A 111,015-nucleotide genomic window follows, 5' to 3' on the forward strand; every position below is an offset into this window, starting at 1 on the left:
TTGTCCCATGCTGTCCCCACCCCCATGTGCTCTGCTCTCGCCTTCCAGTTGGCTGTGAGGCCAGAAAAAGAAAGAATCCTCTCATTCACCCTAACTGGGTGGCCAGCACGCATGAGTCAACGAGCCAGGTGACATCCAGAGGCCACCCCATGGGGGTCACTGCCCGGGTGATGAGACGTTGTCATGCAAGGAGACAGGTGCTGATCACCAGGAAGGGTACCGAGTGCTGGGAACTCATTGCTGCTAGATACCCCGAGGAAAGACTTTTAGAAGAGATGATGTTTTTAATATATTTTTTAATGTTTATTTTTGAGAGAGAGACAGAGAGACAGAGAGAGTGCAAGCAGGGGAGGGGCAGAGAGAGAGGGAGACACAGAATCCAAAGCAGGCTCCAGACTCTGAGCTGTCAGCACAGAGCCCAACGCGGGGCTCGAACTCACGAGCTGTGAGATCATAACCTGAGCTGAAGTCAGACGCCCAACTCACTGAGCCACCCAGGCACCCCCAGCGGAGAGGATATTTTGAGCAGAACCCGAGGGGACCAGGCAGATTGTCCAGGCAGTAGAGACAAGGCAAGCCTGTGCAGAGGAGCTGACGTGCTCCCAGGCCCAGAGACCAGGAAGCTTGGTCCACGGGGATGTGTTCTGTCCTCCTAAAGGTGGGAGGTGAAGAGTACGGGGAGAAGGCGGAATCACACTGGGGGAGCCTGCATGCCAGGCTGGAGTCCGAGCTGTGTCCTGTGGGCAGCAGGAAGCCACTGAAAGTTCCGAGCAAGATAACAAAGTAAAAGCCTTCCATTAGCTGTTTTCTCTGCTGTCTGTTTTCAGGCCCCTGGAAATTCTCCTGCAGTTTCACAGAAGAGCTGGCTTCAGACTCTTGGGGCATCTTCGTGCCTCCAGAACCTAGGACAGTGCCTGATGCACTGTAGCAGCTCAAAAAACAGTAGTTGAATGAACGAATGAATGAATGAACAAATCAGTCTGCCTGACAGCCTCTCCCCCTCACCATCCTCTCCTAGTGCCTCTGCTTGCGTGTTCCAAATTCTCCATCTCACCCACCTACCCTCTCTCCCTCCCAGCCCCTCACCTTCTCCCCCCTGGCTACCCCTCTCCTTTCTGGTCATGAGTAAATAAAGGAACAAAATGCTCATGTCCTCCTGCCGTGTGCTAGGCAGCAGCAATTACTTTACTTTTTATTCTTTTTTTTTTTTTTTTTTTTAGCAGCAATTACTTTAAATTCTCACAACAGCTCTCGGGGATAGAAATGATTAACTACACTTTGCAGGTGAGGAAATTGTGATTCACGGTGGTTACGGGACCTTCCCGGCGGCTGAGTGCCGGAACTGAGACTCACAGGGACCTTCTGATGCCATCTCGGGCTCTCGGCTGGGGGTGTGGAGTGTTGGGGGAGGGTGGGGAGGAAGAGGAGGCAAAGGAAGGAAGCATCAGGCCCATGTCCCAGGACCAGGAGAGTGGGTCCCGGTCTGAGGTTCCACCTCTGGGTCCAGCTGCTACACTGGGGATGCTGCACCCAGGTTCCTCTGCCCCACTCCCGCGGCCACTCCCCAGGCTGGAGCACCCCCCCGGGGGAAGCACAAGCAAGCACACACATGCACACACACGTGCACACACCAGCCCAAAGCCGTGAGACCCATACCAGTAGTTGCCTCAGGCAGAGAGATTTTATTTTTCTATAAGATTACTCCCCAGAGAAATGTTTTCTGTTACGCCCAACGTAAATAATAGAGGGAGCCCCCTCCAAGGGCCGGGCCCTGTCGCCAAGGTCACAACAACCGTACTCTTCACCTGGAAGCTTACCTGGCACAAAGGGCTCGACACACAGAGGCCTCACAGCCAAAGAGGTCCGAACAAGTAGGTGACAAACCTCCTCCCCATCACATCACCTCCCCTTAGACCGGGTGTCTACCAAGGTCATGTGCTTCCTGCTCCGAAACTAAGAACTTCCATGGGCCTTTGCTCTGGGTCCGTCTGACAGCAATCAGCGTGGCAACGGGGCCTCTTCTCTTGTTAATCCGGGTGTCAGCTGGCCGTGAAATGTCTTTTATTTTTTTAAAGAAACAGCAATGGCCAATTAATACCAGTAGCCTGGGCAGGCAGAGCGCACCTGGACACGGGGTCCTCCAAGGTGGGGAAAGATTAGCAAAGTGTCCTCAGCGTGAAAAGCAAGAGCTTCGGAGCTAGGCAGTCGCAGGGGACTTCCGTTCCCGCCGGCACTCCCAGTACACCATAAAGGGGTGGACAAATGTCAAGACAGTGGCCAGCACCAGCATCACGTTCACCTGGCGGGGAGAGAGGGGAGGGGTGAGGTCAGAACTCTGAGCAGCAGCCGCCACCAACAAAGGAACAGCCTCGACTTTTCTCCTGAGACACTACGGTGCCCGGGGGGGGGGGGGGGGGGGGGGGGGTGAGGAAGACTTCTTTTTCCTCTCTGCCCGGAAGAGCAGAGTTGGGGAGGGATATCGTGCCCATTTCACAGATGAAGAAACAGAGGTCTTGAGAGTGCTCAACGACCTGCTCAAGGTCACACGGGAAGTTGGGGACAGTGGCTGGAACACACGTCTTCTGAATACAGTCAGGCTCGTCGGACGTCACAATCGAGGCATTCTCCTCAGTTCTGAAGTTCAGTCCCTTTTTTTTTCTCCCAATGACTGACTTACGCTTCTGCTCTACACTTTGCTACCCTTTTCTTTTTTTAATTTTTATTTATTTCTGAGACAGAGAGAGACAGAGCATGAGTGAGAGAGGGGCAGAGAGAGAGGGAGACACAGAATCAGAAGCAGGCTCCAGGCTCTGAGCTGTCAGCACAGAGCCCGATGCGGGGCTCGAACTCACGCACCGTGAGATCATGACGTGAGCTGAAGTCAGACGCTTAACGGACTGAGCCACCCAGGAGCCCCTTGCTACCCTTTTTTAAACGAGGCTAACAGAGCTGTGCGGTGGTCAGAATATGAAATTCAAAGTCAAACGATTTCTGCTCCTTGGCTTTGTGCTTCTGAATGTCTAAGTCACGGAACCCAAATCCCTGAACTGATGTCTTCAATCTGCAGAGAGGTGAACCACCACACCAGCAGGGCTGGGCCTATGAGTACCCCTCCAGTGTGGGGACGCAGGGGTGAGGGTACAGAGCTCCCAGCCTTCGGAATAACCGTGGAAGCCGATGCGTGTTGTAGTCCCAGGGCCGAGGCCAGGGCCCCGCAAGCAAGAAATGTCTTTCAAGTCGTCGGTTTTCATTTGAAATGTTGTGAGCATTTTACATTCTCTGCCAGAGTACATCTGCTTGTTTCCACACACATGAAGACTATATTCTCCCCAAATCTCTTGGCAACCCCGCAGGTGAGTCTTGTGGTTTCAGGTACCCCTGCCTTGTGGCAGGGGTCCCCTGCTACCCCAGTTTGAGAAATAAGACCAAGGATGCCTCCATGTGCAGAAACATTCCTAAAGGAACCATCTCAGCCAGATGTGGGGTGCCCCCTGCGGGGGCCCCGCTGAGGCACCCCAATCTAGAGTCTTTGCTGGCCTAAGGCCAGGGCCACGCCCCTCCCCACAGTACTCACGTAGAGAGGGTCGTTCTGAAGGGGGCCTTTGATGAAGGTGAAAATGGGGAACTGGAGCAGAGACACAATGGCTGACAAGGCCATCACCAGCCCAAAGAGCTTCCCGAAGTGCTCCGCAGGGAAACTGGGGAGAGAGACAAACAGGGTTCCCGTGAGCTCCAGGAGCCCTCTTTCCAAGGAGGGGCCTGGCCGTGGTGGGCCCGTGGCAGCCACTTCTCCCAAGTCCCCCAGTCCTAGGCCTGGCTTCACTCACCCACACCCAACACCCACACATCTCTTCCCCCCTCACCTTTGCTCAAACACAGAACATGGAGGAGGTATTGTGCGGGGCCCCGGGGAAACAGCAGGGACCCAGACACAGGCTGTGCCCACAGAGGTCTCAAGGAAAAGACAGACACATGAACAGGTCAGTATTTGCTAGGTGATGGGTGCACTCTCAGAGGAAGCAGGACCAGAGTGCCAAGGGCACAAAGAAGGAAGACACTCTCTTTCTGACTCTGGGACAGTTGAACCAGAAGCGGGCCTTGGAGGGTGTACAGGTAGATAAGAGAGGCAGAGAGGAGAGCTGATATGAAGGCTCCAGTTTGTGAATGTTCTATCCCTCCCACCAGCTTCTCCCGCTACCCCACCCTCTACACCTGCTCCCAGACCCTGCCTCCCTCACTGGACCAGCCCCAGGTCCATCCAGCACACTTCCCTTTGCGCCCGCAATCCCCGGTGGTGTTACGCACCCCAAGCCCACTTACGCGAGGGTGAGGAAGGCTGCGTTGCCCCCGTAGAGGAAGGAGCGGCTGATCACTTGCAGGATGAAAGTGACATACTGGAGGGGCAGGATGGGGACCGAGGCACAGAGGGCGAAGCCCAGGCACAGCAGAGACGTCAGAGCCAGAGAAGGCACCGCCGAGCGGAGGGCCACCGTCATGGCCGAGGACCCTGGTCCAAAGGAAAAAGAGGCTGCGCATGGAGGCGAGCACCGTGGAGGATGGGGAAGGGACACAAAGATGTGAGAGGAAGTCGAGCCACCGTCCCCGCCCCGCCAGCCGTCCGGGCAGAAACCTCTTCCTCCCACATGCTCATCTCCAATCCATCCCCCAGTTGCCATTCAAGTGCACCCACTGCTCTCTACCCCCACTGACTCCACCTGGTCCGTGGGTCACGTGCTCTGGCCCCTCCAAGCCACAGCCATCTATTCCGTGTAGCTCTCGGGCGATGGCAACATCAGTGCCGCAGCCACAGGACGGATGGGCAGCAGCTGACGGGGCCAGAGGAGGCCGTGTCCCGGAGCCCCCTCGGGAGGGAGAGAGCTACGGGCCACAGCGTGCAGTGGGCGCCTTCACCCAAGAGAGGGCAAAACAAAATATAATGTGGGTGTGTGTTACAATATCCTGTAATCATCTGCAACGGCACAATAATACTTCAGAGAATGCGGACTAGATATATATCTTCTGCATGTCTTTAAAAAGCCATAAAAATAATTACCTAAAGAAAGAGGGAATGAATGGGGGTCCAGGGAACAGGAAGGGAAACGAAACTTCTTCAAATATATTGTTTCACAGCTTGGAAAAATAGAATTGTTTGCTAGTAAATGACTAAAAATACAATTAGGCGTGCCTGGGTGGCTCAGTGGATTAAGCATCCGACTCCTGATTTCGGCTCAGGTCATGATCTCGCAGTTCGTGAGTTCAGGCCCCGTGTCAGGCTCTGGGCTGACAGCCCGGAGCCTGCTTGAGATTCTCTCTCCCCCTCCCTCTCTGCCCCTCCCCTGCTTGCACTCTCTCCCAAAATAAATCAACTTAAAAATAAATTAAATTAAATTAAAATAGGACGAGGGGTGCCTGGGTGGCTTGGTCGGTTAAGCATCCGACTTCGGCTCAGGTCATGATCTCGCAGTCCGTGAGTTCGAGCCCCACATCGGGCTCTGTGCTGACAGCTCAGAGCCTGGAGCCTGTTTCAGATTCTGTGTCTCCCTCTCTCTGTGACCCTCCCCCGTTCATGCTCTGTCTCTCTCTGTCTCAAAAATAAATAAACGCTAAAAAAAAAAAAAAAAGAATAGGACGAAAACAAAGCAATCGCAAAAACTCAGAAACCAATGGACATGTATATATGTCAAGATGGTGACTCTTAAAACACAGTAATTTGACTGCACATCTCTTTGGGATATATCTTAAGGAGAAGGAAGGAAGGAAGGAAGGAAGGAAGGGAAGAAGGAAGGGCAACAGTACTCAGCAATCATTATTAATAGTACTGATATTGTGAAGCCAGGCATTATGTATAAGATATATTTCTAAAATACTATACATGTGTATATGTATACACTGCACAGCATATAGAGAAAGTGTATGCAGTATACGTAAATAGCATTATTTAGGAACTACGATTTTCAGAGGAAGAGAAAAGAGACACATATAAAATCAAGAAAGTAAACTTTGTTTTTTGGGGTTTTTTTTTTTAATGTTTACTCATTTATTTTGAGACAGAGACAGAGAGAGAGCACAAGAGGGCAAGCGGAGGAGAATCCCAAGGATTCTCCCAAGAATTTAGAAATTCTAATTTCTCCCAAGAAATTAGAAATCAGAACAGAGCCGGATGCAGGGTTCAATCTAACAAATGGTGAGATTGTGGCCTGAGCCGAAATCAAGAGTCAGACACTTAACCGACTGAGCCACCCAGGTGCCCCAAGAAAGTAAACTTGGAACTAAAATGTTACCTCTCTCCAAGGCCTCAAAGCACAGACAACCCAGGAGAACTGGAAGTTCTAGCATCCAGACTGCAGTCTTTAAATACCATTTCCCACTTAAAGGGACCCAGGACTACTTAGGGAAATGACTGCTTCAGGTCCGGGGCAGGAAACTTACCCTGGGACACGGATCTGAACATGTCACTGTGTTAGGGAGTAAGACAGTCTCTAAACCCACTGGCACTGTGTGAAAAGACACAGACTCTGACCTGGTGGTTCCCAGTGGCCAAAGAAGATGGACCGATTCGAGCATAAAGAAGAATCGTGACAGACATGGATGGAAACATGTCAAATATATTTAAATTGGTCTTTTTTTTTTAATGTTTATTTGTTTTTGAGAGAGGGAGAGAGGCGGAGTAGGAGCAGGGGAGGGGCAGGGAGAGAGGCAGACAGAGAATCCCAAGCAGGCTCCGCAGTGTCAGCACAGAACCCGATGCGGGGCTCGAACTCAGGAGCTGTGAGATCATGACCGGAGCCAGAGTCGGACGCTTACCCGACTGAGCCACCCCGGCGCCCCTGTCAAATATATTTAAAATGAGACTTTAAAAGAGAAATGACGTTAAGAAATAAAGTAATGAATGAAACAACGGAGAAGTGACAGCTCATCACCTCTGGAGGTTGCTAGGGCACCAAGTCAGTACTCTGAAACTGGTAAACAGAGGAAAAGCCAAGCACTTATTTCAGGGTACAAAGCCACCAATGAGGGAAAGCTTTTCTTTCAGGAGGAACTCTAGCAAGTAAAAGCAGAAGGAAAGACAGAAATAGAAAATCTCCATTTTGCAATCCTAATAAGATAATGGATCCCGGCAGTGATCGCCAGGAGCGACTAAAATCATTAGCCAAAAGGCTGATGGGAAACTCGGTAATGGGTGCATCAGACTGGCAATGTCTGGACCCACTGATCAATCCTAACATCGTAAGAACAGACACAGCGAGTACCAGGGGCTGATAGGAACCAGAGGAAGCCCGAGGCTCCACCTCCGAAGCATGCTCCCAAAAAAATATTAAACTGCGTCTCCTCAAGCCTCCAATCTGCCTGTTTACAGGAAATACCCAATCAAAGAAACATTTTTAAATGATACCAAAGGATGCCAAATCCAATCTGGGGGAAATCTGACAGAGCAAATGACCCAGTTTCTTCAACAAATAAACAACAAGAAGAAACAAAAGGTAGGGGGAGGGGACGGGACATACAAATGTAAAAAGATACGGAAGGCTCATCAACCAAATACACAGCGCAGACCCCGTGTGCATGGTAATTTGAAGGAACCAACTGTAAAAAAAAAAAGGCATATCTGAGACAATTTGGGAAATCTGAACGGGACTGCATGTTAGATGGTATTAAGAAATTATTGGGTTTTGTACGTGACCATGACATGACGGTACCGTTTACATAAAAAGGGCCTTGTTTTTAGAGACCCAAACTGAAGTATTTACAGAGGAAAGGATCTGATGCCTGAGATCTATCTCAAAACACACCAGCAGGGGTAGGAGGCACAGTGCGGGGGAAGAGGGTACCTCAGCGGCCCCCTGTTCCTCTGGTCTCGGAATCCAAGGTCTCATCCACACTCCTTGGCTCAGCACCGCCTGCCCCTTGTTACCTCCCCCCCTTCAGCACCTTCTCTGTGCCCTGGGTCAGCCGGACATCCCCTCTGGGATTCCCCAGATTCCCCCACTATTCTGCTAGCTCCTTCACCATCCTGACCTCAGCATATTCCTGGGCTGCTCTCCCAGGGCCCTCCTCTTCCTCTCCTCACTTCTTGCTCATCCTTCAGGCCTCAGCTCAGAAGCCACTTCCTCCAGGAAGCCTTCCCTGACATCATCCGCATCCTCACCCAGCACAGGCTTTGTGCCTGTGTGTCCCCATCACCCCCACCCCGGGAGCTGACTGCATGGATGGCAACACCTGATCACCTGCCCTTCTCCATTCTCTACGCAGAGAACAGCTTGAGAACAAGGGCATCCCTGTCTCGTCCGCTGTGGAATCTGGAACTATGGCTGGCACATAATTCACACTCCGTGACTAGTGGATGGATGAATACGGATGGATGCAAGCAGAGAAGGATTAAGGACAAAAGAGAAGGGGACTCTGGCCACGCATGAAGATTCCTCCTCTTCCGGGTTCTCCAGGCCTCACCTGTGCTTTTTGCTTCCTTCTGGTACTTCTGCTTAAGCCGGTCCATGAGCAGGCCGTTCCAGGGGGCACACAGCACTCCGAAGAACTGAGTGATGGCGAAGGCGTTTGTGTAGGCGCTGACTGCAGAGGGCAGACAGGGGGTGGCTGGTAAGAAACTTCCAGCACTGCCTTACGGGAGAGGACTCTCCCCACCTGCCTTTGCCCTGCCTGTCCCTCCTCCCCACACCCCTGCTCAGACCTTCCTCCAGACCACATAGCCCCACCGAGCTCAGTACACCCCCCCACCCCGCCTCAAGGTTCCAAGTCCCCAGGAGGGACACAGAGGCGGGCTGCACCACCACCCCACCCCCAGCCCTGCCACGTACCTAGCGCCCTGTCACCCTTGGCCAGGCTGGTGAGCAGAGAGTTGAGGGTGCCGATGAAGAGATAATGCCACAGCTGTATCACAGACAGCCACACCAGGTGCCAGGCGAAGCGCCGAGAGAGAGCATAGCTCCAGAAAGAGCGGGGCTCCTGCTGCTTCCCTGGTCCCAGTGCCTCTGATGGAGAGGAAGGATCTGGGCATAAATTACAAGGTAGGGGAGTGGGATGGGCAGGAGTGTAGGGGCCTCACGGGGCAGCCTAAGGAGTGAGCTCACCTTCTCTTGGCTTCCAGGCCTCATCTGGCATGTTCTCTGAGCTGCCAGTAAACAGCACGTCCCCACCCCCTATACCTTTGTTATCCCGGCCCCACCACCGTGAATGACCCACCCACGTCCCCCCTCCGTCTGCTGAAACCCCATCTGTCTTTCGCAGCTCGGATCCAATGACACTTCTTGCACCAACACTCTCCCAGCCAGGACGGGGAAGAGAAAGACAAGGAGAACAGAACGTTCGTTGGAGACGAGGTGAGGGTTAGTAGGCGGACAGCCACTGTCTCAGCAGCCCCTCGCGCCCCTTCCCGTGCTTTCAGTACCAGGATCCCGAGTCTGTTCTGGAAATCGTCCCCTGCCTGAGTCCTCGTGGTCCGGGCGGGGCTGTGAATGACGTGTCCTGTTCCTCACCCAGGGTTGACCAATTCGATCGCTCTCCCTGGCGAGGCCGACTGGCTGTGATTTTAGCCCGGGATCCCCAGGGGCATCCTGGTTCTCCTCTTCCCGGGGCCTGGCAAGTTCACGTTCCCCTTAATTTTGTGAGCTTTCCCAAAATCCTGTTCTTGCTTCTACCTTGTTGGCAGTGCTTTGGGATGTTTGTAACCGAAGCCCCAAAACAGAGGAAGGAAGGGAGGCAGCAAGGGGATGAGAGAGGGCGAAGGGGGAAGGGGGGGGTTGGGCGGGACATCTATAGGCAACGGGACAAAAACAAGGCAGACTCAGGGACTGAGGGGTGGGAGGAGGGGAAGGCAAATGACCTGGGGGTTGGGAGGACGTCTAATGAGACTAGGAGAGAGAAGAGGGGCAGAAAGAGAAAGCACAGAGGTCTACGCCCTTCCATGGACCCTCTTGTAAAAGGGAGGTGAGGTGGGGTGGAGAAGACCCCCCACATCCTCTTCTGGATGGACCGTTCCTTTTTTTTTTTTTTTTTAATTTTTTTAATGTTTATTTATTTTTGAGAGAGAGAGAGACTGAGCATGAACGGGGAGGGGCAAAAAGAGAGGGAGACACAGAATCTGAAGCAAGATCCAGGCTCTGAGCCGTCAGCACAGAGGCTGACTCAGGAGTCGAACTCCCGAATCGTGAGATCATGACCTGAGCCGAAGTCAGACGCATAACTGACTGAGCCACCCAGGTGCTCCTGGACGGACCTTCTGTGACTCTGAGTCCCCGGGGCAGCTCTGGAGGCAGAGCACCAGGTCAGCCGCGGGGCTGAACCCGCAGGACTCACCCTCCTTTGCTGGAAGGGACTCCTTGGACTGCAGCTCCAGCTTTTCGGACTCTGCCGTTTTCTTCTCTTCCTCCCTGGCGTCGTTCCCGGAGCACAGGCTATGGACACAGAAGCCCCCAGCCCAACCCCAGGACTGAGAGCTGAGCCTGAGATTCAGGCTGCAGGGACTCCCAAATTTCACTGCACAGGCCACAGCCCAGACCAGTCGCAGCAGAATGTCTGAGCACAGGAGCCAGAATTCCGTAACTTTTTTACATGTTTATTTTTTATTCATTTTTGAGAGAGAGCGCGAGTGGGGCAGGGGCAGACAGGGAGGGAGACAAAGTATCCTCAGCAGGCTCCCAGATGACAGCAGAGCCCAACACGGGGCTCGAACTCACGAACCGTGAGATCATGACCTGAGCTGAAATCAAAAGTCAGACGCTTAACCGACAGAGCCACCCAGGCGCCCCAGGCTTCCTTTATCAAACCATATCATTGTCATTATCATTATCATTATCAAACCTTTATCATTATCAAACCATAATATGATTCTATTGTGCAGCAAAGTTTGGGAACCACTGGAAGTGTGGGTAAAGCAGGCGAGACCTGGGTTCAAATCCCAGTTCTGCCTCCTCCCAGCTATGGAAACTTGGCTCAGACTTACCCCTCCTGAGCCTCATTTTCTCACTTGGAAAGCGGAGATAAGGATATCTGTCTGAGAGGATTATCATTCAGTGAAATCAGAGGGCAAAAGGGGTGTGGCAAATAGTAAATGAGCACCAATGAATGCCCCTCCCCCCACTACCTGTGGTGCTAACTAGAAAAATGGTCACATTTCTGCACCTGCTCTGTTCTCTAACCTTTGCAATGGGACTTTGCAGCTCTGTTTCCACAGCCCCTGTATCGGGGCTGGCCTTGTGACCTGCTTCCGCCAAGGGAATGCAACAAAAGTGATATTGGGCCAATTCCAAGAAACCCTGTGCACGTCTGCACTGTTTCTTGGAACCTCGGAACTAGCCTAATGGAGGATGAGAGCCACGTGACCCAGACATCTTTGTCACCTTGAATGACTGCCAGACAAACCCCATATGAGGGAGGCCATCTTCACTAGCCAGCCCCCAGCTAGCCCACCAGATGACCGGAGGCATAAGTGAGCCTGTCAACACCATCCAGGTCTGTCTCTGATTAGTAGAACTAGCCAGCGACCCACAGACTCATGAAAAATAAGAAATGCTTAATGTTACTGAGTTTTGGAATAGTTTGTTACACAGCAATAGCTAGCTGATACACCCCCAGTCTAGTCCTCCTGTCCTGTGACAGGAGGTCACATCTGTCCCACCCCTGGCTTCCTGCCGCAGGTCACGTGAAAGGTTCTGGCCCACGATCACCAGATCACAGTCCTTACCCGTAGCTGTAGTTCGAGGGCACCGGATAGGGGATGTGCCCTCGGGGCATCAGGAGGAAAGTACGCCCGACATGCCAGGCACTGAAGACGGAAAGGAAGATGAAGGAGGCCTTGAGGCTGATGCCTTGTTCATAAAGGAGCTGCAGAAGGAGAAGGGGAAAAGTCAGCATAACACCCATATTCATGGCAATCTTAGTTATAACATCCAAAAGGTCGAAGCAAACCATTTGCAGAGAAGTAGGTAAACGAACTGTGGCACATACATACAATGGGACCTTTAAGGGTGAATACCCTTAAAGAGGAGGGAGGTTCTGGCACGCGCTACAACATGGGTGAACTTGAGAACGCTCTCCTACGTGAAATAAGCCAGGCACAAAGGATAAATACTGCATGATTCCACGTGCATGAGGTCCCTAGAGCAGTTCAATGCACAGAAACAGAAACCAGAAGGGAGGTGGCCTGGGGCTGGGGCAGGAGGGGGGACAGGAAGTCATTGTTTAACGGGTACAGAGTTTCTGTTTTACAAAGTTGAAAGGAGCCCTGGAGAGGGACGGTGGTCACAGTCGCACAACAGTGTGAACGACCTCAATGTCACTAAACTGCACACTTAAAAATGGTAAAGGTGGTAAATTTTATGTGATGTGTATTTTAGCCCCACAAAAAAAGTCAGTGTAAGAAGCACGGGCTTTTGGGGTGCCTAGGTGGCTCAGTCGCTTGGGCGTCCGACTTCAGCTCAGGTCACGATCTCGCGGTCCATGAGTTCGAGCCCCGCGTCAGGCTCTGGGCCGATGGCTCGGAGCCTGGAGCCTGCTTCCGATTCTGTGTCTCCCTCTCTCTCTGCCCCTCCCCCGTTCATGCTCTGTCTCTCTCTCTCTGTCTCAAAAATAAATAAACGTTAAAAAAAAAAATTAAAAAAAAAAAAAAAAGAAGTACGGGCTGGAGCCCCAGCCTGTCACAGGCTCTTGCCTTCCACCCTGAATGCTGATCAAAGACGCCTGACCCACACACAGGCTCACCCTCACCCCACGGCTCAACCAGCAGGGGAGCCATCACGTCACCCGTCACCACGGCCTTGCAGAGTCTCCTAATATGGCTTCTCAGAGACCTGCCAGCCTACTGCTTTTTTATCTTATTTAACAGCAGCCAAGTCCTTTCTCTCAAACAAAACTTTACACAAAAATTCAACTTACGAAACACACCGGCGGCAAGAACCCAGTCATCCTCCCCCTCGTTCTCCTTGGTGACCGACATAATATCAAAGAGAACCCCTCAGTGTTCCTCAACACCCAGTTTGAAAACCGTTGATGTAGCCCAATGTCCTCCTTTCACAGGGGGTGGAAGTGAGGTCCAGAGAGGCGCAATGAACTGCTCTAGGTCAGAGGAAGCAGCAGCAAGGTCAGATCAAATGGAGAACTCAGCTCCTGCTCTGTCATTCTCTCTCCTTCCACCTCTAAGGAGGGAAGAGAGAAAGGAAGGCACACCCAGGGGAAGGAGGGAGAACCAGGAAAGTGACTCTTATACCAGGGGTAGAGAGGCCTGGGTAAGTGCCCCTGGGGCTCAGTCTCTGGGTGCCCCTGCAAGCCAAGGCGCTCATGGGACTAAGCTAGTCTCATGTCTAGTAGTGACTCCCAGAGCTCCTCTTCTCTTTCCCGATGGCCCATGGGCTGTGCCAGCTGCCTCTGGCCTAACACAAAGCCTGGAGGGAAGTCCCAGGTTAGGCAGCTTCGAGCGTCAAAGACCCACACTCTTTCATTCCTTCCACTCAGTCATCCTTAGTGTCCTCCAGCTGGTTGCCTCATAATCACAGCATAGCTGCCACAGCTCCAGCTATCACATCTTGCCATCACAACATTCAAAGAGAAAAAGTGGGAAGGGGGGCCAAGGAGAAAGGCTTTCTGTCTGCTCCGCTCTCACCTTCCATCAGGGAGGGGAAATGTCCCCTAAACTCTTCCAGGACATACACCCTTCATCTCATTAACAAGGACTGGATAATATGACCACCTCTACCCATCACTAGCAAGGGGGACAGGGATTGCCACAATTGGCTTAGACCAATGAGGGTTCATCCTCTGGGTTGGCACCTCACTGCCCAGATAGAATTGTTAGTAAGGAAGAAGGTGGAGTGGCTGCTGGGTGAGCCACTGATAACACTGGGAACGGCCTCTCCCCTACCCCCTGAGCCCCCAAATCAGCCTGTAGGAGAGCTGGAGAGGCCTCTGTGTCTGCCCCCGCTGCTCCCACCAGCTACCTCTCACCCTTTTTGTCCAAATCAGAAGCTCACAGGTTCAAACACCCCACTCCAAAGGGCTCTCAGCCTCGGCCTAGCACCAGCCGGGGCACACCATAACCTCTCCCCAAAACTCCTAGGTAGGCATAAAGAGCTTAATCACTACCAGGTGAGGCTCTAGCAGCAGACAGGTCCAGGCTCAAGTTCAAGAGTCACGTTTACTGGCTGCAGGAGGGTCGAAGGAAAGAAATCATGCAAAGTTCACAAGACAAGTGCCTGGCACGTGTAAGTGTTCCGTAAATGTTGCTAACGGATATTTTTTACCTTAATGATGAGGAAGACAGCCGAGGAGGAGTCAAATGCTCCATTGTAGAGGGTGATGATGGTCGAGCGGTGTTTACCAAACAGGTTCCCAACCTAGAGAACACATGAATCACGTATTTGTCCGTGAAACAGTATTTCCAGTGCACCCAGCATGCACCAGGCCCTTACTCTACCCAGACCCATCTCCATCCCAGGAGCTGCTGCCCTGGCTTGAGCCAACCCCACAGGAGGTAGCCAATGCGGAAAAGCGCTTGTCCCTCCCTCCACCCTCCCCAACCTCCAGCCAGGTGCCTGGCATTAGGGCAGGCTCACACCTGCAGGTTGGTGATCAGGAACAAGATTCCTCCGACAGTGAGCATGGGCATGGCCAGGAAGAGCAGGAAGGCCGAGTCTGGAACAGTCAAAGACAGAGGTGGGGGTCATGTCACAGTGCGACCCAAACATGGGGCCCCAGACTCTGGCTCCCACCTGCTCCAAATTCCCAACAATCCTGGGGTCAGGGCCCCAATGCCAGCCAGCCTTCTAGCATCCTCTGAGAATCTTAAGATGGTGGTCAGGGCTCCCCCAAATGTCCCTGCAGAGGGACCCTCTGTAGGTCTCCTGAGCCACTTCGTCCCCACAGAAGGTGGTCCTCGGTCTGTAGCAGAACTGCACGCCTACAGGCAGAGGCAAGACTCAAAGCGAAGCCACTGTTCCCTTCCCTCATTAAGCCACAACAGCCCCTCTCTTTATGGTTGATATTGCCGGGGAGAGAAGCCTGGATTCGGCCCCCAAGGCCAGCCTCTAATTTACTGCATGACTTTGACCTGGATTCCGAATCTGTGACTCAGTCACCTTATCTGTTAAATGGGAATAACCGTCTTTGCTCTTCCTATCTCACGGGGTGCTGTGAAATCCGAGCACAAAATAGCCATGGACTGTGTTTCCCTGGTTCATTAAACTTGGAGCACTTCCCGTGTGCTTGGCCAGCCCAACCAAGACACCAGGAAAGAGCACTTCCCCCTACAAGTCTTCGCAAGGCATCTCTCTCCAGCCTCAGTTTTCTCCTCTACACAATGGGAGAAGAGGTGAATGAACCCGACTGAAATTCCCAGACCGTGGAAATTTTCTATGTCCGTAAACCGGTAAAATTTGAAACAAAAACTTTTAACTACGATAGGGTTGTTGACTTTTGCCCTACTAAGTAAGGATATTTTCAAAAAGAACTATCTTCCATACTATCCTTTTGTTTTAAAAAGAGAACACATGAGCCTGGGTGGCTCAGTCGGTTAAGTGTCCGACTTCAGCTCAGGTCGTGATCTCAAGGTCTGTGAGTTCGAGCCCCTCATCAGGCTCTCGGCTGACAGCTCAGAGCCTGGAGCCTGCTTCGGATTCTGTGTCTCCCTCTGCCCCTCCCCCACCTGCACTCTGTCTCTCTCTCTCTATCTCAAAAGTAAACAAACATTTAAAAAAATAATAAAATAAAAAGAGAACACATTAACACGGACAAGATGAAGGACGGAATCTTTCAAATAAATTCTTCTGTCTGAAGCAATCCCTCCATTGTCCTTATTTTTTTGCATTCTCAGTAGACTAGACTGGTTTCATAGACTGGCAATCACTCCCTCAAAGATTCTTTCAAGCTCCAAGTCTGTGGATCTCTGATAATTGTGGGGGTCAGTGTTTCCTACCCACCAGCTTCCCATCTACCAAGTGCCCCTGACCTTGTGTCCCTCCCACCCATCTGATAGCACTCACCTGCAGAGATGAAGGCTATGGTGAGGGTGGCACTGGTATAGAGAAATCTGAAACATACAATGGGAGATGGAAAATGATGTAAGAAAAGACAGAGAAGATAGAGCCAAGGTCCTCCCACTTGGGGTCCCAACAGCCAATCCCTTGGAGAAAGGGATTAGGGCCTGGTCTACAAAGCAAAACTTAGAGTTCTAATTCCTCCTTGCTGTGTGATCTTGGGTAAGGCACTGCCCTTCTCTGGGCCTCTGGAGCCTTTTCTATATAAGGAAATGAGTGGACTCTTCTAGAAATTCTAGGGCACTGTGATTTCAGGACCCACAATCCCAAGGTTACGGGGATCTCTTAGCAGTTTGGGGGTCTTGCAAGGCATGGGGTAAGAGAAGCCATGCCTAAGTGTGATGTTTTGATTTACAATAGGAAATGCACATTTGGTCCTTGTCCCCAGTGCCTGACACAGGGCTCCTAAAACACCTGTAAATTCTTCAGTGATAAGAGCATGAAAAGCATCTCTGTTCTAATCAGGTGACTCCGGGTCGGCTCCTGGATGGCTCCGGGTGGGGGGCTGGTCACCAGAAAGACCAAGCCAGAATTAGAAACTTGGTATTTTTAGCCCTGCCCCCCGCAAAAGGGGGAAAGGGTCTGGAAATGATGAATAGGGCTGGAAATGATTAATAATTGATCAAGCCTACGTGAGGAGACCTTCTGGGCTGGTATAGACAACCACAGGCTGAGGGGATGTCACAGCCCAGACTTCACCAGAACAAAAGTTCCTGTGCTCAGGACTGTCCCAGACCTCACCCTACATATCTATTCATCTGGCTGTTTATCTGTATCCTTTATCACGTCCTTTAATAAACTGGTAAACATAAGTAAATGTTTCCTTGGGTTCTGCGAGCTACTCTAGAAAATAATCCAGTCCAAGGGAAAGGCAGTCATGGGAACGTCTGATTTGTAGCCAAGTGAGACCAAAGTTGAGGGTGAGTTGGGGACCTACCACCTGTGATCGGCATCTGAAGTTGGGGGGCAGACTCATGGGACCCAGCCCTTAAACTGGGGGATCTGAGGCTCCAGGTAGATGGTGTCAGAGCTGAGTTACATTGTAGGACACCCAGCTGGTGTCACAGAATTGCACGGTTTGGGAAACCCCACACACGTGTGGTGACCGGACGTGTCAGGAGGACAGTGTTCTGCTGAAAGTCAAGGAGAAATGCAGGAGGCGACATGTAGGATTTTCCAATACAGTTGGTGTCAGTGAAGCGGGAGTTGCTAGAACGGCCCAGGCTCAAAGAAACATGTGCGTCCGGAAAGAAAAAGGACGAAAGCATGGGGGATGAAGAGCCCCTGGCTCCTGGGTGGCTCCCAGGTGGCCCCGTGGTGACCGGGGTGTGGAGCAGTGGCTGCAGTATAATCAGTCACTAAAGGGAAAAGTTACCAACCGAATTCAGAAATGGAGCCAGCTCCTGGGGAGTGGGTTCACCAAAGTGCAAAGTAATAAGCAAAAGCTGAAACGTACAAGTTCTTGGTTACCGGGATCCGTGATAGCAAAGACGAAATTAAAAGAGAGCTGGCTCAGATCCTCATGCTAGACCGAGGTCAGATTTGGGGCACTCTGAGCTTCGGCCATTAGCCTCCAAGTCACCCCCAAGGGAAAAATTATGCAGGAGCAACAGAAAGTTCCTCTAAGACCTCTGGTCCCCAAGAAGGTAGTCCGTGTGGGAGGAGGCAAAGCCACGGACCTGGATGGTGGCGGGGAGGAGTGGCATGGTGCAAAGGAGTTGCTACATTTTGTGGGTGGGTACCCTCAGCTTCCTGGGGATCCTTTACCGAAATGGGCTGGGTCAGTGACTGACCTGGGGGCTGTGTCCTGGGTTTTGAATGCAGCAGACTGGAAGTGCACGGGTCTGGGTTGATGCAGGAACCAGTAGCTTGTTATGGAACAATCCACACACACAGGAGGTTATTCCTGAGGGCACAGCCAGCCCGGTGGACTGGATAGAAACCACTGTAAGGTGGTGTCCCTCTACAAATGGAACAGTCCAGATGGGGCAGCTAATCCCCTTTGTGTGCAAGCTGTGCGGGAGTGGCTTGATGGTGACCTGTGCCCAGATCTCAGAAGTAAATGCTGTGGTGAAGGGGGCCCCTTTCACGTGGGCACCCCATAAAAACCTATTGCTGCAAAAGGACAAAAAACAGTTTGGAAAGGCTTACTGAATCGCTGGCTCAGCTTCCCCTCCTGGGTCTTATAGATGCTAATAAATATATCAGGCCAATTAACAGAAGAATGGGGAAAGGGGGAGGGGAGGATCAAGAGACTGGTCTTAGAAGAGTAGAAAATTTTTAACAGTTATTAAGGAATAAGGTGAAGAAAGCAAATCCCGATGGGGGTGGAACAGAGAGGAAACAGAGGAGAGTCATGAGGTCATCCCCGGAGGGTGGAAATCTTCAGAGGGTTATAGACATGTGCAATAAAGGAAATGGACATTTGATAAGGTTAAAACGTGTTAATACAACACTGCCTAAGGCGGGGGGCAGGGAGCCAAAGGGACCCCTGATGGCTCCCAGCATTAAAGTGCCTGCACACAAGTCCGTTCTATTCATCCCCATTTACAAAAATGTTAAAAGCCAGAAGACAGGGGCACCTGGGTGGCTCAGTCGGTTAAGCGTCCAACTTTGGCTCAGGTCACGATCTCACGGTTCGTGGGTTCCAGCCCCGTGTCAGGGTCTGTGCTGACAGCTCAGAGCCTGGAGCCTGCTTCAGATTCTGTGTCTCCCTCTCTCTCTCTGCCCCTCCTCTGCTCTCTCTCTCTCTCTCTCTGTCTCTCTCAAAAATAAACATTAAGGGGCATAAAAACGCTATGAAAGTTGGGCTGTTTAAACAAGCGTTCTGTAAAGAAATTGTGTCTACCTCACCTGATGTCTTATGAGAATGCATACTCTGCCTGGCGGGGAAACCTTCCCCTATCTGATGTGGGAAAGCAGCTGCTGACAAAGTCCTAAGGAGGCTCCGGGTAGGAAGAGAAGGGTTGATGGAAGAAAGGGTAAACGTTCATAGGAGACCCAGCACGTTGGGACAGGCTTTGTGAGAATGCTGGTCTCTCCTTTACCTGAACTGTATTATGGGGGTGGCCGCTGTGTGTGTCCAGGCAGGGACACGTCTAGCCCTGTAGACGGGAAGGCATGTGAATCTGCCCTTCATGTTAACGGAGCATGTTAAATGGGAGCCAGTGAGACTGCCTGAGCCCAGACGGTGTGGAATAGAAGGTGGAGTACTGGTAGAAGACAAATGCTCTGTGCCATGACCTTATGGGGAGCGTAAACTGGGACTCATGGCAAAAGTCTGTGGTTACCTCCCAGCGACAATGACTGGCATCTCAGACGAGGGAATTTCCGTCTGAGGGGCATCTATTGTCTTGCTCTCAGACATTAACTGAATCCATACAGATAACCGAAGTACATCAAATGATCTTAAAACAGGAAATACCCACAATGTCTAGCATGATGTCGGAAAAATGCTCTAATGGGGACAGCAATGCCCAGAAGAATTCCATACTGGGGCGCCTGGGTGGCGCAGTCGGTTAAGCGTCCGACTTCAGCCAGGTCACGATCTCGCGGTCCGTGAGTTCGAGCCCCGCGTCGGGCTCTGGGCTGATGGCTCGGAGCCTGGAGCCTGTTTCCGATTCTGTGTCTCCCTCTCTCTCTGCCCCTCCCCCGTTCATGCTCTGTCTCTCTCTGTCCCAAAAATAAATTAAAAAAAAAAAAAAAAAAAAAAAAAAGAATTCCATACTAAAAATAGCAATGGTTAAACAGGATCGTGTTGCCTGGGGACGGCACGGAGGAGACACCACGGACAGGGAGCCTCTTTTCCCCTAAGGCGGACTCTGGAACCATGTGGGGAACAGATGGAGTCTACCGTCCCCTTGGACGGTGCCCTCTAAAGAACTCTCGATTAACCAACAAAGAGCGACTTGGCTGTGTTCCAAGATGAATGGACAGCATCCTATTTGGAAGGCCCCACTCTGATCCAAAAAGGTACAGACAGATCAGCTCAGGGGGCTCAATGAACCGCATGCTGCTGTCCTAGCAGAGAGGAAAGACATCTACAATGGAAAAGGCCCCGACCTTTGGGTTCTTACTGACCCACTGGCCTGGCCATAGGGTCACGTAGGAGGACACTGGAAACCTGGCCATACAGGGCACAGCCCTATGGAAATCCCTACGGCATCTGAGGGGTGCACTAAGATAAGAGAACAGGCTTTATGTGAAGGGGTTGTCTCTCTTCCACCCCACTGTCTTTTTTTTTTTAATTTTTTTTAATGTTTTTATTTATTTTTGAGACAGAGAGAGACAGAGCATGAATGGGGGAGGGGCAGAGAGAGAGGGAGACACAGAATCGGAAGTAGGCTCCAGGCTCTGAGCCATCAGCCCAGAGCCCGACACGGGGCTTGAACTCACGGACCGCGAGATTGTGACCTGAGCTGAAGTCGGACGCTTAACCGACTGAGCCACCCAGGCGCCCCTCACCCGACTGTCTTAAGGGGGGTGGACTCTACGTCTGAACGGGGACCGTTTCCCCTAGCTAGCACAGTGGCTAGAGGAATTCTCCCTCCCTCACACAGTGGCCACAGGGCCAGGACTGCCACGACAAGGGCTGGACGCAGGGATGATTCCTAAGCAAGAAACTATGTTTTTCACCGTCATGTTAGAATTCCTAAGGGCCTGGTGGGGCAGACCTGCTGTCCCTCTATCTGCCAAATTTGGGACTGACGGTGAATGCCACCACACTGCCTGGTGGGAAAGACAGCCCGCTGGTTCTGTCCCTGTGTAACCTTGCCCTGTCTGAAAGGGGGTGGGGTGAGAGGGAGGCACTTGCTGGACGGGTGCTTCTGCCTGTGATCCAGATCCGCACGGTGGCGAAACCGAACACCCCTTCCAAAGGTGGAAGTGTTACGGTATGGACGGAGAAAGGGAAAGGTAGCCGTTAAGGGGATGAATAAGCGGGCTCTGTGGCGAGGGAAATCCAGTGTTACACGAATGCTTCGAAAGCAGCTCAGGGCAAGAGGGCATGTTGCCTTAGCTCAATGATACCAGACGCCTGAAGGGTAAAGGTATGTAATGCCGAGACCACGCCTGCTTTTGGAACCTGACAAGATCAAATGGAAGCCTGTGCATAAGTGGCCCTGGGAGACACTTTCAGATGCTGCAACGAGGGCCTGGGTAGTTATTCATGACTGAATGTGTTTCGGATAATGTGCCAGTATCTTTTGACCTTTATGATCGTTTCTGCTACAAGGGACCCACGTTCAAAGACCAGGAGTGCACTGTGGCATTGTGGTTTATCATAAGAAATACATTATTTGGTCTTTGTCCCGGATCCCTGACACAGGGCTCCTAAAACCCTTGTAAACTCGATGACAAGGGCACTAGGAACATTTTTTCTTCCAATGGGGTGACTCCAGGAGGCTCCCGCACAGCTCCTAAATGGGCACTGGTCACTGGAAAGACTAAGCCATGATTGGAAGTTTGGGAGTCTTCAGCTGCCCTCACTCTACTTCTCTAGAGAGGGGAGGGGGCCTGGAAACGGTTAATACTCGATCAAGCCTACATGAAGAAACCTCCATAAAATCCCGTTAGGATGGGGCTCAGAGTGCTTCCGAACCTGTATCTTTCATCTGTATCCTTTATCTGATCCTTTAATAAACTGCTAGAACCTAAGTGTTTCCCTGAGTCCTGTGCGCTGTTCTAGCAAATAATCCAGCCCAGGAGGGAGAAGGTCATGGGAACCTCCGATTTGGGGCCAAGTCGGACCAAAGCTGGGGGTAACCTGAGGGGCCTGCTCCTTGCAATCGGCATGTGAAATGGGGGGCGGTCTTGCGGGACCCGGCCCTGAACCTGCAGGATCTGACGCTTTCGCCAGGTGGATAGTGTCAGAGCCGGCCTAAATGGTAGGACACCAGCTGACGTCACAGAATTGCTTCGTGTGGGGGAAAAACCCCACATACTTGGTGACCTGATGTGTCCGAAGTAAGTGTTCTATGTGAAAGCAAAAGGGAAACGCAGGAAGGACAGAGTTTTTCCGAACATCCGAAGGCCAGAGGGGAGGGAGGGGACAAAGGAAAGGGTGGGAAGGAGACAGGGAGCCAAGGACCAAGACAGACTGAGATAAAGTCTTTCTATAGACAAAGTCTTAAAGAGCAGGAACTGGCTTTATCAGGCAGCCCTGCAGTCCCTCCATCTGATGGCTCATTTCCCATGCATGTGCCAGGAGGCACCTGCTCTGGGTCCTATCAAGGACTCACCAGGCCACTGCTTATCGCTGAAGTTGGCCAGCTGCAGTGCCACCCTGTACAGGCGAGGCGAGGTCCCTTACCCTCCATGAAACCCCCACCGTCTCCCCTCCAATCAGGGGGCCGGGCACTCCCACCACTGGGGATACCCTAACCTTAACCCTAACCTTACTAAGTGTCTGGGGAGAGACAGGGGTAGATGGTGAGGAGGATGACAATGAAGCCTGGGGGACCTGGATGTGAGGTCTTGTCGGACATATAGACAAGGATCCCTGGGGTGAAGGCAGAGTGACCATTTTAGGTTCCGTGATGTTAACCCAGGCACCAGGCCAGCCCTCACCGGAAGTGGGCCCGGGCTCCTGCTCAACTTGAATTTACATTCACATGGAACGGAGGAAGAACAGGGCAGAGGAAAGGGTAGTAGGGGTGCAGGGAAGAGGGTGGATCCACACAGAGTCCACATCCTGGGCTATTTCTGACAGCTGCCAGGACAGGGCCGGGCAGCGCGGCCCAATTGCCTGACCGGGTCTCCCTCCAAGCGAGGCCGCTCCCGGAAGAATTCCTCTCGCCTATGTCTGCCCAGGCCGGGCCTTTGGCACTTACATGGCTATGAGGCGAGCCACGGTGGTCTTGAACCTGTCAAAGATGTAGCCGGCAGGGAATGTCATGAAGTTGTTCATGAAGGACCCCAGGGTGAAGATAAGTGAGAACCTCTCATCCTGGGCTTTGCAGTCTGGAGGAGAGAAAGGGGAGATCTCAGGGAGTTGACATGTGACAGCCCCTAATTACCCCTTGGGGGCTGGTACTTCCCTCCCCAGGTACCTCTTAGACCAAGGTCAGGGAGTTGGTGGGGAGGCGCACACTCCTTTCTGCTCGGCACAGAGAGGCTGGCGGTGTGGGCAGGGGGTGGGGTCCCTCCTGCCCCTTCCTACTGCCTGGAAACCAGACTCTACCTCCCTAGGGACGTCCCTTACCAGGCTGCGCTGTGAAGTTGCCCGTGGCCCCGGCATCTGGTTCACACAGCTCGTCAAAGTAATGCTCTGCTTTGAAGACATACACCAGTGATGCCCAGCCGAAGAGGACGCCTGCAAAGCCGAGGCATTCCAGCAGCCCTGTCAGCAGGGTGGCCACTCGGAGACACAGACCCTGGCCTTGCATGGCCTGAGCTGAAGCCGGTCCCCAAATCTCACAGGGGGCCTCCCGCGCTGACCACAGGAGCTTCGAGGGCTGGCCTTCTGAGCACTTGGAAAATTCCTCTGGCAAGCCCTTCTGTTCAAGGAGGCTGTGGTTCTGGCTGTTTCGGGCCTGGGCAAAAAACCGGCAGTGGGAGACTGTCCGGATCCTGTAAAATAAGGCAGAGGCTGCTTGGCTCCGGGGGTGGGGGGACTTGGGGGAAAGGTAGAGGTGGAAGGAGGGTTCCCCGGAGGGGTGGGGAGAGAGGCCAGCTGTTAGAAACAGCTGCAAAAAAGCCTCTCTGCCCCACATTGGCAGCACGTGGGGAAGGAGGAACTGAGCCCAGGTCTGGGGACCGTCCACAGAAATAGTAACAGCGGCAATTCCGGAGGGGGGTGGGGTGACACTTCGTATATGTCCTCACAAAGTCTCGAACAACCTGGCAAAGTTAGCGTTTTGTTTTCTTCAGTTTACTGACAAGGGAATAACAGGTCCAGGGGATGTTGTCAACTTGCCCAAGGTCATGTGGGCTAGTTAGTCACAGCACAAGCCAGTGGAAAGCCTAAAATATCGCACTCCAGCGGGACCTTCCCTTACCTGGGCTAGGACTCCTCCTGCCTCTCCGCGTGTCACCCTCTGCCGCGTGTCACCCTCTGCCCAAAGGGAGCCCCGGGGGACCCGCGACCCTTGCGCACCCGCACCCCCACCGGCACCTCCTCTGGCACCTGCACCTCCCTCCCAAGCTCCCTGAGAAGGCGCCGCAGGGGTCCGCGGCCTCCGCTTCCCCCCCACACCCCTTCCCCCCCCCCCCCCCCCCCCCCCCCCCGCCGCGTGGCCCCAGCGCCCTACCCGGCAGGCCGCCTCGCTGGGACTCCCCTGCCACCCCGCGCCCTTCGGCTTTTGGATTCGCGCCTCTCGCCGCCCCTCCCAGCCCCGCCCTCACCCCCACCCCCCACCCACGCCTTGCTCCAGTCCGGAAGGGCCCTGACCAGCGGGGGGCGGTGTCTGGGGAGGTCCACCCACCACCCCCCCCCCCTTTCTGTCACTTCCTTTCTCCCTTGCTCACAGTTTTGGCCCTTGGATCTCCAGTCCGTTATCTCCCGCCAGCCCCAACAGTGTGTGTTTTCCTCTCTCTATCCTCTTCAGCCGTCTGGCCCCTTTGCCCATCCGCCCTCCCCTAACCAAATTAGTTTCAAAACTGTTGCTCGCGCAGGCAGACCCACGGAAAGGAGCACAAACACCCCGCGCACATGGAGGAGACAGCTACTGGCAGACACACGGACGCACACAGACCCCCTGTTCCAGGCCCTTTAGCTTGACCACTTGGGTGGGCACAGAACACATTTCCGCCCTTTTGCCCACCCGCTCAAACCTCTGTCCTGATCTCAGGCTCCCAGGGCTGCCGACAAATCCCCAGCACAGAGGCAGAGAGCCAAGGACCTGGGGCTGAACTGTTTTCCAGAACCCATCTCACCCCACCCCCCACTCCCGTGGGGTGCCCTTGCCTTTTCACCCCCAAGGACCCCTTTGATTACTTCCTGCCTCACCCCCAGCCCAGGTTCTGAAAGATTGTACTCGCCAGACTGCATTATTAAGTATTCATTCATTGCTCCATTTTTTATTAATCAAAGACATATATAATTGCCCATTGGAGCTTGTGATCAGCATGAGAAAGGCAGCTGAGCCAGCTGTGGGGCTATCATTCTGGCCCAGAGCAAGAGGGCTGACAGCTTCCTTGACCTGTGCGGCCGTTTCCCCAGTAAAAGCTGTATTTGCCGGGAGAGCATCTTGCGTATTCCATGCAGTCTGCAGACCCCCACGCCCAGCCTTCTGGATTCCCCCTGAGGCCAGGGACTCGAGCTATTCCAAGCCCACACTTCTTTTTGATGAGACAGAAATAAGAGATTAGAAGAGTGGATGGCTGGGACCAGAGAGTGTTTTCCAGATCTCCACCAAAGCACAAAGAATAAGGAAAGTGTGCCCACCAAAGTGACTGCCTGCATGGGTCAGGGGCACTCACCCCAGGTCCTATACCCAGGTACTCACCACAGAGCCGGGGAAGCTCTTGGCTGCCCTACCTGGAAGGTGAGGACCACACTACCTTAATTACAATATTTGTCACCAAAGGAATATGAGATAAGTTTATGAAACCCTTGCAGGTATGGTAGGCCATCACCAGACTGCAGATGATACTGGGTTCTCCAGTTTCCAGATCCGTAAACGGCCAGAGAAGCAGCTTTGAGGGGGACTTCGAAGGAATTTGACCAAGGTCGGGTCACCCTACAAAGTCTCAGTGTCTGCCCGACCCCCAAACCTGTGCTCTTAACCCTCCCAGTCTTAACATCGGATATTCGGACATTAGAGAAAACAAATCTTGTCTTAAAAAATTCATTGATGGAAACAACCATAAGGAAATCTAGCCACCTGGGGACAAACAGGCCTTAAGATGTCAGATTTTTCTATCTTACTGCAAGACACAAAGACACTGAAATTAATTCAAGCCCTCTCTCCTGCTCTGGCTTACATTTTGGTCTCCTGAGGACCTGGGGGGATCAGTGAGTGTGGGAATAGCAAGGGAGGAACAGAAAAAAGTCAAAGCAAAGAGAGAGATTTTAAAATGTAAATCTGCAGGAGCAGGTCCGAAAGGCCCAGCTCATGGGCTGTCTATGCATCCAGGACTGGAGCTCGGGACTTGGCACAGGTCACTGGGGCTTCGTCCTCCTTATCGTGTTATCTCGGGGCGGGGGGAGGGGCTCCCCGTGTCCCCACCCTACACTGTCTCAATGTCCGCAGGAGGCACTGCCTCTAGTCATGCGACAGACTTGCTGAAATTGTTGGGACAGAATATTAGAATGTTCTCTGAAGCGTTCCCATTTTATCTGGTTCGAGTTCCAGCAGCTAGCTGAGGCAGACGCCATTCCCATCACTTGCTGCCTCGCTCCGATGAGGATTGATGTGTAACATCAGAGAGAGGACTGATTATAACAAGGTCTGACGGGGCGCCCGACGTCTTCATTCCTTTGCTCTTTACTTCCTTCCTTCCCCTTCACCCTGCGTCTCTTTTTATTGATTGATTCCCTCAACCAATAGACAGGGTGCACTAGGCTTCGTGGCTGGGCTGGGATTCAGAGAGAAGAGATTCAGCGCCTTCCCTCAAGGAACTCATTCTTTAGTTAGGGAGTCAGACCATGAAACCCAGGCAGAAGCCAGCCCAGCACATCCAAAGGCGTGGAGCCTTGACAGAGGGAGAACATTCAGGAACGAGCTAGAGCAGAGACTGGCCATGGTAGTGGCTCAAAGCCGGAGCGGCCAGCTAAGTGAAGGCATTTGGACTTGGGCCCATGTCAGTCACGTCCTATTGATCCTACCCCTTAATACACCTCCTATCCATCCTTGACCGCTGTCCTGCTCAGACACTCATCATCTCTCACCCGGACGTTACCTCCTTCCAGACCCACACCGTTCCGCTGCAGCAGTTGATTTCCACGGTCCCCAGTTGGTGACACTACTTAACTGCTCAAAACCGCTCAGAGGCTAGAGTTCCAGTCAGCCGACTGGTGAGGGCCAGTCCAGGCCCTGGGACACCAGCCATGGGACATTACTTGCATCGGAGGGAAGAGGAAAGCACTGAACTGGATCTCTTGCCTCCCATACAAGTACCGGTGCTGGGGGGCTTTTCCCTCCCATGATCATGTCTGGATATCCAGGGTCCACCCTGCGGATGTTTTTGTCACAAGGGGGTGTGTGTATTTAGATCGGGGAAGAATGGTTTGGCAAACAAGGCAGTTCGGATGAGCTGCACCAAGCCATCCTTGGGCACAAGCAAGTGGCCGGTCTTCAGCAGGGCCACCTTCCAGTGCAGGCCCCCCACCCCTCGCCCCCCAAACTCCCCCGCCCCACCCCTTACCCTACCTCCACCCCAGCACTGAGCTCTTTCCTCAAACCTCCTCCAGATAACCTCAGCCAGGACCCGCCATCCACACCCTGTCGTCACTTTCCGGGCAAGGTAAACCCACTCTTTCCTGCCCCTCGTCCCCTCCTAAGTTTTGATATGTGGAGACACCGTGAGCCATTCGTGAGCCATTCGTATAAAGGGCTTTGCTTTCTGATCGGCCAAACGATCAAACAAAACAAAACACAAACTTCTTTGTCCTTTCAGGATCCGGTCTCCAGTAAATCAAAATGTTTGGTTTTCCCGGCTGGGGGTCTTGAATGAGCTTATTTTGGAAGTCAAAAGATAAGCAAACATTTTCTCTTTCATTTCAACTGAGGAGAAGATGCGAATCATCTTGAGGCAATACCAAAACAAAACCAAATTCCCACGCTGATAATTGGGCCACTTAGTGATCTTACTGATTCCTCTGAGTTCAGTTTCCTCGTGTATGAAATTGGAAGCAGGCTGTTGGACGGATTCAAGATAACGTAAGGACATCACCCAACTCGTACACTAGCTAGCAAATAGCAACTAGGGGCACCTGGCTGGCTCGGTTGGACGAGCACTCGACGCTTGATTTCAAGGTCATGAGTTCGAGCCCCACGTTGGGTGTAGAGATCACTTAAAATAAACAAATAAAACGTGATGAATAGCCGCTATTGTTGTCACCAAAAATGATTTAATTACTGAAGAGCAAAGAGGAAATCATGAAATCATTTTGAGGAGGATTGCAAAGTGCTCCTAACCTAAAAGAGAAATAAATAAGGAAGAAAAAAAAAACCCCAAAATACTGTATAATGGGTGAGTTTGGCCATTTGTCCCAGAAGCCCGACCCCAGAGAACCGATCTCTAGGCAGCGTCCAGATGAATGCACATCAGTGTCAGCCGGGTGTCCTGCCCCACTTGGCCGGGCTTGTCCAAGCAGGGGCTTGGTTGATTACACTCTGAGCTGCAGGAAGGAAGTCTATTCAGTGAATCAAAGTAAACAGGGAGGGGAAGGAGTCTTACTGGTGACCCTGCAGGGTAGCTCCCACTGCCTTCAGAACAGCTCCGACAAGGGTGGGGAGCCTCTTGGATGAAGCCCTGAATGAAGACGAGTCCTCCTTGCTCTGGGAAGACCTTTCTGTAACCGAGGGTGAATCCTAAATCCACCCAAGAGGCACCCGGGAGAGGGGGCTGCCCCAGCCTGTCAGGTCAGCCCCTCATCCCTGGTGGATGCTGGAGTCAGAAGCCATTGCCACCAGATCAGCCTCCCTTCCACCATGCAGAGAACAGGGAGCTTCTGAGCCAGTCCCTGTGATAGAAACGGGAGCCCCGGGCCCCACTGCACTCAGCCCTGAAAGCCTCCGGATGCTCCACTCAGCTCTAATTCCACGCTCATGAAGCAATCGTATATTGGAAACTCGACCTTGGTATAGACTTTGGTAGAAACAGGGTGCCGTGGGTGCACTGACAACCTCTGCATCTCCGAGGCTGAGGACTGGGCTGGGGGATGCTGTTGATACCAAGGGCTGCCCCCCACCCCGAGAAGAGTAAATATCAATAGTACCCAATGTTCACTGAGCACTGACTACCTATGAGGCACTATTCTAAGTGCCTCGTACTTATTCTCTCATTGAATCTCCTAACAACCCTATGAGAGCAGGCGTTGTGATTAGCATCCATTATCTGGGCCAACTGAGGCCCTGAGGGATTAAGAGATTCCCCCAACTTCACATCGGGAGTAAGTGGCAGGGCTGGGATAGAAATCAGAGCCCCGTGCTCTTAACCAGTATCCCACCCAGCCTCCCTGAGGGGGCTCCCCCAAGCTCTAGACAGAGCATGAGCTCTGGAATTGGGCTGCATTGAGTATCAACTGTTAGTCATAGGAATGGGGGTGGGAACCTCGTTCAGAAGGCATCGTTGATTGAAACAAGAGAGAAGCATCGCTTTCCACTCTGCCATGGGCCTGTGTCTCCCAGCCCTACTCACCCAAACACCACCACAGGCACGCTCACGAAAGCAACAGGATTTTCCGGATGTCCAGCTCCCCCATGAAAGAAGGAACAAGAAAGAGCTGGGGCCAATGGAACGCTCTATACTTTTGTTGTGGGGAAAGGCAAAGAGAAGCAGAGAGAATCTGGAACCGTTTCCTTGGTGCTACGGGGGTAGGGTGCAGGGATATCAGAAATTCACTGGGAGAAGCGAGGGGAAGGGAATTGGAGATAAGTGGGATCTCCACTTGGCAGGAGAGCACATGTATGATGGACTCACCCTTCCTCCCTACACTGGCTAGAATCAAACCCGAGAGGAGACTAGAAAAGACCCCTCAGGATCTGTAGACAGAACAGGCTGCCTCCTGACGCCGCCCTCCCCCTCCCCACACAGAGGAGGGCAGCAAAGGCCTAGAGGGTGCGCATGCCCTGGGAGTCTCTGCTTGGAAGCTGAAATGGCCTGACAGTGACTCAGAAACCACGGATGTTCTTGAGGCTGATGGGTTCTTATAGATTGTACAGGCAGCTCCCTTCGTGGGCTGCGAAACCACAGGATGGGCCGTGACCACTCTCAAGGAAGGAGCCTTACACGGCAAAGAGCCCTCTGAATCTTAAAGCAAACACAGACTCCGCTCCCTCCGAGACCAAAGCACCTCTGGGGATACAACAGGCCCCAACGGGGACCCTTGTCCTAGAATTCTCCTCAATGAAAACATCATTTGGGGTAGTAATACAGGCAACAGCAATGACAGCCTTTTACCAAGTGTTGCTTGAGGGCCAGGCATTGTGTTCAGAGCTATATATGTTATATATATAATTATTTCATCCTTAAAGCCACCCCAGAAGGTAGCTGCTCTCATTTTGCCCCCTTTCGAAATAAGGAATCTGAGGCCTAAGGGAGATAAAGTAACTTGGCCACATTGCACGGCCAATAAGTGGGAGAGACAGACATTCAACTCAGGTCGGCGGTCTCCAGGGCCTGTGTTTCTAACTACATTTTTATGCTATAGTGTCCCTCATCCTGTGCCAATGTCCTCCTCCTCCAGGAAGCCTTCTTTGATGCCCCCTTCCTCTACACAAAAGTCCTCTCTCCATCCTCTTGGGTCTCGCAGCATATCTTTTCATACCATTATTTGGACATCTCCCTTATACTACTTTGTAGTATTTGCCTCCCAGACTCTCCCTGGGAGTTTGGCCGTTGTGATGAGGTGTGGGGGAAACGACCTACACTAAACAAACTCATACGAGACTGATTGATAAACCTGGAAGGCAGTTTATTAATTTATACTGAGAAATGAAACCAGCCGGCAGACGGGAATCCTGAGGTTGACTGGTCAGCACAATCTCTTTCAGGAAGGATAGACTTTTGGGAAAGGAAATCAATACCAGAAGGTTCTTTGTTCAGTACAAAGTCAGAGTGAAGGGAGTTGACGGACTGACACTTAGGTAAAGCCTGACACACCCCTATAAAGCCTCCTACCTGCCAAGGAGTCCGAATCCAAGGCAGGGATCCCTATGGGTGTCCTCTTCTCTGGATAGTGCTGGATTGTTCTGGATCCCAGGAAGATCCTGCCTTTCTGGCTGCCTGTATCATGACTGTGCCTAGCCTTTTTGTTAGCTTGTTTGTTTAGATTATTTCTGCATACCTGATAGAACTGAGAGGGAATCTACCATTGAGACCCAGTGAAGAAGAAGAATCAATACTGTGCTGCCCTTTGCAGAGCCTTGACTTCCACGTGGCCATTTCATCTCTGTGCTGCTTTGCAACAGAGGGATGGCAGATGGCAAAAAAAAAAACATGGAAGCCAGACTGCCTAGGTCTGAATCCCGGAGAGTCGGTTTCCCTATCTCTCTGTTGCAGATAATAATAGCACCCTCCTCATCATTTGTCGGGAGAGTGCAACGAGTTAGTACACTTAAAGTGCTTAGAACAGTGTCTGGCATCTGGTAAGCACTCAATACTTGTTAGTGATGATTAATAATTCATTTTATAGATGGAAAAACTGAAGCCCAGAGAGATAAAAAGTCAACTAAGATCATGCAGCCTGTAAGTGGCGAAGCGATCATTCAAAAGCAAACTGGCTTCCTTCAGGTGCCAAGGGTTTCTCCCAAACCCAGTTTCTTAGCCTTCACCCTTCATGGGAATCCCAAGAGGAGCTTGTTTAAAAATGCAGATTCAGGCGCGCCTGGGTGGCTCAGTCGGTTAGGCGTCCAACTTCAGCTCAGGTCATGATCTTATACTCCGTGAGTTCAAGCCCCGTGTTGGGCTCTGTGCTGACAGCTCGGAGCCTGGAGCCTGCTTTGGATTCTGTTGACTCCTTCTCTCTCTGCCCCTCTGCCTCTCACTCTGTCTCTCTTTCAAAAATAAATAAACATCAAAAAAAATTTTTTTAATAAATAAATAAAAATAAAAATGCACATTCACCACCCACCAGAAAGGGTAACCTTTAAAAGGATGAAACCATCGAGGTCTGGCGAGGACTCAGGACAACCAGAGGGAGTTAGGTAGGCACCGTCACTTGAGAAAGGTATTTGGCAGTTTCAAATGGAGCGAGAAAACACCTGGCTGGTGTCAGCCAGGGTCAACCAGGGGAGAGAACCACTCTTGGTGAGGTGCTTGGGAATTCAGCCCTACTCACTGTGGGAGCTGGTTAAGCACTCTTGGGAAACTCTGGTCTTTGCTTCTCAAGTTGGAGCTTCGATGCCACAGGTCAGACAGCCAGGAACAGAACGCGGATCTGGGGGAGATCAAGGAACAGGCTGGACCCCATAAGCTCTAACCGGAACCACCCCCTCCCCCCCCCCCCACCAAAGGATGAATTTCTGAATCCCAGAAACCCCGTGTCAGTTTTGGCTGTGTCTGTCACCGACGATGTGGGTATTTTGCAGAAGCCAGTGTTTCGCCACCAGCTAAACACAGACACACGTGACTCAGGAGGAGGAACCAGCTGCTTGTTCCTGTCAGCAAGGGGTGTCAGCGGAGCAGCCACAACATGTGTGAGCTACAGAAGGACTGCTGATTCCCTTCCACTTTCCAAATCCCCTCAAGAATCCCCCCCTCGTGGCCCCACCCCAACCAGAAACATAAGGAAGAGAATCCTGTGTTAGCCACCACACCTACCCTACGATCAGGCAATTCCACTCTAGATATTTACCCAAGAGAAACAAGTGCATATGTTCACCAAAAGACATGTGCAAGAATGTTCATAGCAGCTTTATTCATAATAGCCAGAAGCTGGAAACAGCTCAAATGCCCATCGATAGGAATACGGCTAAACAAATTGTCCTATACTCACACAATGGAATACCGCTTTGCAATAAAAGGAACAAAACTATTGGTACACACAACATAGATTAATTTTGCTGCCATGATGTTGAGCAGAAGAAGCCAGACACAAAAGCATGTATGATGTACAATTCTTTTTGCGTTAAGTTCAAGGACAGGCAAAACCAACTAGCAGTGACAAAAATCACAGTGGCTGATCACTGCCGGGGACAGGTGGGTTAATCACTTCGCCACTTGATGGAATCTTGGGGGCCCCTGGGAGTGTTCTCTGTCTTGATCTCGGTAGCAGCTATACAGTTCTAGCCACATGTCAAAATCCACTGGGTTATACACTTAAGGCGTGTGCCCTTTACTGAATGTATGCTGTGCCTTCGTTTCAATTGGAATGCAGATTCCTGGCCCCGCCCCCAGAGATACCTACCAGCTCTGATGCCCTTGAGGGACCACCGTAGGGGAAAACGGCCCTGTGTGTGCCTCATTTCTTCAGTTTGCTCCCCACTCTGTATAGACAGTCATCTTTGAATTCATCTGAAAACCAGCCTTTTCGAGGAGAGAGAACATCCGATTTTAATCCTACTTCTCTGGGATTTGGAAAAGCAATTCCTGTTCAAAAAGCATCCCCCCACCCCCACCCCTCCGCCCAAGGTGTGGGACTTAATCAAACAAAGCTCCTTCCTAGAAAGGACATCAGGAAGGTGTGCTAACACTCTCTGAAAGTCGAATTGCTCTTGGTTTTAAGATGCCAGGTAGGTTTCACGGACCATTCCTTTGGGGACTTCTAGGAATGGAAGCTACCGTGTTTTCACAACACTTTCCCATATCCTGAACACCGCTCAGCCGCCCTCTCCTGGCAGGATCGGGCCCAGGACAGCTGCCTCTATCTTCAGAGGCTGAATCATTTAGGGACCGGAGGTCCCCGCTCCATGACAGGGAGGCACCCTCCCTGGGGAAGCTGTTGAAGGTCATGAGAGTCCCGGACATGATGGCCTGAGCTTCCGCACAGCTCAAAATGAGGCTAATTCCCTTTCCTCCTGTTTGAAACCCAGCCGTACCTGTGGAGCAGGTGACGCCGATGTGCGTTCAAGTGCCTGTGTCCCCTCCGAGCCTCCGTTTCCATCCTTCACTGGTGCACGTGGGCTGTGCGATGCTGCATCCTGATGGAGGAAAGGCAAGAGACAGAACAGTCCCAAGTATTCACACAGTTCCCCACAATTGGCCAAACAAAGCCAAATTCCTCAAGCCCTCCCTGAACACCTGCGTACCACCACGGCCTCTCCCCTGGCCCCCGCCCTCCAGCTGGAAAGGATGCAGAGTCTTCTGGGAAGGGTTTGGTTTCAGGGTCCCCAGTGAGAAGCCGATACCTCCCAGAGGCTGCTCATCAGTGCCAAGCGGATAGGTATCTGGGCTCAGGGGAAGTGACACCAAAGAGGTGCCATTGACAAATCAAGTGAATAGGCTCCAGCCCAGCACCCGAGCAAGTGAGAGAGGCAGCAGTAGCACAGAGATGCCCAGATTCCACTAGGCAGTCAGAGGCCTGAGGCTTCTGGAAGAGCAGATACAGGCTGAGTGTCCCTTCTGTGTGCTGTCACCCTGCCACCAGGTGACAAGTCAGCTGCTGAACCTCCCTTCCATCTACCAAAGCCAGGCAGCCAGGGCAGCCAGAGAGCAGCCTGCTACACTGTGACTTGAGCTACTTGAAGCTGGCCTGCCTCACCCTGCCACTTGCTGATGGGCCCAGTCCCCCCACCTCCTAACCCACCCACCCCCCACCTTCCCCCCCTCCCCCCACCACCTCCCCAGCCATATTAACAATGCAAAGGAGAGGCCCCAAGTAGACTCTGGAAACAAAGAGGTCCAAAGCAAGTCATGGGATTGGAGGAACACTGACCAATCAGGCTCCAAGAAGTAGGGCTGGCAGATTGATCCAGAAAGGGCAGCAGGAACGAACTGATACCTGCTGAGCTCTGTGCATGGCTTGGTTTATACCTGGTCATGCTGATGGATTCCGTGTGTGGAGGGTCTGGATAGCTCAGGGCTCAGGGGTGATGCATATAATCACCTATGCACCTATAGTTCCCTGGCTTGGGGACCAGAAGGGCCCAGAGCTGGAGTTACACCAATCAAAAATGAGCCCTGGGACTGAGGCTGCCTCACGCCTGCAGAAAGTGCCCAGGGAAGCTGGAACCTGACCCTGAGGCAAGACTGGGGGTGCCTGAGACCAGTCCTGGGAGCACTGGCTTAACTGGCTTGGAGAAAGACGCATAGTCTGGACTATTTGGGGACCTAGTCCTGAGTCATTTGTCCGGATTCCTCAAGAGAGGAGATTCCAGGAAAATGGCAAGAACAAAACTGCCTGAGGACTTCCACTAAAGAGCTTCAGTATCATTGCGAAGAGAGCTGTTCCCCTCTCAGCTCTGACAGGAGATCTGCCCCCCTGGGAAGGGGCCATGAGCATCAGCAGGAGGCCGGAGAGCAAGCAACAACCGGCATGAGACAGGACAACCACTCAGCGGGACATCTGGGAGGCGTTGGCCCCCAACAAGTCTACAGGATTGAGGCCTGGGTGTCAAAGGTCACTGTGATCTCTGCCCAAGCCTGTGTTGGCCATCCCTGGTCCACAAGCCTCCCTCCAGCTGTGACACACTCTCCCTGCGTGACTATGAATGAGCGCCTTCTCCTCTGAGCCCCCTCCTCAACCAGAAAAGAGGACGGAAATTGCACGGAGCTTTCTCCCAGAACAGCAGATCTGGAAGCCCTTGCTCTGAATCTGCATGGCACCGTCCCCCACCCCCGTGCCCTCCATCATCAACATGGTGGGCAGCAGGCCCAAGAACGCTGGCACTGAGTGAGGGCCTCTGGCTGGGGATGGCTTTGGTGCTGAGATGCTGGGGTGTGTGGAGGGCCAAAAGGTGGCCCAGTCAGGGAGAGAACTGCATGTCACCCCTCAGGCAGGCTGCCTGGGCTCCGACACCTCATGGCTGTCTGTCCCTCACAGGGAGGACCCGCCACTCTCCATTTACTAAAGTGATCTGAAACTTTGAACAGGCCACACAGCTCCCGGGCCTGGCTCTGCCTCACGGAGCCCTCTGTGCCACCTGGCTCCCGCAGGAAGCCCCCTGCTTTATCCTTTACTGCCTCGTCCCCAACCAACTCCTACTCATCCTTCAGAGCTTTGCTCAAATACAACTTCCTGAAGAGCACGGTCACGGAGCCCCAGGGCGGACGCACTGTGGCCAGTACTCTTTCGTAGAATCGATCTTTGCTGGTAATTACGCATTTGGGTTTGGGGTGACCTGATTCCTGAGTCCTCCCCCTGCCCTTCAGGTGCATAAACACTCACCAGCACACAACGGGGGTGGCCAGTTTCTGTCATTCAACAACTATTCATTGAGCGATTGCTGGGGGCCAGGGGCTACAGAGGTATCGTGGGTACAAAGTCAAGTGGGTACAAAGTCAACCACCCTGCTCTGGTGGAGCTTACGTTCTAGTAAAAAGAGACAGCCAATAAGCTGTCTATTTATTATAATAAATAATATAAAAATATAATAAATATCTATTTATTATAGAAACGTAATAAATAGATAACTTACATAGCACGTTGGCAGGTTATGAGTGCTTTGGGAAAGAGGAAAAGTAGAGCAGATGTGGGGGTGTGGGTGGAAGCATGAGGTGCCAGACTAGGTGGGGAGAGCTCATTGGAAAGGGGGGCACAGGCGAAACCTTGAAGGAAGCAAGGACTTGGCAGAGGGCCGCTGGTCACCGTCACATCTCCAGCCTGAGGCCCCGTACTTGGCACCCAGTAGTCATTTGAGAAGTTACTGAACAGAAGAATAGACGTGTGACTGGATGGACGGTCTCTGTGTAGCTATGTTTAATGTCCAGCCAAGTCACTGTGTTACCTGGACCTAGGGGACCGGCATGGTCATTATGGTTGGCCCCTCCCCCAAACATCTCTTTCCTCCGCCCACTGCTCAGCAGTCACGTGACTCAGCTCACCTGCTGGGCTGCCCTGATGAGTCCAAGGTCGTTAAGGTGGTATCACGTTCCTCACCCAGGAGACTGATTGGGGATCCTGATTTCAGTCAATCAGTGTATATTACCCTCCGGATGATGATTAGAGGGGATTGACCTAAGATACCCCAGGGAGAAGGGAAAGACTTTTAGCCCATGACTGGCGGAGGCCTGCTTTCTCCTGGATATGGATAAGGAGTTATGTGCTAGCAAATTTGGGTTGAGTTTTCCAAAAACTGAACAAATACGGGCCCTTCCTTCCACTTCCACGTGTGCTGCCTTGATCCCTCACCAGGAAGCTTTTCCCAATTTGCCAAGGTCATGGAGGGGTCTCCACACTGTCCAGTCCTCTCTCTGTGTACCACCCAGCATTGGCTCCTTGATTCTCACCACCACCCTGTGAAACACGTATTATCCCCATCTTAGAAGCAAGGAGATAGTCCTACAGAAGTGAAGAAACTTGAGTTCGGTGAAGCTACTGAACTATACCTTGACCAAAAAGCTGCCTCTGAAGCCATGACCAGCTGCCGGTCACAGAAGGTAGAGGACAGAGGCTCCCGAGGTCCTGCACGTGCTGTGGAAGAGGCCAGGGGTCCAGCCGTCTCGGGGTCTCCCGCCTGGACCCACCAATGCTGGTCCCCTCCACTTGCAGCCTGGCTATCTCTCATTCCTTAGGTGGGTCTTGCCTCAGGCAAGAAATTCCTCTTTTTTTAATTTTGAATTTTAAATTATTAAAGAGATAATATATGCCCCGGGTTTTCAGAAACAAACAGCACAAAAGGTTACGTAGTAAAAAGTAAGTCTGCCATGATCCAGGGCAGGGTGGCTGTGGTGGGCACATAGCAGGGGGACACGTCTATTACTCACATCCACAGACCCCTCCAATGACCCTGAGAGGCGAGCACGGGCTCCTGGCTGGACAGACACCGCTGCAAACCCAGCACTTCCCTCTCAAGGACTCTCAAGCAGACTCCTTCCAAGACAAAATTCTGGGCAGCTTCTGTTACTTGTTTTGTTTATGTCCTTCCAGAGATAGCCGGTGCATGCATCAGTATGTGTGTGTGTGATTACATATATCTCATCCCGCAGGGTTTGAAACAGGTGATAATACACCACCGCACTGTTCTGCACCTTGCTGCAACTTCGAATCTCTGCTTTTGTTCCTTATAAGAACATAGAAACTTCCTTCATTCGTTTCTTCTTTTCTTTTCCTTTTTCTTTTTTTTTTTTTTTTAAAGTAGGCTCCATGCCCAAAGTAGGGCTTGAACTCTCAACCCTGAGATCAAGAGTCCCATGCTCTACCAACTGAGCTGGCCAGGGGGCCCTTCATGCTTTTTGATGACTGTATATGGATGTACTAAAATGTATGTAGCCAATCCCTTTTGATGAATTTAGGTTATGTGTGTTACATCAGATGCTACCACAAACAAGGCAGCATTGACTATCAATCTACAAATGCCTTTGTGTTCATTTTAAGAATTACCGAAGGATAATGTCCTAAAGAGTCAATTTTGGGGTCAAAAAGGATATTCGTTTTCAACATAATAGCTGCTGTCAAACTGTCTTGCAAAGTGGTCAAATAATACTCCCTCCCATAACGAATGAATACCTCTTGCCCCTACCGTGGAAAGACAAGAAATTCATGGGCCCACTATGCAGGGCATGGAGGAGGGAGCGTTGGCCTGTCACATTACCCTCGTCATTAATAAGACCAAGGACCAGAATGGTAAGAGGAAGGACTTTGGGGTCAAACAGTACAAGACTTGAGTCTGGGCCCTGTTACTTACCTGCTATGTGCCTCAAGTAAACGTCTTAACCTGTGGACCACAGCTTCCCAACATGTAAAGTAGAAATTCAAAATCGTATGCATTTCACAGGGTCATTATAAAGAGCCAGTAATAAAGTGGTAGTTATGCAAGGTAAATTAGTTCTGGAGATCTGTACAACACAGTGCCTAGAGATAATAATACTTCGCTGCACCCTTAAAAATCCGTTAAGAAGGTAAATCTCATGTGAAATGCCCTTACCACAATGAAAGAAAAAGAACTGTTTGGGGCGCCTCCCGGGCTCAGTCAGTTGAGCATTTCAGCTCAGGTCATGATCTCATGGTTCGTGAGTTCGAGCCCCACATCGGGCTCTCTACTGTCAGCGCAGAGCCTGCTTTGGATCCTCTGTTCCCCTCTCTGTCCCTCCCCCATTTGTGGGTTTTTTTTTTCTCTCTCTCTCTCTCCCTCAAAAATAAAGACTTCAAAAATATATTAAAAAAAAAAAAAAAAAGAATTCGCTAATGGATATACTTTGACCCCAAGATGGGGAAAAAAAGAGCCAACAGAGATTATGTATACATAAAGCTTCTAGTATAGTGCCTGGCACACAGTGGGAGCTTAATATCTGAGAATTAATTTTTGTAGTCGGCAGCCTTCTGAATCTGAGTGTCCTCTTTGTCCGTTAATGGCTTTGATCTGGATTTGGCTCAAGCAAGCCCTGGGGAAGCACTGAGCACAGGAGCAGGGAGGGGGCACAGGGTGGCTCTCAGGGCCCCAGGCTGGGAGGGGCTGGTGGACTCCAGAGAGGTGATCTGGCTGGGACCGGTTCAGGCCGTGGGAATGATGGTAGCCGATAGGGCAGATGGTGTGGAGGAAGTAAAATGGAACGGGAAGTCAAGTTAGACTGTGTCATAAGATAGTTCAGTTTTTCCTAAAGGGGGTTGTGTGTACAAGATGATCTTTAGTGATTTTTATATACTATTAATTTCTTTAAAATTTTTTATTGTACACTGAAAAATATAACCAACACATTTAACAGATGATTCCAAGGGGCTCTTACTTAGGATAATGCTAGAGTAGGCGTTTGAATGTTTAAAAAGTGAGTTGATTTAAATTTAAAGATTCAGTAAATCATAGTACATGATGTGTGAGCCACAGTTATCCCCCAAAGCATGATGGCAATACATTAATGACTGAAGTTCTTTAAACACTGATGCACAAAGCCAGCGATGGAATTTAGTGCAAGTTCTGGAAGCAGACAGCATGAAGATCAAGCCCAGCTCTGCAATTTACCCTGTGGGCACGTGGATCTCAGATTCCTGATCTGTAGAATGGGCATAATATTAGTTTTTGTTCACAGGGTTGTCATGCAGATTGAATGAAATCACATACGTGACTCACCTCCCTGTCTGGAATGGAGTAAGCCCCTAACAAACACGATCACTATAATTATTAGAGTGAGTCTAGGCTAAAGAGTTTTGATTTTATTACCAATAATTGTGGTTTTGTTCGTATAGCATTCTGTTGTGAAAATAATATTTCTATTTTTCACATTTATTTTTGAGAAAGAGAGAGCATGAGTGGGGGTGGGGCAGAGAGAGAGAGGGAGACAGAGACTCTGAAGCTCCAGGCTCGGCTGTCAGTGAAAAGCTAGACGTGGGGCTCAAACTCACAAACTGTGAGATCATGACCTGAGCCCAAGTCAGACCCTCAACCGACTGAGCCACTCAGGCCCCCCTGAAAATAATACTGCAACATTAACATAGAAGATTCTTTTTTTAGTGTTTATTTATTCACTTTTGAGAGAGAGTGTGTTGAGGCTGGGGAGAGGGGGAGGGGCAGAGAGAGAGAATCCCAAGCAGGCTCCACACCATCAGCTCAGAGCCCGACTCAGAGCTTGAACCCAGGAACCGCTGAGATCACGACCTGAATCTAAACCAAGAATCAGATACTTAACCCACTAGTCCACCCAGGTGCCCCGACAAAGAAGATTCTTAAACAAAAAGGAAAAGCACTCATTCTCCCAACCTTAAGTAATTTTCAATTTTGCACATTGTCTTCCAGACTTTGTCAACGTGAATACTTACTGTTCATAACTGCAATCACAGTGTTCATGCAAATTTCATATCCTGCCTTTTCTCAACAAACATGATGTTATAAACATTTTCCATGCTTCTGCATATTCTTTATAATTATCTGTTTGTGGCTGCCTAATATTGCATTGACTGGATGAGCCTTGGTTTTCTTAACCATCTCGCTGCCTGGAAAAATGTAGAAGGATAATGCCAGTGGCATTCCATGACCTTTTTTCATCTACTGAATAATGTTCTTAAGATCAATTCCCTGAAGTGAGATTAATGGGTCAAAAGGTAATAATGTTTTTGAGGCTCCTGTTACATTTTACTAGATTGTTTTGCAGAGTTTTGCATGCTGCTTCCAGAGATGTAGGAACACAGACTTCATCCAACGTTGCCAGCGCTGGGTGATGGTGTTTATGAATTCTGCTAATTTAATAAGTAGGAAACGCTATCCTGAGACTGCCTTCATTTCCATCTCTTTGATCACAAACAGGTTGAACTATTTTCCAAGTATTTGTTTACTCTCTGCTTATCCTCTTGGGTGAAATCGTTGCCCATCTCCTTCACCTGTTTGTCTGTTGAAGTCTTAAGGTTTTCCTTATTAATTTTGAGCGCTTTAGAGTTCATAGATATTAATCATTTGCTGGCCAGATTTGGCCATGGGAGGCTTCTGAGCAGGAGGTCATCAGATTACAACTACATTTTGGGGGATTAACCTTGAGATTAACTGAGGTAAGTGGGTTGAGAGACAGAGAAATCTGCCAGTGGCTACTGTGCTTGACGCCATAGCAGGAGCGTGAACTGCGCAGGGGTGGTGGGAATGGGTAGGCGGGTCCATGTCCCCCATCCGAGAGCTTGTGGCTCTCTGCCCTGTCTCCCACAATGCCCTTCACACATATGCACTCTCTCACAAATTCAGTGGCTTCAGCCCACAGAATTTAAGGGGAAAGGAATTATCCTGTCCTGTCCATTCACTACAGAAATGAGAAAAAGCCCACAGGGAATCACACAGGAAAGGGGTTCCATAAGCACCTTCCTTCTCCGGGGTCTCCTGGAGGTAGCGGAGGGGTTGGAGAATTGGTGCAACAGGAAGGGGGCCTCATCAGAGTCTTTCAACACATAATGTGGGTTCCCGGTCTAACAGAATCTAAAGCAGCTCATCTAATAGCCCCCCCGGCCCCCCAGGCAGGCCTTCCCAATACTTCCCAAAGCCCACTTTCCATCCCAGACTTGCCCCCTCTGCTGGACGTCAATGCAACCAGCAGCACCTTGCACCATGATTATTTGCTAGACCATGCGTCCAGGAGGTCAGCGCTGTTTGCCGAGTGCCTACTCTGTGCCAAGGCTGTGCCCAGCGCATGGAATAAAGTCAAAGAAAACATGGACCCTGTGCTTGGCAAGTTCACACTCTAGTAAGAAAGGGAGGCTCTCTTCAGCAGGAAGGGAACTCCAGCAGACACAACAGGACCCAAATTTCTAACCAACAGACCTTCAGGCAGCCAAAATTCTGACTTTTGGTCAAGACTGGCATGGAGCTTCATGAAACAAGGAAAGATTCACACAGACCTGGATTCAGAGCTTGGTTCCACAAATTCCTAGTCATGTCAGCTCTGATGAAGTCACATGACATCTCAGCATGGCTGCCCCTAACATTTGCAGGCTTAACACTGCAGATGGAAGGTAGGTACCATAGGCTGGGAGGTTTCTCCTCACCCCACCAGTCCATGCCAGGCAACCCCTGCCCACAAGTACCCCTGGCCTCTTACCCACACCAGCCTTGTTCCTTTGCATTCTTCAAGGGAATCTGACATTGGAAAACTAGGTTCAAACATAGAATGATCTAACTCCATGGCGTTCTACACACAAACTCAGCCACCTCCTCTTGTCTTCCCAAACATAGCTCCATCCCAAACAAGGACCTTACATACATCCTATGTAGGAATATCCTACCCACATGTCCAAGCTCCAGCTACTCCCCACAAACAGCTGCCCAATGGGAAAAGACACTCCCATAAGCCCTGGAAGTACATTTGGGCCATTTGAGCAAAAGATTCCAGAATTCTGGATACCCACAGTATGGTCTAGAAGGGGAATACAGGCTCCCAGAGGGCATATCCCCTTGGTTGCAGGGACTTCACGCCCCATGAAGGGGTGCTGGCTAGAGGAGGACCCGAACAAAACCCTTTAAAGCATGGGACCCAAGGCAAGAAGGATCTTTTGTTTTTTTTAAGTTTATTTATTTACTTTGAGAGCAAGCACAAGCATGCGCAGGGGAGGGGCAGAAAAGAAGGAGAAACAGAATCTCAAGCAGGCTCCAGCTGTCAGTGCAGAGCCCCACATGGGGCTTGAACTGATAAACCGTGACATCGTGACCTGAGCGGAGATCAAGAGTCAGACACTTAACCAACTGAGCCACCCAGGCGCCCCCTGGACAAGACGGATCTAAGAGTAATACTACCTCTCTGAGGAATCTCTACCAGTAAACAGGGGATGTTAATAGACCCTGCCCCACAGAGCTGCTCTGAATGTTAAATGAGCCAGTGCACATAGTTCATGACATGAAGTGGTTAATAAATGCCAGTAACTGTTATAAATAATATAAACGGACAGAGACCCTAGAAACCAAACAGGGAAGGAGAAAACATGTTGTAACACCCTTGCCCTTTAAACTACTTCGGTTTATGTTTTTTTCCTGATTTTGGAAAGCAGCCCTGTCCCCATTAGGCAGGCAGAGTAGGACTTTGGGTGGGAGGGGAGAAGGTTCTGGGTGAAAAGTGCAGGCCCTGCCCCCGCCCCAGCACGCAGTTACTGAAAGGCTCAGGGGCCTTAGAGAGTCCCTAGAAGTTCTGACCTGCCCTTGGGTCCCTCATCACACCCCCAGAGCTGGGAAGGGAGGGTAGGGCAGCATGGAAAAGGATCTATCTGGGAGGCTGCCTTCTAGTAGCTTCTGATTCCGGAGGGAGAAATGAGGATGTCACAAAGGCATGGCTCTGGGGACCCTTCCAGTGTCCACACCGCTCCTTTCAATGATGGGGAGCCTGACGCCCAGAGAGGAGAGAGGTCTGTCCCAGGATACACAGCCATTTGGAGGCTGGCTCCAGGCTAGAACCAGACTTGGAGCTCGGGCCTTGATTGTGTTCATCACACCAGGCAGTGCTGGTCCGTGCCAGAGGGAGGGAGAGATGTGGAGGCCAGACACACACACGGGGTAGGAGGTTCTAACTCAGTGGCACCTGGGTGGCTCAGTTGGTTAAGTGTCCGACTCTTGATTTCGGCTCAGGTCATGATCTCACAGTTTGTGGGTTTGAGCCCCGTGTTAGGCTCTGCGCTGATGGCAGCTGGCATGGAGCCTGCCTGGGTTTCTCTGTCTCCCTCTTTCTGCCCCTTCCCCCTTCTCAAAAATAAATAAACTTAAAAAAAAAAAAAAAACAGGTAACTCAACACCGACTCCCAGAATCAGCTGTGACCTCGGGTCCCCACCCTACCCTCTGCCACTAGACAGCAATATCTATTTCTGCCGGTTGTTGTGAGGCTGAAAAAGAAAATTAATAGTAATTTTATTAGAGTTTGTTGAGCACAGGGTCAGGTACTCTGTTAGGTTCTTTCATGTTTTATCTCATTTAATCCTCAGACAACCCCGTGCCCTGGGAACTAGTATTGCCCCCCTTCCATTTTCTGGCTGAGAAAACTGGGGCTAAGAACAGGTAAACACCCTGCCCAGAGTCCTGGAGCTAAGTCAGCAGCAGAGCCGCAGTAGGAACCTGCCCTGGACCCCAGAGCCACCCCCACTTTGGCCGCTGCCCGCCAAGTGTCCTACACAATGAAGTTGCCAAATCAGGTGTCAGAAAGAGCCAGGGACGTTCTGTGGACTCACAAGATGGGTTCCCCCAGGGGAAACAGGAGCCCTGGGGGTCACAGTGAGAGTAGGAGTGCTGTTAGTAAGTGGGCACTCGCAGAGGAAGTCGAGACTCACCTAATGTGTGCCAGTGTCTTGTTTCCTGTACCTGACCTCCTTTCCAAAGGAGGTTTCCACACGAGGGACCCTCCCCCTTCTCCGGGAAAATCCATCCATCCCATCAGTCCATTCCTGAAGATCCTTGGGTTTCCCTTGGGGCTGCAGATCCACATACAGCCACCAGAGGGCAGGCCAGCTCTGTGGCTAGTCCAGAGGACCCAGTACCCCCAGAGACTGGCCAAGTAAGTGTCCAGCCAGGCAGGGATGGACCCAGATGCCCTATGACACAACCATCCTTTGTATCTTGCCATCAGCTTACTCCCTCTGATGTCAAAACATCTAACTGTAGAAGCCAAACTCATGTTCACACGTGGTGCCTGATTCCACTGGGACAAAGATCTTAAGAACGACCACCAAAACAGTAAGGACAATTGGTTATCACCACGGACACGGGTCAGAACTTCATTTTACTAAGCACTTTCTCCTATCTTGAGTGGTTGGAGATGTACTGAAGCCTTATGAGTATGTTCCCACTGTACAGATGAGGAAACTGAAGGACCAGAAAAAGAATTAACTTACTTAGGGTCATCTAGAGAACGCTGGTCTTCAGACTGGAGGGAGAGTGGTTTCCAATTCCCTGACCGTCTGGAGGTGGGATTGGGGGGGTGGGAGCGGGGGGTGGGGGGGCAGGGGGATGCAGATGTGGACAGGGAGAGGAACAAAGGGTCAGAACGCTCTACAGGGAAGGCCAAATGCATTGTGGTACTTCCTGTAAAGCAACCATCCACCCACCCAGCCACCCACCATCCATCCATCCATCCATCCATCCATCCAAAAGGGTTCATTGAGCATTTGCTGGGGACACAAAGACGGAGGAGAGGAGTTTCCTGCCCTCAAAAAGCTGGCAGTCTAATGCGGGAAAGTGGTGAGTCAGCAGATTATAAGAAACTGCACGGCTGTACAATGGGATGTGAGCAGAGGGTCTGCGACCCTCTGAGGGGCGGCCAAGTGGAAGGTGTCTCTGGGTCTCCCAAGCCCTGAAGGAGAGGCACGGAGCCAAGGATTATGGGCAGGAGCACCCCTTTCCAACTGCATCTCACCCCGGGATGGAGGCTCCCCTCCCAGCTTCGCGTGCTGGCCTGTGTTGGGGGCCAGGGGTCCTCCCACCCCTCTCAGAAGAGCGCGGGCCCAGGGAGCCGATGACAGCACACCTGAGTCAGCCCGCCGCCCACCCGCCCCTCAGCGTCTGTCTCCGCATCTTGTGATATTTCGCTCCCCGGGAGCCAGCCCCACTGCGCTCCGGAGGCAGCTCGGCAAACAAACCCAGCGACAGATTGTGCCGCGGCTCATTCCGGGGAAGGACGCCAAATCCCACCCTGCTACCCCCAACACTCCCTCCCCGCCGCCCCCTCCAGGCCCTCCTCCCAGGCGCGGGGCCTCGGCAGGGTGGGTCCCAGGAAACGCTGGGGCCTATTCCTGCCTTCTAGAGATGGGAGGGGGGTTGGAGCCCCAGAGACGCCCCTTTCCGCTCCTGCCTCTCCTGAACCAGAGAGGCGCGGCAGAGGACATTAGGTGAGGAGAGAGCCCAGGAAGGGCAGGCGACAAACCGGCAGGGGGCGCCCGAGCGTCCAGGTGCAAGACTGCCGAGAGCCTGCCAATGAAATGGGGGTGGGGAGACGGAGGCAGACACCGAGAAACAGACAAGAGACACAGAGATGTAGAGGCAGAGAGGCAGAGGGCCATGGGACAGAAGGGAGGCTACAGAGACACGGAGAGACGGTGAGAGAGACAGAGAAGTTAGTGATAGAGACAGATGCATAAAGATAGGAAATGACAGGGAGAGAGGCAGGAGGGAGAGAGGAAGGAATGGGGGGGGGGGGTGGAACAGAGAGACAGAGACTACAAAATATGAATAAGGGTGGGGGAAGAAAGTGAGAGAAGTCGAATGAGAGCCAGGGAAGAATGAGAGACTATGGGTGGGGCGGGGAATGAATGGGGAAAAGAAACCGGCATTTATAAAGCGCCGACTGTATGCCAGGGGCTGCGTTGGACTCTGGCACCGACAGGAGAGGAGGAGCCAGAGAGGAGGCAGCGGGGGCGAGGGGTTCTTTTTCTGTGCTCCCGGGAGCGGCTGCCCGGGGCTCTCGCGCTTCCTCGGGTGGAGCTGCGCGCAGATGGCCCTGGCCCGCTCGGCACGCGCCGCTCCCGCAGCGCCTACCCCGCGGGTGCCGCAAGGCCACCGTCCCCGAAGCGCCTTCCCCCATGGCCGCGCGCCTGTCCGGAGCCGGGGCGGCTCCGAGGGCCGAGTGCTGGGCGCCGGGGGCGGGGTCGCGGCCGGGGTCATTGTCCTCGCTGTCTTTGTAAGGAGACGCTTAGGTCACGGATCGGATGGTATAGCCTCGAACGCGGCCACACGAGGCGCGTCGGGATCAGAACGCAACCCTCTTTTAGAGGAAGAAGCAGCTCGTGTAAAATCAGTGGTCTCTTCCCCACGCAGGAGATGAGATATTCCCTTTAGGTCACATCACACTCACACTTAAAAATGCACACACTCGCACGCGCACCCAAACTTGCACCCCCTCGCAAACGCATTAAGGGCACACACACCCAGGCCCTATCCCCCTGCCAGCCATCCCAAGTTCACTGGCGCCAAACTCTAGCACTCCTCATGTTTCCCACCAGTGCAGCCCCGCACGCTGGTGGGCACTCTGCGGCTCACCCATCCGCACACTCACGTGCCCCCCTCTTCCCCGGGCCCGTTCAGAAGGTCGCGCGCAAACACTCCAGAGTCACACCTTCACAAGTGTCCTTGTGCGCGCGTGCACGCTCATATACACTCCATCTTGCACACGCAAACTCTTGCATATGCTATTCTTCTAGTCGCACGCACTCCGGGCCTGGGGTCTGCGAACGGAAGGGAAAGTGGAATCTAGGAGCTCTCCCAGGAAAGAGAAATGTGGAGGCCTGGACTTTGGCGCTGGGGACGCGGCAAGAAGGAGAGGTGACCCAGGAGCCCATCTCCTCCGGGAAAGTTGGGAGGGGGGACTGGACAAGTCCACAGGGTTCCCTCACACTACTGCACCGCCGCCGCCCCCCTCCCCCAGGAAAGGATTTCTCTCGAAGCAAGGCTTCGCGAAGGCGATCGAACACCGTCCTCCGGGTTCCCCCAGGGGGGGAGGGGGTCGGGATGGAAGGGGCTGGAGAGCCGCGCCCGCCTCCTAGTGGCCAGGAGAGGGTTAAGTCGGCTGGCTAGGAAGCGAGGGAGGAGCCAGCGAGTGCGGGAAGGAGTGGGGGTGGTTGGGAAGTGCATCCTCGCTGTCCCCACTCTCCCTCGGCGAGCAGCCGGGGCGCACGGACCGACGGACTGACGGACTCGCGCGCCGCTCGCGCTGCTGGGGGGCGCTGGCGCCGGGCGTCGACGGCCAGCTCCAGCCCTCCCAGCCCCGTCGCGCCCCGCCCCGTCCCGTCGGGGCCGATGGCTCCTCCCGAGGCCCGCAACCCGGGGGGCGCAGGGTAGAGCCTCGCGGCCCGGCCACACAGCCCGGGGACTCCCGGGCCCTCCCGGAGCCCCGCGGAGTCCCCGCCGTCCGTCCGGCGGGCTCAGGGAGCGAGTGGGAGCGCCCTCCCCCCGCCGCCCCCTCCCCCGAGCGTCGAGACAAGATGCTGCCCGGGCTCGGGCGCCTGCTGCAAGGTAGGGACCTCAGCCCGCCGGCCGGCGGAGGGCAACCCGGGGAGGGGAGCCGGGTGCCCCCTCCCCCCACCCCGGGCGTGAGGGTGGGGCAGTCGTGGGGGTGGGAAGGAGCCTGGGGATGGGGGGGAGAGCTTAGCTGGGGGCCCCGCCCCCGCGCCCAGGGTGGCCGGCTGGAGGAGCTCACCCGGCTCGAGCCTGCTGGGAGGTGCGGGTAGCTCGTGACCGAGGGGGGGACGCAGGGGCAGGCGGACCCGGCCCGGGCTCCACCTGCTCCGGGGGACGCTGAGGACTCTGGCCGGCTGGGGAAGCGCCGACTCAGCAACTCCTCGTGCCCCGTGCCTCAGCACTTTCCAGTCACCTGGGAAGACTGGGGGTGTGGGTAGGGGGCTGTCTGGGAGGATGGGAGGCTCGGAGGGAAACCCAAAAGGCCCTGCCTGGTAAGACAGATGGAGGGCGCTAGAAGGGGGGGGGGGTAGCTTCACGGACTGAGTGACAAACTAGGGTGTGGACCGGAGATTGGGGGTGGGGTGGGGAAGGGGTCAGAGAGAGGGGGAGAGCAAGAGGCAGTCGGTGATGGAGAAAGTGGTTTAGGGGAGAGACGGAGAGAGAGGAGGAGGAATAAAGGTTAGACGGGAAAAACCTGGAGGGAAGTGGGACCCAGGTGAGGCCCGAGGAAGAGAGAAGGAAAGGGGAGACCAGGTTGGGAGAGAGATGGAGAGAAAGCGAGGGAATGGGACCCAGAATCGGGAAAGGAGGATGCGTAATGGGAAAGAGGGAGGTAGGCTGGGACCCTAGGGACCAGGAAGGAAAGGGGAGTGGGAAGACGGGGAACCTAGAAACCAGAAAGAGGTGGTGGATGGAGATGGGGTGTCAGGAGCCGGGAAGAGGATCCAGGATGAACACCAGGATCACGGATAGCGAATCATAAATGGGAGAGGGGCTGGGCCTGGGGCTGGGGCTGGGAAGGAAGGAGGGAAGGAAGAGGAGGAAGGGGACTAGAAGGGAGAGAGGTACCAGAGGGGGCTGCCTAGGGATGAGACAAAGAGGCTTCTGGTAACCACTTCCACGTGGGAAGCCCTCCATTCCCAAAGCGCCCGCCTGGCCCGTCCCTTCTCCCAGGCAGTGGTCGGTGGGCCAGCCTGGGGAGCTCTGAGCTCAGGGCCTTGGGGGCGGCTGTGAGGGGACAAGGGTGAGGACACTCGAGTGGGGTGGCAGCCTCCAAAGGTGGGCACCTTGGCTGGCTGCGTGCTGCCATTTATATCTCTGGGCCCTGCCGTCGGATCCTGCCACCGCCACCCTGGCGGCTGCTTATTTTGGGGTGTCACATTCTGGCAGAGTGAGAAGCTGTTTGCAGCAGCTCTAACCCTCTGTCACCCGCATCAGTGCTTCCCCAGGCCCCTGCGTCACAGGCATCACTGCCACCTCCATCCTTCTCTGCGCCCCCACCTCCTCAGCCCCTACCCCCCTCAGCATCTGCCTGCCAGGCCGCAGCCCTTTCCCAGCCTTCTGGGTCTGGCACCGTTTGTTGTTCATCTGGGACCCTGTGCCCTTCCCGCAGAGCCAGAGCCCTGGATGCCCCTTCCAGGGGGCATCTTTTCCCGGGGCCACTCTGCCCGCTGGGTTAGCACCCTGGCATCTGCCCCCCAACCCAGAGTCCATCCACCTCCTCCTCCTCAAGCTCCTTCTCTCACCGGAGCCTCGGGACTAAAAGGTGGCTCTTGGGGTGAGAACCTTGTTTCTGAGCCTTGGTACTCCAGGGTGATAGCCCAGAGTCCTTGACAATGGTCTCTCGGTGAATGGATACGTTTTGGCTCCGGGCCCCTCAGCCTTCCGGGATCGATACCATGTACTGGCCTCTCTCCGCTCCCCCGGCAGGTCAATCCTCGCCCTATCTCCTGGACACTAGTCATTCCTTTTTGACTCCAAAATGGGCCGTCCCTTAAAGTAGCCACAAGCTGGAGCCCAGAAGAGGAAATCTGCAGAGATCCTGGGTGCCTTCTTTGCTCTCACCCGAAGGGCATCATGGCTGGCCCAGCCCCGTGCACCTGGGTGCAGTTTCTGTCTCCCTTTACCTTAAGGGCAGTGACTGTCACACTCAGGTGTGGGTTCTGTGGATGATATGGGGTCTCCAGCTGCAGAACCTGGGGCAACTCATTTTCTGTGCCTGAGCCTCCCTCCCCTCGCCTGAAAATTGGGGGCAATAATATTGACCTCACGGGGTTATGTTACATTATACTCTATGCGTAAAGACACTATTTCTCTACGTAGAAATACCGTGCCTGGAGCACAGTAGGTGCTTAATGACAGATGGCTTCTGCCCACCCCTGCTCTGCGCTCCCCTGCGGCTTTAGCCATCACCTGCTGACTTTAGAAAAAAGGAAGAGGAGGAAAGAGAGAGGACGGGGTGAGCCAAGAGGGTGGGGGAGGCTGTCACCACCAGCTTTCCTCCGTCCCTTATAAGTAGTGAGGGCTTCAGTGAACTGAAGGCTTCAAGAAAGATATTGAAGGCAGACTGTCAGACATTCATGTCAGGAGGCCTGAGCTGCTCACTCAGAAACTGACCCTTCCCCTTTCTGGCCCTCAGTGGCACTGCCTGTGAAATAAGCGTTTTGGCCACTGACGTACCCACTCCCCCTTCCAGCTCCGACGCTCTGTATCTTGCCCTGGCCTTTGCTAGGGAGTCACAAAATGGGAGCTGGGAGCAGACATGTGGTCCTCAGGGAGGGAAAGGAGACAAGGCCTGGAGGGAAGGAGTAATGGTGAGGAGCCGTGGGAAGCAGGAGGTGGGGAAGGGACCGTGTGGCAAGAAGAAAAAGGGCTCACACCACGGGCACAGACCGAGGGCGGAGGAGGGAGAGAGGTGCGGCCCGCCAGCCCCCACTGCCTCTGCCCAGGAGCGCTCCAGCAAGGGCCGGGGGTGGGGGGCAGAGAAACCCAGCGCCCCCCACCTTCCCCTCCTCCTTGCCTCCAGTGAGAGCCGCAGCCTGAATTATGGATGAGGCTCCTTGGGTTACAGCTGCTTTGCACGGCAGAGAGGGCCAGAAATGGTAACAGAGTCACTGTTACGCAGCAGCTGTCACAGAGGGGCCCCCTGCTCAGGGCCCCTCCTCAAAGACCCTGCAGGGAACACCAGCTCCAACTTGGGGCAGTGGGCAGTGATGGAGGGGCGGATACAGGGGCAGGTGGAGGGGGCGTGGGGAAAGAAGAGAGGAGCCCCCTGATGTGGGTAAGCAGGGGGCCAGGGAGTTGTGAGTCAGCCCCGGCACCCTTGGCCTCTAGGCTGGAGGAGACCCTGGGGCCAGTGAGTGGCCCCTGACTCTGGAGAGCGGTGGGATTGCACATCCTTCCCCTGTCTCTCCTGGGGTACCGGGCAGCCCTGGAGGCTGAGGGAAGAGCTCCCTAATCCTCTGGAGGGCTGTGGCCTTCAGAGCTCACACTCTCTTGTGAGCTTGTGGATAAGGGGTGGGATTAAGGATCAGAAAAAGGATTTGACTTCCCCTGGCGTCAAGTCCTTGGGGAAGCAAGCTCAGAGGGGGACTGCTAAGAAGAGAAGTGTCCTGGCCAGGCATCAGGAGACTCCTTTTTGGTCCCTGCCCCATCAACCACTTTGCTGTGTGACCTTGGGCAAGTTCCTTGCCCTCTCTGAGCCCCAATGTGCCCTCCATAGAATAAGAACTTGAACCCGATGAGCCTGGAGGACCTTTCCAGCTCTGAGATCTCCTGTTCTTAGCCCCAAACCTCAGTCCTCGTGAAACCCACCCAGGGTTCCCTGCTGCGCTCCCTGCCCCCCCCTTCCCCCCCCTTCTCCCCCCCCCCCCCCCCGCCTGGTTCAGATGAGGGGTGAGAGACACGCCCCTCCACCCCACGTGGCTCTGAAAAACTCAGGAGGAGAAAGTAATCGTGAAACGCCGCACGGGGGAGGGGTGAGAAGGGCCGAGAAACGCGGAGGTGGTGTGAAGGAACGGAACAGCAGCCGCTGTGTCACTGAGTATTACATCACACCCAGCCTACACACGCACGGGGCCGCACTCACACACACGCGGAGTGCAGCCGGCACACGCTCGCACGCTCGCACCGCACAGCGCCAGGAGGGGCCTGGTCAGAGTTGGGGTGGCGCCCCAGGTGGGGGAACAGGAACACGGCACACATCAGGCATGGGGTCTCCCGCCCCCACACCCGTGTGTCCCCCCAGGCGAGGAGGCGTGGCAGAGGGTCCACGATACCCACGCCACACCCCTTGCCTACCATCACACACACACACACACACACACACACACGCCACACGCCACACGCCACACGCCACACGGCAACCTCCAGAGCACAAGGCACCACTTAAAGTCACAGACCCTCGGTCTCTCCCCTGGAGTCTCTGAAGCCCAGAAAGCCCAGAAAACCTCGGGTCCTGGGTCCAAGCACCCATCTTCCTCCCCTCGGCCTTCATGGGCCTAATACATTGCTTGAAGCAGAAGGCTCTCAGTCTATGTGTGCCCAGGGAATCAGTGTCCGGGTTGTGGGTGGAGGCTCCCCTTCACCCCAGGCCAACGTGCCAGCAGAAAATCCCAGGAGTCATCTGGAAGTCATGGTAAAGGGCAGAGGTCAAGCTAGGTCCAGTCCACAAGCTTACGAGCTGCAGGGAAGGCAAGAAGACCAGGGGACAGGGATGGACGAGGGGGTCCTGCACAGGGATACAGGGGGCCTAGACTCGGCTCTTTAGCCCCAGGCCCTTAGGCCTGCTTCTCCATCCGTATCATAAGAAGGCCGAGCTATTTCCAGTATTCAAGTTGCTTGAAAATATATATACGTATATGCATCTTTAAGTGACTTCGAATGAGAACAGCGTGTGGTATAAAAATGCAGATTCCCAGGCTGCCCCCCAGGAATTCCGATTCTGCAATCTTTCCAGGACCACCCGGCTGATTCTGTTGCAGGCGGCCGCTGGCCCCAGATAGAAACGCACTTGCCCCTGGTCCCTAAGGGCCCTTCCAGCTTGGAGAGGCCCTGGTTCTTCCAAGGTGAAAGGTGAAAGCTGCCGGCAGGTGAGGGAGGGGACTGCAGGCAGCAGTGGATTCTGCAGGGCCAGACCCCAGGTCAGCCAGAGAGGGCCACAATGCACGGGCCTTAGATTCACCAAGGCTCTCAATTTAGTTCCAGCCGATCTCAAATGGGGGCGACTCACTCCCCAAGGGACATCTGGCAATGTCTGGAGACATTTTGGTTATCATAACCAGGGGGCAGGTGTGACTGGCATCTAGCGGGTAGAGGAATACCCGAAATAGGACATCATATAGGACTGCCCCTGGCAGCAAAGAACCATCAGGCGCACCACACCGAGGCGGGGCGGGGGGAGGGAGCCCTGGCAGTCCACATGGCCAAACCTACCACAGCGGAACCAGTTGAGAAAAGACCACCACTCGTCAAACAACGTTAAACCTCGCTGTCTACAGTGCCCTCTTGGCATCTCTTTATTTTTTAACACACCAGGAGCCTCAAAAATCAGAGGTGGCTGGGGCTTCTCGCGACTCTAGGGATGCACCCAGAACCCCACCCCGAGAAGCCCTGCGGTGAGGTGTCCCCTGCACCCCACCCTGGCCCGCAGCCCACCCAGACCCGCCTCCCTCTCCCCACAGGTCCCGCCTCGGCCGGCCTCCTGCTGATGCTCCTGGCCCTGCCCCCAGCGGCCCCCAGCTGCCCCATGCTCTGCACCTGCTACTCGTCCCCGCCCACCGTGAGCTGCCAGGCCAACAACTTCTCCTCGGTGCCGCTGTCCCTGCCGCCCAGCACGCAGCGACTCTTCCTGCAGAACAACCTCATCCGCACGCTGCGGCCCGGCACCTTCGGGCCCAGCCTGCTCACCCTGTGGCTCTTCTCCAACAACCTCTCCACCATCTACCCGGGCACCTTCCGCCACCTGCAGGCCCTGGAGGAGCTGGACCTCGGCGACAACCGGCACCTGCGCTCTCTGGAGCCCGACACCTTCCAGGGCCTGGAGCGGCTGCAGTCGCTGCATCTGTACCGCTGCCAGCTCAGCAGCCTGCCCGGCAACATCTTCCGCGGCCTGGTCAGCCTGCAGTACCTCTACCTCCAGGAGAACAGCCTGCTCCACCTACAGGTGAGCCGGCCCCGCCCGGGGCGCGCGCGCATGCGCAGAGTTCTCCCAGGACCCCGGGCTGCTCCGTCCAGGTGCCCATGGGGACACCCGTCCTGCCAAAGCATCTCTATTTCCCTGCCCCTTCTCTAAGTTTCTGTGTCCCTCTCACTCTCTCCAGGCGGGGTTCTCTTTTGTTTTCTCTCCTCTGTCTTCCTGTCTGTGCCTGTTTGGGTCCCTTGCTGCCTCTCTCACTAACTCTCCAACCCCCCATCTGTCTCCCTCTGCCCGGCTGTCTGTCTGTCTATCCTTTTCTGTCCCTCTCTGCCTCTCTCACCAACTTGCCTCCCCCATCTGTCTTCTTCTGCCTCTTCTGTCTGTCTCCCTTCACACGCCCACCCCACACACTCCCCCATGTCTGTCTGGGTGTATGTGTGTGTCTCTTTCTGTGATCCCTCCTTTCCCCCTTGGCTGCCTTCGAGGGGCTCTGCCTTTCACCGGGCACCCAGCCCGAAGGCCTTTGTGGCTGATTTTCTCACCTGCCCCCACACCCTCCCACATCCCGGGGAGGAACAGCAAGAGGGCAGAGCCCCTACCATTATGCCCCATGGGAGGCTCTGCCTCTCTCCAGCTCACTGGGTAATGGGACGAGGGCAAGTCCTCCCCTTTCTGGATTCCTGTCCCCCAGACCTGGCATCCCAGTGCAAGGGAAGAAGGAGAACAAACGGGTAAAGGGCTGTTAAGTAGCTGGAAAATGGATGCTCTGGAAACGGAAGGAATAACAGTAATTGCTATTTATTGTTATTGTCATTGATCTAAATATTGTTTATTGTTGTTGTTATGCTGACTGTTTGACAGCCAGATCCTCCCGTTCTATTTCCCCAGGAAGCAATCACACACCCTCCAAACCACTCTGGAAGAAATTCCTCCCTTGGCTACATAGCCTCTGGCTGGAAAGGGGGCAAGGACATCCAAATTCTCCCCTCTCCCCACATAAGCCTGGAAGGCTCTTGCTCCTCCCCAGGTCGGTGCCTGCCTGGTCTCACCAGTGTGCCAATTTGAACATCAGGTCAGTGTTGACGTGGACAGTGTTAATGACAATACCCTAACAAACCTGCGTCCAGCACCCATTATGGGCTGGGTGCCAAGGACTCAGCAGGGAACAAAACAGACCAAGCTCCCTGCCTTCAGAGACAGCATTCTAGTGGGGGGAGACAGACAAGAAGAAAAATGCAGAGGATGCTGGAAATCTTGTCATGGCTATTATCACTGCAAAAATAATGATAACAGTAGCATCCACTACTGCTCAGTGGGCACACTGTGCGTCTGGCACAGGCATCGACAGGCATCGACTCTGGTGTCGTTTACAGGCGTGTGACAAATTTTGACCGTCCTGAACCCCAGTTTGCCCATCTGTAAAACGGGGGCAGCAACAGCCCCCATCTCCCAGGGATTTTATAAGCGTTCAGTGCATGAATAATTTGTAAGGCACTTAGAATAGTGCTTGGCATACGGTAAGCACTATATAAATGCTTGTTAAAACACTATTTTAAAAAGAGAAACAAACCTCATTTAACATTGGTCTTGGTGAAATGGCCCATCTTGGACCCAATCCTGGAGATTTGGGTCAACCTCTTGGATTATCCTGAGGCCATGAGTGGGTCCCAGAATACTCCCTCCCTTTTCCTGCCTGCCTAAATTCGCCTCGGATCTCAGGGTGTATGAAGTCTATTCGGCCACCTCACCTCATTTCCGTAGCCCCGTTGGAGGCTGTTTCCTCCACAGATGAGGAAGTGGAGGCCGAGAGTCCCAAAGACTTGTAGATAGAAGGCCTCTTCCCGCGAAGTCTCTTAAACCACTGCACAGAGTCCACGTGACAGGGGGCTAGCGTGTCCCACCATCTTGCTGAGCCTCACGGGAACCTGGCAATAGGGACATGGGATAGAAGCTCCCGAGGCCACTCAACCAGGAAGGGCAGGTGGCATTTGAGCCTGCGTCCACTCAGACTTCTCCACTGGGCTCTGTCCGGGCACAGGAAGTACAGCAGTGTGGGCTCCCCTTTGAGAGCACACGCCTTGGAGTCTGCTAAACCGAGGTTCAAATCCTGGCTCCCGTAGGACTTAGGACAAATTACTCAACCTCCCGGCCTTCCATTTCCTCGTCTCTAAAATGGCAATCGTGATGGTACTTAACATTTATCTGGGACATTTTGTAAGGTAGAACACTTAGCCCCGAGCCACACTCAATGCGGGTGCTATCATCATTATCCTATTACAGCCAGTAGTTCAACAACTACTCCTACAGAGCCCCTGACCTCCTTAGCAATATAGATCAGTTGGTTCAGAATGACAACTTTGGGGCCCGAGGGCCCGAGTTTGAATCCCCCTGCTCTATTTTCCGACTTACTGAACTTTAGGCAAGGTGCCCCCCCACTCTGAACCTCAGTTTCCTCATCTTTAAAAGGGGGAGGATAAAAGTAATACCTGCCACAAAGAACGGCTGTAAAAAGCAAATGCATTTGTGTATATAAAGCACATAGTTCAGTGCAGAATAAATCATGTCATGATGCCATGACCCTCCATCGACCCTCAGGCCACGAATGGCAGCCAGAGCCTGGGGTCAGGAAAGGCCTAGGCAAAGGGAGCCTTGAGTGGACACGGTGAGGGCAGGGGGTCCCCTGAAACAGGACATGTGAGTCAGGCACCCCTTGGTGTGAACGGTCCTGGGGATCATGGGAAGGAAGTGTCTTCGCACCTGGCCCTTCATAGAGGAGAAAGAGCCAGCCTCTGCCTGGGAGATGCCATAGGCAGGTGAGAAGACACGCGGGCTGGGGTGAGATCCACAGAGTGCAGGTGTGACCCAAGATGGCGCCTGCCCAGAGAGGGGAGCTTCGGAGGCGGTGAGAGGGCCACAGCTTTTCAGGAAGAGGAAGGTGGAGGTGGGATGGGGTGGAGTTTCTCATGGACCGTCTGTTGTAGGCCAGGCACTGCACCAGGGGGGGTTTGCTCATCACTGGATATTTACAGAGCACCTGCCATATGCGAGGGATTCTGGCGGTGAACAGAAACAGTGTCCCTGCTCTCCTGGAGCTGACGTCCTACTTGAGGAGAACCAGATGATAGAGACACCAGGTCTCTCCTTTAATCGTTACAGCCTGCACGGTATGCAAGGGCAGTCTCTGCACTCTGGCAGATCCGAATTGGAATCCCAGGTCCGCTTCTGATTTGCTGTGTGGCTCTGGGCAAGTTACTTAACCACTCTGAGCCTCACCGGGCCCATCTGTAAGGTGGAGAACATGACCTGCGCCTCAGAGGTTTGTTGTGGGGGCGAAAGCACATGCTGCTTGCAAAAGGCTCCGCACAAGGGGTGGCTCAGGGTAAGCGTCATTCCCCCCATTTAGCAGCTGAGGACGCTGACCCTCAGCAAATCTCAGGCACCAGTCCAAGGTCACCCAACTGCTGACGAGCGTAGCCTAGCATTGGCCCCCGTCCGCCTGACCCCAGAGTCCACATCCACATTCCACCATACACGGCTGGTGGACCCTAGCCAAGTGGCTTGCCTTCGGGGAGCCCCACTCTCCTGTTCTCTGGAAGGGACATAATAATGTTATCGGCCTCGTGGGGTCGCGATGATGGAGTTGCTACATGGGACTGGGCAGCACAGAGCTTGGCACACGGTGAGAGCTCAGCAAGTCAGCTGCTTGACGATGCTGACGCAGACGATGATGGTGACACCTGGCACAGACTGGTGAGCATTGTGAGTGGGGGTGCCTGGCACAGAGTAGACACTCAATACAGTTTTGTTGAATGAATGAGGTACATTCCAGGACTCACTTACTCATAAATATCAGATGAGGTTGGATCTTAATGATCAACCATCTCCAGTCCCTTGTTTCACAGATGAAAACACCTGAGGCCCAGAGAGGTTCGTGGAGCTGCCCAAGGTCACACAGCCCAGCGGCTGGCTAGCACGCCAGAGACTGGAGCTGGGAGGGTGGAAAGCAAAGTGAAGAGCAGGATGCTGTGGGAGAGGGGTGGGGGGGCAGGGCAGGGATGCTGCCTTGCGATTCCAAATGGATGCAGGGAGCTGTGAACTGACCTGGGGGGAGGTGAGGGAAATGTGGTTTTCCGAGATGGATGTGGATGACTTTAGCAACCGCTGTCAGCCCTGAGGGAGGGGGTGATGTGGGGGGGTGGGGGGTGGTGAGGGTGAGGGCTGTGAAAGTCAAGAGCTTATTAATGCACAGAGAACGTCTGAACAGGGAGAGAGGAAGGCCGGGACTTGAGAGCTGCAGCCCAGGAAGTGGCTGTGGGATTTGGCAACAGCTTGGATGAGGGGAGGGGTGTGGACCCCCAGACGGAGGCTCAGCAAGGGGAAGGCCAGGACTTTTACAAGAGGGAAAAGGGGGCAAGGAGAAGAGGTGGGAATTAAGGCATTCTGTAGCCCCCAAGTTGGGACTGTGGGTCAAAGGCGCCTGAGTTTCTGGGTTGTCTGAATCTCTGGTGCTCCCTTCCTGACCTCTGGAAGTCCCCAAAGTGCCGATTACCTCTGCTTCTACTCCCGCCCCATACTGATCCTGACCAGGGATCTCTGGGTGGGGCCCACTATTGCTAACACTCCATAAAAAAACCAGAAACCCTAACTAGGTGTCTCAGTGGAAGGGTTTCAGAGCCCACTCCCTGGCGGGGGGGGGGGGGGGGGGCCAGGAAGACAAGGACAAGGAAGGCCAGACTGGGACAGGCTGAGGCCACGGCTGTGCAGAGAGCCCACTGGAGACCTGAGCTGGACACACGGGGTGGTGGCAGCAGGGGGCAGAGAACGCTGGTGTCAGAGACAGCCAAGAAGGTTGAGGGGACGGATCTCAATGTGGCCAAGAGGAGGGTTCTTGGCAGGCTCAGTTCCTGTAGCAGAGAGGGCGGAAGGCAGATGGGAGGGGGCGAGCAAATGCGGGAGCTCAGGAAGGTGGAGGCTGTGGGTGTGGGCTAGGAGTCAACGCCCTCCCCCCACCTGAGAGCCAGCGACCAGGCTCCTGAGTGGGATGGGCGGGATCATCCCCCCTGGCAGGAACCGGTGGGAACCACAGCCTGGAAACAGGACCCAGGGGTGAGCTGCCTTGAGCACAGCGTATGCTCTTATCGCTGGGAACTAGACTTCCTGGGCCTGCTGACCACAGCGATGTCCCGCACAGAGGGGTGGATCTCAGTGCTGGGGTCCTGGGCCCTTCATCTCTCTGGGTCTTTGTGCTTTCCTCCATAAAGAGTGGCTGGGCCGGTGGACCCCAAAGCACTGACTCCCAAGTCTGGCTGGCCATCACCAAGCTGGTGAGCTGGATAAAATGCAGAATCCACCCCCCTGCCTCCTACCCACCCTCCCCTGTGCAGCATACCTAGACCTATTCCCTCACCCCCATTAATTCTAAATCAGAGCTCAAGATCCTTCCAGCACTAACTTGGCCTGATTCTGGGACCCCCCCACCCCCCAGCCCCAGGCAGGCAGGTGGGGCAGCCCCTCTAAGGGGACCAGTGATGCAGGGCATCAGACAGCAGGTTTCCTTCCCCTTCCCTGCTGCCTCCGGGGGTGGGGGGAGGGGGGCTGACGCTTGGTGCCATTAATTTCCCAGCCAAGTAGAATAGCAGAATTTTTGAGCCCCAGGAAGCTCCTCTCTGTTAGAGGAAAAGGGATGGACCTAATTGTAACTGAGACCCTACTGTCGAAATAACCACCGTTTATTGGTGGTGGTCTGTGTGCCCAGCGGGTACTGTATCCTTCCAGCATGATCTCACCTAACCCTCAGGTTGTTCTCTGGGTTATACATGCTGAGGAAACTGAGGCTAGATGAGGCTAAAGAACGTGCCCGATGTAACGCAGCTGGAAAGAGGGCAAGCTGGATCCGAAGCCCTGGGCTGTCACTCCAGAGCCTGTGGGCTTCACTGGACCGAATCCCAATGTGCCAGGCACTGTGCCCAGCACTTCACCCATCTGCTCTTTGTGTGGATCGTCTTCTTTAATCCTCAGAACAAACCCGGGAGGAGGTACACTCATCCCCATTTTATAGATGCGGAAACAGGCTTAGAGAGATTACTGGCACGGCCAAATCAGCAATCTTGGCCAACCCACAGAATGCCTACCCCTGTGGAAATCCTGTTCTAAGGAACTGAGTGTATGTTGCTTATCTAATCTCCACATCTCACAGGTGAAGAAACTGAGTCAGAGATCCTGAGACTCGCCCCAAGTGGCACAGTCAGGACTGCTGGATCCAGGGCTTGAAGTCAGGCAGTCTGGCTGCCCCGTCTGCATACTTAAGCAAACCCGGGGTTCTCCTCCTCCAAGTGTGGTCCTCGGACCAGCAGCATCAGCACCACCCGGGAACAGAGCCTCAGGCCGCACCCCAGACCTGCTGAATCAGGAACCCAGGGGGCAGCACGCAGGCCCCTGCAGGAGATTCAAAGCACTAGCGGTCTAAGAACCACTGCCCTCAACCGTATCGCGTTCCCCCACCTTACCCTCTCCGCGGGTGAGGGGAGGCAGGATTCAAACCCAGGACTCCGAATCAAAAGGTCAAACCCTTCCCGGCCTACCGCAGCGCTCCCCCTCCCCTCCCTCCTCTCCACCCGCCTCTAAGGACCTATCTCTTCTCTCCCTCCTCCCCGTCCCCCCCTTCCCCCCCCCCCCCCCCCCCCAGGATGACCTGTTCGCGGACCTGGCCAACCTGAGCCACCTCTTCCTGCACGGGAACCGCCTGCGGCTGCTCACGGAGCACGTGTTCCGCGGCCTGGGCAGCCTGGACCGGCTGCTGCTGCACGGGAACCGGCTGCAGGGCGTGCACCGCGCGGCCTTCCGCGGCCTCAGCCGCCTCACCATCCTCTACCTGTTCAACAACAGCCTGGCCTCGCTGCCCGGCGAGGCGCTCGCCGACCTGCCCGCGCTCGAGTTCCTGCGGCTCAACGCCAACCCCTGGGCGTGCGACTGCCGCGCGCGGCCGCTCTGGGCCTGGTTCCAGCGCGCGCGCGTGTCCAGCTCCGACGTGACCTGCGCCACCCCCCCGGAGCGCCAGGGCCGCGACCTGCGCGCCCTCCGCGACGCCGACTTCCAGGCCTGCCCGCCCGCCGCGCCCACGCGGCCCGGCAGCCGCGCCCGCGGCAACAGCTCGTCCAACCACCTGTACGGGGTGGCCGAGGCCGGGGCGCCCCCAGCCGACCCCTCCACCCTCTACCGAGACCTGCCCGCCGAAGACCCGCGGGGGCGCCAGGGCGGGGACGCGCCCACGGAGGACGACTACTGGGGGGGCTACGGGGGCGAGGACCAGCGGGGGGAGCAGACGTGCCCGGGCGCTGCCTGCCAGGCGCCCCCGGACTCCCGCGGCCCCGCGCTCTCGGCCGGGCTGCCCACCCCTCTGCTTTGCCTCCTGCTCCTGGCGCCCCACCACCTCTGACTGCGGTGCTGAGACAGAAGAGGCCCTTGACCCCCCCCTCGCCCAGCCCCGCCCGGCTGAGGCCGGCCGGGCCCTGTCCCCGCCCCCGGCCTTGCTGCCTTCCTGTCCCCTCCCCTCTCCTCTCTTCCCAGGGGACCCGGCCTGGCCAGGCCTCTCCCTGCCTCCTGGGCTGTTGGCTCAGGGCAGCCCCCGGAAGTCTGGACGCGTCTGGTGGCTCAGCCCTGTTCTCCCCAACTCCGGCCATTAACTCTTTCCCACCCCAAGGCTGGGGTGGGACACCCCAGGCAGCCGCTGTCCCCTTCTCCCAGTGCCCACCGTGGACGAGAGGGGCTTTCGTCCGCAGAGCATCTTCCACCAGCAGAGCCTTCGGAAGCTCCCGGGAAGGGAGCCCCACCCAGGAGCCCTTTGGAGGGATGCCTCACTTGGGGCCAGGCTAACCTGAGGCCCCTGCTTATCCTAGCCCCCCTCAACCTCCCGACACCGGAGGAATACTTTTCTCCTAAGTCTACCCGGGACATTTTTTAGGGTGCCCGGAGAGAACTTTCCTCTCCACCGTGGCCCCCGTGTGGTGAAGATCAACATAAGTTGTTTGGGGAAAAAAAAAAATTTATTAAAAAATTCTATTATTTTACCTTCTTCTGTAAGATTTGTTGGCTCAGGACCTCAAAAGAGGGAAGAGGGCTTAGAACCATCGGGATTTCAGGGCCAGGAGGGTTAGAGAGAGGAGATCCATCCCATGCCATCAAAGCGCTTCTTGCTGGCTGGAGCCCGTGTGTATGCTGCTCCCCGACGATGAGAAGCTCAAGACTGAGGATGAGGGGTGTTTGCGGAGCCCCAGGCAGGCCAGGTGAAATCTGACAGCCAAGAGTAGGGGCTGACATCACCTCACCTCCCCATCTGTCCCAGAGAGGCAGCTACAGCCCACCCTGGGTTGTCTGGCCCCTGAGGAGCTAACCCTGGGGAAGGCCTGCAGCCTGGTTAACAGCTCCCTCGCAGGCCCTGTTCCTTCAGGAGGGAAGAGCATTTCTCACCTCACCCTGCAAGGAGAAATAACAGACATCCACGGTCACAGCCAGCCCAAACATGGCTTTGGGCAAATCTGAAAAAGGCACCTCTTCCTCAGGGGAACCCAGCCCCACAGCACAGCAAACACCTTAGCAAGCGGAGCCTAAGGCTGAATTTCAGCTCACACTGGCCCCGTTGGCTGAGTGCCTTTGTGCAGTGTACAGCCTAACCCTACAGATCAATGTTCTCTTTCCCTTGGCTCCTGCAAGGTGGGATGGACCAGGTCAGAGAAGCAGTCCTGCAAGCAGGTTAGAAGAGAGACTGAGGTCCTAGGGTGACCAGAGGGACAAGAGTCCCAAGTTGGGGTGTCCTGCTGGCTTGAGGTATGACCAGAAGCTTCATCTTTCCAGTGTGTGAAGGGGAGACTGAGGGGAAGGAAAAAGCTCGACTAAGAAGGACTTGGGATGGAGCCTAGGAGTGAGTCTCACCAGAGCAACCTGGGGAGAAGGTGGATGGTTTACATTTAGGATTAAGAAGCTACCTTGGGGGGTGGGAGTGGCAAGAGAGGGGACCCGGATGCCAGCGCTCAGACGGGAGAGGTGCTGAGGTTCTGTGACTCTGGCCGGGCAAGTCAGAAGGCTGGCCAGGAGAGGAGGCAGAGACAGGAAGGAGTGGACACTGAAGGCCTGAGGCAGGCCGACTTTGGATAGGCGTGTGGGGTGGGTGGGGAGATAGTGAAAACGGCTAGCTAGTCAGGAACCTGGGGAGCTCTGGGTCGGGGGTCTCCCAGGTGCCTGTGTCAGGCTGACTTTGAGGAGGCTAGCTACTGGGACCAGGGGGCCAAGAGCTCTGATGGAGGACGAGCTGCTGGGGGCTGGGCAGGGCAAGGGAAGGTGCTGGGAAATCAGATGCAGGCCGTCCAGGTCACAGAATTATCGTTGTGAAATATTCATGGGCCTTCGGTCCAGATTCTATTTCAGAACAGTGAAAGCAAGAGGAGTGTGTGAGCCTCAGGAAGAAGCCTACAGCAAAGCCTCTTTCCACCACCCCACCCCCACCAGCCCAGACAGACCCACGGACGCCCATCACGTGCACACCCACGCTCACACGCTCTCTCACACACACTCACACAACACAGAGCTACGGAGCACGTGCAGGCAGGCTGACACCCACGGGTCCCACAGACGGGCAGATGTACCCCAAATACCGGCGTGCACGCATAGCCGCACGGCCACCGAAACAGGACTCCATGCACCGACCACCTCCAGAGATCTCACTTGGCACAGACCCCCAGCGTCTCCAACTCAGAGTCACAGCCTTGAACCCCACACCCTGAAACAGGAGGGGCTGTTAAGACCGTCCAGTCCAACTGCCGGTGCTCTGATGGGGAAACTGAGGCCCAGAGAGGGGAAGGGATTTGTCCAAGACTCCCCACCCTGGAAGGAAACAAAGCATAGTTCACCTCTACCCACATTCTGCATTGTCTGCCAGGCCCCCCCGGCTGGCTGTGCTTAACTCCTCTCTCTAATGTCCTGTGTCTGCTCACTTACCCAGTTCTGTCTCAACCCACCCCTTCCTTTCCATCCCCCCACCACCTCCCTGCTTCATCTCCTCATTACCTCATGCCTAGAATACAGAAGAAAATAGCAATAACCTCCTCTCTGGTTTTCCTACATCCAGTCTCTCCCTCCCACCCAGCCTGCCCATGGTGGCCAGATTCATCTGACCAAAATTTGCATTATGTCCTTATGTCACTCAGAAACCTACAATGCGTCGTTACTGCCTACAGGTTACAGATAAAATGCCTTAGCAGAGCATCAAAGACCCTTCCGAGTCTGGTGCCAACTGCCTTTCTAACCTTTTCTCTCATGGCCTCACCCCAAATCCTCACTCTAAAAAAGCTAGAATGATTGGATCATGCACTTGAAACCCACAAAGCTCAAAGTTCCTCAATCTCCCCCAAAGTAGGACGCTTCTCGCCCGCTCCTCAGATTCCAGACTCCAGACCCCTTCTCCAAGGCCCAGTCTGCACCTCTCTGACCTTCTCAGTGGGAGTTCTTTGACTGTCCTTCAAAGCTGCAGCAGAGAGGCTCGGGCTCAGGCTACCTCGAAGCAGACGGCTGCCCCCCACTGGCCACCTTGGGAATCACAGACAGGCTTCTGTCAACGTGAACTGAACGTGAGCAGCCAGCCGCCCGAGGAGAGGAACAGGAGAAGGACGCCAGATGACGGCCTTTATAAGCCCTTAAGCCTCTAAGGTTCTTACACTCAGTAGGGGGAAGGGTTCTCAGCCCTGCTCTCTGAGCTGCTGGCTCCTGACTTTAGATCCCTGATCCACGAGAGAACCCCTCTCCTCTGAAATACAAAGATTTGCAGGACACTGCTGAAGGGAAGTTTGCCCACCAGCCTCTGAGAGGCCACAAGGCCGGGTACAGTCCAGGTGGCAGACCCAAGGTCCGGCTGGGGTCAGGTTTCTACATGAATTTTTAATACGTCCAGCCAGACCTGTCAGATGTTCCGAAACCTGAGCATCTCTTTTCGTTTCTGTACATGATGCCCTTCCCCATCCCCGTTGCCCCTGGGGCGGGGGGCAGGGAGGACAGGCCAGAGACGTGCACCAGTGGCGTCTGGAGAAATGATTCGGGGGAAGTGGAAGGCGAATGACCTAGTTATTCTCCCACTTACTGTGTGACCTGCAACAACTTACTTAACCTCTCTGAATGTCCATTGTGTTTTTTGTCTTTCGTTTGTGATCTGGGAGCAATACCGCCTGCTTAAATTGAGCTGTTGTGGGGAATAAGTACAATACCCCCCTCGAAAGGTGACCTACATGGTTGCTGTTGTCCCCTTTCCTCAAGTCCGGCTTCCCTCCTCCGTTTCCTTCCAACACCAGAGGTGCCTCTTGCCCCTTTCTTTTGGAGGTGGGGACTCTGGCTGGGCCTGCCACTGTCCCCCAGTGACCCTTTGGCCTTCCTAGAAACTTCAGATGAAGTGGCAAAAAGGAAAGGAAGTGAGGAGAGGCCAGGCTGGTGGAGTAAGAGAGGAAGATGGTCCAGCTGAGGGGAAGGGGCAGACAGGAAGCAGAAGACCCTACTCAGAGAGAGAAGAGCCAGGTGCAGGCTCCTTTCTTTCTTTCTCTCCCTTTCTCCTTCCTTCCTTCCTTCCTTCCTTCCTTCCTTCCTTCCTTCCTTCCTTCCTTCCTTCCTTCCCTCCTTCTGGCACCTTCTCCAAGGCTGGTTGGGTCACGCCAGAAGCCAGAATGGCCATTCTGAGCAGAGGTGAGGTCAGGAGCATGGAGACAGGGTTGGAAATGGGGGGCTGTTGAAGGAAGCTGGCCCAGTCTTTCCAGCACACCAACTCCCTGCCAGTGTTTCTGCCAGTGTTCCCTGCCAGTGCCAGGGTCTTTTCCATCTGATTTAGGTGGGAAGTTGCTAAAATGCAGATTCCGGAGCCCCCCAGACCTGCTGAATCGGATTACTGGGGGGGGGGGGGAACCCTAGAACTGTGTGTGTGTATGGGGAGGTCACCAAGCATCCTAAGGGTTGAGAAACACCTGAAAGGTGGGGGGAGGGGCAGGGGAGAGCCCCAGACAGGGGAAAGGAAGCAAAGGGAGAAAAGTTAGATACCCACCCCCCCCCCCCACCCCAGACACACTTGTTGGAAATAGCAGACAACACTCCAGAGGGGAAGAGGCTGTTGCCAGGGATGGGGAATAAAGGATGGAGGAGTCAGAGGGAGGTCGCAGAGACCCACAGGGGAGGAGATACTGCAGCAGTGAGACCCGGAGACCCACAGGGGTGGGGACACTGCAGCAGTGAGACCCAAGGTAAGCAGCCACAAGCGGAAACAGACACTTGAAAGGTGTTCCCCACCCTCGTGGGGATTTGAGACCCCGGACCTCTGGACGTGGGATGTGGACACGCCGGAAGAGTCTTCTCGGTTTCTGGGGTGGGGGCTCAGGCAGCAAGCCTCGCCTGCAGGGACGCGCGGCCCTCCCGGGAGGCCACAACACAGACGTGAGGATACTCACCCATCAGTCCCGAGCCAGAGCCCTCCCCTCCCCTCCCCTCGGAACTGGGCTCGGGTCCCGCACCCGCCTGACCTTCTCCCTCCCTCCACCTCCCCAGCCCCCGGTCTCAGCTCATCTGCATAAAGTTCCAATTAACACGTTTTCCCTCAGCTATTTACGATCCCTGAACTCGCTCCCAGCTCGGGAGCTGGCTTCCCGCCGCCCCCTCGCCCCTCGGAGTGCGGCCCCCGTAACCCTAGCGCCCCGGGCGGCTCGAGGCGGCCGTGACCCCGCCGGCCGGGCCCGCGCCAGAAGGGGGCCAGGGATAAGGGGCGCGCCCTGGGGCGGCGGGCGGTGCAGCCGGGGGCCGCCGCAGGCCAGAGGCCAGGCTCTCCGGGAAAAGGCCGGCGCTACCCCCCTCTTCCTGGGAAGAGATGGGGAGGGGGGCTTCTCCTGGGAGACTCAGGGCGTCGAAATTCCTCGTTCCTCATCCTCCGGCCCCCGCACCCCTCCTTCCCCCCCCCAACCCCCCGCCACGTACCCTCTCCCCTCCCCAGCCATCTGTTCCACTCGGCAGCGCCGCGACAAACACGGCTCCAGCTCGCTTCCGCCCCTGCCCAGCCCCCTCCCAAAGCTCTCCACCCCTCCCCCGGGAGGCCGGGATTTCTGCCGGCAACGCCCACCCCGTCCGAAGCCCCAGCTGGGCTTCGGCCGACGTCTGGACCCACTCCTTCCGTCTGGGCATCTGTGGGGGTGCAGATAACGCTTGCAAGGGTGGGGGTCGGGAAGGCATGAGATCTCAAAGGAGGGCAGTGCAAGCCAGGGTAAGAGTCTGGGGGTCGAAGCCCGGGAAGGACCCACCCGTGGGGAGGCTGTGTGTGGGGAGGGGTGTGGGGGGCTCCTTTCCAGGCTCGCCGCCCCCGCCCACCCCTTCCATCGCATCCCGGACACAGCCCCGCAGCGCCGCCTGCTGGGCACACCCAGCCCCCGGCCCACATACCTTGCTTCCTCTTCCAGCCAGCACCCGGGTTGGGTGGGATCTATCGCTCGCGATCGCTTGCGATCGCCCTCCAACAGATTACTTGGAAAGTCAAGGCGCGGGATGGTGAGCAGTGAGACCCAGGTAGGCCCTCCGGGAACCCGCCCAACCCGTTGGTGGGTGCTGTCCAATTCTGGTTTAGAATGTTGCAAAAAGGGAACTGTGTTAGAAGCCAGGAGTCTGGGCTACAGCAGCCAGGGATCTGCTATGTGACTTTGTCAAGTCTCCAGACCCCTCTGGACGTGTTTTCTCATCTATGAAATGGGTGGATTAGTCTGTTCCATTAACCTCTAAAGATAATTTAGGACAAAGAGGCAGTTCATCTGTGATACTGTCTTCAGCACTAACATTTGGGGGTTCTCCAAAGTTACACACACACACACACACACACACACACACACACACACACACACCCGCGGGTGTATTGGGGTGGGGGAGATGAGCAACGCTTTTGAGGTCACTCTCAGCCCTGTGAGGACAGCTGAGCTGGGCTGAGAAGCTTGGGACCTCCTTTCTGTCCCTAACCGCCCTGGCAGGCCTGTGGTTAGGACTCAGCAGTCAGAGTGTCCAAGTTTCAAGCTCAGTTCCACACCTACCAACCGTGTGCCCTTGGTCTTGTGCTTTAACCTGTCTGGGCTTTCCTCAACCTACAAAAACAGTGTGAAGACAGTAACCTCTTGGGCTATAGTTAGGACGAAATGAGATAACCTGTGAAGTACAGGCAGATTCTCAACAAATGTCAGCGCCCCTCCCTGCACCGCCCCCCCCCCCCCCCGCCCCCGCTCCATTCTGTGACTTGCTCTAGCCTCTAAGGCTGGGGCATAAAGACATAAAGGACATAAAGAGGTGTCGGCCTGGAATAAAAAAGGTGGAAGTTCCTGGAGGGTCCCTCATTCTCAAAGATGGTGTCTTTACCTTTGTGATTTTAAAGCCTCATTTCGATGTTAAAAATAAGTATAAATATAGTAGAAAGTGGAGCTCAAAATTTGCATAAGTTTTAAGATAAAACAGGAGACTATAAAAAAGTGTAAATTTCAACAAACCTCCAGCATTCTAAGGGATTATTTCTAAAGCATCCTGCCCCGATCCCCCTGCACAGACAAAAGCAACCTGCTGGCTGTACCTCAAACCATGGGAAATGGGGGAGCAGGAGCAGAGGGCAGGATGTGGGCTCCCTCCAGACACTAAGGGCAGGGATGGTTAAGCAGAGGGAGGTGAGGCAGACAGCCAGAGGTGGACAGGCTGGCACTTCAGGTGTCCTACTTAATGCCCAACCAAGCCTGGGTGGGGGAGAGGGATGGGAGTGTGGGAAAACACCCCCCCCCCAACAAAGATACAGGCACACACCAGCCAGTCTCTCACTTCCCTTTTTATTTCCTCTAAGACCTACAAAAGGCAGTACCAGGGAGGGAACCTGCCCTCAGGCCCTGAAGGGGCTTACCCACCACCCCCAATACCCCATCCAGGACACAGCCACCACCTCAGGCCCCTTTCCTCGAGGGGAAGGTTGTTTCGTCCACACACACACATTCACACGCACGTGCACACAAACACGTACACGTGCATGTGTACGCATGTCCGTTCTCTGGGCGTCGCATAGCTAGAACCCTAGGGGTAACCTGTTTGTTGATCCCACAAGCCGCCAGGAAGCACCAGGAGGTGGGCCCCTAGGATGAAGGCCCAGAGGCGAGACAGCCCGCATCCTGGTCTCCTCCAATCTGAGGAGAAAGAAGGCCCAATCCTTCTAGCACAGGGCTGTCTTCAGTCAATGGAGCATTATTGCTTTGGGGAAAAATTTTTTTTAGTTCTTTTTTTTTTTTCCTTTTAGCAAGTCCCTACAAAAATAGAACTTCTCTTGGTATTTATAAATCCACGGCCCAGCTCTGTGCGTATGTCACAGGTAGAAAAGCCATATGAGGCATTGCTGGAAGCCGAGCTACCCAGCCTGAGTGGCGGGGCCCAGGCTGTGGACGGACTGGTGACTGCAGGGCGGCCCGCCGACAGTGAAGCTTCTTGTCCTCCCGCTTTTAGGTAATTTGGCCTTAATAAAGTACCTGGGGTATTGTCTGTTGGGGAATTGCCCTCGACAGGCCCTCTGGGAAAAGAACCATTAGGGAAGAAAATAAGGTTCTGCAAGAAATTAAGCAGCTTTGGGGCGCCTGGGTGGCTCAGTCGGCTAAGCGTCCGACTTCGGCTCAGGTCACGATCTCACTGTCCGTGGGTTCGAGCCCCGCGTCGGGCTCTGTGCTGACGGTTCAGAGCCTGGAGCCTGTTTCAGATTCTGTGTCTCCCTCTCTCTGACCCTCCCCCATTCATGCTCTGTCTCTCTCTGTCTCAAAAATAAATAAACGTTAAAAAAAATAAAAAAAATAAAAAAATAAAAAAAAAGAAATTGAGCGGCTTTACGTTTAGCCCTTGCCGTCCCCTGTGGAGACTCCTCCACTTGCAGGAAGGATGGCCTCATGCATTTGCCAGCAAAGAGGGCCTGTAAAGGAGAGACATATGGATTTGAGACATATGGATATGGATTTGCCCCACTCGGGCAACTAAGGAGTGTATCTCTGGGCACAGGTGACTTCAACCCCTAGGCCCACCTGGCCCCCTGGAGGCATTCCAGATGGTGACTGAACCTAGTCAGTTAAGGTACAGAATGGTTCCTTAGTTCCTAGGTGCCTTGTCTCTCTGAGAATGTGTGAGGCATGGGTTTCTAAGGCCCTATCGGCCCCTTCCCGGCACCTCGGACCGAGGCAAACACATTGTTCTTCTGGCCTCATGTGGTTAGGAGGTCATGTCCCCATAACTGTTCCACTTGAGGCGTCGAGAAATGGAGGGCCTTTCACGAGAACAGCAAAGCAAATGCTTTGTAGATTATAGATAAACGCAGATGCATAATGGAATAAGGTAAGAAATTAATCAATAATCAAAGGGTATGCGGGAACTTTACGAGAAAATCGCCACGTTATTTCTTAAAGGTTGACTACACGTAGGAACATTTTTAAAATTAGGCGATGTTAGAAAAACATAGATGACGAATGCTCCAAGGAAATCACTAGCACATATCGTGCCACGTCTGCTACAATAAATCGGCCAGTTCAACACACTGCTGTTGTCTGTGTCCGTTTTTATTTTAGTTTTTTATTCTAGTTTTGTTTTATTTTCACTTTTTCGCCAACGCCGTTCATCCTTCGGGAACCCCTGGACCTGCTGGAGCCGGACTCCGGCAAGTCATTCCCTTTGGTAGCTCAGGCCTTGGCCTGTCATCTGGGTCCCTTGGCTGCAGGGGTCTAGGCAGTCACCTCGGAACTTCCAAGCACCTTCTTTGGGCCCTCCCAGTCGGTGGCGTACTCCCTCTGGAGCTGGGCACGGTAGTAGAAGAGGTAAGAAGGCAGCAGGAATCCCAGGAGTGAGAATAACAGGAGGCCCAGATTCACCTTTAGGGCAAGGAGAAAGACAAGAGTCAAACAGGTACCCGCTTCCCCCCATCACCCTCAAGGGCCCTCCCATTTAACCTTCAGCAGAGAGGAGAAGGCAGCCATTTGTACTCAGGTCGTGGGCCACAATGATAAATATAGCTAGCGCTTCCAATGTTCAGTCACTGTTCCACCAATATCTCATTTAATGTTCAACGACCTCGTAAAGTTTCTTAGCCTAGTTGGAACCCTGGCTGAGGCTGGTGCCCACACCAGCTGGCGCCCTCTGGGGAGCTACTGAGGCAGTCTGGGCCACTTTCTGACATGGAAGCTTCTGGGCTGGGAACCATGACCTCTGAGGATGCTGACAAGGGGATCCCATTGCGGGTGCTGAGAAGAGACTCGAAGGCAGTTAAAGGAGCCAAGGCACGCAGCCGGAGGACAGGAGGCCCAGGGCAGTGGCCCTCACGTGCACTGGGCCGCGGTCCACACCCGGCTCTGCCTTTCTCGCTGTGTGACTTTGGGCAAATCGCCATGACTCTAAGTCCCTCCTCAGGGCTGTCAGTACCTGGTGAGCATTCACTAAAGGGTGGCTACGCTTTCTCCATCATTCTTGTGGGAGAAAGGTTACGGGACAGGTGGCCCCACAGGGCAGACAGAAGGTCAGCTATAGGGAGGCAGATGTCAGTTCTGGGTAAGGAAAAGCCCTTCTGACCATACCAATGGCTGCTGCCCCATCACTGAGGGTGTTGAGAGGGTTTGTTGGAACCCCTTTCCAGAGGTGCTGGAGAAAGGATCCATGCACTGGGTGAAACTGGACTGCATCAGAGCTAGGCCACTTCACAAGGCACCCGGAGGCTTAGCACAAAGATACTCCTGGGCCCAGGGTGAGGGATGCTGATGCGGCTGGCTGGGGAATCTGTATTTTTAATGTGCTGTGACGGGTTGTGAGGGACAGCCAGCTGGGGAGCCCCCAGATCAGAGACCTTCAGTCTGAGAGATGAGTGAGGGATTCTGTCACCTCAAAGCCCCTCCCCCTCAGCCCCCTGGAAAGGGGCTCCTGCTCTCCACCCCCACGCCACCCGCAGTTCTCACCCAGAAGGGCTCTCCTTTCAAGGGTCCCACCATGGCCATGAAAAGCGGCTGCTGGAGCAGGGCAAACACAGCACTGATGAGGGACTGCAGACCCGTCAGCGTCCCAAAGTGGTTGGACGGGAACCTGTCAAGAAGAGGTAGGCCAGTTAGGACGGGCACGTGGCCCTCTCCAGTCCAGCCCCCTGTGCCAGACTCCCCCCCACCCCCAGGTTAGGCGGGCAGGGTGGAACTTAAGAGCCTCTTTGCAGGGCACCTGTGTGGCTCAGTCAGTTAAGCATCCGACTCCTGATTTCGGCTCAGGTCGCGATCTCACGGTTTGTGAGTTCGAGCCCCACATCGGGCTCTGTGCAGACAGTGTGGAGCCTACTTGGGATTCTCTCTCTCTCTCACTTGCTCTCTGCCCCTCCCCCACTTGTGCGCGCACACGCACACTCTCTCCCTCCCTGTCTCCAAATAAATAAATAAATAAATAAACTTTAATTAAAAAAAAAAAAGCCTCTTTGCCTGTGCTTTCTGGACTCTGCCTCAAAGCTGTGTGCTGCGGCTTCGGGGCCACTAAGCTGGCTTCTGCCAACTACTATCTGTGTGATAACAGCAAGTTACGCAATCTCTCGGAGACCCACTTCCTCCACTAATAACCGAGATAGCACTGACCTCACTGGGCGGTTCATTTATTCTTTTGACAAGGATTCACTGAGTTCCCACGTGACAGGTGCCATTCTAAGGTGCATGCACATTCAGCACTGAACCGAACCCTTGTAGAGGTGGCTTTCTGGTGGGGCCGGTGTCAGTCGGACAACGAGCAAGATACACACATAGATTGTTGGTTTGTGAAGGGAGCCAAGGAGAGACGTAGGGTGGAGAAAGCAGGTGGGGGCGTCCAGGGGGCTGCCACCGTGGACAGGATGGCCAGCAGAGGCCTCACTGACAAGGGGACCCTGGGTACGGACCTGGAGAAGGTGAGGTAACTGTGGGCCTTGCAGCTATCTGGAGGGAGACTGTTCTAGAAAGAGGGAACAGGAAGTGCAAATGGCCTAAGGAGGGGACACACTTGGGGTTTCTGAGAAATGAAGAGGCCGCAGCAGAGTGAGAGAAGGGGGAAGGGGGGTGAAGAGAGCAGACAGGGCCCAGGGTGGGGGAGTGGGGGAGCTAGAACTTGTAGGGCCTGTTAAGCCATAACAAAGCCTCTGGCTTTTTCTCAGAAACAAGGCAGGAAGCCATGGAGTGACAGAAAAAGACTTATGTCCCAGCAGGTGTCTCCAGCCCCTGTGTTAAAAATAGACCAAGGGAGGGGGCACCTGGGTGGCTCTGTCAGTTAAGCATCAGACTCTTGGTTTCAGCTCAGGTCATGATTTCATGGTTTGTGAGTCTGAGCCCTGCATCAGGCCCCATGCTCACAGCACAGAGCCTGCTTGGGATTCTCTCTCTCCCACTCTCTCTCTTTCAAAATAAATAAATAAACTTAAATAGACCGAGGGAGGCGAGAGCAGATGCAGGGACCCGGCCAGGAGCTGCTGCGCCCAGCCAGGGCAGGGGGTGGCGGTGGAGACAAGGAGAGGGTCGCATTCGGGGTCTGTGGACAGCGGGACCGCGGAGGACTAGACATGGAGTGTGAGGAAGGGAAGAGCCAAGCCTCACTCCAAGGCTCCAGCTTGAGCAGGTGAAGGAGACGGGCTGCCCTCTGCTGACCCTGGTCAGGTGTCCTGCACCATGCCTGCCTTTGAAGAAGCCCCTGGTAATGGTGACAACTGTCACTGCCGTTGCTCATTACACACCCCGGGGAGTCCCCCAGCAGCACTGGCAGTGGAAACCAGAAGGGTGAGGGGAGAGGGAACCGGGGGCTGCTCCAGATGGAGCAGGAGAGTCATAAGGCAGGCTGCAATCTGGAAAATCTACAGGGCTGACGGGGGAGAGAGGAGAGCAGACGTAGGACCAAGGCACGTGGCGGGGGGGGGGGGGGGGGCTCAGTTGGTTAAGCGTCCAACTTCGGCTCAGGTCATGATCTCACGGTTCCTGAGATCGAGCGCTGCGTTGGGCTCTCTGCTGTCAGCACAGAGCTGGTTTCGGATCCTCTGTCTCCTTCTCTTTCTGCCCCTCCCCAGCTTGTTCTCTCTTTCTCTCTTTCTCAAAATAAATAAACTTTAAAAAAAAAAAAGAAGAAGAAGAAGGAGAAGGAGAAGAGGGAGAAGGAGAAGGAGAAGGAGAAGGAGAAGGAGAAGGAGAAGGAGAAGAAGGAGAAGAAGAAGAAGAATCCTGGCTTCCTCTAAGGGAGGACTCCCTGGTGGCAGGCTACCTTTGAAGAGGCAGGGACCCCACCACCCGAGATGAGATGCCGGGAGAGGGCAGCCCCACCATCAGCCCACCAGGTGGCCTCCCAGCGCCCCACCGACTCCAAGAGGTCAGCACTCCTGGGAGGCAGCGGAGAGGGGCATGACGGGGTGGGCGGGGCCATTTCGACTCTGCTCGGGGATTCTTCTCTTCGGGTTTTGGGGGAGGAAGCGGCTGACTCACACTGCAGCATAGAGGCTCCCACAGGCTGAGTGGAAGAAACCTCGAACCACGGTGTGCAGGATAAAGGTCACGTACTGAAACCAAGAAGAGAGAGGGAAGAGGTGAGAGCAGGTGTGGAGGCTGGAGGCAGGATAGGGAGGGTGGCCGGCGACACGAAGCCGCGTGGAGCCCTTGCCCACCCAATCCCTGGAATACCCCCCCGGGGGGCCCCAGAGACCCAGAAGACAGACCCAGAGGACAAGAACCTGGCTTCCTGGAAGGCAGGCATGGGGCGAAATGGCCCTTCGGAGGGGTCCTGGGAGGCAGGGAGACGGGGGAGGACAGAGGTGGGTACCTGGAGGTGTAAGCTATTGATGAGGCAGGTGACACCAAACCCCACCAGCAGAAAGTTGGTCAGGGTGAAGGCGTTGATGGCATTGGTGATCTTCTGGATCTTGCGGTAGCGCGGTCTGGCCGACCTGGTGGCGACCCCATCCCTGAGGAGAACAGGATGTCACCGGCTGCTGCCTCCACGTCCCCAGCAGCTGCCTGGTTCCCCGCCTGGCCTTCCCCTCTTCTCCCGGGCCTCTGCCGTGGGGGCGACAAAGGCAGCAAACCACTCCCCCAGCCCTGTGTTCCTCAAAGCGTGGCTCCCCCACCTTTTACCCCAGCATCACCTCAGGGCTTTCTTTAAAATGCAGATTCCAGGCTCCCACCCCAGAATCTCAGAGGCTGGGCCCAGGAAGCTGCATTCTGACAAACAGCCCAGGCACGTCTCACGCACACTGAAGCCTGAGAATCAAGGATAGGAAGGAAGGTGGCGAACCGGAAGCTCTCACACTGTCTCCAATCGGACGCCTCTATGGAAGCATCTCTGCCCATCAGCCTGGACAAAAGTAGATGCCACTCCGGGGACAGCAGATTGGCCCCGGACTACCCAGCAGGCCCCTCTCTGGCACACTCCAGGGGAGAGGCCAGCAGGCCGAGATGCTCATCTATCCTAGACAGATGACCCTGCCATCAGGGGCCATGGGCAGGGTGCCCGGGCTGGAGTACCGATGCTGGGGAGGGAAGCCACGAGATTGTTCCTTAGCTGCCTTCTCTCCTGTCCTCTCAGGACAAACAGGAACTATTTGGATTAACACAGAAAGAACCCAGAAGACCCGGGTTCAAGACCCAATTGTGGTCTCCAGCCAACAAGATGGGCCTCATTGGCCCCACCTCCTGCTACCCATGTCCTGTGTAGTCCCGTCCTACACTGTACCAGTTACTCTGGACGACCCACAGAATATGACAGAAACAATGGAATGTCACTTGTGAGATTTCGCTGTGAAGGACACAGAAGCTTCTGTCTTTGTCTCCCTCCCTTAGACCCCTTGCTGGGGGAAGCTGTTCTGTGGTGAGCAGCCCTCGGGACAGACCCAGGTGGAGAGGGGCCAAACCTCCTGCCAAGAGCCACCTGAGTGAGCTCAGGAACAGATTCTCTGACCTCGGTCAATATCTCAGATATCTGTAGGCCTGGCTGACAGCTGGAGAGCCTGCGGTGCTCTGAATGACTGTGTCCCCCCGAAAGTCACATGCTAAAATCCTCATGCCCAACCTGGCAGTATCAGGAGGTGGGGGTCTTGGTGGCTGATTAAATCACGAGGGGAAAGCCCTCATCATGGGATTCGTGCCTTTAAAAAGGAGGCCCCACGGAGCTCCCTAGTCCTTAGGCCATGTGAGGACACAGCAAGAAGATAGCCGCCCAGAAGAAGGTCCTCGGTCAACCACTGGCTCCCTGATCTGAGGCTTCCAGGCCCCAGAACGGTAATAAGTAAGTGTCTATTGTTTTTAAGCCACCCAGTGTGTGGCATTTTGTTACACCAGCCCAAACAGATTCAGACAGACAGACCCTGAGCCAGAACGCCCAGCTAAGTCATTCCCAGATTCCTGACTCAGAAACTACATGAGACAAGAAACGTTAGCTGTTTAAAGATGCCCAGCTTTGGGGCTAATCTGCGATACAGCAATAGATGCCTGATATTCCAACGCTCTCTCTTTCTAGCCATAAGAAGGTTTTTGAGTATACCCTTTACAACATAGGTTCCGGAACATGCTACTACGAGCTGTGCGATCTTGGGTAAGTTGCTTAACCTTTCTGCGTGTCAGCTTTGTGAAGTGAGGATAACATACCTCCCTCAGAGAGCTGTTGTAGGACTCCGTAAGACAATGCAAGGTGCCTAGTCCACGGTCAGCACTCGACCTCAGCTATCCTTATGATCAAGTGAGCTATGCCCACCTTAGCCTTAGTTTCCTCATCTGTAAAATGGGGAGATATTCCTGCTCTCCCAGGGCTCTCAGGAGAAGGAAATGAGAAGCCGGGTGTGAAAGCACATGAAAAACAAAAAGCTGTCACCATCCCTATACAGGTCACCTGGCGTTTCCGAGGGCACTGCCCTCAGTGGGGGCGTCCACACAGTCCTTGATCCGCCAGTCCATGATGTAGCCAATGAGGGGGCAGGTGAGAAGGCACAACAGCTGCATGGCCCCAAAGATGGAGGAGTAGAACCCAACTGGGCAGGACGGGAAGAGAAGTGGAGTCAGGAGCTGGCACGAACAAGGCCAGCAGCCCGGTGGGCACTGTCACCCACTTCCGGTGTAGGAGAAGCAGTGCCAGAATAGCCCCCCTCTGACCCCCAGATTCTCAGATGCCCCAAATGCCCAGAGTTACAAGGCTGGGCCCAGGCTCCCTGTGGAGTGGGCACCAGTGGGGCGGGTGTGGGCCAGGCCCCCAACTTCTATCCCCCTACCTGTCTCTGCCGTCCTTTTTCTCAGGATGTCCGTCTCTGTTGGGGGGTGGGGGGAGAAGCCAGAGTGAGAGGAGCCCACCAGGGTGACCCTCCTGTGCCCCCAGCCCTCAGTGGGCTCAGCAGCACCTCACCATGCTCCTGACCAGCAGTCACGAGGTACTCCAGCATCTTGTTCATGGCGGCCATGTAGAAGATGACCCTCAGCTGGGTCATGCCCATGGTGAGAAGGCTCCACAGGAAAATGGGGGAACAGAGGCTCTGGCGGAAGGGGACAGACTCTGGAGAGACAGCAGAGGGCGCCCCTGAGCCCCAGATCTTCCATTTCCCTCCAACTGTCCCAGCTGATGCAGTTCTAGAGGGGCTCAGCCACTCACTGAGTGACTCTCAGGGGATTGGTTCCTTCAGAAACGAGGGCTCAGATTCACTGGCCTCCAAGTTCTTGCCCAGTTTAATACTGATCTCAACAGAACGTTTTCAGCTGCCCGCTGGGTGTATACCTTGGTGTGGTAATAACTCTAGCTACTATTTATTAAGCACCTTCCCATTTACCAAAAGTGAACAACAACCCTGTCCTCGGCACGTTCTGCAGATGAGGAAATTGACCCAGTGACTTGCTCAAGCTCACAGGGCTGGAAGCTGCAGGTTGGCTGGACTCAGCTCATGGCTGCCACCACTCTGCCACGGGAGGCTCCGCGGGGGTGGGGGTGTGGGGTCATACCCTCACGACTGCACAGCCTTGTGCCATTTACAGAGCTGCCATATCCACGGCTCCGTTTAAGCCTCACAGCTAACTTCCCCCTCCAGTGCGCATGATGACTGCTAGTTTCAGAGATAAGGAAAGCCAGAACAGGCTTAAGTGATCTGCCCAAGTCACACGGCCTGCAACTGGGGAGCCGGACTCCCCATCTCCTGACTCCAGGGCAGGTGCACCTGCCGATCATCTGGGAGCTGACACCTTGGGAAGCGGCTCAGGCAGGTGGCTGCAGATCCTCTTCCAGCCAGCAGGGGGAGCCAGCCAGCCGGGCGCTGGAGGGCCTCGCAGCTGGCTCAACCTGGCGGCACCTGATGCAAGGGGCTCAGAGGCTGTAGCCCTGATGAAACCAACCGTCCCACAGGCCTGGAGATCCTGCCCCATTCTGGAAGCTCCTCCCCCCCTCCTTCACGCAGGAATCCAACAGAGTACCCCCGAGTCTGAACTTGTAGAGTTCTCTGAGCTCTGATTTCCCCTCATTCTGTAAATGGGGATCAAACCTCACCTATTTACATCATGGGGTGTTGGGTATAGAGCACAAGGGGAGAGAACGAGTGCTCACTAATAAGCATGAGGACCCACCCCACCTGTCACCCAAGGCTGGCCCCTTGACCAGACACTCACTCTCAGGAGGGCTTTCTGAGATGCCACGAACATCCTGGGATGAGATGAAGACTTCAGCCCCGTCCTCCAGGCTGGGGGCCTTCTGGCTCAGCCGCTGGCCCACAATGGTCACATGGGTGTAGAAGCGGTCACCTGTCACCTTGTGATCGAGGGCCAGTCCGCTGAGCTTGATCTTCTTCCTGCCAGCAGCCGGGCCAGGGAATGTGGGAACCAGCCACGCAGAGCCCACCCTCGACAGCCTGCCCAAGGGGTCCATCCCAGTCTGCCCTAGGGGTGCCGCGCAACCCTTTACCTGGCACTGGCTGACATGCCCACTGACAAGCTGCCTAGTGCAGGCTCGCATCTGTCACTCGGAGCCTGGGCCAGGGGCAGGCTTAGCACCCAGTAAGTGAAGGGTGGGCGAGTCCTTTTTCACTTGGGCTGTTGCCATGGAGGCAGCATTAAGAATTCAGACTCTGGAGGGGCGCCTGGGTGGCTCAGTTGGTTAAGCGTTCCACTTCAGCTGAGGTCACGATCTCACCGTTGGTGAGTTCCAGCCCCATGTTGGGCTTTGTGCTGACAGCTCGGAGCCTGGAGCCTGCTTTGGATTCTCCGTCTCCCTCTCTCTGCCCCACCCCTGCTTGCACTCTGTCTGGGTCTCTCAAAATTGAATAAATGTTAAAAAATTAAAAAAAAAAAAAAAAAGAATTCAGACTCTGGAGGGGCGCCTGGATGGCTCTGTTGGTTAAGCGTTCAACTTCGGCTCAGGTCATGATCTCACGGTTTTTGAGTTTGAGCCCCACATTGAGCTGTGTGCTGACAGCTCAGATTCTGTGTCTCCCTCTCTCCCTGCCCCTCCCCCACTCCGTCTCTCCCTCTCTCTCTCAAAAATAAATAAACATTAATAAAAAAAAGTTTTTTTAATGCTTATTTATTTTTGAGAGACAGAGAGAGACAGAGTGTGAGCGGGGGAGGGGCAGAGAGAGAGAGAAAGACACAGAATCTGAAGAGGCTCCAGGCTCTGAGCCCTCAGCACAGAGCCCAATGCGGGGCTCGAACTCAAGCCGTGAGACTTGAGGAAAGTCACTTTGTTCCCTGAACTTCTGTTATGAATGGAGTTAATAAAAGAACCACTAACGGGACTGTGGAGGGTGGTAGGACTGCTAAGCACAGGGCCTGGCCCGAAGCAGACACTCAAATATCAGCTTTTTGACAGGCACCCCCTGTGCTTCCTTGTGGAACATCTCCCCTGACCCCACTGAACTGATAGGGGGTGGGGAAAAGTCAGCATTCAGGCTGTCCTACAAAGGGTGGGGTATTTGAGTCTTTGTATCCCCCTCCTGGGACCGTATGACACATGGCACTGTTGCTGGGGTCCCTCCTACTCTGTTCCCGTCCTCCAAACTCAGAAAGAGTAACAGTGGCGGTGTTTTGACCGCCCGTTATGTGCCACGTCTACTCAAACGCTTGTCGGTGGGGAGGATCACGCCCATTGTACAGATGAGAAAGCAGAGGCCAAAGCTGATTCTGTCCATTGTATTACCGCCCCCCACTCCCCACCCACCCCTCCCTCCACAGGGAGGGGAGTCCCCCTCATCACACAGCCCTCCACAGCCACTCACGTGTAGTTGACTTCCTCGGGAGCAGGAAAGGCTTCGCTGGGCCAGTTGAGGGCACAGTTCAGAAAGATGAGGCAGGCCAGGCCCGACCACGTGAACATGATGACCACGAAGGACACGCCAGCGTCATAGATCAGCTGTGGAAGGAGGGGCAGGCCCATGGGCCACCTGGCCTCACCTCTCCCAGCCCAAGGCAGAGCCCAGGCCTCAGGGACCCTAGACAAGGTATCTTCTACCCCATTCCTTGCGCCTGATTTGCAGATGGGAAGTGGAGGCCGGAAGTTAAGAGACCCAGGAGACCACCATCCTCTCCCCTTTTCACCCCAGCCCCCTAACGAGACGTGAAGTAATCCCCCCCCCCCCCCGCCCCGGGTGCTGAAGGTCTTTGGAATGTCAATTATTATCGGAAAAGGGCACACAAGCCTGCCTGTGACTCCACGCACATGTTGGCTTCCACACAAACATGCCATTGCATTTTATGTACAAAAGAGAAAAAGTAATGCTCTAGATTTACCAGGCCTGTGTGTATCTTGCCCCTTCCTGGCACCTTCCCTGAGGGAAAGACAAACCCGACCGAGAAGCCTTATCTCACCTTTCACAGGTGTTCCCAGGGAGGACAACTGGGAGCGTGGGCGTGTGCGCATGTGCAAGAGCACTGCCCAAGGCCTTCCAACCCAAGTGGGCTGGGAACTGATTGGGCTTCTGTGCCAATGCGTCAGCCCTCTACTGGGGAAGCCAGGTACCTAGAGATGGTGTCCCTCCTCTTGTCCTCCCTGCCTGGGACGACTGACATCTGCCCCCTCCTCAGGCTCCTGCCCAGAGCTCCAGTGCTGCCTGGGAAAATTCCTGCTCCTCCTCAGCCTTGGGCCTTGAGGCTCTCTTCTTCTCTGGGGGACAGGACAGAGCTTCAAAGAACCACATCTCCAAGTGAGTGGGTGTTAAGATCTGCCTCCTCAAACCCCTCCCACCCCCCCATGCCTGCTGCTACCTGAACAACTGATGGCCACTTCCACCCATGCAGTCTCAAAGTCCTTTGGGGGCACCCAGCAAGTGCCTCCTAAACTAACAAACTTCACCGCCCATGGTGGAATCTGAAGGGCATCCTATGGCCCGGTTGAAAGCACGCTTTGTTATCATTTGGTATCAGAGGAAGGCGTGAGGCCCCAAGCTTGCCCCCAAGCTAGAACTCAGGCCTTCCGCTTCTAATTCTGCCAGGCTGATTTGTTCAGGCTGCGGCCTGATATGGACTAACTTCATGACCTTGGACCAAGGCAACAAGCCTCTCCAGGGCAGGTGAAGGAAATGTGGCTGGAAAAGTGGTTGAGGCCAGAGAGACCAAGGGCACTGAATGTCTGTAAAGAGGATGGAGGGACTCGATTCTGTCAGTGAAGCAGGGCAGGTGTGTGAGCCAGGCCTCCAACTAAAATCATTCTGGAAGTCACGTGAAGGCCAGACCAGAGAGGGGAAAGGTCCGAGGCAGGGAGACCAGCTGGGAAGGCTTGAGCTAGCCCAGAAGAGAGGACGAAGGCCTGGCCTAGGATGGCAGGAAAGAAAAGGAGGCAAGCAGGGAGACCCATCGGCCAGCGGCAATGCCTGGGCCCCTCCCATGACACTTCAGTGCTTGCCCCACGGTGGTGGGGACTGGCCTCTGCCTGGCAGGAACAACGGTTCCCAGGCATGCCAGCCACTCACCCAACGCCACCTAGTTTCTCTAGGCAAAAAGAAAACCCAGGTGACCTCACTGGTCCCCCGCCCCAAACAGGTCCAATACCTTGATTCCTGGGAACGTGATGGCAGAAGAGGCGTACGAGCCGATCATAAGGGCCATGAACGTAGACCGCAGGTTCCCAAACATGTTGGGCAGCTGAGGGCGGGAAGCAGTACCGGTAAGCTGAAGGACCCTGACACTGCCCAGGGTACCCCTGGCCCAGTCAATGGGACTAAGCCTCGATGCACCCCACCCCGCAGCCCTCAAGGTGAGCTCCAGGAACACCAGCCTCAGGAGAGGCAACAGAAAAGCTCAAAGGCAAAATCACGGGAAACTGGCTAACACCCTCCCTCCCACAGACTCCCAATGCACTTGAGCATCTCAACGGTTCCCAGAAGTGCCCTCAAAGAACACTTTTGTCAATTCCGCTCGAGCCCAGGGTTTCCCAAGTTAGTTGTTCGTGGAGCCCTTCCTATTTTGTGACGCCTCTTAATAACCCACGGAATGGGTGTTTAAGAAACACTGATCTAGCGCAACTCATTTGACAGATAAGAAAACTGAGGCCCAGTGAGGGAAAGAAATGTACTCAAGTTCACAGAGCTCCTTAATGACTTTCTCCCCTGTTCTGGCAACCCCGGCTCTATCCCGGACCCCAAGGCTGTGACCATGGCTGGCTCTGTAATGAGCCCTCCTGGGTGGCCCCAAAGGCCCCAAAGGCACAAGTCACAGGAGGTGCCAGGGAGGGAAGGGCGGATGTAAAGGAGGGGGCAGGGGCAGGCCAGGTGACCAGGAGAAGTGGCTCTGACGTGCACAGCAGGCCAAGAATCGCCACCAGGAGAGAACTGATCATATGTTCTGCTCTCTGGCCTGAGCCAGGCCCTCCGGGGAGGAGAAAGCAAAGTCATGCTGCCCTTTGTGTACATCCCCCTCTGGCCCCACCATCCCCCCCCCCAGGTCAACAGAGCCCATAGCTGGGAAAGGCCTTAGATGCCACGCAACACTTCAACCCTCTCCACAGAGGAGAAAACCCGCAGAGAGCTGAGTCCTCCACCAACTTCCAAGTGGCTGTGAAAAGGGGGTGGGACCAGGCTGACCCCCGCTGGGGTAGAGGTTTCCCAGGCACCTGGTATCTGCAAGGCACGCTGCCAAGGACACCAGGGAAAGTGCCAGGGAGAGCTGCCCGGACCCCTGGCGCCCCCGCCCCAGGGTCTCGGGGGCGCTTGTCTCGGCCCAGCAGGGCGGCGCCGGGGTGGGGGGGAGGGCGCGAGGCCGGGCTAACGGGGGCGAGGGGCTGGGCAGCACTGGAGGTCCTGGCTCGGGTCTGTCTTGGCGGGCGAGGGCAGAGGCTCGGGGAGGGGGCGGGGCAGGCGCCGGGCCCTGCCATTGGCTGGAGATTATTGGCGGCGGGGCAGGGGGAGGAGCGGCGGGCGGGCGGCGGGCGCAGAGCCTAGGCCGGCAGGGGCAGGGTCCGAGGTTGCGCACCGCGCACCGCGGGGCAGGGCAGGGCACAGAGAGGAGAAGGGATCTAGGGCCCCAGCCAAGCTGCACAACGTGGAGAAGGGGCTTCGCCGGGGGGGGGGGGGGGGGGGGGGGGGGGCGGGGAGGAAGGGATCCGCTTCCTTGGTGAGTTGTGAAACGTCCCGGGCTGGAATTAAAGGCGGCTGCTGGGTGAGGTGAAATTCAGCCAAAAACACCCAGTTTGGCGGTCAGGACGGGTCAGGGCTGCCCTCATCCGAGATAAACAGCCCCGAGGCTGGCCCAGCCAGGAACCCCTCCCCCACCACACACTCATCAGCCTTTAACCCTTACACTCACATACAGAGACACACACACTTAGAGCAACACACACACAAAGCCACACACGTTTGCAGGAGGCTGAGTCATGTGGAAAAAGCTGTTTCTGTAGGTCCAGCACGGTCAAGTGTCGGCAATTTGACGTGGCTTAACCTAATACCCCCATGAACACATTCACCTGCGCACGCCCTTGCCCATCTAGAGCATCACACACACACACACGCACACGCTGCTCCTACCGTGTCACTATCTGCCACACTGCCCAGCTTTCTTTTCTTTCTAGCACTTCCGACTACTGATAGAATTTATTAGTTTACTTGTTGGGAGAAGGCTGCCTCTTCGCCCAACCCCGGAACGGAAGTTCCAGAAAGGTGAGGAAGTCGGCAGTTCTGTTTGTGCTGTCCCCCCAGCGCCTAGAACCGAGGCCAGCAGACATTGTGTGCTGGGGACACACGCACCCCCCAACCCCCACACTCTCACACGGCGTCACATCCCCACGGACACAGCCTCACGTCCACCCTCAGCGGCAGCCCGTACACGCCTCTGCTCTGGGTCCACTGGCTCCTCCCTCACCCGCTGTCCCCCTCACTCTTCTCTACTCCCACCCCCACGCCAGGGTGCCCCCTGCCAAGCGGGGCCTGTCACACTCACCGTGAGTGAAGAGAACGTTAAGCAGATGCCACCAAAGCCATTCAGGGACAGCGCCAGGAATATCAACGGAGACAGAACTGGGAAGGGGAGAGCGATGGGTCAGGGCATTTGGGGGGCTGTGGGAGGCCAAGGGCAGGAGCCGGGATGGCAGGCGATCTGCCTTCATCCCACCCATTCTTTTCCTGTGGGCGGCGAGAGGTCAAACGACTCACCTCTGGTGTCCCGAGAGGCCAGGGCCATGAGGGCGCAGGACGCGGCGAAGCTGGCACTGTGGAGACCCAGGGAAGGAGAAGGGGTTGCCCGCGAACACCCTGAGCCTCCCCTTCCCCCTGCAGCACCAGCCTTGCCTTCCTGCCCACCCCTCACCTGCCAACCAGCCGCGTGGGCCGGGGGCCAAAGCGGTCCATGAGGATTCCCAGCGGCAGGGTCGTGGCGCTGAGCACGAAGGAGCCGATGGTGAAGCCCAGGTTGAGCATCTCTTCCTGGCGGTCACAGCTCAGCCACTCCCGCTGCTCATCCTGGGTGGTGTTGGTGGCGTTCTCAGCTGGGGAGGCAAGGGAGGGCTCAGCACATGACAGCCGGGAGCAGCCGGGTGCAGGAGACAAGGGCCCGGGGTCCGGGGACCTGAGCTCAAGTCCCACGCTTAGGGCTCACTGCCAACCAGGCGACTTTGAGGGCGGCCTAGAGTCACATCTACTCCGGTGAGGACTCGTCCTCAAGGTAAACTGCCCACTTGGAGTCGTGACAAGTTAATAAAAATGGTTAATGGTGAGGGAAGGAGAGTGATTCACTTCACTCAGTGCTCACTGAATCACGAGGTGGTTGCTCCCCTGCCCCCTCTCTGTTACCTAAGCATCACTGCCAAGGGCACACTCAGGGCGCACCAGAGGCAGACAGACCAGGGTCGAAATTGCCACCACCCGTACCAACTGGGCAACCTTGGACAAGTAACTCCCTCTCTCTGAGCCACAGGCCCTTAGCCTGTAAAAGGGAGCAGAAGATGCCTAAGCCATAAGTTCCTTAGAAGATTCCGCGGGGGGCGGGGGAGGGGGGGGTAGGCGCCGAGATGGCTCAGCCGGTTTAAGCTTCCAACTTCAGCTCAGGTCATGATCTCATGGTTCATGAGTTCAAGCCCCACATCGGGCTCTTTGATGTCCATGCAGAGTCTGTGTCTGCCTCTCTCTCTCTCTCTCTCTCTCTCTCTTTCTGCAACTCCCCTGCACTCTCGTTCTCTCTCAAAAATAAATAAATGTTAAAAAAAAAAAAAAAAGAGTCAAGACTCTTGATCTCAGACTCATGAGTTCAAACCCCACATTGGGCAGTGCTTCCGTTAAAAAAAAAAAAGTGAAAAGTGACAGGTGCGATGAAGAGAACAAAACAGGAGGATGTGACGGTGCCTGAGTGCTAGGAGAGGAAGCACCCACCCTCCATGGTGACAATGACTCCTGACTTCAGATATCAGGAGCACACGCAGGCAGCAGAGGGGTGACGTGACCTGTGTGTTAACATAAGGAAGAACACGAGGAAGAAGTCTCAGATCCTGAGTGCTGGCCAACCAGGGCAGGAAACACCTTGGGCGATGGGGAGCTGCCAGGGAAGCTGGGGAGAGTGTCCAGCCCCGTGGAAGAAGCCTGTAGGGTTCAGGCTAGCCCCATCATTCAGTGATTGTCACCAGCACGGTTCAGTTCTCCACCAGGTCTGCCTGCACCGGATATCTGCTGTGTGCCAGGCACCGTGTTGGGACAGTGGGCAAAGCGGGAAGGAATGCAAAGATCATTTAGGCCACAGGCTGCAAACAGGCGACTGGCAGTGGCCCGCACTGCTTGGCGTGCAAATTTTAATTGGGTGCGGTTCAAAATCGGAAGTTATCCCATAAACGCGGCACCTGGGTGGCTCAGTTAACCAACTGATCAGACTGTTGATTTCGGCTCAGGTCATGATCTCGTGGTTCGTGAGTTCAAGCCCCGCGTTGGGCTCTGTGCTCACAGTGCAGAGCCTGCTTGGGATTCTCTCTCCCACTCTCTCTGCCCCTCCCCACTCCTGTCCTCTCATCCTTTCTCTCTCTCTCAAAAGAAATAAACATTAAAAAAAGGAGTTATCCCATAAAAATCTGGCTTCTCTTTAAGAAGTCGGAAAATCTGGCCATTGCTGGAGCTGCGTGGAGGTCACCCCTTTCTGCCAGGTCTTGCCTTAAAGGGTTTAAGCCACCCAAGTCGTCACCTCTCTTTTACCCCCTCAGACATTTGCCACCTTACACCTGCCTTACTTTATTATTATTATTATTAATTGATTATTATGAACTGCCTGGCCCAGTTGGCATCTGAGTTTGCAGCCCCTGAATTAGACACTGATTCTACCCCTCAGTCTTTCATCATCAAACGGCACCTTCCCTCACACAAGTCCTACTAGCTCTCGATTAATTAACACCTACTTTGTGCCAGGCTTTTTCATATGGTATCTGTTTTGATCCTCACAGCCTCCCTACCAAGTGAGTCCAATGACCCCCATAGTATCGATGGCGAGGCTCTGAGAAGCACAGCAACTCACAGCCACACAGCTTCTTACAGGAGGGCTTACACTCGAACTCCAGACCATCTCCAAGGGCCAGCCCGATCCCGTCCACCCCAGGGCCCCTCTGTCCTGAACACGGCGGCTCAGGACGCTTCCCGTGCCTGTGCTGGTGCTGGCGAGGAGACGTGTTCCTCCACTCATGGAGCAGGACAGCCCAGGGGCCTGCTAGCAGCTCAAAGTCAGTCAACGCATCCGTTGGTCTGGTTTATCCATCAGCCTCTTGTGAGTTTGACCAACACGAGCTGGCTCCTGAGGCCCCATCACTCTGCGTGGTTGGATAAAGCCGGACTCCTTGGATAAAGCCAGCCCAACATGCACTTAGAACTCTACCCATGCCAATCACAACTGAAGAGGTCTTTGAAATCCAACTGCCCCGCTTTTATAGGCAAGTAACGTGACGGGGTGGGACAGGGAAAATGTACTGAGTTACTGATAGAGCTGAAGCCTTAGAAAAAAACCATGTTTCCCTAATTGTGGTATGCATAACTGGGGCACTCCGGATGAGTTAGGAGATGCAGGGAATGGAGTTTGATGTTTCAGTTATTAGTCATTTCAATGTGTATCTGAAACACATACACATATACATACATATGCGAGTGTATTGGAAAAACACGCATACATATGTATGTATGTTGGAGCCATGTGTGTGTGTGTGTGTGTGTGTGTGTGTATTAGACACATATGTATGATGTATGTGTAAGTACAATCAAACCCAACATTCCGAGGATATTACGCTTTAAACTCAGGCCAATTTTTTTAAGTGGGTTGATGTAAAAGGAAGCATTAAGTCAATAGTTCCTAGGACAGAGGAAAGGTAAAATCATGAGGGTGAACTACAAGTGACAAGATCTGTGAAGCCCTGGAAAGCAGGACCACGGGCAAGCATTCACCCCTGGAGCCACACAGAGCACATTCAAACCCTGACTTCACTAGCCGTGCTGCTGAAACTCCGAGACTCTGTTATCCCATCTGTGAAATGGGATGGTGGTCGGCTGCAACCCCGAGAGGCTGGCTGGCTCCGAGGATTGCCGCGCGCGTGCACACACACACACACACACACACTCACAAAATGATCCCATTCTCTGAGTCTCTAGGGACGGGGAGCCCCTCCTCAAGGCCTGAGGTTTCACTTTCCTGCAGCTGACAGTCACGTTCACCAAAACATCTGTGGGATTGGGCTCTAGCTGGTTGTCCTGCCTATGGCAGGACTGCTCCAGGAGAACTCTAAGCTGAAGGAGGTTGGAAGTGGCTACACTGTTCCTACGAGGACTAGGAGACAGGTCCTGGAGTCAGATCTGGGGTTGAATCCTTGCTCTGCTCATTAGCTGTGTGACCTCAGGCAAGTGGCTTAATTTCTCTGAGCGTCAGCTGTCTCTTCTACAAAACATGGTTAATAGTCATACCTATATCACAGACCTGTTAGGAGGACTGAAGATCTATCTAGCAAACAGCAAAGGCTTGATGAGCTTTAGCCATTGTTTTATTGTTTGGGTACTTTTGCTGGATAAAGAGAAGTTATGTGTTAAGTTGATTTGCCCCTGTCTAAATTCTGAACAACAGAGCCCTCTTCAACCGTGACACCCCTACAGGTGGTTCAACCACTCACCCCAGGGTGTCCCTCCAGAGAGAACAAAAAACACTGAGAAGACAGAGGGTGTGGCCAGGGAGCCCAAAGCTGACCCTAGTGAACACCTTGACCATGAACTCCACATTTGTTAAATGACAGCATTTGGTGCTCACATCGTTGCTCTGTGGCAAGGAGGACGAGGGGAATCCACTCCGTTTTACAGACTTAGAAGTGGAGATCCAGAGAGGATGGGTGACTGGCTTAAGGTCACACAGCAAATGACAGCAAAGCTGGGTCCGGCACATAATTATGACCCCCACCTGTAGTCCACGTGTTTGCTCTCATTTCATTTTCACAGCGGTCCCAGGGGGTAAGGAGTATTGGTCCCATTTTACAGATGGGATAACGGAGACATTAAGAAAGTGAAGTAAATATCTGAAATAGGTCTAGCAACACACAGAATTGGAAGCCATGCTGCCTGGTTCTTTCCACACACCGTGAGGACACACATTCCTGGTTTGATTGTTCTTGCAACCCTGAGGAGGGAGGCTGGGTCCACAATGAATGAGGCTTCAAGAAGCGGAAAGTAAGCACTTTCGATAGGGCAGTGTGACTGAGGCAAAGAGGGTACAGCACCCTCCCCCCATCAGCCCAATGGCTGACGATTTAGATTTAGGCTGGAGTCACCTGAGGGGGAGGAGGGACACCTTGTGCCTTGCTTTCCAACAACAGACAAATAAGTTCAGAGAAAGTAGGAGGGTTCGCTTTGGTCACCTCTAGGTATCCCAGACAACTGGGGTCAGACACATATTCAGCCTCTGGTCAACTCAAAACACCAAGTGGAAACTTCATACCACAGACAGAAATTACCCGCAAAGGGACCCAAGATCTCTTGTTGATTTATTTTTGAGAAAAAGACAGAGTGTGAGAAGGGGAGGGGCAGAGGGAGACAAAGACACAGAATCCAAAGCAGGCTCCAGGCTCTGAGCCGTCAGCGCAGAGCCCGACGCGGGGCTCGAACTCACAAGCCACAAGATCATGACCTGAGCCAAAGTCGGACGCCTAACCGACCGAGCCACCCAGGCACCCCAAAGGGACCCTAGATCTAAATGTAAGAGCTGTAAGTATAAAAACTCTTAGAAGAAAACCTAGGCATAAATCTTTGTGATCCTAGACTAAGCAATGATTTCTTGAACATGAAGCAAGACACAAATGGCAAAGGAAAAGATAGACCGGACTTCCTCAATATTAAAAAACCTTTCATGCTCCAAAGGACACCATGAAGAAGGTGAAAAGACAACCCTCAGGGAGGAGAAAAATCTTGCAAATCATGTCTCTCATAAGGGACTTGCACTTAGAATATAAAGAACTCTTTTTTTTTTTTTAATTTTTTTTAATGTTTATTTCTTTTTGAGACAGAGACAGAGCATGAACGGGGGAGGGTGAGAGAGAGAGGGAGACACACAATCTAAAGCAGGCTCCCGGCTCTGAGCTGTCAGCACAGAGCCTGATTCGGGGCTCAAACTCACGGACCGCGAGATCATGACCTGAGCCGACGTCGGCCGCTTAACCGACTGAGCCATCCAGGCGCCCCAGAATATAAAGAACTCTTACAACTCCATAATAAAAAAGCAAATAACCCACCTTAAAAACGGCCAAAGCATCTGAAAAGACATTTTTCCAAAGAAGATATACCAAGGGCCAAACAGCACATGAAAAGATGCTAATCAGCATCAGCCATTAGGGAATTGCAAATCAAAACCACAAAAAGAGAATATTGTATCCACTAGAATGGCTATAGTAAAAAAGACGAGCAATCATTAGTGTTGGCGAGGATATGGGGAAACTGGAACTCCACACACCGCTGGTGGGAATGTAAAATGGGGCAGCCACAGTGCACCTGGGCGGCTCAGTCCGTTAAGCATCTGAATTCCACTCAGGTCATAATCTCACAGTTCATGAGTTCAAGCCCCGCGTCGGGCTCTGTGCTGACAGCTCGGAGCCTAGAGTCTGCTTCAGCTTCTGTGTCTCCCTCTCTCTCTGCCCCTTTCCCACTTGCTCTCCATCTCTCTCTCTCTCTCTCTCAAAAATAGATACAAAAAAAAAAAAAAAAAAAAAAAAAAGGTGCAGCCACCGTGGAAAACAGTCTGGCGTTTTCTCAAAGTGTTAACCATAGTTACTATATGACCTAGCAATTCCATTCCTCGATAAATACCTAAGAGGAAGAAAAGCATATGTCCACACAAAAACTTGTACCTAAGTATTCACAGGAGTATCCATAATAGCCAAAGAGTGGAAACAAATGCCTATCAACTGATGTATGCATAAATACAATGTGGTAGATCCATACCGTGGAGTCTTACTCAGCAATGGGAAGACACCAAGTCCTGACACCTGCTACTGAAACACCAGACGCGGACTAGAAGCGAGGCAAGATTTTATTCACGGCCGGGCCAAACCTGATCTCCTGATCTTAAGGAGAAAAGTGCAGAGAATGGCCCCGCACAAAGGTAGCAGTGAGCTTACATGGATTTTAGCAAGTCAGAGTACGTCATTATTTAGTTAACCAATGACAATTTACAGCATTTCACAGGAGCCAATTATATTGTGGCACACAGACATTAGTTTTGGCGGGAACCTATCAATTTAAAGTTCTTTGTCCTAAGAGGGTTTAAAATGACCATAGTTCGACACCTAAGATACTGTGGGCCAGCGAGTTTGTGACTTTTTACATGTTGGTCTTGCCTAGGCCAGATCTTGGTAGAAGGGGTGGGGGAGCGTTTTGCAACCTAAATTACCTACTTAGCAAGCAGGCGAAGTTACGGAAGCGAGATAGGGTGGTTAGTAATTTCCGATAACCCTAACAGGGAACTGCATAAGCTTTTATCTCAATTATTCATGAAAGGTGAGTTTAAGCCGAACTTATATACAGTAAGCTTTCTGATATCTTATAAGTCGACCTATTACATTCCCCACTCCTGTTTGTCAGTTATTCAAACCTTTGAATAACCTCATTCTGGCATCTGGGCTAGTGGGACCTATGGGCTACGTAATACCATAAGCTTTATAGATCCTATTTTTCGATTTATGAACTGGAGTAGTTTTATCAAACAGGGTCCTATAGTTATAGCTAGAAAGAGAAAGATAGGGGGTCCCGCAAGGGCACTTAGGAGAGTTGTCAGCCAAGGGGACCAGGAAAATATAGACTCATACCAATTTTGATTACTTTGTCTTTGTCTTTCTCTTTCCTCTAGTTGCTGTCTGACCTGACTCAAGCTCTGCTTGAGGATTCCAGAATTATTGACATAAAAACAGCACTGTTCCCCAAGGGCCATAAAAGCCCTCCTTGAAAATAACAGGTCTAAGCCCCTCCGAATCTGAAGTACCATCCCCACTAAAGAGTTTACAGATTCAGATGGTTTATCGATATTCCTTTCTAATTCTGATATATCCTGATCAATGTGTTTGCTTAGTAATTTGAAGTTCTCATCCCCTGTGATGAAAGCGGCAGTACTTACGCCAAAGGATCCTGCAACCCCCAGTCCTACAAAGAGGGGCACTAGGATAGTAGAAATGGGTTCCCTCGTAAATCGAGACTGGGGAATGAAACCTAGGGGTTCTCTTCCTCCTTCACCTGAAAAGTAGAAGACCTGGGGTAGGAGGTGGACTAGAATGCAGAAATCAGACCTCTTGATTATAAGGTGGAGGTTTAAACAAGGGGTTAAACCCAAGGAGCAAGCGAACCAAGTCCCAGAGGGCGGTACAAGGAAGTAAAGGGTACCCCCCACATGACTATTATTTGGCAAGTAGATGGTGCTGTTACAATAAGTCAAATACCTGGACTGTTTCATCTGGTAATTTCCAGCACAGAAACAAGTCCCCGCTCCTTCTAGATCTCCTAAGGTGAGACTTGGGTTCTGCCCCCGGGTACAATGACCCTCTATCTGGCCATGGCTCAAATTCCTGACTTGGTCTTCTCTCGTTCCCAAAGGGACCGGAGCACCTATTCCTATGTAGTAGGGGGACCTAGGATCCAAACACAGCCAACAATCCCAAGTGATGCTAGGGTTGGTGGCATTTAAAAACTTAAAGGTATAGTACAAGGCTTTAAAGGTATCGGTCTCTCTTACTTCAGGTTTGTTCCTAGCGGGGGGAGGAGTCAACACAAGGGCAGCAGTGGTGGGCGAACGGGCCGTAAACTTAGCTGATGACTGGGCTAGAGGCCTGGGGGGCAGTTTTTCAGGGTCAGGGAGAGGGTTAATTACAGGATTGGGCCCAATGGGCGCTCTAGGGGTGACTCTAACTTTAAACCTCTGAATGGTGAACGCAGTGCTGGGATCAAGACCAGAAACGTATAATCTCAATCCCCATGTTTTCCCTGTATTCCATCAGGGATCTAAACCATTTTTGATGATGATAGTGACTAGGTGTTGACTCTCAGTCGGAGACACTGCTCTTATAGACCGTATAAACTGATCCTTTTCAGTAACCCAGTCAGCTATGGTTCCACAACCCCATGAGGCACAGTGAAACTGGCCTCGTCCTTGACAGCCAGCAGGCCCATCAGAGGGACAAGCATAAAGCTGTACTCCTTTGAAAATTGGGCAGTCTGGGGTTCTCTGGTAAGGCAAAACTCCGGTAGCACCTTGATATCATGGTTGTTGTTTCCACTCAATGGGGAACAGAAGACACAGATTAAAGGTCAAGGCAGGGGAAGCGTAAGAGGTAGAATTTGCTAAAACCTGTCCCGTAGTGGTTTTGCTAACTATCCAACAGTACTGGACAGGGGCGTGGTCAGAACATGTTTCTCCGACCAAGGAAATTATTAAGAACAAAATTACCCAGTGGATTCTTTTACCAGCCGGACCTTCAAAGGATTTTCGGTCCGTTTGACAGTCCACTGTAGAGGAATGTGGTCGGGGTGTGCCGCTTTAATTTGAGAGCGATGGATCCAGTGGCTCCGGCCGGCAACTTTCACAGTGGATGGGGTGGACAGGATGATCGGATAGGGCCCAACCCAGCTTGCTTCTAAATTTGGGGAGGTGTGACGTTGCATCCAGATCCAATCTCCAGGTCCGAGTCCTTGGTCTGATGGTTTGACTGCAGAGGGCGGTTCCTTCCGGCTTTCTTTTACTAGGTTACGGATGGCTGGAAATGTACTTTGTAGAGCCTGCAAGGACTTAAGGAGATGTTGGTTTGAGATTTCCGCCCATTGTTCATCTCCCAGTTTTGGAAGCAAGAGAGGTGGTCTTCCAAATAGGATTTCAAAGGGGGGAATGCCTCTTACGTAAAGTATACAGTGTACTCTGAGGAGGGCAAAAGGAAGGAGGCCTACCCAGTTTTCGCCAGTTTCTGGAATTAATTTAGTCAAGGTTTCTTTTAGAGTTCTATTAATTCTTTCTACCTGCCCTGGACTTTGGGGGTGGTAGGCACAATGTAATTTCCAATTTATTTGTCAGCTTTTGGCCAACATTTTAGATATCTGGGCTATGAAAGCCGGGCCATTATCTGACCCCAAACCAAGAGGGACGCCAAATCGGGGAACCAATTCATTTTAGTAATTTCTTAGCCACTATCTGAGCGGACTCTGTTTTAGTGGGGAAAGCCTCTAACCATCCAGAGAAGGTGTCCACCAGTACGAGGAGATAATGATAGCCATAGGGTCCATGTTTCATCTCAGTGAAGTCAAGTTCCCATATTTCTCTGGGTATCTGTCTGCGTAGTCGCTGTCCTGAAAAATTAAACTTGGGAGATGGGTTAGTCTGAGCACAGGCTTTGCATCAGTCTCCTAGGCTTGGTACGACTTTATTAAGGTTTGGAATAAAATAGTCTCTTTGGGCTAGTTCAGACAACTTGGTTGCCCCTAGATGCGTGGAGCTGTGGACTTGCGGGAGCCAGGTCCGTCCTATAGCTTCTGGTATGAAGATGCGTCCATCCTCAAGGTGATACCAATGCTGGTCATCTCTTTCTGCCCTCAAGGTTTTTATCAGGCGTAGCTCCTCTTTGGTCTAAAACGGTTCCGTGGAGAGAAAGCGTGGAGGCAGCAGAGGCAAAATTTTAATCGGGAGAACATCTCTTTCTGCTGTGGCCTTTGCCGTTGCGTCAGCAAAGGCGTTTCCTTTCGCTCGGGCCAAGTATGCCTTTTGGTGGCTCTTGCAGTGTATAATGGCCACCTTTTTAGGAAGCCATAAGGCTTCTTTCCAGTAGGGCCAGGATTTCTTTTTTAATTTCCTTCCCTCCTGATGTTAACGGTTCTCTTTCCTTATATAGAGCTCCATGAACATGGGCGGTGGCGAATGCATACCTGCTATCCGTGAAAATGTTCACCGTTTTTCCCTTTGCCCATCTGAGGGCCTGGGCTAGCGCCATCAGCTCTGCTCTTTGGGCAGAAGTGTCGTGCTCAAGGGCTTGGGCCCAGATAACCTGGTCCTGAGTCACTACAGCTGCACCTGCGTATCTGATCCCATCTTTGAATAAACTGCTGCCATCAGAGAACAGCTCGAAATCCACCTTTGACAGAGGTTGATCTCTTAAGTGCCCCCCTCAGTCCTGTAAGAGTACTCACAGTTTCCAAGCAATCGTGGCGTGGGGCCTCTGAGTCGTCATCAGGCAGCAACGTGGCTGGATTTAAAGCCTCTGCCTTCAGCAAAGTGATGCGTGGAGGGTCTAGTAGCAATACCTGATCCTGGATGATTCGTGCGTTGATCCATCGGTCTGGTGGGGAGTGCAGCAGGGATGCTACTGCGTGAGGTCCTATGATCTGAAGGTCTTGCCCAAGCGTTAGTTTGGAAGCTTCTTTAACCAGTGGCGGCAACAGCTCTGAGGCAACTGGGCCACCCGGTGGCAACAGAGTCCAGCCACTTGGACAAGTAGGCTACAGGTCATTTCCAGGGGCCCAAAGTTTGAGTAAGGACCCCTTTAGCAATTCCCCGGATCTCACGCACAAATAGTTGGAAGGGTTTGGTAATACCAGGTAAAGCTAGGGCTCGGGCTTGGGTGAGGGCGCTCTTGATCTGCTCAAAAGCCCTGTCTTCTTGTTTTCCCCAGACCATCTCAGTTCCTTCACCCCCAGTGGCGGAGTACAGGGGTTTTGCCATTTCAGCGAAACCTGGTATCCAGAGGCGGCAATACCCAGCAGCTCCTAGGAACTCCCTGATCTGCCTTTTAGTTGTGGGTTTAGGAATGTTGAGGATAGCTTGGATTCTTTCTGGCCCCAGCAATCGCTTGCCTGCATGCAGTTGGTAGCCCAAATATATGACAGAGTCTAAGCAAATTTGCACCTTCTTTGTGGAAACTTTATATCCCAGGACATCTAATTCCCTTAGCAGGTCCTCTGTAGCCTTTGTGCAGTTCTCTAAGGAGTCAGCGGCTAGGAGCAAGTCATCTACATATTGCAACAGCGCAACATCTGGGTGGCTCTCCCGGTAGGGGACCAAATCCCTTCGGACAGCTTCATCAAAAAGAGTGGCGGGAGTTTTTAAACCCTTGGGGCAGTCGAGTCCAGGTTAACTGTCCATTGTAAGTTCCACCTGGGTCTGTCCATTCAAAGGCAAAAATAGGCTGACTGACCTTTGCAATCGGCAAAGCAAAGAATGCATCCTTTCAGTCCAGGACGGAGTAAAGGCAGTAATTTGGTGAGAGTTCACTCAGGAGAGTGTAGGGGTTGGGGACTGTAGGATGAATTGTCTCCACCCTTTTGTTAACTTCTCTGAGGTCTTGTACTGGCCTATATTCTGAAGTCCCAGGTTTGGGGACAGGAAGCAAGGGAGTATTCCAGGGGGAATGGCATGCATTAGGATCCCAGCTTCTCGCAAGCGGTTGATGTGTTTGGCAATTCCCTCCCTCGCTTGCTGGCTGATGGGATATTGCCTCACCCGGATGGGGGTGGCTGTGGCAGCTAGCTGGATCACTAGTGGCGCTTGTAGAATGGCTAGTCCAGGGGCATTAGTTTCAGCCCAAACTGTAGGAATTGCCTCTTTCCACTTTTCTATTAATGGAGACGCTTTCTGCTCTGGTTTTTCTAAGAGTCGATACTCCTCTGATATAGGGCAGGGAACTAGAATGGCAGGTGGCGGTAGGTTCAAGTCTATAGAATTTCCGGTAAAGGAAATTTGGGCCTTAAGCTTGTGCAACAGATCTCTCCCCAGAAAGGAATATGGGCAATCAGGTATGAGCACAAAGGAATGAGTAATAGTCCCTTCAGCTAGGTCAGTGATTCGGGCACGAGTCCGCGGGTAGCCTTGCGTTTGTCCTGTGGCTCCCGGAATGTATACCTTTTCTTTAATCACAGGTCCTAAGGGTTCTTTAAGACCCAGTGTCAACCAGGAATCTGGTTTCTTTCCCTTCTATGTTGACGGTAACCACAGGCCCCTGGGGATTCAGGGAAAGAGGGGAGCTGTGGTGGTGTCATTGTTCCTGGGCGACCAGGATGGGAGGCTTTTTGTTGGGGCATTTATCTTTCCAATGTCCTTCTTTCTTACAATAAGCACATTGATTTTTTCCCAATGTTGCTCAGGGTCTTTTCTGGCCTCAGGGTTGAGGACTTCCCTGTCCTTTGCTGTTGCCTGGGGGTTTTCCCCAGGCTGCTATGAGGACTTTCCCTATTTCCTTCCCTTGCATAACGGCAGAGCTGTCCCTGCTCTGAAAAACTCGCTGGGCTATTTCTACCAACTCTGAAATTAGCTTTCCTTCGAATCCTTCTAATTTTTGGAGCTTTTTATGGAGGTCTGGGGCCGACTGAGAAACGAAAGCCATATTAATGGTTTTTGGTTCTCTATTGCCTCGGGGTCAATAGGAGAATATAAGCGGTAAGCCTGGTAAAGCCTTTCTAGGAAGGCTGCAGGCGACTCTTTCGGTCCCTGGACCATGTCATGAATTTTTGTCAGATCGGTGGGCTTTCGTGCCGCTGCGCGAAGCCCCTGTAACAGAATCTGGCGATACTGGAGTAGACGCTCCCTACCGTTATCCGCGTTAGGGTCCCAATGGGACGGCGCGGAATGGAAAACGTGCTCAATTCTGTGAAGGTCTGTGGTAGGCATTCTGTCTGGCCGAGGACTGCTCTCGTGGCTTCCCGGGGCACTCAGGCCCTTTCCTTGAAGTCAGTAAAACCTGCAAGAGTTGGTGACAATCTTCCCAAGTAGGTAAGTGGGTGGTGAAAATAGAGCTCAATAAGTCAATTAGGCCCTGGGGGTTTTCAGAGAAAGGCGGGTTCTGAGTTTTCCAGTTGTAGAGGTCCGTGGTGGAGAAAAGAGTGTAGAAAAGCGTTGGGCGTGTTGGCTGCCCATCTGGACCGGGAGCCGGAGCCGTTTGCCTAAGAGGAAGGATGGGAACTGGGGCATCAGAGGACTGGTGTTCTCCTCTATGAAGGGCTCCTGATCTGGTATGTGGGGGACTAGTCAAAGGGTCTCCTGTGGCTTTGGGTTCCTGGGGAGCTACTGGAGTCTGGGGAGAAGGAGGTGGTCTCTGAGGATCGGATAACAAGTCCGTCCCTTCGGGTTATCTCCTGAAGCACTGGGTAAAGCCTCTTTGAAGGCTGAGTGATGGGAAGCAAGGGTTTGGAGTTTGGAGGAGAAGAGGAAGGGGAGTGGGAAAGGGAGATGCCAGATGACAGCTTTTGGCCCTGTTTCTGGCACTCTCTCAGCCAGGAAGGTGGGTCTTCTAGGTCGACCCAAGTCACAACATATGGCTCCTGTGGGGATGAACATCATAACAAATCCTGCGGACAGCATAAGCAAGGTTAAGATTATAGGAGCCCTCTGCGGGGGGCCAGTCAACCCCAGAGAATGTCGGCCAGTCCAGTTGGCAATATGTCCGCAGCCAGGATGGCTTTAGGTTAAAGCCATAGTTCTTTCCTCTTTTTCTGAAACCAGAGAAGTTATTTAGGATCCATTTAAGGGGCGGGGGGGGGGGGGGGGGGGCAAGGCTTGGACGAAGACTGACCCATGGCGGAGGTTAAACAGTGGGTCACACCAGAGATAATGACAGGTTAACAGGAAACGTTTAACAGGGCACACAGAGCACTGAACATAGAACAGATGGTTGGGGTGATCAAGCCCGACCCAGAGGATCCGAAGACCCAGAGGGTCCGGAGACCCAGAGGTTCTGGAGACCCAGATGGTGCTGGGGACGTCTCCACCAGATACCAGCTAGGGGGAGGTTAAGCCGCGTCCAGCCTTCCCTCCTAGAATCAGATCTGTCCAGTAACAGAAAACAGAGAACAGAAAATAGAAAATAGGTGCCGCCTCGCGTACCTTGCTTAAGCCAGGTCTGAGAACGGAAGGCCGGGGCCGAGGAACGTCTCTCGGGAGCTCTCCCCTAGCTGTTCCGCTTCGGCCTCCGAATTTCGGGTGGTCATAGAATCTCGGTGGGACCTCCAAATGAAACACCAGACGCCGAATAGAAGCGAGGCAAGATTTTATTCACGGCCGGGCCAAACCTGATCTCCTGATCTTAAGGAGAAAAGTGCAGAGAATGGCCCCGCACAAAGGTAGCAGTGAGCTTACATGGATTTTAGCAAGTCAGAGTACGTCATTATTTAGTTAACCAATGACAATTTACAGCATTTCACGGGAGCCAATTATATTGTGACACACAGACCGTTAGTTTTGGCGGGAACCTATCAATTTAAAGTTCTTTGTTCTAAGAGGGTTTAAAATCACCAATCATAGTTAGACACCTAAGATACCGTGGGGCAGTGAGTTCGTGACTTTTTACATGTTGGTCTTGCCTAGGCCAGATCTTGGTAGAAGGGGTGGGGAGCGTTTTGCAACCTAAGTTATCTACTTAACAAGCAGGCGAAGTTACGGAAGCGAGATAGGGTGGTTAGCAATTTCCGATAACCCTAATAGGGAACTGCATAAGCTTTTATCTTAATTATTCATGAAAGGTGAGTTTAAGCCAAACTTATATACAGTAAGCTTTCTGATATCTTATAAGTCGACCTATTACACTACAACCCTGAAAACATCATGCTAAGTGAAAAAAGCCTATAACGAAAGCCCAAATATTAGAAGACACCATTTGTTTGAAATATACAGAACAGCTCCTATCACTGATGTGGTACCATCAGGCTATTACAAAGTATTGGACAGGAGAGGGCTCCCCCAAGCAGCCTGTCATTGTGAAGGCCAAATTCTTCAACAGAAGAGCTGAAGAGAAGATCAAGGGGTAGGAATGGCTGTGTCCTGGCAGCTTGGAGCCCCATGGAGGGAGGTCTACTAAAAGGTAACAAGTGCTTTTCCAAAAAAAAAAAAAAAAAAAATCTATTTTTGTCCCACATAAACCTAGGATTCTGCTAATGGGTACAGGGTTACTTTTTGGGGTAAAGGAAATGTTCTAAAATTGATTATGTTGACGGTTGCACAACTTATTGAATTGTATACTTTAAATGGGTGAGTCATAAGGTATGTGACTTATATCTTAATAAAGCTCTCACATGTATTTTTAAAAAGCACGGGTAGAGGGGTGGGCAACAAAAGGGAAGCAGGAGTCTGGGGGTGATGGAAATATTCTAAATACCGATTATGGTGGTGGTGGTTCCCGGGGTATACATTTGTCAAGCCTGATCAAAATGTGTGACGTAGGGGAGCCTGGGGGGGTTCAGTCGGTTGAGCGGCCGACTTCGGCTCAGGTCATGATCTCGAGTTCATGGGTTCAAGTTCCACATCGGGCTCTGTGCTGACAGCTCACAGCCTGGAGCCTGCTTCAGATTCTGTGTCTCCCTCTCTCTCTGCCCCTCCCCTGCTCTTGCTCTGTCTCTCTCTCTCAAAAGATAAAATAAAACGTTAGAAAAAAAAATTTAGAAAAAAATTGTTTTAATGTGATGTAAATTAATTTTCAATAAAGTTGATTTAAAAAACAAACAAACAGGTGGAGAAGGCCGGAAGGAGCAGTGCAGGAATCAAGACCATTACATGACAAAGGGCAGGTCCTCTCCAGTTGCCAGGGAAAACAATTCAGAGGGGACCTGGACTCCTCCCCTCCCCTCAGGAGCATTAGAATTCCTACTTCCTCATTAGACACCACAAGGGAAGCCAAAGGAATTGAAATGGAAAGCAGGGTCCCTCCACAGTGCCTGGCCTGGAGGAAATGAGGCTTCTAGACTTTGTGCAGATGGTGATTTGAAGACCCTGGGCTCAAAGTCTTGGAAAAGGAGGGGCACCGGCCTGTTAACATTCAAGTGCACTTTGTAGGCTCTCCTTTGTCTTCCTTAGCCTTATAGGAGTCCTGGTAAAACATGCCTCACCCAGCTGGGTGCCTGTTCTCCTTCTAGGGGTCTCCATCTTGATCTAGACCTGAAGCTGCCAAAGGGTCTGAATGCCCAGCACGATACCTGGCATTCAGCGAAGCCTAAATTAGATACACGAGGTAGAGGGGGCAAAACCCACCTACTCTCTAGAAGAAGTTTGAATTGGTCAAGAAGTGGGGCTGTCCCAACGCCTGCGCAGTGCTTGTCTTAGGCAGCCCCGCGTCCCGTCCGCTCAGCCTCGCGTTCTTTTCCAGCTTCCACCTTCCCCTTCTGCTGCCCCTGCCCCAGCCCGACGTGCCCTTCCTCGGGCGTACCTGAGCACAGGATGGAGTAGAAGCCCTCCTTCTGGAGCATGATCAGCAGGGAGCCCCAACCGAGGAGTACGGCAGAGAAGAAGAGGTTCTCCAGCATCGCGGTGCACGCCATCCACCAGCGCCTCCGGTACGCCTGCTGCAGCGTGGGGGCCATGCTGGCCGCGAGCCTGCACAGGAACACCGCGCTGAACAAACGGACCCCCGGCGGCCCCGGGGAAGGGTCTCGCATCCCGGCGGCTCCTGAGACCCCTCAAGCCTGCCCGCGAAGGTCCCAGGGCCCTGGGCTTCCCGGTGGGTGCCGCCGACCTGGCTCTGGGCGCACTGGCAGTGCCGGGGGCTCACGCGGCGCTGCGCTCCCGCCGGGCCACTATCGGAAACAAGGAAGGTCCTGTCTGAGCGCAACAGATTCCTGGCGCGCTGCCGGGCTCTTCCAGCCAGGCCAGAACGCGCAGAGCCCGGCTCCCCGGGCCCAAACCCGCACTTCCCCAAGTCCCCAAAGGTCAGCAAGAGGCAGGGCGCGCTCTGAAGCCACCGCTGGCCAGCATCCGGCCGCCCGCGCCAGGAAGGACCCCCAGAAGCAAGCAGGAGGAGGAAGGGGAAGTCTGGGACTAGCCTGAGACCCCCCCCCCCCGCCTCCCATTCCTGCTGCCCCAGTAAGACCACTCCTCTCCTCTGGGGCCCGGCCCCCGCTGGCCCTCCGCCCTCCGCCTCTCCGCACCAGGCGCCCGGTGTCCCCACCGTCCCTCGATCCAGGCAGACAGCTGCCACGTGGAAGGAGACCCGGGGCGGGCCCTCCGGCGGCCCCGGCGCCCCTCACTCACTCGGCAGGGCGCGGGCCACCACGCGGCGCGCATCCGAGCCAGCCCGCGCTCTAGGGTCGGGGAAGGGTGCTCGCGCTCCGGCAGGAAGTCCCGCGGCCGCTGACTTTATAAGGGCCGAGCTCCCCGCGGGCGGGCGGCGGGCGGGTGTGTTTACCAGAGGGAGGGAAGGAGCCAGAGCTCCCCCCGCCGCGGCCGCGGCCGCCGCCACCACCGTGGGAGGAGACGGGACACGGGCGGCGCGGGGGTGGAGAGCGGCAGGGGGGAGACGGATGCCGCGGAGAGGAGAGGGACGGGGAAGGGCAAAGGGGGGAAGGGCGCGAGGGAGGGGCGGAAGGCACCAGCCGCGGCTCCCGGGGCCTCAGTACCCTCATCTGTGAAATGGGGCTCTGGGTTCCGGCGCGCCCGCAGGTCGGTTCAAACTCCGACAAGAGTGTTGCTCCAAACTGAGGAAGTGCAGCCGAAGGGGCCGAGAGGAAGAGGAGTACCCGAGGGGCCGGAGGAAAGGGAGGGAGGGACGCGCTTGGAGAAACGCGACAGCGAGCCGCGGGACCCCACGGGCTCGGGGGAGCGAGCAGGTTTTTTTCTTGGGGAGCCTGGGAGTGTCGGTGGGAGCCGGCCCGTGGGGCTCCCAGCGGACCCGCAGCCGGGGACCCCCTTAACCACACCCGCCGCTCACCTCTGGTGGGGGTAAGCGCGCCTCCCGCGGCCGCGGACGCCTCCGGGAGCGCAGCGCCTTCGCGGCGCGTCCACGCTCTGCGGCCGTGGTCGCGCGGGCCCAGCTGCGAACCGCACGGGCTATCGGACTTCTCTGCGCGCCGGGGCCGGGCCGCCTCGGGGACTCAGCGCCGCAGTCTGGTGTTCTTGCCTCCTCTGCCCCCTCGGAAGAAGTCGGGGAGCGGGGAACCCGCCGGGCACCCCCGATCCGCGAGACGGGGCATAGGCGGAGCGGATCCACGGAGTTAATTCTTGTATTTACACGCGTCCCGGGCTGCGCCCCGAGGTGGGGGCGGGGGCTCCCTTCCCTTCCCCTCCCCCTAGGTCTAGTTTCACGCGCACGTGACTCGCCCTCTGGTCCCCAGATACTCCCCCGCAGCACACGCCCCAGCACAAAGAATTCCCACCCCCACCCCCGCCCTCTCCCTCGGGCCCCCCAGACGAGTTGGGCAGCGCCCTCTGTATCCTTGGTCAAAACAGAGAACGACTGAGCTGGAGCCGACTGGCCCCGATGCAGGGCCGGCTTGGGTGGGGTTTTGAACTGTGCAGTTGGGAGTCGTGTTTTCTGAGAAGCAGAATGACATGGGTTTCCTTAGAGTTAGTCAGCTGGAGGTCTGCATCTGGACTTTGAAAGTGACTGGCCTGGCTTAACTTGGGCTAGTTGTTTAAACTCCCTGAGCCTCGGTTTCCTTCTTTGTAAATTAGGATAAGGGGGGCGGGGGGCGGTGAAGGACGGAGTTAAGGGTTATAATGCAGGTCAAATGCTGAGCCCGGGCGCTCAGCGTGGGGTACGTGCAACAAGTGTTGATTGTTGTTACTGCTATTGCTATTACTATTTCAGAAGACCTGGGAATAGGATGCTTCCAGACACTGATTCCTGGTAAATCTCCCCACCTCCCTGGGCCTCAGTTTCCTCATCTGTGAAATAGAGGGGAGGTGTGGGTTAATGAGGTGAAGCAAAGGCCAGTCAATACTGATGTGAACTTAATACAGCGTGTTGAGAGTGGTAGTGGAGATATCCACAAAGCTCCGGAGCCATGTGAGCGACTGGCCATGAAGACCTCAAGACCAGGGGATCCCTTAGTGGCCAAGCCACCAAGCCAAGAGAGGGAACTCACATTTGCTGAGTGGCTACTAAACTCTGGGCGCTTTCCAAACAAAAACCATTAAATCCTCAAAACATCATGGTCTCATTTCAACCCCACAGGGGTTGGGAGAAGGCTGGCGGCTGGAACATGGTAGGTGGAGGCAAGACGTGAAGTCAGATCTTCGGGCTTTTAAGTGTGGCCCTTTCCATCCCTCTAGGCCAGAAGCAACAGCAAGAGCAAAGGCTTAGCAGTGAAAAGGGCACAAGGAGTTCTCTCTGGCGGGAGCGGGGTGTCAGGCTCTGATGGTTTCACCTTTTAAAATTCATTAGTGACTCGCAGAACTTCCCGATCAAGGTCAAACACCTTAGCTTAGCCTAGAATAAGGGTTCTAACCTGAGACAGTCACAGATCCTTTTGAGAATGCAATATGCAATGTTTTGAGCGCACTCCCTGTGAAAATGCATGTGACCAGGAACACATACACACATTCAAATTTCAGGGCTTTATGGACCCCTTCCGTGGGCGTTAGGGGTCCATGGGCCCCCACAACTTTAAACCTTGCCCCTTCTTGATCCCTGACACCGGTCCATGTTTTCCCCTCATGGACTCTCAGCTCCGGGAGGGGGAGGGCCTGGCCAGCTGTGCTCACTGCTGTATCCCCAGCACCTAGAACAGCACCTGCACCTAAGAGGCACTCAGCAAGCACCTGTGGAGGGAAGTGTGGGGCCAGCTGGTTTCATACCTCCCTGCCTTTGCACCTGCTTCTCCTTCTGGTGGGCATGACAGATTCCCTTCTTCACTTCCAACGTACTCATCCTTCACAACTCACCTCACGTTTTACCCTTTTCTGGAAACTGTCTGGTCTGCTCGGCCGGGGGGCGGGCGGCTGCCCATGTATTCCCCCAAAACACTAGTCTAACCTCTGCTGGAGCCCTCACACTGACCTAGACTCATTGGTGTAGCTGTCTGCCTCCTCCCCCCACAAGCTGTAAATTTCTTGAGGGCAGGTGCCACGTGGTAGGTATGTGCCTGCCACCTATCCCAGCACCCGGCAGGTAACGAGCCCCTGGTTAAATGTGCTGGATTAACGAAAGGGGGGTGGGTGGGAAATGAAGCTGAAAAAGTAAGCTGGGGTCAGTCTGGAATGACCTCTGTGAGGCCAAGGACTTTCAGTGTCGGGAGATGGGCAACAGGAACTCCGGGATTGCATTTTCTTGTCTTCTTTTCTTTTCTCTTTTCTTTTCTTTAAGGATGGCGATTAGATGTGGTCGAGTTTGTGTGCCTAATGAATGGAGGATATACTGGAAAGGAGAGAGAACCTAGAACAGTTGAGAGACCTTAAAGCGACTCTAATAGTTTAGATTTTTTTTTTAAATAGAAGGGAACAGATCTAAGACACACTTCCATATCAGAATTGATAGGATTTATCAGCCCCCTTCCTGTCCCCCAAAAGGAATCCCTTCCTAGACTCCGTTTCCCTGACACTACCCATGTCACATGGGCTCTCCTGCTGGCTGCCAGCTGCAGCCTGCTTCACAGCTGAGCGGACCAGAGTACCAGCTTCGCAGGCACACGGGCTGGGGTCCTGATCCTGGCTTTGCAGCAGATGAGCTGAGCAATTTTGCCCAAGGCACGCACGCTCCTGAGCCCCCCTCTCCTAGTCCGGTAAGTGCTGGAAATGACAGTATCCAGTTCAGTATGTAAGACATGATTTCTTCTAATAAGTAGTTATTATAAACTTTTGCACGAGGAATGTAAATAAAATGGTGCAGCTGCTTTGGAAAAACAGTTTGGCAGCTTCTGGCATCGTTAACATGGAGCTACCACGTGACCAGCAACTCCACTTTTAGGAATATACCCGAGAGAACCGAGAACATCCACGGACACAGAAATCTGGACACAAATGTTCATAGCAGCATCATTCGGGATCGCCAGAAAGTGCAAACAACTCAGTGGTCCGTCAACTGATGGATAAAACAAAATGTGTGTGTACTAATATGCAGTGTGGCCGTATTTGGTCACAAGGAATGAAGCACCAGTTGGTGCTGCTACCACAGGGAAGAACCTTGTAAGCATGCTGGGTGAAAGAAGCCAGACACAGAAGGCCACATACTGTATGACTGCACTTATATGAAATGCCCAGATTAGGCAGAACCGCTGAGACAGAAGTAGATTCGTGTGGTTGCCAGGAGCTGGGGGAGAGAAAGGTGGGAAGTGATTGCTAACGAGTATGAGTCTTCTTCTTGGGGCAATGAAAATGTGCAATTAGATAGTAGAGACGGTCGTACAACTTTGTCAGTGTACTAGGCTCCGCCGAATTTTACGCTTTAAAATAACTTATTTTTAAGATTACTTTAAAAACTTTTGGGAGGTGCCTGGGTGGTTCAGTCGGTTAAGCCTCCGACTTCGGTTCAAGTCATGATCTCACGGTTCATGAGTTCCAGCCCCGCACCGGGCTCTGTGTTGGCAGCCCGGAGCCTGGAGCCTGCTTCGGATTCTGTGTCTCCCTCTCCCTCTGCTCCTCCCCCACTCGTGCTCTGTCTCTGTCTATCAAAAATGAATGAACATTAAAAAAAAAAAAAAAAATGGAAACAAAATTTTTTTAATCTTAAAATAAAAAGGGCGCCTGGCTGGCTCAGTTGGTGGAGCATGTGACTCTTGATCTTGAGATTTTAAGTTCGAGCCCCATTGGGTGTAGAGATTACTTAAAGAATAAAATAATAAGTGCTCGATAATGACCATAAATGACCTTCCTCTTCCCTAACTTGCTCCTGCTCCGTTGCTGCCTATGTGGGTAAAAGCACTACCCTCAACCTGGTTGCTTAAGCCACAGAACTGGAGTTACCCGACTTTGCTTCCAGCCTCATCTTCCGCATCCAACCCGTCTAGAGAGCCTGTGGGTCCTATCTCTAAAGACCTCTGGTCTCCATCCACTGCCATCCCAAAGCCCAGGTCATCAGCAGCTGCCACCAGCAGGTCCTTTCAACCTGGGCTTTCTTTCTCTCTCTTCTTTAAGATTTTAAGTAATCTCTACACCCAAGGTAGGGCTCAAACTCACAGCGCCCAGATGGAGAGTTGCAGGCCCCACCGACTGAGCCAGCCAGGCGCCCCTCTCAACCTGGCCTTTCTGAGTCCATCTGTGCACGTGACCCCACCATCCAATCAGAACGACCTACTGGAAACACAGATTTGGGAGCACTGGGTGGCTCAGTTAAGTGTCCAACTTTGTGTCAGGAACTCACGGCTCCTGAGTTCAAGTCCCGCGTTGGGCTCTGTGCTGACAGCTCCGGAGCCTGGAACCTCCTTTGGATTCTGTGTCTCTGTCTCTTTGTCCCCTCCCCCCCCCCCACCCCATCAAAAGTAAATAAACATTAAAAAAAAACAAAAACATTTGATCAGACCTCTCCCCTTGCCAAGTTTCCCATGACCCCTGGACAAATACACAAACTCCCATCAACACCCTCAAGTCCATCTGGGCCCCAACCTCCCTCTGGCCTCTCTCTTCTTATGCTTTCACCATGGTGACCTCTTCATGCCCATGAGTACCCCCATGTTCTCCCACCTCCAGTTCCTCCTGGGCCTGGAACATTCCCCTGCTCTGGCCTATCTAATTCTTCAGATTATGATTTCATGGTCACTTCCTTGGGGATGGCACCCCTTGCGTGATTCCAACGATAAATTCCCTTGCTATGTGATCTATGTGATAACTGAGCTTCCTTTTGACGAAACTCATCAAGTTGTGTCTGTTTTGTCTGATGGACTGTATGTGCCAGAGGGCAGGGATCTGTGCCCACCTTCCTCACCACTACCCTCCTGCCACTTAGCACGGAACCCACTGCGTACACGCTCCCTGCCTGGCAATTTCCTACTCATCCTTCAGATCTCACTTACCCACCATGTTCTGGGAGACAGCCTTCTCTGAGCACCCAGACTTGGGGGCACATTCCTTTACATAGGCCCACAGCCTCGCACTTATCACAACTGCAAAAGCAACTGGTCTTACTACGCCTCCCCGTTAAATTTTTTGTCTTTCTCTTTGCCCCAGCAGTTAAAACAGTACTCGTCACAACACTCCCTTCAGGTCAGCCCACAAAAATTTTTATGATGATCCCTAAAATTGTATGCAAAATTCTATGTACATGTACATTTTTCTAAAGAATAATGGCTTGTGTTGGAGTTTCATGGGGGTCCAAAACCTGAAAGAAGTTAAAAACCTTCCCCTGGGAGGGGTGCTTATGTGGCTCAGTCGGTTAAGCGTCCAACTCTTGATTTCAGCTCAGGTCATGAGCTCAGGGTTTGAGAGATCATGCCCTACATTGGGCTCTGCATTGACAGCGTGAAGCCTGCTTGGGATTCTCTCTCCCTCTCTCTCTGCCCCTCCTTGGCTCTATCAAAACATAAACATAAAAAAAGAAAAAAAGAACTGTCCCCAGGAGCTGAAGACTCGCCTCCAAAACAGCACTGCCAACCCAGACTTCTACTATGCAAGCCATCTCCACTCAGATACAGGTTCCAAGAGGGCAAGGATCTTTCTGTTTGGTTCACTGATGTGTCCCAAATGCCTGGAATGTTGCCTGGCCCATGCCAGGTATAGGTGTAGAAAGACCATAGTCTCAGACAAATTGTCAATAGTTGTGAGAACCGTACATGTATTGGTTAGCTATTGCTACATAACAAATTACCCCAAAACTTAATGGCTTAAAACATTTAGTATCTTGTTTTCTCCAGGTCAGGAGTCAGGGTGCAGCTTAGAGGGGTCCTCTGCTTCAGAGTCTCTCACAAAGCTGTGAAGGATCAGCCAGGGCTGTGGTCATCTGAAAGCTCGACTGGAGGAACGTCTGCTTCTGAGCTCATACGTGTGGTTGTCGGCAGGATTCAGTTCCTCTCCAGCTGGAGGGTGCCCTCTGTTCCTTACCACATGGGTCTCCCCGGGGGCAGTTACGAGATGAAGCTTGCTTCACCACAGTAAGCAAGAGGAGAGAGAGAGAGAATAAGAACCCACTACAATCTTTTGTACCTTCACCTCTGAAATGGCATCCTGTCACCTCTGCTGTGCTCTGTTTGTTAGAAGCAAGTATGTAGGTCTGGTGCACACTCAAGGGAAGCAGACTGTACCAGGAATGAGTAGCAACAGGCAAGACCATCGGCCGGCCTGCCTATTCCAGGACATTTCGTGTTTTCTAGCATCCGGCTCATCTGAAAACCCAGAAGAAGGCACAAACCAATGCCTATGGGTCAAGCAGATGATGAGAAGGGAAGAAATTAGTGGGAATTTTGCTGCCCATCTTCCAGCAGATTGCCACCAAGCATGGATGTAGGCTGACTTGTGAGAGCTTCTAAACTTTCAAAAGAAGGCAAAGCCCAGACTTTCATGAGACGTTTCCTGATTGTAAAACTGTGATAATCTAGCAAAAATACATGAGGATTAGGAGTTCCTGACTTTTCTCTATGGCAGAAAGAGCCTAACCCATCCCCCCACCCTTTGTATGTTTGTTACCTCTCTCCTGTCCCCACCCTCCTGCCCCCATCCCGCCTCCCCCACCATTCACAAGGGCAGGGTCCAAGCAAATTCACTTTGGCCCTTTCTATAGCTCTTTGCACGTCACAGCAACAGTCAATATTGCTGAATGAAATTAGAAATTGCTGACCTGTATCTCTTTAAGGAGTGTCCCCCCACCACCCCAATCCTAGAGGGGTGATTAAAAGTGGGCTCTGTTATCTGAATAAGCTGGGATCCTGGCTCTGTCACTTGCTTGTTTTATGACCTTCAGCAAGTTACTAACTCTTCAGACTTCAACTTCTTCATCTAGAAAGTGAGAATAACTGGGGGCACCTGGGTGGCTCAGTCAGTTGAGCGTTGGACTTCAGCTCAGGTCATTCTCTCACAGCTCATGGGTTCAAGCCCCGTCTCAGGCTCTGTGCTGACAGCTCAGAGCCTGGAGCCTACTTCTGATTCTCTCTCTCTCAATCTGCCCCTCTCCTGCTCATGCTCTCTCTCTCAAAAATAAACATTCTAAAAAAGAAAAGCAATAAAGTGAGAACTGTACCTGCTTCTGAGTTGTTATAAGGATTAACTGAAAGAGTAGACTTATTAATACACCACTGCCACTCACGAGCTATCCTTACTGGCTCCCTGGCACCTCTCCCCTTAATCCATTATCTACCATCATCTTCCACTTCCCACCCAGCTGGCAGCTGGAGAGAGCCTCTGAAATGCCAATCCGTCACTTTCACTGCCAGGGTTTACATCTTTCAACAGTTTGCTGATGCCCTTAGTAGGAGAAAATCCAAAGTCCTTAACACAGCTTCTCAGGCTCTTACAGTGCTGTGCCTGCCCAGCACCCCCGTCTCATCTCTCACCACTACCTCCCTTCACACTCAGCGTCACAGGCCTGCTGAAGCGGTCTCTGGAACGCTCCACACTTTCTGCCACTGCAAAGCCTTTGTAAGTACCATTCCCTCCAGCTGGAACCTCTTCTCTCCACTCCTACCACCTCTTTGTGATGTTCCCGCTATGCACTATCGGAATTTGCGATGTTCCTTGCTAAACCTGAGGGCAAGCACAAGATCTTTCTCCCGGCTCCCCTCTCCCTAGCACAACGCGAGCACAGAAGAGGCTAAGAATAGGCATTTGTGGAATTGTCCACGGCCGTGCTGATCCTGCGGGCAGACAGCGCCACCTGTTGGCCCAAGCTTGCACTTCAGTACCTAGGGAGAGGCCTTCACCTTCCGTTCGCCATGGTTTTGAGGTTTTCCCGGGGTCTATCCGCAAGACAAACAAAAAAGCTAACATCGAGTCCTTAATGTGACAGAGGCAGACACTTTCCTAAGTGTTTTAGTTATTAACATGATTCATTTTCATAACACTCAGTGAGGTAGGTACCATTAGCATTTTATGGAGGGAATAATTGAGGCACACAGCAGGTACACGCAGCTAGAAAATTTCACCCCAGACGGCCTGCACTTTTAAGCCCCAAACTCACTGCTTCTATCGCTTCCTTTGCTCGATGCCTAGAGATCCGGTGAGGTTCCATCCCAGGTACCCACCTTCTACCGTGAAGGCACTCCTTCCGGTG

At 53.6% G+C, this 111,015-nt stretch overlaps 3 protein-coding genes across 15 annotated transcripts; 1 reads left to right on the forward strand and 2 right to left on the reverse strand.

Annotated features, from left to right (window-relative positions):
* Positions 1–1,662: 1,662 nt before the first annotated feature.
* Positions 1,663–24,359, reverse strand: SLC43A3 (solute carrier family 43 member 3). 2 transcript variants are annotated; one of them, XM_058689020.1, is made up of 13 exons: positions 24,290–24,359; positions 23,242–23,609; positions 22,871–23,000; positions 15,987–16,033; positions 14,564–14,640; positions 14,250–14,342; positions 11,699–11,838; positions 10,312–10,409; positions 8,814–9,005; positions 8,449–8,568; positions 4,321–4,507; positions 3,575–3,698; positions 1,663–2,299 (listed from the first exon to the last, which is right to left on the reverse strand). In XM_058689020.1, exons 2-13 carry the CDS (start codon positions 23,423–23,425, stop codon positions 2,198–2,200), a joined length of 1,494 nt encoding a protein of 497 aa, XP_058545003.1. In that variant the 5' UTR covers positions 23,426–23,609; positions 24,290–24,359; the 3' UTR covers positions 1,663–2,197. The 2 variants fall into 2 exon arrangements, with proteins under 2 accessions (XP_058545003.1, XP_058545002.1); XM_058689019.1 differs by lacking the exon at positions 24,290–24,359 and having other exon boundaries at positions 8,814–8,987.
* Positions 24,360–47,721: 23,362 nt separating this feature from the next.
* On the forward strand, positions 47,722–62,282 carry RTN4RL2 (reticulon 4 receptor like 2). The gene is made up of 3 exons (XM_058689021.1): positions 47,722–48,134; positions 53,762–54,243; positions 60,902–62,282. Exons 1-3 carry the CDS (start codon positions 48,104–48,106, stop codon positions 61,649–61,651), a joined length of 1,263 nt encoding a protein of 420 aa, XP_058545004.1. The 5' UTR covers positions 47,722–48,103; the 3' UTR covers positions 61,652–62,282.
* Positions 62,283–70,805: 8,523 nt separating this feature from the next.
* SLC43A1 (solute carrier family 43 member 1) lies at positions 70,806–103,162 on the reverse strand. Of its 12 annotated transcripts, none has more exons than XM_058689027.1 (16): positions 101,317–101,455; positions 99,006–99,198; positions 93,597–93,934; positions 84,984–85,161; positions 84,830–84,885; positions 84,618–84,694; positions 82,236–82,328; positions 80,468–80,601; positions 78,867–79,045; positions 77,623–77,769; positions 77,492–77,527; positions 77,116–77,254; positions 75,055–75,196; positions 74,721–74,794; positions 72,210–72,333; positions 70,806–71,135 (listed from the first exon to the last, which is right to left on the reverse strand). In XM_058689027.1, exons 4-16 carry the CDS (start codon positions 85,091–85,093, stop codon positions 70,989–70,991), a joined length of 1,458 nt encoding a protein of 485 aa, XP_058545010.1. In that variant the 5' UTR covers positions 85,094–85,161; positions 93,597–93,934; positions 99,006–99,198; positions 101,317–101,455; the 3' UTR covers positions 70,806–70,988. The 12 variants fall into 12 exon arrangements, with proteins under 12 accessions (XP_058545010.1, XP_058545011.1, XP_058545015.1 ...); XM_058689028.1 differs by having other exon boundaries at positions 99,006–99,203; positions 101,317–101,450; XM_058689032.1 differs by having other exon boundaries at positions 99,006–99,125; positions 101,317–101,439.
* Positions 103,163–111,015: the final 7,853 nt, after the last annotated feature.

Source organism: Neofelis nebulosa, chromosome 10, assembly GCF_028018385.1.
Source record: "Neofelis nebulosa isolate mNeoNeb1 chromosome 10, mNeoNeb1.pri, whole genome shotgun sequence".
NCBI classification, from domain to species: domain Eukaryota; kingdom Metazoa; phylum Chordata; class Mammalia; order Carnivora; family Felidae; genus Neofelis; species Neofelis nebulosa.

What these genes read in the sequence shown, in the direction of transcription:
- SLC43A1 (XM_058689023.1), bottom strand. Translation starts at nt 101,470, where the DNA reads ATGGCCCCCACGCTGCAGCAGGCGTACCGGAGGCGCTGGTGGATGGCG. An exon ending in CCCGAGGAAGTCAACTACAC is followed by an intron (nt 79,046 to 80,467) that starts GTGAGTGGCTGT and finishes GGCTGCTGGCAG; the next exon opens with GAAGAAGATCAAGCTCAGCG. An exon ending in AGTGCCCTCGGAAACGCCAG is followed by an intron (nt 75,197 to 77,115) that starts GTGACCTGTATA and finishes TGTTCTCCTCAG; the next exon opens with GGATGGGGTCGCCACCAGGT.
- RTN4RL2 (XM_058689021.1), top strand. Translation starts at nt 48,104, where the DNA reads ATGCTGCCCGGGCTCGGGCGCCTGCTGCAAG. An exon ending in GCTCGGGCGCCTGCTGCAAG is followed by an intron (nt 48,135 to 53,761) that starts GTAGGGACCTCA and finishes CTCTCCCCACAG; the next exon opens with GTCCCGCCTCGGCCGGCCTC. An exon ending in ACAGCCTGCTCCACCTACAG is followed by an intron (nt 54,244 to 60,901) that starts GTGAGCCGGCCC and finishes CCCCCCCCCCAG; the next exon opens with GATGACCTGTTCGCGGACCT.
- SLC43A3 (XM_058689020.1), bottom strand. Translation starts at nt 23,425, where the DNA reads ATGCAAGGCCAGGGTCTGTGTCTCCGAGTGGCCACCCTGCTGACAGGG. An exon ending in CTGTCTTCCTCATCATTAAG is followed by an intron (nt 11,839 to 14,249) that starts GTAAAAAATATC and finishes CTCCTTCTGCAG; the next exon opens with CTCCTTTATGAACAAGGCAT. An exon ending in GAAGGAAGCAAAAAGCACAG is followed by an intron (nt 4,508 to 8,448) that starts GTGAGGCCTGGA and finishes CCTTTGGACCAG; the next exon opens with GGTCCTCGGCCATGACGGTG.